The sequence below is a fragment of the Bufo bufo genome, chromosome 8 (genome assembly GCF_905171765.1).
Source record: "Bufo bufo chromosome 8, aBufBuf1.1, whole genome shotgun sequence".
NCBI lineage: Eukaryota > Metazoa > Chordata > Amphibia > Anura > Bufonidae > Bufo > Bufo bufo.
In genome coordinates, this window is record NC_053396.1 from 9378022 (window position 1) to 9494059 (window position 116038).

Genomic DNA, 116038 nt, shown 5'->3' on the forward strand with positions numbered 1-116038 from the left:
TTAAAAAGGAAAAAACTAAAATCTAAAAGGTCGGTCTCTCCACATTTTGGGTGGACAGGAGAGTTCTTCTTGGGGTAACTATGGCCCCCGCCGCACTAAACACCCTCTCTGATGCCACACTACAAGCCGGGCAGGGCAGCTTTTCCAAGGCAAACTCTGCTAGTTGTGGCCACAAACCCAGTTTGGCTGCCCAGTAGTCCAGCGGGTCTTCAATGTGGGGTGGCAGGGTGCTGTCCAAGTATGCAACCACCCGCTGGTTCAGGTCCTGCTCTAGGTCTACCTGCTGCTACTAGTGAGTAGTTTCTTCACTAGGTGGGCGAAGAAAGCTGCTCATCAGCGACTCTACACTCAAGTTACTGCTGATGGAGCTGGAACTGCTCCTACCCCCCAACCCTCCACAGCAGCCATGGCAGAGGAACGTGAGCGCAGAGGGCCCCCCCGGTCTGACCTGCGAGAGGATGGACGATGGCGCAGATAGGCAGTGGCCAACTCACTACATAGGATGTCTCTATAGTAGTTCAGTTTGTCCTCTCTCTCAGCGGGTGTAAAAAGGCCCCCATTTTGGACCAGTAGCAAGGGTCCAACAAGGTGGAGAGCCAGAAGTCATCCCTCAGCTGTCACTACACAAGCAAGTGAGCATGCATCGGGCCATTTGTGCAAGTGACTCGGAGGGACTCCCTGCCTCCATATCCACTGCATACTTCCACAGTGTATCTGGGTCCTCTGCCTAGTCTTCCTCATCGCCCTGTAGCTCCTCCGGCTGCTCCTCCTCTCCTGTCACCTGTGCTTAAAAACCACCCATTTGGCTACACATTGCTTGTGATCCAATGTCCTCCTCCAGTTCAGCCCCCACAGGGCTCATGTGGCTATTAGATCTAGGCGCCATGTCTTCAGTCCACTGACCAGCCAGATTTACCAGCATCTGTTCCAGGACATGAAGCAGTGGAATGACATCATTCATCCCGTAGTCCTGGCGACTGACAAATAACGTGGCCTCTTCAAAGGGCCTGAGCAAACGGCAGGTGTCACGCATGAGCTGCCACTGGCTAACATCGAAGTTACACAGGGGAGTACCTCTGTCCGCCTGTATCATCAAGAAATCGTTTATGGCCTTTCTCTGTTCGTATAGTCGGTCCAACATATAGAGGGTGGAATTCCAACGGGTGGAAACGTTGCATATCAGCCTATGTTGGGGGATGCCGTTCTGCCGCTACAGCTCAAGGAGGGTGTGCTTTGCGGTGTATGGGTGGCTGAAGTGCATGCAAAGTTTCCTGGCCATTTTTAGGATGTCTTGCAGATGGGTGGAAGACTTCAGGAACCGCTTGACAACCAGATTGAACACGTGTGCCACGCAGGGCGCATGGCTCAGCCCTCCTTGATGCAGCGCCAACACGATGTTCTTCCCGTTGCCGGTCACCATGGTTCTGATTTTGAGTTGTCGTGGAGAAAAACAGGATTAGATTTCTTGCTTAATGACACGGAGCAGTTCCTTCCCTATTTGACTCTGTTTGCTCAGGCAAACGAGGTGCAGAACAGAGTGACACCACCGTGCCCTGCACATGTGGTATGCTGGAGGGGCACTGTCAATTGTCCCTGCAGCGGAGGCTGAGGAAATGGTGGAAGATGAGGAGGCTGAGGCGGACATTGTCGCAGGACTAACGACGTGACGTGGAGGCTGAAGCGGCGTCACCTGGCCAAGTTGCTGGTGTGGCTGTGCAGGAACCACATTCACCCAGTGGGCCGTAAAGGACATGTATTGTCCCTGACCGTAGTTACAGCTCCACACGTCGGCGCTGCCGTGCACTTTGGCAGACACCGACAGGCTCAAGGACTGGCCCACCTTCTGTTCTACATGTGTGTGAAGGGCTGGTACTGCCTTTTTGGGTATTAGCCTGGAGATTGGACCCTTTAAAATATAGCTTTTATTTAGTTTTATTTAAAAAAAGCAAAAACATATAGACACCCTCTGGTAACCGGGTATCCAAAATAATATATAACAGGACGAGATGTTGTCCAGCTACCACCGTGAAATTGGTGAAAAAAATAATAAATAAGATAGATGTAAATTCCAAGGGCGTTGGTGACATTAGTCGGAGGTTGGGGAAATGGATAGAGGATAGGGCACCTTACTGTGGTACTGGGGATGGTTCTCTCCCTGTACCCGCCCTAAAATAATCCTCTGCCCAGGGATGAACCCTAATGGTGGGATCACCCTGTCCCCGTGCCTACCCTGTCTTGCCCTGTACAGCCCTGTACATTTGGAATTTATTACACAGTTCTTGATGTCAATTTTTACCCCGACGCGTTTCCCCACTATGGTTCCTCAGGGGGTCGGTTACTAGATGATAATTGTTAAGAGTAACAACATGGATCAAAAAAACAGGATAATAAAATAGATAATGTTTGGTATAGTTACTATGTCCTGGTAGATCACATGGGGCAGGCCATTTAGGGGAGGAGAGAGGAAGACTCACACAGATTCTCCTGATGAGAAGAGATGCAACAGGTGAGGTGCCCCCCTGGTATCTGGACTGCCGCCTGCCAAGCTCGGTGGTAGCTGGACAACATGTTATATATTTATTTTGGATACCCGGTTACCAGAGGGTGTCTATATGTTTTTGCTTTTTTTAAATAAAACTACATAAAAGCTTTATTTTAAAGGGTCCAATCTCCAGGCTAATACTCACTTATACGGACACCTATACTATTATTTATATTTAATTCCATGAGAATTCTGTTTACTGCCTTTTTGGCAAAGAAATTACGGCTTGGGACTCTCCACCTCGGCTCGGCACAAGCCATCAGTTCACTGAAAGGTGCAGAGTCCACCACTTGGAAAGGGAGGGACTGCAGCACCAGCAACTTGGACAGGAGCACGTTCAGCTTCTGCGCTGTTGGATGAGTGCACGCATACTGTTGTCTCTTGGCAATCGCTTCGCTGATCAATTGCTGACGGAATGACTGAGGAGGAGGACGAGGAGCAGGAGCTTCAGGACCAGCAGATGATGGGAAGGACAGACAGATCCCTTCGGCTGAGGTGGTGGAGTCTTGACTGTCTGAAGCCGGGTACGTGCCACTGGATGAAGCAGCGGTTGCTGCGGCAGGCTGGACCACCACATCAGAGCCACGGTTCTCCCAGGCTACTTTATGGTGACGCTGCATATGTTGACGCAGGGCCGTGGTGCCAACATTGACACCCTGGCCACGCTTTACCTTCTGCCTGTCACAAACCAGCGGGTGTAAACCCACTGTGCCACGTATCCTACCTCCTCTAAGGAGGCAGCTGGCCAGGCGGACCAGGAGGTACCAGGGAACGGTACCGGAAGTACAGGCATAGTCAGGCAGGTGGAGTCGCAGTCAGACAGGCGAAAGGTAAGGGCAGGCGGCACAGGTACAGGTCAGGCAATCCGGGTCGCAACAGGAGAGTCAAGGCTAGCAGGCAGGGATCAGACGGGAAGCAGAATCCAATAACACAAATACGAGTCAGGAACACAAGTGGTTATCAGTAGCCTTAGCAAAGCACAAGGACCTTGACGCTGAGGCATCTGTGAAGGGGGCTGAGCCACTTATATATGCACAGGAGGTCTAGGATAGGTCAGCGAGTTCACATGACTTACGCCACAAAGCCCAGGAAGTGATGCGCGCTGGCAGAAACAAACAGCAAGCATGCTGTGGCCAGGGCTGAGAGCAAACTGTGGAGCGGATCCAGAACAACAGCACCCACACAGACAGAGCCCAGGACTGCAGCGATGAAATGGGAAGCAGCGGCCGCTGAACACGGCGCCTGGAACCGCGGCGGTAAGCAGGGAACAGCGTCGCATAGCCCTTACACCCCTCTTCTTGAGCCCACAACAAGACAAAAACTTTTTAATCAGGCTCGGAGCATGAATGTTCTCCTCTGGTTCCCAAGACCTCTCCTCAGGACCAAAGCCCTTCCAGTCTACAAGATAGTAGGTCTTCTTGCCATGCTTCTTGATGTCCAGGATGTCTTTTACCTCAAATGTCTTGTCAGAATCTTCAGATACCGGAGTTGGAGTAGAAGGAGGCGTCGAGAAGCGATTAAGGACTACCGGTTTTAGCAAGGACACATGGAAGGCATTAGGAATACGCAGAGAGAGAGGCAGATGTAACTTGTATGTCACTTCGTTGATCCTCCTGAATACTTCAAAGGGTCCAAGGAATCTAGGAGCAAACCTGCAACTGGGAACCCTTAAGCGGATGTTTTTGGAGGAGAGCTATACCTTATCTCCAGACGAGAACTGAGGCTGTTTTATTCTTCTCTTGTCTGCATTAGTTTTCATGAGAGTCACCGCTTTGTTGATGCGGTTCTTGGTGTCACGCCAAATCTTCAAAAAATCCCTGAAAGAGGAATCCGCAGCTGGTACCCCAGAAGATGTAGGAACAGGGAGAGGAGTACGAGGGTGTCGTCCATAAACGACAAAGAACGGAGAGGACCCAGTAGACTGTCTAGTGTGGTTGTTATAGGAGAATTTAGCCCAAGGTAGCAATTGTACCCAGTTGTCGTGTTTGGCTGAAACAAATAGCCGGAGATAGTTTTCTAATAATTGATTGACCGGCTCTACTTGCCCGTTGGTCTGGTGATGATAAGACAAGAGAAGTCCAGCTCAATTTCGAGCAGCAGGCAAAGAACTCTCCAGAGCTTAGAGGTAAACTGGACTCCGCGATCTGAAACAATATGCCAAGGTAAACCATGCAAGCGGAATATGTGTCTCACGAACAGTTTAGCAAGTTCAGCAGCCGAGGGCAAAGGAACGAAGTGCGTCATCTTGGAGAAGCGGTCCACGACCACCCAGATCGCTGTACATCTGGCAGAAGAGGGCAGCTCTGTAACAAAGTCCATGGCAATGTATTGCCATGGGGCATCAGGAACTGGAAGGGGCAACAACAGCCCGGGTGGTTTGGTCCTGGAGACTTTATTCTGAGCCCAGACGGTGCAGGCAGACACATAATCACGCACGTCCTTAGACAGTGTGGGCCACCAGTAATGGTGAGACAAAAGTTCTGTGGTCTTGCGGATCCCTGGGTGACCAGCCAGTTTGGAGTTGTGCCCCCAAGCTAGAATACGTTTTCTCTTGGCAGATGGCACAAATATCCTCCCAGGAGGCATATCTTTTTCCAGGACAGGAGCCACTGTGATCAAGCGAGCGGGATCTACAATGTACTGGGGCTCCTCCTGCTGGTCGGAGAAGTCAGATGATCGAGACAGAGCATCCGCCTTGATGTTCTTCTCGGCTGACCGAAAGTGAAGCTCAAAATCAAAACGGGAGAAGAAGAGTGCCGATCTGGCTTGGCGAGGGTTCAGACGTTGGGCCGTCTGCAGATATGTAAGGTTCTTGTGGTCGGTGAAGATTATCACTGGATGCTGGGCCCCCTCCAATAGATAACGCCACTCCTCCAAGGCAAGTTTTATGGCCAGAAGCTCCCTGTCTCCTATACAGTAATTCCTCTCAGCAGGGGAGAAGAGCTCGGAGGAGAATCCACATGTAAACATCTTGCCCTTGGAACCTTTCTGTAGTAAAACAGCATCGGCTCCTATGGAAGAGGCGTCCACTTCTAAAAAGAATTGGCAGGAGACATCGGGGTGACGCAGAACAGGTGCAGAAGCAAAGGCCTCCGCCTCAGGAGTCCAGTCTCTGGCATTCACCCCTTTATTAGTAAAAGCGGAGATCGGAGATGTAAGAGTCTTCAGCCCCTTTCCTCGGGACATACCGTATTTTTCGCTTTATAAGATGCACTTTTCCCACCCAAAAGTGGGGGGTGGCTGTGCGTCTTATAAAGCGAATACTAGTGAGCGCTTCCATTATGGAAGCGCTCACTAGTATGCTTTAGGTGCTGGCAGTAGGGAGTGAAGCACTGCAAGCGCTTGTAATACTCACCCTCACGGTCTTCATTTCTGGGGCCGGCGCTGCACTGTACTGACCTCGTACAGCGTAGTATTACCTCATGCTGCACTCAGTCAGGTGACAATGCAGTGCACTATGACCTCACGCTGCACTCAGTCAGGTGACAATGCAGTGCACTATGACCTCACGCTGCACTCAGTCAGGTGACAATGCAGTGCACTCTGACCTCACGCTGCACTCAGTCAGGTGATAATGCAGTGCACTATGACCTCACGCTGCACTCAGTCAGGTGATAATGCAGTGCACTATGACCTCACGCTGCACTCAGTCAGGTGACAATGCAGTGCACTATGACCTCACGCTGCACTCAGTCAGGTGACAATGCAGTGCACTATGACCTCACGCTGCACTCAGTCAGGTGATAATCCATAACCACCAGGGCGGGACCCATCCAGCACCCGCAAGCGCCAAATCTGGACACACAGGACCGCAGGGTGAGGGACGGGGGACACGTAGGGAAGACATCTTCTTCAAGCACCCGGCGGCCATCACCTGGCCCTGCCGCCCAGCTGAAACTCACCTCCGGTACACATCCACGGGCCCTGCACCCCGACTGGAGGACAGGTGCTTCTATACCAACTGCAGCGTGGAGGTCCATGGGGGTGGGAAGGTGATTATTGCAGAGAACTAGCGTGCATTCAATTACAAAGGGACTTCGGTGCTACCCCTCAACCCCCAACCTCCTCACCCATCGCCCTACCGATCAGGAAAGGAATCCCTACAAGTGGCAAGTGACAGCCACAACATCTGTGACCCGGAGGGGTGACAATACCACTCACCTTTTTTGTAATCTGTCTGGTGGAACCTCTGAGATTTCGGACATTGCTGAAGGCTTTCATAGGACACCATCTTGCTCTGGCTACAGTCGCACACTGCCATCTAGTGACCATCTATATTATTCTACTACTCCAACTTCTACAAGCTGCCAGAATATCCTTTTCTTTTAGCAATCTAGGGCTTCAATGCTCTGATATGTCTGGACTCATTATGGTGTGAATACCCATGGGACCCTAATCTTGTGCCCAAAACCATCTAGCTATCACTTACCAACACTAATTGACAAAAGGATCAAGTACGGAAAAGATGTGATCAAAGAGGGCTGTCAACCCCAAAGATCCACCCCTGCTAAAGGAGATATCGTGAAGTTCATGAAAAAACCTCCTAGTTTGGCGCCAACATCCAATCTCAAAATGCCAAGCTCCCAGGAAACGCAACCTTCTCACGAAGACTCTGAGGTGGTGTCAGTATGGAGTCTGTGTCCCCACCGCAGGGTGGCAGATCGCTGTCTGCACATCGCAGCACCATGGGTCCCAGTACTGGCTTACCTTGTAGGAGGCGCAGGCGCCCGGCAGCATACCGCCGCATCCGTCCTCACTGCCAGGTGTCATCTGATGCGCTATAGCACGCGCGCACCTCTCCCTTTCTTATAGGAGTAGGCAGCTGGTTCTAAACTCTCCCTTTCTTATAGGCCATGGATCCCGCTGGCTCTAAACCAGGAATGTCTGAACTACTACAGGAACTTGAATAACAGCGTACCACCCAGAAACAAGTGATAAATTACTTGCAGCATGTAGCATGTATGGGAGAGATCTGGCCCTATCACCAGTAATGTGGCACTATTTTTGGACTCTTTTAAGAGGGTGTTTGAGGAGCCAGGTCGAGCTTCTTCTGCGGCCTCCTCGCTGCTGCACGTCCGTCAAGGAAGCTGGTCAGTGGGCCAATATGCGATTCAGTTCTGCACCTTAGCGTCTGAAGTTTCGTGGAATGAGGAGGCTTTGGTGGCAGCCTTTTGGGAAGGTTTGTCTGGACGTATTAAGGACGAACTTCCAGGTCGTGATGTGCCTACCTCCCTTGAGGCTCTGATCTCTCTGGCTATTAAAATCGGCATACGGTTTTCGGAGCGAGCTCGGGAGGTCCGTCGGGGAAAAAAGACTTCCACAACACCTGTTTAAGTCTAATATGTCTCAGCCTCCATTACGCACCTCCTTTTCGGATCCTGAACCCATGCAGGTGAATTCCACTCAGTTCTCGGATGAGGAACGTCATCTTCGCATGTCTTCTGGAATCTGCCTCTACTGTGGTGGTCCGGGTCACTGTGTCCGCAACTGTCCCCAGAAGTCGGGAAACTCCAATGCTTAGGGTCTTTGGGAGAGGCGACCCTAGGCGAAAAACTGTTCCACTCTCCAAATTCCTGGGACTCTGGTTCTTGGAGGCATCAAAGTCTCCATATCCGCTTCCTTGGATTCCGGGTCTGCGGGGAACTTCATACACCAAGCTATGGTGAGTCAATACCACATTCCTGTACGCCTGCTTAAAAATCCCCTGCTGGTGACTGCCGTCAGTGGACAAGTACTGACGGATCCAGTGCGGTTCGTCACTGAGCCATTGGAACTGCGGGTGGGGTGGTTACATGTAGAAAAGATTTTTCTCTATGTGCTCCCTGAACTGTCCCATTCTCTTTTGCTGGGGTTGCCGTGGCTTGGGATGCACAATCCAGTAATCGAGTGGAGCTCTGGAGAGGTTCTTCAATGGGGACAGCTGTGCCAAGGCAAGTGCTTATGTTCTATTCAACGAAGGGTTTCTAAATCCCTCCCTAAAAACCTGGAGGCCTTACCGGTGGTCTATCATTCCTTTGCGGATGTGTTCGATAAAAAAGAGGCTGAGGTACTACCACCCCATCGCCCCTATGACTGCCCAATTGATTTACTACCTGGGACATCTCCTCCTCGGGGTTGTGTTTATCCTCTGTCTCCTGCTGAATCGCAGGCTACAGCAGATTACATTAAGGAGAAACTTGAGAGGGGTTTCATCAGGAAGTCTTCTTCACCCGCAGGGGCAGGATTCTTTTTTGTGAAAAAGAAAGATGGGTCTCTTCGCCCCTGTATAGACTACCGTGGTCTGAATAAGATCACCATCAAGAATAAATACCCTTTAACGTTAATTTCTGAATTATTTGATAGACTCCGTGGGGCTCAGATTTGCGGGGGGGGGGGGGGGGGGGGGGGGGGCTTGGGGGATATTATTTAATACGGATTTGTGAGGGTGGCGAATGGTGAATACCTCGTGATGCCCTTCGGACTCAGTAATGCCCCTGCGGTGTCTATTTGGATGATATTCTTATTTTTTCCAGAGACATCAGAACATCGCAGGCATGTGCAGATGGTCTTACAACGCTTACGAGAGATCCTGGAAAGGTGGCAGCAGTGCTCGACTGGCCCCGTCCCTCCAGCCTGTAGGCAATACAAAGGTTCTTGCCAATTACTATCGTCAATTCATCCGTAATTTTTCTACCCTGACAGCTCCTATTTCCGGTCTGACCAAGTAGGGTGCCAATCCCAAACAATGGTCCCCTGAAGCAGAGATGGCATTTTCCTCCCTCAAGCAAGCCTTTTCTTCAGCTCAAGTCCTTAGACGCCCAGAACCCAACAAACAGTTCTTCTTGGAGGTGGACACATCCTCCGTGGGAGCCAGGGCGGTCCTGTCACAGAAGAATTCCTCAGGTCGTATGTCTCCTTGTGGTTTTTTTCTAAGTTATTTTTCACTGCCGAAAAAAACTATTCTATTGGGGACAGGGAACTTCTAGCAATTAAGATGGCTCTAGAGGAATGGAGATATCTTCTGGAAGGTTCTACCCTACCGGTCATAATTTACACCGATCATAAGAACCTGACCTATTTGCAGACAGCTCAACGACTCAATCCTCGTCAGGCTCGTTGGTCTCTCTTCTTTGCCCGATTTAATTTTCAACTGCATTTTCGGTCTGCTGACAAAAATATCAAAGCGGACGCTCTCTCCAGGTCCTTTGAAACCACAGATTCAGAAGACGAACCCCAGTTCATCATTGAACCAACTAAAGTAGTCCCAGTGGCTCCAGTCAACCTGTCCAAGGCCCCCCCAGGTAAGATCTTTGTTCCAGAATCTAAACGAAGGAAGGTTTTATAGTGGGGGCATGCATCCAAGATTGCTGGCCATCCAGGTCAACGGGGGACCTTGTATCTCATCTCCAGACATTACTGGTGGCCATCCATAACTGCGGATATTGGAGACTTTGTGCCTTCCTGTACCTTGTGTGCCCAGAATAAGTCTCACAGATTAAAACCTGCAGGTTTATTATTGCCACTACCGGTTCCTAAGGTCCCTTGGCAGCATATTAGTATGGACTTTATAACCGATTTACCTGTCTCCGAGGGCTGTACAGTCATTTGGGTTGTCGTTGACCGTTTTTCTAAGATGTCACACTTTATTCCACTTCCAGGTCTGCCATCTGCTCCTCGTCTGGCTGAGCTATTCATTTTACATATCTTCCGCCTTCATCTTCCTCTCCATATCGTCTCGGATAGAGGAGTACAATTCACCTCCCGGTTCTGGAGATCTTTATGTAAGTCTCTGAATGTCTCTTTGGACTTTTCTTCTGCTTATCATCCACAGTCTAATGGCCAGGTGGAACGCATGAACCAAATATTGGTCAGCTTCCTGTGACATTTCACCAATGCCCATCAGGATGATTGGGTGAAGCATGTTCCCTGGGCGGAATTTGCTCATAACAATCGAGTCAACCAAGCCACAGGTAAATCTCCAATTTTTGTGGTCTATGGACGACATCCAAGTGTTCCTCTTCCGTGCGGCCTTCTTCGGGAGTTCCTGTGGCAGATTCCTGTGTGGAGCAGCTGTCTCGGGTCTGGTCTGACACTAAGGTATCGCTTCGGAGAACAGCGGACCAGATTAAAAGGTCTGCGGATAAGAGGCGCAGACCTCCTCCTTAGTTTGCCAGTATATCTGTCTCAGACTTCCCTCTTACAAACTGGCTCCGCGATTCTTGGGACCTTTTTCTGTGATCAAGAAAATGAATCCTGTTGCCTACAAGCTCAAACTACCAGCTACCTTGCGGATTCCCAACTCATTTCATGGCAGCTGTCTTTAACAGGTTTTGCAAAGGCACTTCACAGAACCCTCCTCCTGTCACTATGGATGATGAGTTTAAAGTCAAGGACATTCTAGACAGGAGGATTATCAGAGGTAAGACCTCTTATTTGGTGGACTGGAAGGGCTACGGGCCTGAAGAAAGGTCATGGGAATCAGCGGAGAATATTCATGCCCCTCTGTTGCTGAAGAAGATTCTCTCCAGGTCAGCCGTGTGCAGGAGTGGGCGTAAGAGGGGGGGTACTGTCAGTATGGGGTCTGTGTCCCCACCGCAGGGTGGCAGATCACTGTCTGCACATCGCAGCACCATGGGTCCCAGTACTGGTTTACCTTGTAGGAGACGCAGGCGCCCACCAGCATACCGCCGCATCCGTCCTCACTGCCAGGTGTCATCTGATGCGCTATAGCACGCGTGCGCGCACCTCTCCCTTTCTTATAGGAGTAGGCAGCTGGTTCCTGTTTACTGTCCCCACCCGGAGGCGGGACTATTTGTATTTAAGGCAGCTTCACTCATCATGAAGTGCCCAAGCGTGGTTGTTGTGCCTCTTGACTCCCGCTGAAGCGTCCCACTGTGTCTGTTTATTGGATTTCCTGGATTCTGACCTCTGCTTCGTTTGACTACGCATCTGCCTGCCGTCTGTTTATTGGATCACCTGGATTATAGACCTCTGCACTGTCTGACTACGCGTCTGCCCATCGCCTCCTGTAAGTCTGCCCAGATCCTGACCCTGCACTGCCTGACAACGAGACCGCTTATATCTGCACTGCCTGACAACGAGACCGCTTATATCTGCACGCTGTATTACTCTGAACTTTGTGTTGCCTGTATCTATCAAGTGACTTTTGAATACTGTCTGCCAGTAAAGACCATCTGTTCCTTTACTCCGCCTTTGTTGGACTCTGCAGGTTTCTGCATTCTGGGTAACTGGTGCAGACTCCAGGGTCAGCAGTCAGCAATATTGGGCTAATTCCCAGTCCTCTATCAGCTGACACAGAGGATCCACATCCTCTGGTCGTAACAGGTGGAACATAGCGACACGGATGAAGCTTTCACAACTTCCACGGATGAAGCTTTCTCGTACTTTTTTGCAAAAAGCCCTAGCCAAAGCCTTGTAACCTCTAGCCGAAGACCTTAGTGACATTAAACAAGAAATGAGGTAAATTGGGGCGAGAGTGGACACTTTGGAAAACCCTCGAAAGGCTATTTGTGAGCACACAGTGGAAGTCGCTAACCACTTAAAATCTTGGCAGAAATACCTTAATGTTGCATTTGATCACTTAGAAGATCAAGAGAACAAAGGCCGCAGAAACAACTTGAGAGTTCGAGGTCTACCCGAAACAATTCCACCGGAATCAATAAAGGATACTGTGAAACGCTTCTTCATGTCTCTACTAGGAGATGACTACCCGGAACAAATCATTATAGAAAGGGCCCACAGGTCTTTTCGCGCGAGACCTAAACCTACTGAACCACCGCGTGATATTCTATGTAGGTTACTGGACTTTAGGGTCAAATAAGCTATTCTCCAATGTGCAAGGGACAGTAGAGCTATCTTTTTTGAAGGCTGCGATATTTCCCTTTTCGAATATCTCGCTCCCAGTACTCTCAACAAAAGATGGACTCTCAAACCTCTGACGGATGTGCTACGTGAAAGAAGAATTCCATATCGGTAGTTATTCCCGTTCGGGATTACTATGTCCATAGATGGTAAAAGATTCACTATCCGAGACCACGCAGAACTACCACCGCTTCTTGGCGTCTTAGAAGCATCTCACCTCTGCATACCGGACTGGGCCATGTGTCAAGACCTCCTCACAGCTGCTTCGGTTGATTCACCTACCCCATGGGAAGTAGTTGATCATTCTACGAAGAAAACTGAGAAATATACTTCAAGACACTTGCCACTGGACAACACTTGAACTCTGCTGAAGAAACATCTTCTTGATTCTGATATCCTTTTTCTTGTTCTTCTTGAAAAGGGACTTTATTAGCCGTAATATATCTTTAATCCACCCACTATGGTTATATATGAGTTTATTCTTCAAGAGTTATCATTATGTTTTATAGAATGTTGGTAACAGATCTCTCTAACATTTCTAGGTTTACTATTTCAAACTGCTAGTAGTGTCCAGATCACACGGCTTTTCGTGATGTGTAAAGCTCCAAGAGAACTCCTTTAAATTACTAACACTTTGGTACAAAACTCTGGTTTTCCTTCATGCAATTAATCCAGAGATCCCCGATGCCTGTTGGAGGTGCGGGTCTGATAGAGGCACTTTATCTCACCTTTGGTGGTACTGCCCCCTTATAAAAGATTATTGGAAAGAAATAGAAAACAGCATAAATGATGTGTGTTCACATTAACTCCACCACTGGTCCTCCTGTGGTGCCCAGCCTCTTCCTTTACGCCTCGTAAACACAATCTACCCACATTATTACTATCTGCAGCTAAATTGTTAATCCCCACTTTCTGGCGAAACCCCAGGCCTCCATCCCTACAAGACTGGGCCAACAAGGCCAATCAAATACTCCGACTAGAGGAACCACCACATTGGGAAGATATGACCAGATCATCCTTCCTCAAAATTTGGGACCCCTGGAGGCAATCCAAATACATGGACGCATTCAGGTCAACTTCTGCACAACCTTGAATTTTTCTGTTTTGTTTTTTAATTATTTCGTTCTTTTACAAATCACTGAATGCACCTTAGGAAGAACCAGTGCAACACATACCCTTACTTCTCCCCCTCCCCTTACCCTATTTTCCCTTCCCAAAATTTTCCCTCTTTCTCTATCACGACATTCTTTATTGTTGACATTTTTCTCAATTTATTGTTGCATATCTCACCAGCACTACAGAGGTAGACATACAATGTAGTCAATTGAAGATTAGCCTCTTCACTTTAGAGCAATTTGTCAAGGATAATAATCTAACCTGCAAGTGATAGAGCTGATAGTTGTGAGTAAATGATTCCCTTTGAAGTATGTATTGTTTATTCCGCAATATATCTTTAAATAATAAAAAGAGATTTGACACATAACTATTCAACCCCTTTCCTCGGGACATAAGTCTTCAGCCCCTTTACTCAGGACTTAAAGGGCATCTGTCAGCAGTTTTGTTCCTATGACACTGGCTGACCTCTTACATCTGCACTTGGCAGCTGAAGGTGTCTGTGTTGGTCCCATGTTCAAAAAGATGTCTTAAAATATGTAAATGAGCCTCTAGGAGCAACGAGGGTGTTACCATTACACCTAGAGTCTCTGGCTCTCCCTGCAACTGCCATACCCTCTATACTTTTGATTGACAGGACCAGGCGTGATGACATTTTCACTGCCTGGCCCTGTCAAAGTGCAGAGGGAGCGGCAGTTGCAGAGAGGGAAGAGCCTCTAGGTGTAATGACAACGCCCCCGTTGCTCCTAGAGGCTCATTTGCATATAGTAAAACAATCCTTTTTCTCTGCAATGCGGGCACATATGAACATGGGACCAACACAGATGTCTTCAGCTGCCAACAGGTCAGCCAGTGCCATAGGGACAAATCTGCTGACAGACGCCCTTTAAGGGTGTATTACACGGGCAGATTCCCCCCCCTCCCTATGATTGCTTGATCTTGCAGTGTAATACTGCTGCTGATTGCCCGATTGGTCTTTTAGCATGCTTGAAAATCATTGTGCTATCTAATCTGCCGCCGGCAAACCACTAGACAGCATGGGGACGAGCGATGGCATAGTGATAGCTCCTCCTCATGCTACGGAGGAGATCACTGCATGTAATAGCAGCTTTCTCCTCTGCTAGCGAGCAGGCGATTGCCGGAAGGGAAGTCTTCCATCCTGACAATCGTTTGCCTGATTGGGGTGTCTAATACACCCTTACACTGAAGCCCCTTTGGCAGATGGCTTTGGCTTTCTTGGAGATGATGCCATAAGGTTTCCACACCTGGATTTGCAGATTTTCTGGCGTTCTCCTCTGCAGATCCTCTCACGCTCTGTCAGGTTGGATGGCGCCGTTGGTGGACAGCCATCTTCAGGTCTCTCCAGAGATGTTCTATTATGTTCATTGCTTTGGCTGGGCCACTCAAGGACATTCAGAGTTGTCCCTAAGTCTCTCCTATGTTGTCCAGGCTTAGGGTCATTGTCTTGTTGGAAGGTGAACCTTTGGCCGGGTCTGAGGCCCAGAGCTCTGGATCAGGTTCTCATTAAGAATATCTCTGTACTTTGCTCCATTCAGCTTTCCCTCCACCCTGACCAGTCTCCCTGTCCCCCAGCATGACGCTGCCACCACCATGCTTCACTGTGGGGATGGTATGGGGCAGGTGATGAGCAGCGCCTGGTTTCCTCCAGGCATGACCTTTAAAATTGAGGTCAACAAGTTCAATCTTAGTTTTATCAGACCAGAGAATCTTGTTTTTCATCTGAGGGTCCGGTCCTTTAGATGCTTTTTTACAAGCACCAGGCGGCTTTCCTGTACCTTTTACTGAGGAGAGGCTTCTTTCTGGCCGCTGTGCCCAAAAACTCAGATTGGTGGAGGCTGCAGTGATGGTCGACCTTCTGGAAGTTTCTCCCATCTGCACACAGTATCTTTGGCGCTCAGCCAGAGTGACCGTTGGGTTCTTGGTCACCGTTCTTACCACGGCCCTTCTTCCAAATTGTGGCGGGCGCAGCACTATGAAGTGCCTTTTGCGCTGTGGCATTAGAAGAATTTTGATATCTCTGCCTTTTTGGTCTAACCAGACTGTCTATTACTCTGTAATTCCTCTAGCGCCGTTCTATGGAAGCAGTAGGTTTAAAGAGCACACCAAATGCTTGAAATAACTTCTTTATCTATCTGCAGCAGATAGTTCATGTACAAAACACGTGTTGAAAAGATATCACAAAATGGCGGTATGCATAAGATGGTGGTTTAACTGTTCAATCTTGTCATTCAACATAAAATGGTGGATATATTTCTCTCTTGAGTATCTGTACTCTCACTTTAAGTTATTTAAGCACTTTATGATCTCTCTGAGAGGCACATCTGAGGTCCAACCAACAGTTCTACTTGCTTAACTTGGTTTGCAGTTTGCAGTATGCAATTGCTTATGATCTGGTATGAGCAGTTCGTAGTTTGTATGCAATTTGGATTGCAATTGGAATTTGAATTGTGAACTTTGTAGTTTGCAATTAGTGGAACTGTAAGTAAACACACACATAACTAGTTCAGTATACAGTTCTAATCACTATATTAACAGTAGAAACATTATATAACTGTTTTAAATACCTATTTTGGCCTCTCTGCTTCCATAAAACACAGCTCTTAGTGGAGTGAATGTCTGTTCAGCTTCTTTCTCTGGTGAATAATGATTCCAGCAGCTCCTGCTAGGGGAATTCCCCACACAGGCTGTGTGTGAGGCTGGCTGTGATTGGTCAAAACTCCTGGGCTGTGTGAGGCTAGCTGGGATTGGTCAAGACTCCTGCTTAGCAACAACAGTTTAACTCTATGCTTTCTGTTGTTTCTGCTGTGTCATTGAGCTTACCTCCCATCCATATAATGAATCTTAAAGGCACATTATCTTTTCTGCTTCTGTGGACACAATATATATAACAGTTATATGACATCCAAACATGAAGTCACTGCAAATAACTCTGCTTTTGTCTTTAACATACAAACATAGGAACTGTATTAAGGTTATTGGCAGGTCTAGCTGTATAAACATATTAGCTATACTAGCAACCTAGGACAGGTTTAGCTGGCCAGCTACACCAATTACTTAGTTTGGTGGGTCGGCTGGCTCTAGGAAGAGTCCTGGTTGTTCTTTCATGTAAGAATTATGGAGGTCTCTGTGTTCTTCAGAGCTTTCAGTGCAGCAGAAATTTTTTGTCTCATTCTCCAGATCTGTGCCTCCACACAGTCCTGTCTCTGAGCTCTACAGGCAGTTCTCTCCTCCTCATGGCTTGTGTTTTGCTCTGATCTGCATTGTCAGATGTGTCTTTCCAAATCATGTCCAATCCACTGAATTTACCACAGGTGACTCCAATACAAGTTGGAGAAACATCTCAAAGATATAGGAGGCCCCATAGTGAAATGTCAAGTGTCAGAGCAAAGGGGCTGAATACTTATGTGCGTGCAAAATTATAGCTATTCTATTTTAATCAATTTTCAAAAATTTCTAAAATTCTGTTTTCACTTTCTCATTATATGGGATTGATGGGAAAACATGTTTTTTTTTTGTTTTGTTTTTTCATTTTAGCACAAGGAGCAGCAAAATAAAATGTGAAACAAGTAAAAGGGTGTGAAGACTTTCTGAATGCATTGTAGGTGTTGTAATGAAGGGCCCGTGACAGGAGAGAGAGGAATGCCGTGAAGCTCGGACAGATCACTGAGACCCCTTTAAAGGAAATGTGTCACCAAAAATTGTATCTGCCAATTAAAACCAGATAGTGACACGTCTCCTTTTTTCTAATCTGTTTTTATATTCTGATTGTAGATTTTTTTTAATTCTATCTCCTGAACATGATTATGGGGGCGGCCATTTTGCCTGAGCTCTTCTTAACAGCATTTAAATTGCTTTACAGCAGCCCCATGGTCCATAGACACAATGTTCCAGGAGGAGACCTCACATTGACTTCTATGGGAGAGTTTTCCAAAAGAAACAATAGACAAGCTCTGACAATCACCTATAGCCAATGGTGATCCTGTCTTATCTCTACACAGAGGTGATATCATTACAGGCAGAATTAGAATGATATACACTGCTCAAAAAAATAAAGGGAACACTTAAACAACACAATGTAACTCCAAGTCAATCACACTTCTGTGAAATCAAACTGTCCACTTAGGAAGCAACACTGAGTGACAATCAATTTCACATGCTGTTGTGCAAATGGGATAGACAACAGGTGGAAATTATAGGCAATTAGCAAGACACCCCCAATAAAGGAGTGGTTCTGCAGGTGGTGACCACAGACCACTTCGCAGTTCCTATGCTTCCTGGCTGATGTTTTGGTCACTTTTGAATGCTGGCGGTGCTTTCACTCTAGTGGTAGCATGAGATGGAGTCTACAACCCACACAAGTGGCTCAGGTAGTGCAGCTTATCCAGGATGGCACATCAATGCAAGCTGTGGCAAGAAGGTTTGCTGTGTCTGTCAGCGTAGTGTCCAGAGCATGGAGGCGCTACCAGGAGACAGGCCAGTACATCAGGAGACGTGGAGGAGGCCGTAGGAGGGCAACAACCCAGCAGCAGGACCGCTACCTCCGCCTTTGTGCAAGGAGGAACAGGAGGAGCACTGCCAGAGCCCTGCAAAATGACCTCCAGCAGGTCACAAATGTGCATGTGTCTGCTCAAACGGTCAGAAACAGACTCCATGAGGGTGATATGAGGGCCCGACATCCACAGGTGGGGGTTGGGCTTACAGCCCAACACTGTGCAGGACGTTTGGCATTTGCCAGAGAACACCAAGATTGGCAAATTCGCCACTGGCGCCCTGTGCTCTTCACAGATGAAAGCAGGTTCACACTGAGCACATGTGACAGATGTACAGAGTCTGGAGACGCCGTGGAGAACGTTCTGCTGCCCGCAACATCCTCCAGCATGACCGGTTTGGCATTAGGTCAGTAATGGTGTGGGGTGGCATTTCTTTGGAGCACCGCACAGCCCTCCATGTGCTCGCCATAGGTAGCCTGACTGCCATTAGGTACCGAGATGAGATCCTCAGACCCCTTGTGAGACCATATGCTGGTGCGGTTGGCCCTGGGTTCCTCCTAATGCAAGACAATGCTAGACCTCATGTGGCTGGAGTGTGTCAGCAGTTCCTGCAAGACGAAGGCATTGATGCTATGGACTGGCCCTCCCGTTCCCCAGACCTGAATCCAATTGAGCACATCTGGGACATCATGTCTCGCTCTATCCACCAACAGACTGTCCAGGAGTTGGCAGATGCTTTAGTCCAGGTCTGGGAGGAGATCCCTCAGGAGACCGTCCGCCACCTCATCAGGAGCATGCACAGGCGTTGTAGGGAGGTCATACAGGCACGTGGAGGCCACACACACTACTGAGCCTCATTTTGACTTGTTTTAAGGACATTACATCAAAGTTGGATCAGCCTGTAGTGTGTTTTTCCACTTTAATTTTGAGTGTGACTCCAAATCCAGACCTCCATGGGTTGAAAAATGTGATTTCCATTTTTTTATCTTTGTGTGATTTTGTTCTCAGCACATTCAACTATGTAAAGAACAAAGTATTTCAGAAGAATATTTAATTAACTCAGATCTAGGATGTGTTATTTTTGTGTTCCCTTTATTTTTTTGAGCAGTGTATAAGCAGATAACTGCAGTAAAGTGATCTGTACAAGGCCAAGAAGTGGTGCCTATTATAAGGCTTAGTGACCAGCGCAAAACCTGCAGGATTTTATGTGTTTTTTTTTTTTTTTTTTTCTATAAATATTAAAATTAAAAATAACATCATAAATTTTTTTCTGATGACACATTCCCTTTAAAGTGTAGCACTCCCAAAACCTACATTTCCTGAGGGTTACAGTCTGAGGTCATCAGATGTGAAGACGATCAATACATATCTAATATAATAAACATTAACATAATATGGAGTAATAAAAGGAGCACATTAATCGGGCGTGTACAAGGTGACGACGCAGTCCCCTGTGACACAGGTCTCCTGGCTCGCTGATGACCACTGGGCTCCTGCTCTAATGGTCGGCAGAAGCGCAGTGTTCGACCGAGGTGTCTTGGGCAGTGATGGTCAGTTCGCAGTGTTCGCCAGTAAACACATGCGGGCTGCCATCTTGACTCACCCGTCCGGCGATGCACAGGTAAGCCCTTACCTCTGCCTGTGCCGGGAGCCGGTCTGAAATCAAATGCGGTCACCGGGAGCAGGCAGTTCCGAGAACAGCCCGATGAAGGCCCCCGGCGGCTGTTCTCGGAACTGCCTGCTCCCGGTGACTGCATTTGATTTCAGACCGGCTCCCGGCACAGGCACAGGTAAGGGCTTACCTGTGCATCGCTGGACGGGTGAGTCAAGATGACAGCCCGCATGTGTTCGCTGACGAACACTGCGAACTGACCATCACTGGTCTTGGGTCCACCAGTTAAATTTGTTCTGTGGCTCACCGTAAAGCTACATGCAAATATTATCTGATCACCCCGCGGCAGACGGCAGCAAGACGCTAATGGAGACTTCGAGAAGGCAGGTCTCTGATGAAAGACGTCTCTGTACCTAGAAGTCATCTCAGCCGCCTGACGCGTCTCGGTCTAGAATAATAAACAAGCAGGTGGTCATGATGTACGCTGCTTAACTATGTAGTGCACCGTTCTGTGCCACTCGTGCACTAGGGGCCCACCTTGTTCAGGAGCCCACTGAATGCAGGTCGTTTAACTACTTAGATGCCGAGGTCAGTTCAAACAGCGGCAACTAAGTGGTTTCGCCGGATGTTTTGTTCCGAGCAACGGGGAGATGCAGCGGTGGCCGTGCAGGGATCCGGAGTGAGGTGGGTGCCGGGGAGCCAGCTAAGTATAATGTATACCAGGGGCCAGGGCATTGAGGGGATCATTATAAAGGTTGGATAATCCGTTTAAATAAAAATAACCTTTTTCCATTTAAAAAAAAAATTCTTTTTGTTGGAAAATAACAATTATTGTACTGGCCCAGAGGGCAAACTTATCAAACTTAACAAAAATTTTCCATAAAAACTTGGTGGTGGTATTGCTTGTTATCCCCTCACCCCAGTAAGTTATGTGCACCCCTTAAATGCCGGCCAGACAGAAACTGTTGCATTTGTTCCGGATCAGCCTGCCGCAGATGTGAACGCAGCCTTGGTGCTCATGCACATGAACGCGAGTGACCTGTGCCCATATTGTGGCCCGCAAACAACGGGACCGTAATATACGGCTCCGGCTGTGTGCGCTCAGTATTACAGAGGCATGCGGATCCGGTCATTTGAATGGGTCCACAATACGCAAGATATGGAGCGGAAGCACTACGGATAGCTTCTGTGGGATTTCGGTCCGTGCCTCCACACTGCAAAAAATTAGTACATGATCTATTTTTTTGCGGTGCGGACTGAATCTTGTGGATCGCGGACCCATTAAAGTGAATGGATCTGCATCTGAAAACGGCGGGCACGCGGCCAGTGCCAGTACATTGCGGTCCTCAGCACGGGCACAAGACGGACACGTTCGTGTGAATGAGTCCTTACTGACTTTTTATGCTCTGGTTATTCCTACTTGCAGCCACAAGAGGGCGACCACATCCCGCCTCGTCCTTACACGCTGGTACTCACAGGCACGGGACTTTCCTTCACCACTCGCTGCTTCTGTTTCCTGGCTCCTGGATAAAATGGAGATGTCGGAGGGCTCCTGGAAGATGGAGAGGGCTTAGAAATAGACCAGCCACCCTCCTGACTCATAGGCCGCTTCTCTGGTGACATCCCGCTCGGTGACTGGCTGAGTGATGGTGCTCATAGGGGCCCTAGACTGAGCCCGAGAAATGGATGACTCCCAGGGGTCCATCCAGGCCTTGCAGTGGATGGAGGAGCGGGAGCCAGGAGACCGAACTGTCCAGCCTACATTAGAATACCTCCCAACCATCCCGGATCCGGCGGGACAGTCCTGGAATGGCTGAGGTATGTCCCGCTCTCAGCTGTCTCTGTGTCCATAGGCTGCAGAGACAGCTGATTGCAATGGTGAAACAGGAGCCGTCTTCACCATGCAGCTCAGCCGCCGACACTCCACAGCAGCGGCACGATGCCCTCGCACCGCTGGTCTGTGTAGGAGGAACGGTGGAATCAGCCTCCGTGCCCCTCCTCCACAGACCAGCGGTGCGATGTGTGACACCGTGCTGCTGCTGCTGGGGAGTGTCGGCATCCGAGCTGGGAGCATCGGAGGAACTAGGCGAGTATTTACTCTTGGTTTTACTTCCTTTGAAGGGGGCACATATCTGAAATAACCACTGTGAGGGGGCACATATCTGGGCATAATTACTGTAAAGGAGCACATACATGGGCAACATTATTGTGAGGGGGCACATATCTGGCGTAACCACTGTGAGGGGGCACATATCTGGAGATAACTACTGTGAGGGGGCACATATCTGGCGTAACCACTGTGAGGGGGCACATATCTGGAGATAACTACTGTGAGGGGGCACATATCTGGGCATAATTACTGTGAGGGCTTGTTCACACAACCGTATGGCTTTTTCAGTGTTTTGCGGTCCGTTTTTTGTTTCTGTTGTGTTTCCGGATCCATTCCGTTTTTCCGTATGGCATATACAGTATACAGTAATTACATAGAAAAAATTGGGCTGGGCCTAACATTTTCAATAGATGGTTCCGCAAAAATGGAACAGATACGGAGTACATTCTGTATGTGTTCCGTTTTTCTTTTTTTGTGGATGCATTAACTTGAATGGAGCCACAGAACGTGATTTGCGGGCAATAATAGGACATGTTCTATCTTTGAACGGAACGGAAAAACTGTGTACATTCCGTTTTTTTTTTGCGGAACCATTTAAATGAATGGATCCGTATACGGAACTCAAAAAACGGCCCGTATACGGAACGCAAAAAACTTTCGTGTGAACGAGCCCTAAGGGGGGCACATATTTGGGCATAACTACTGTGAGGGGGCACATATCTGGCCATAACTACCATGAAGGGGGCATTTCTGGGCATAGCCACTGTGAAGAGGGAAGTGTGGGCATTACTACTGTGACGGGCACAATGTGAGCATTACTACTATGAAGGTGGCACATCTGGACATAACTACTTTGAGGGGCACAGTGTGGACATTACTAGTGTGAAGGCGGCACATTGTAGGCATTACTACTGTGTGCTGGCACAAAGGGGGAATAATTACTATGTGAGGACATTAAAGGGACGGGGTGTGTGTAGTTATGTTTTGGGCGGAGTTCGAGGCGTGATCTGGTATGAAAAGAATTCCTGCGGCGTGCGATTGTCCTTCTTTCTGTGTTTCAAAAGTTGGGACATATGCATTAGAGGCAGGATTAGCGTGACAAATATCACCTATATATAGATAACACAGGATCCATCATTCACAATAGGTGATACCACCGCTTATCTACTCCCTCCTGACCTCTGCACATGCCTGGAAAACTCCCCCATGGTGGGTGCTGTAAAGCATATTTCTAAATGCTGTTAAGAACAGTTCAGGCAAGATGGCCGCCCCCCTAAATCATATTCAGGAAACAGAATAAAAAAAATCTACAGTCAGAAAATAAAGACAGATTGGAAAAAAAACGGATACGTGTCGCTATCTGGTATTAAACTGGCAGAAAATATTTTCAGAGACCCCCTCCCTTTAAAATACCCGCAGCCGATCACAACAGGGACTGGAATATCGATGCAGAAGGGCGGCTCTGAAACCCGGGCCACGGGCTGAAATGATAAAACATGGGCTTGACCGTATGAAGGGCGGTACACATCTGACCCTTGTCCTTGGCTTTCTTGGCACAGACAATCCAGCTGTGGTTCGGACATGGCGACTTTTAGCTGGGCGCTGGGTGGTCCACAGTAAGGGCCTGCTTCATGGGGGTCTGAAGGTCGCCCCCATATGTGAGAAGATCTGCTTGCACACATACGTCAACCCCAAGACTGACAGCATTGTCGGTGCCAGCTTCGAAAAATGAATAAGGGGCGTTACCCAGTGTCGGACTGGGGTACTTAGGGCCCACCAGTGTGACTGGTTCTGGGGCCCACCTTAGGGCTCCTGCACACAAACTTATTTTTTTTTCCCATGTCTGTACCGTTCACTTCACTTCAGTCAGAAACAAGACACAGCAGCGCTCACCAGTCACTCACTGGACACATGTGGCACACAAGACACTGATACGTGGCTCACATGCCACTGATACATATGTCACATGCTGCACATACACCACTGATACATAGATCATACATAGCACACACCAATCACACATAGGAAACACGCAATGCACACACCAAGACATGTATGCCTAACCGTATTAAGTGTAGCAGACTAAGGGTCCATTCACACGTCCGTAAGTGTTTTTCGGATCCGCAAATTGCGGATCCGCAAAACACGGACACCTGCAATGTGCGATCCGCAATTTGCTGATCCGCACATCACAGACACTATAATAGAAAATGCCTTTTCTGGTCCGCAATTGCGGACAAGAATAGGACATGTTCTATTTTTTCCAGGAACGAAATTGCGGATCCCGAAAAAACGGATGCGGATCCAGGAAATGTGGATTTGCATCTGTTCCAGCCACATTGAAAGTGAATGGGTCCGCAAATTGCGGAACAAATGCGGACCCAAATTACGGATGTGTGAATGGACCCTAATAGAAAATGCCTTTTCTGGTCCGCAATTGCGGACAAGAATAGGACATGTTCTATTTTTTTCAGGAACGAAATTGCGGATCCCGAAAAAACGGATCCCGAAAAAACGGATGCGGATCCCGAAAATGCAGATGCGGATCCAGGAAATGTGGATTTGCATCCGTTCCAGCCCCATTGAAAGTGAATGGGTCCGCAAATTGCGGAACGAATGCGCACCCAAATTACGGACGTGTGAATGGACCGTTAAAGGGGTTAAAGGGGTTCTCTCACTTCGGCAATTGGCATTTACCATGTAGAGAAAGTTAATACAAGGCCCTTACTAATGTATTGTGATTCTCCATATTGCCTCCTTTCCATCACATTATACACAGCACGTATCCGTGGTTGCGACCACCGTGTAATCCAGCAGCGGTGGCCGTGCGTACACACTATAGGTAAAGGTGTTGTCCAATTAGCACTATAGTGTGTAAGCACGGCCACCGCTGCTGGATTACACAGTGGTCGCAACCACGGATACGTGCTGTGTATAATGTGATGGAAAGGAGGCAATATGGAGAATCACAATACATTAGTAAGGGTCTTGTATTAACTGCATGATAAATGCCATTTACTGAAGTGAGACAAACCCTTTAACCCTTTAAGCATAAATGTCTGGCATCAAATGTACCAAATCGTAATTAAAAGGGTTGTCCGACCATAATGACCTCTCGTCTATACAGGATCGGTGATAAATATCTGACTGCTGGACCACCCACTGATCATGAACAAAGGGGTCCTGAGACATTCCATTACATTACCGCCAATCTATGTACACAAGGGTCTTAAGACCACGTTCCCTTGATCATGGGGGTCCCAGCGGTCAGACCCCCATCAATCAGGCACTTATCACCTGTCGTGTCATCGCTGTTGGACCTTTTCACATTTTCTATCCTTAAAGGTTTTCTTTGGGTGTAAAAAAATAAATAAAATAAAAATTAAAAATCTGGCCCAAAATATGTGTCAAACTAAAATAGAAATGCTCGCCTGTTAAAGGGCCAGTGTCCACTTCTCTAGTTCTCCTCTATCCACAGGATCGGGGGATAACTAAGTGATCTGTGGGGGTCTGAACGCCGGAGCCCCCACTGATCCCCCTTCTTGACTGAGTGACAGGTGGAGCATAGGCCCGGCCTCTCCATCCATTCTCTATGGGGTCGCCGGAGATGGCGGAGTACAGCGCTGGCTATTTCCAGTGGTCCCAAAGAGAATGAATGGAGCAGCAGGGCGTATGTGTGGCCTGCCACACCATCAAAAAGGGGGAACAGGACCCGTTCCTGGGATCAGTGGGGGTCACAGAATCGGACCCTACTAATCATATAGTTATGCCCTATGGTGTGGAGAGGATAACTTGAAAACCTGCACAACCCCTTTAAATCCTCCACCAGTATCTCTTTACATGGCAGCAGTGATGCCTGTAAATACGGAATATCATCGCTGCCGCCATGTAAACCGTACGTGTCAATACCGGAGAATGGGACGCACTGTAAAGAACTTTTTGCACATAAGTCCAACCCTCTTTGCAGGTCACAACCTTTAGCAAAGCCCAAGCAAAGGCGCTAGAGGAGCAACGTGAGCAAAGGGCACAAACCGAGGGTCGTAACTGAAACAGAGGCATTAGGGTCACCTGAGGCAGGGGAATAGTGGGGATCCTAGAGCAGAGGTAACTGGAGAAGAGTTAATATTAGTGGTGCATTTAGAGTGGGGGCATCTGGAGCTGGGGCACTAATGGGGGTGCACCTAAAGCAGGGGCATTGGGAGGACCTAGGGCAGAGTCCCCCCAATACCACTCTGAACTCTGAACATTCATAGATCTGAGTCTGCTATAAACAAATCCCCTGTTTCCCCCTTACAGCCTCCTACAGCTCACTACAGTCACACACCTGAGAAATCAGCCCAGCACCGCAGAGGAGTCCTTCTCTCCAGCAGCCACAGTTTCCTGACAGCAGGGAGGGCAGGAGGATGGCCAGACATGTTCTCTCCTCCTTCACAGCCAGCAGCCCCAGAAGTTTATAAGATACTGCGGGGCCTCCTGCACAATGTTAACCAGTAGGAGGCTGCATCACTGTGCGATACTGCCACCTAGTGGTTACAATAATTATCTCTCCTGAGAAACAAGAGAAATAATTACTCCTCTTCGTGTGCAGGAGACTGGGGGCCCACCGAGGAATCCCCCGCATCCCCGGTGGGCCAGCCGTTACCTCTGGGTGTTTGAAGGTGATGTGTGTGGCTCATAGGACTTCACTGTCCACAGAGATGAGCTCAGGAAAGCAATCTATTACCTTCCAGCAAATTTATGAATAAGAAAGCAAGTCACTGCTCCTCTGAATCTGCCTAAGGGACCAGTATATGGGGACCACCCCCAACCATGCACTTACTGCCAGCGGTAGGGGAGGGCAACCCTCCCCCATCCTTAGTGCCCCACACAGTAGTCAGCAGATTTGTCCCTATGACCCCGGCTGACCTGTTACATGTGCACTTGGCAGCTGAAGACGTCTGTGTTGGTCCCGTGTTCATGTGTGCCCGCAGTGCTGAGAAAAAGGGTGCTATAATATATGCAAATGAGCCTCTAGGAGCAACGGGGGCGTTACCATTACACCTAGAGGCTCTGCTCTCTCTGCACTTTGACAGGGCCAGGCAGTGAAAATATCATCACGCCTTGCCCTGTCAATCAAAGTGCAGATAGTGCGGCAGCTGTAGAGAGAGCAGAGCTTCTAGGTGCAATGGTAACGCCCCCGTTGCTCCTAGAGGCTCATTTGCATATATTAAAACATAATTTTTCTCAGCAATGTGGGCGCATCTGAACATGGGACCAACACAGATGCCTCCAGCTGCCAAGTGCACATGTAACAGGTCTGACAGCTGACAGATGCCCTTTAATGCCCCCGCACAGTAGTTATACCCCCTTAGTGCCTCCATACAGTAGTTACAGTGTTAAAAAAAACCCCTCACCTTGCCCCATTCCTTCGCAGCAGACACAATGCGGTGATGTCATCTCGCCTGCTGAGCTGAAGAGCACACAAGCCGATTCCCTCGGCCCCTGTGCTTTCCAGCTGAGCTCTGCAGGTGCACTGACTTCAGGGCATTGCACCTGCTGTGGGGGACAGCGCCATCAGGTGGTGAATGGTGAAGTGGGGAGCTGACGACTCCATGCTTCACATTCAACTGTATCAGAAAAAACCCATTCAAACAGTTTAGATCAGGACAGATCATAAATTTGGCAGTAATAGAAAAGGGGGCGGAGCTGTGACAACCCCTCAGATAAGATTCCAATAATCCAGTCTAATCCCAGTGGATACCAGTAATACCTGTGCCACCCTCTCGGAGGTTTCCCTTCCTCTTGTCTCTCCTTGAAGGTGACTTTTTGGAGGTTCACTGTCGCTCAGTGCGTCTTGGAAGAGTCATTGTCTCCTCGTCCGTTCCCGCGGGGAGTCGGTGACGTCTCTGAGCAACGCAGACTCCCGGGAATCCCACTGTTCACAGCCAGGATCTCATGTTTGTTCTATCTTTTAGTTCCTCGCCATTTCCAAACCTCTGCTTGCTGTCAATGACAGGGAACATACTTGTTTACATCTAGAGGTTGAATTTACTGTTCTCGCAGCTGATGGTTTGCTACAATGTAGCCAGTGTGGACAATCATGTGGAACTCCAGATGGATACATTGTAATGATCTAGGAGGATGTCATGGAGACCAGAGAGGAGAACTGTTGCAATTAAGAACCACCATCATCAGCTCATCCCTGGAGATGGGGGTTGTAGTGCTCCTGTGCAGGGGTATCTGTCACTAGGACATACTCCAGCATACAGCATGGAAGTGTTTACCCATAAACCTACCGAGGAGCCACTGCTTGGGGGATGGTGGGGGTTATACTATTTGACCCAAGCTCAGGTTCTCATGACACTGGGGCAGTGATAGCGGTACTATGGTACCGAGGTAATGATGGGAGCACTATGGTACTGAGGTAATGATGGGGGCACTATGGTACTGAGGTAATGATGGGGGCACTATGGTACCGAGGTAATGATGGGGGCACTATGGTACCGAGGTAATGAGAAGGACTATGGTACTGAGGTAATGATGGGGGCACTATGGTACTGAGGTAATGATGGGGGCACTATGGTACTGAGGTAATGATGGGGGCACTATGGTACTGAGGTAATGATGGGGGCACTATGGTACTGAGGTAATGATGGGGGCACTATGGTACCGAGGTAATGATGGGGGCACTATGGTACCGAGGTAATGAGAAGGACTATGGTACTGAGGTAATGATGGGGGCACTATGGTACTGAGGTAATGATGGGGGCACTATGGTACTGAGGTAATGATGAGGGCACTATGGTACTGAGGTAATGATGGGGGCACTATGGTACCGAGGTAATGAGAAGGACTATGGTACTGAGGTAATGATGGGGGCACTATGGTACTGAGGTAATGATGGGGGCACTATGGTACTGAGGTAATGATGGGGGCACTATGGTACCGAGGTAATGATGGGGGCACTATGGTACCGAGGTAATGAGAAGGACTATGGTACTGAGGTAATGATGGGGGCACTATGGTACTGAGGTAATGATGGGGGCACTATGGTACTGAGGTAATGATGGGAGCACTATGGTACTGAGGTAATGATGGGGGCACTATGGTACTGAGGTAATGATGGGGGCACTATGGTACTGAGGTAATGATGGAGGCACTATGGTACTGAGGTAATGATGGGGGCACTAGGGTACTGAGGTAATGATGGGGGCACTATGGTACCGAGGTAATGAGAAGGACTATGGTACTGAGTTAATGATGAGGGTACTATGGTACTGAGGTAATGATGGGAGCACTATGGTACTGAGGTAATGATGGGAGCACTATGGTACTGAGGTAATGATGTGGGCACTATGGTACTGAGGTAATGATGAGGGCACTATGGTACTGAGGTAATGATGGGAGCACTATGGTACTGAGGTAATGATGGGGGCACTATGGTACTGAGGTAATGATGGGGGCACTATGGTACTGAGGTAATGATGGGAGCACTATGGTACTGAGGTAATGATGGGGGCACTATGGTACTGAGGTAATGATGGGGGCACTATGGTACTGAGGTAATGATGGGGGCACTATGGTACTGAGGTAATGATGGGAGCACTATGGTACTGAGGTAATGATGGGGGCACTATGGTACTGAGGTAATGATGGGGCACTATGGTACTGAGGTAATTATGGGAGCACTATGGTACTGAGGTAATGATGGGGGCACTATGGTACTGAGGTAATGATGGGGCACTATGGTACTGAGGTAATGATGGGGCACTATGGTACTGAGGTAATGATGGGAGCACTATGGTACTGAGGTAATGATGGGGGCACTATGGTACTGAGGTAATGATGGGAGCACTATGGTACTGAGGTAATGATGGGAGCACTATGGTACTGAGGTAATGATGGGGGCACTATGGTACTGAGGTAATGATGGGGGCACTATGGTACTGAGGTAATGATGGGGGCACTATGGTACTGAGGTAATGATGGAGGCACTATGGCACTGAGGTAATGATGGAGGCACTATTGTACTGAGGTAATGATGAGGGCACTATGGTACTGAGGTAATGATGGGGGCACTATGGTACGGACGTAATGATGGAGGCACTATGGTACTGAGGTAATGATGAGGGCACTATGGTACTGAAGTAATGATGGGGGCACTATGGTACTGAGGTAATGATGGGGGCACTATGGTACTGAGGTAATGATGGGGGCACTATGGTACTGAGGTAATGATGAAGGCACTATGGTACTGAGTTAATGATGGGGGCACTATGGTACTGAAGTAATGATGAAGACACTATGGTACTGAGGTAATGATGGGGGCACTATGGTACTGAGGTAATGATGGGGGCACTATGGTAGTGAGGTAATGATGGGGGCACTATGGTACTGAGGTAATGATGGGAACACTATGGTACTGAGGTAATGAGAAGGACTATGGTACTGAGGTAATGATGGGGGCACTATGGTACTGAGGTAATGATGGGGGTACTATGGTACTGAGGTAATGATGGGGGCACTATGGTACCGAGGTAATGATGGGGGCACTATGGTACCGAGGTAATGAGAAGGACTATGATACTGAGGTAATGATGGGGGCACTATGGTACTGAGGTAATGATGGGGGCACTATGGTACCGAGGTAATGATGGGGGCACTATGGTACCGAGGTAATGAGAAGGACTATGGTACTGAGGTAATGATGGGGGCACTATGGTACTGAGGTAATGATGGGGGCACTATGGTACTGAGGTAATGATGGGAGCACTATGGTACTGAGGTAATGATGAGGGCACTATGGTACTGAGGTAATGATGGGGGCACTATGGTACTGAGATAATGATGGAGGCACTATGGTACTGAGGTAATGATGGGGGCACTATGGTACTGAGGTAATGATGGGGGCACTATGGTACCGAGGTAATGAGAAGGACTATGGTACTGAGGTAATGATGAGGGTACTATGGTACTGAGGTAATGATGGGAGCACTATGGTACTGAGGTAATGATGGGAGCACTATGGTACTGAGGTAATGATGTGGGCACTATGGTACTGAGGTAATGATGAGGGCACTATGGTACTGAGGTAATGATGGGAGCACTATGGTACTGAGGTAATGATGGGGACACTATGGTACTGAGGTAATGATGGGGGCACTATGGTACTGAGGTAATGATGGGAGCACTATGGTACTGAGGTAATGATGGGGGCACTATGGTACTGAGGTAATGATGGGGGCACTATGGTACTGAGGTAATGATGGGGGCACTATGGTACTGAGGTAATGATGGGGGCACTATGGTACTGAGGTAATGATGGGGCACTATGGTACTGAGGTAATGATGGGAGCACTATGGTACTGAGGTAATGATGGGGGCACTATGGTACTGAGGTAATGATGGGGGCACTATGGTACTGAGGTAATGATGGGGCACTATGGTACTGAGGTAATGATGGGAGCACTATGGTACTGAGGTAATGATGGGGGCACTATGGTACTGAGGTAATGATGGGAGCACTATGGTACTGAGGTAATGATGGGAGCACTATGGTACTGAGGTAATGATGGGGGCACTATGGTACTGAGATAATGATGGGGGCACTATGGTACTGAGGTAATGATGGGGGCACTATGGTACTGAGGTAATGATGGAGGCACTATGGTACTGAGGTAATGATGGAGGCACTATGGTACTGAGGTAATGATGGGGGCACTATGGTACTGAGGTAATGATGGGGGCACTATGGTACGGACGTAATGATGGAGGCACTATGGTACTGAGGTAATGATGAGGGCACTATGGTACTGAGGTAATGATGAGGGCACTATTGTACTGAGGTAATGATGAGGGCACTATGGTACTGAGGTAATGATGGGGGCACTATGGTACGGACGTAATGATGGAGGCACTATGGTACTGAGGTAATGATGAGGGCACTATGGTACTGAGGTAATGATGGGGGCACTATGGTACTGAGGTAATGATGGGGGCACTATGGTACTGAGGTAATGATGGGGGCACTATGGTACTGAGTTAATGATGGGGGCACTATGGTACTGAAGTAATGATGAAGACACTATGGTACTGAGGTAATGATGGGGGCACTATGGTACTGAGGTAATGATGGGGGCACTATGGTAGTGAGGTAATGATGGGGGCACTATGGTACTGAGGTAATGATGGAGGCACTATTGTACTGAGGTAATGATGAGGGCACTATGGTACTGAGGGTAATGATGGGGGCACTATGGTACTGAGGTAATGATGGAGGCACTATGGTACTGAGGTAATGATGGAGGCACTATGGTACTGAGGTAATGATGGGGGCACTATGGTACTGAGGTAATGATGGGGGCACTATGGTACGGACGTAATGATGGAGGCACTATGGTACTGAGGTAATGATGGGGGCACTATGGTACTGAGGTAATGATGGGGCACTATGGTACTGAGGTAATGATGGGAGCAGTATGGTACTGAGGTAATGATGGGGGCACTATGGTACTGAGGTAATGATGGGAGCACTATGGTACTGAGGTAATGATGGGAGCACTATGGTACTGAGGTAATGATAGGGGCACTATGGTACTGAGATAATGATGGGGGCACTATGGTACTGAGGTAATGATGGGGGCACTATGGTACTGAGGTAATGATGGAGGCACTATGGTACTGAGGTAATGATGGAGGCACTATGGTACTGAGGTAATGATGGGGGCACTATGGTACTGAGGTAATGATGGGGGCACTATGGTACGGACGTAATGATGGAGGCACTATGGTACTGAGGTAATGATGAGGGCACTATGGTACTGAGGTAATGATGAGGGCACTATTGTACTGAGGTAATGATGAGGGCACTATGGTACTGAGGTAATGATGGGGGCACTATGGTACGGACGTAATGATGGAGGCACTATGGTACTGAGGTAATGATGAGGGCACTGTGGTACTGAGGTAATGATGGGGGCACTATGGTACTGAGGTAATGATGGGGGCACTATGGTACTGAGGTAATGATGGGGGCACTATGGTACTGAGTTAATGATGGGGGCACTATGGTACTGAAGTAATGATGAAGACACTATGGTACTGAGGTAATGATGGGGGCACTATGGTACTGAGGTAATGATGGGGGCACTATGGTAGTGAGGTAATGATGGGGGCACTATGGTACTGAGGTAATGATGGGAACACTATGGTACTGAGGTAATGATGGGGGCACTATGGTACTGAGGTAATGATGGGGGCACTATGGTACTGAGGTAATGATGGGGGCACTATGGTACTGAGGTAATGATGGGAGCACTATGGTACTGAGGTAATGATGGGGGCACTATGGTACTGAGGTAATGATGGGGGCACTATGGTACTGAGGTAATGATGGGGGCACTATGGTACTGAGGTAATGATGGGGGCACTATGGTAGTGAGGTAATGATGGGGGCACTATGGTACTGAGGTAATGATGGGAACACTATGGTACTGAGGTAATGATGGGGGCACTATGGTACTGAGTTAATGATGGGGGCACTATGGTACTGAAGTAATGATGAAGACACTATGGTACTGAGGTAATGATGGGGGCACTATGGTACTGAGGTAATGATGGGGGCACTATGGTAGTGAGGTAATGATGGGGGCACTATGGTACTGAGGTAATGATGGAAGCACTATGGTACTGAGGTAATGATGGGAGCACTATGGTACTGAGGTAATGATGGGGGCACTATGGTACTGAGGTAATGATGGGGTATCTGTGGTACTGAGGTAATGCTAGGGGAACGTGGTACTGAGGTAATGATGAAGAACTTTTGGTACTGATGTATTGATGAGGGCACTATGGGGTATCTCCGGTACTAAGGTAATGATAAGGGCACTATGGTACTGAGGTAATGATGGGGTACCTCTGGAAGTAAGATAATGATGGTGTATCTGTGGTACTGAAGTAATGATGGATTACCTATGGTACTGAGGGTAATGGGGTATCTGTCATACTGAGGTAATAATACGGGCACTATTGTACTGATGTAGCGATAGAGGCAGTGTGGTATTGAAGTAATGATGGGGGCACTGTGAATTTTGAGGTAATTAAAGGGGCACTGTGGTGCTGACATGGGGTGGGTGCCCCGTGGTATTAAAGGACTGATTGGGACACTGGCTCTCATTATGGGCACATGACAAGACTAGTGGAGGAGGACCACCCGATACATGTATACACCCAGAGGCAGAGCAGCTCTAGGAAACCATTCTTATCACCTATATGAGGGAAATAGTCAAAAGTGGCCTCCAGGTGGCGCCTTACTCTGCACATCTTCTACCACTAGGGGTCACTGCTTGTAAAGAAGCTGAAGTCTCTGCTACAGGATCAGTGGTGGGAAGGAAAAGGTGAGGGGTTCCTGAGGGACTCACTGGGGATCTATGGCAAAGAAGATCTCATGGTCCTGCTGGACCACCCCGGATTCATGTGGTGTCCTGGGGCAATGACTCCCTAGACTCATCTACTGTACACATGGGACGGGAGTCACCTGACTATCTCATTTCCAGGCTCCTCAACATGAAGAGGGGAGATCTAATTACTATGTATAAATATATCAGGGGTCAGTACAGAGATAACTCCCATCATCTATCTATCCCCAGGACTGTGACTGTGACGAGGGGACATCCTCTGCGTCTGGAGGAAAGAAGGTTTGTACACAAACATAGAAGAGGATTCTTTACGGTAAGAGCAGTGAGACTATGGAGCTCTCTGCCTGAGGAGGTGGTGATGGTGAGGACAATAAAGGAATTCAGGAGGGGCCTGGATGTATTTCTGGAGTGTAATAATATTACAGGATATGGCTACTAGAGAGGGGTCGTGGATCCAGGGAGTTATTCTGATTGCCTGATTGGAGTCAGGAAGGAATTTTTTATTCCCCTAAAGTGGGGAAAATTGGCTTCTACCTCACAGGGTTTTTTTGCCTTCCTCTGGATCAACTTGCAGGATGACAGGCCGAACTGGAAGGACGGAGGGATTTTTTCGGCCTTATGTACTATGTTACTAGAAAGAAATGTTGGGAGTTGCTGTCCGTAGGTCCAGTACTACTACCGCAGTACAGTGTGTAAGATGATGGGAACAACCGTCTGCTGAGCTGTGTATCTAATCCTATACTGTGTGATACTGTCTGCCGAGCTGTGTATCTAATCCTATCCTGTGTGATACTGTCTGCTGAGCTGTGTATCTAATCCCATCATGTGTGATACTGTCTGCTGAGCTGTGTATCTAATCCTATCCTGTGTGATACTGTCTGCTGAGCTGTGTATCTAATCCTATCATGTGTGTGATACTGTCTGCTGAGCTGTGTATCTAATCCTATCCTGTGTGATACTGTCTGCTGAGCTGTGTATCTAATCCTCCCCTGTGTGATACTGTCTGCTGAGCTGTGTATCCAATCCTATCCTGTGTGATACTGTCTGCTGAGCCGTGTATCTAATCCTATCCTGTGTGATACTGTCTGCTGAGCTGTGTATCTAATCCTCCCCTGTGTGATACTGTCTGCTGAGCTGTGTATCCAATCCTATCCTGTGTGATACTGTCTGCTGAGCCGTGTATCTAATCCTATCCTGTGTGATACTGTCTGCTGAGCTGTGTATCTAATCCCATCATGTGTGATACTGTCTGCTGAGCTGTGTATCTAATCCTATCCTGTGTGATACTGTCTGCTGAGCTGTGTATCTAATCCTATCCTGTGTGATACTGTTTGCTGAGCTGTGTATCTAATCCTATCCTGTGTGATACTGTCTGCTGAGCTGTGTATCTAATCCCATCATGTGTGATACTGTCTGCTGAGCTGTGTATCTAATCCTATCCTGTGTGATACTGTCTGCTGAGCTGTGTATCTAATCCTATCCTGTGTGATACTGTCTGCTGAGCTGTGTATCTAATCCTATCCTGTGTGATACTGTCTGCTGAGCTGTGTATCTAATCCTATCAGGTGTGATACTGCCTGCTGAGCTGTGTATCTAATCATATCCTGTGTGATACTGTCTGCTGAGCTGTGTATCTAATCCCATCATGTGTGATACTGTCTGCTGAGCTGTGTATCTAATCCTATCCTGTGTGATACTGTCTGCTGAGCTGTGTATCTAATCCTATCCTGTGTGATACTGTCTGCTGAGCTGTGTATCTAATCCTATCCTGTGTGATACTGTCTGCTGAGCTGTGTATCTAATCCTATCCTGTGTGATACTGCCTGCTGAGCTGTGTATCTAATCCTCTCCTGTGTGATACAGTCTGCTGAGCTGTGTATCTAATCCAATCCTGTGTGATACTGTCTGCTGAGCTGTGTATCTAATCCTGTATTGTGTGATACTGTCTGCTGAGCTGTGTATCTAATCCTATCATGTGTGATACTGTCTGCTGAGCTGTGTATCTAATCCTATCCTGTGTAATACTGTCTGCTGAGCTGTGTATCTAATCCCATCATGTGTTATACTGTATTCTGAGCTGTGTATCTAATCCCATCATGTGTGATACTGTCTGCTGAGCTGTGTATCTAATCCTATCCTGTGTGATACTGTCTGCTGAGCTGTGTATCTAATCCTATCCTGTGTGATACTGTCTGCTGAGCTGTGTATCTAATCCTCTCCTGTGTGATACTGCCTGCTGAGCTGTGTATCTAATCCTACCCTGTGTGATACTGTCTGCTGAGCTGTGTATCTTATCCTATCCTGTGTGATACTGTCTGCTGAGCTGTGTATCTAATCCTATCCTGTGTGATACTGTCTGCTGAGCTGTGTATCTAATCCTCTCCTGTGTGATACTGCCTGCTGAGCTGTGTATCTAATCCCATCATGTGTTATACTGTATTCTGAGCCGTGTATCTAATCCTATCCTGTGTGATACTGCCTGCTGAGCTGTGTATCTAATCGTATCCTGTGTGATACTGTCTGCTGAGCCGTGTATCTAATCCTATCCTGTGTGATACTGTCTGCTGAGCTGTGTATCTAATCCTATCCTGTGTGATACAGCCTGCTGAGCTGTGTATCTAATCCTATCCTGTGTGATACTGTCTGCTGAGCTGTGTATCTTATCCTATCCTGTGTGATACTGTCTGCTGAGCTGTGTATCTAATCCTATCCTGTGTGATACTGTCTGCTGAGCTGTGTATCTAATCCTCTCCTGTGTGATACTGCCTGCTGAGCTGTGTATCTAATCCCATCATGTGTTATACTGTATTCTGAGCCGTGTATCTAATCCTATCCTGTGTGATACTGTCTGCTGAGCTGTGTATCCAATCCTATCCTGTGTGATACTGTCTGCTGAGCCGTGTATCTAATCCTATCCTGTGTGATAGTCTGCTGAGCTGTGTATCTAATCCTATCCTGTGTGATACTGTATCATACAGTATCACACAGGATAGGATTAGATACACGGCTCAGCAGACAGTATCACACAGGATAGGATTAGATACACGGCTCAGCAGACAGTATCACACAGGATAGGATTGGATACACAGCTCAGCAGACTATCACACAGGATAGGATTAGATACACGGCTCAGCAGACAGTATCACACAGGATAGGATTGGATACACAGCTCAGCATACAGTCTGTATTCTGAGCTGTGTATCTAATCCTCTCCTGTGTGATACTAATACCGTGTAACCCTGATGATCGGATCTCCAAATTGTGCCAATGAAAGGTTCCCAATCGGCCCCTTTTCTCCCCGTTTGGCGGAGGGTGGAGCTGAGCGCAGTCTCCCTCCTGTTCAGTCGCGGCCTCATTACCTGCGCGGGCTCCACCGCTCTGACTCAGCTAGCAGACATGAAATATTAATAAAACATGGCTGCCCGTCCACTAAGGGCTCATGCACACGACTGTAAGTATTTTGCAGTCTGCAAAAAACGGATCCGCAAAAAATACGGATGACGTCCGTGTGCATTTCGTATTTTGCAGAATGGAACAGCCGGCCCCTAATAGAACCGTCCTCTGCGGACAATAACAGGACATGTTCTATTCTTTTGCAGAATGGACATACGGAAACGGAATGCATACGGAGTAACTTCCGTTTTTTTGCAGACCCATTGAAATAAATGGTTCCGCATAAGGTCCGCAAAAAAATCCGGAACGAAAAGAAAATACCTTCGTGTGCATGAGCCCTAATGGATGTTCGGGCCCCGACATGGTTTATTAATGTATATTCCATCAGGCCGATCGTTCTGATACCACATACGGTTTTCTACAAGGCCTGTTACTAATTGTGGGGCGCTCATTAGTGCAGACTCCCCCCCCCCACTTGTGTTAAGAAAAAAAAAAACACTCACCTCCTCCATCACGCTGGAGCGCAAGTCCTGTCCTGAGGGGGGGGGGGGGGCACTAACGGGGGCATTACTATTACTGGAGGGCACTAATGGGGCATTATTCTTACTGGGGGGCACTACTGGGAGCACTAACGGGAGCATTATTATTACTGGAAGGCACTAATGGGGCATTATTCTTACTGGGGGGCACTACTGGGAGCACTAACGGGGGCATTACTATTACTGGAGGGCACTAATGGGGCATTATTCTTACTGGGGGGCACTACTGGGAGCACTAACGGGGGCATTACTATTACTGAAGGGCACTAATGGGGCATTATTCTTACTGGAGGCACTACTGGGAGCACTAACGGGGGCATTACTATTACTGGAGGGCCCTAATGGGGCATTATTCTTACTGGGGGGCACTACTGGGAGCACTAACGGGGGCATTATTATTACTGGAGGGCACTCATGGGGCATTATTCTTACTGGAGGCATTACTGGGAGCACTAACGGGGGCATTACTATTACTGGAGGGCACTAATGGGGCATTATTCTTACTAGGGGCACTACTGGGGGAGTTAATATACGTTTGGGTGCATGAGCCCTTACTGGGAGAACTAATGGGGGCATTAATATTACTGAGAGCCACATGTGTGATACTGTCTGCTGAGTTCTGTATCTAAGTCCGTCATGTGGGATACAGCCCATGGTGCTGTGTATCTAATCCTATCATGAGTTATGTATCTAAGCCTGCTATGAATCTAAGTAGGTGTGATACTCTCTGGGGATGTGACTAGTATGATGTATTATATGGGATGATCCTTTAAGGGGCGTGCCCCCGTGAGCATGAACCTTGTGTACCTGTTCGTCGTAAGGGGCGTGTCCCAGGTATACACATGCAAATTGTCCCGATCCAGAGGGGAAGTCCTAACAAGGTGACAGGGGGCGTATCTTTTCACGACGGCCGCGTAGGGGCGGGACTTTAGCGGAGGAGTTCTATAGCCATCCAATGGGAATATCTTATTTAATGACGTACAAAGAGGAGGCGTGATTCGCTGTGACTTTCCCCGCCCCGGACACCTGCTGGAGTGTTTGGTGTGATGACGTCAGGGAGGAGGGGCGGGGTTGTCGGTGACAGGACCAGCTCCCGGATGCCGATTCTGGTCAGTCAGTCAGGTGCTGCGGGGCTGCGCGGCCGTTCATCAGGAGGTTTCCCCTACCGCACCGGAAATGGCGGTGAGCGGCGGCAGCAGCGCGAAGAGCTGGGCTCGGCTGGAGCCGCACTCCCACAAGATACCGGCATGGAAGCTGGAGGTGCTGGAGAGGAAGCGGGCGAAGATGGCGAGCGCTGCCCTGTCCCGGGGGAAGGACTCGTCTCCTAACCGCAAGACCCGCTCTCTGTCGCGGCAGGGCGGCAGCCCGGAGCGCCTGGTGCTGCAGGACAGCCTGGGGCCGCTCCATGAGAACCCGTTCATCAAGCAGGAGAAGGAGCGGCGGCGGCGGCGGCAGGAGCAGCGCTCCCAGGGCAGAGCCACCTCCCCCATCAGGCACCTGCTGGACATGTACAGCCACGTCCCGGGCATGAGGACCATCCGAGCCGAGAACATCATCATCATCGAGTCCGACCCCGGCTACTTCACCCACTCCAGCAGTCAGGGCGACCCTGTGGAGGAGCTGCTGGCCAAGAGGGGCAGCAAGGTGGCCGAGATCCGGGCATCAGAGGTGGTCATCTACGAGCCGGAGGTCCCCAACAAGGAACCATCCAAGAAAGTCAAGGAAGCCCCTAAAAAGGAGCCGCTGGAGCACTCCGAGGTCCTGGAAGAAGCCGGGAGGGTGAGCCGGTTGCTGGAGAAGTTTGACCATGGCCATAGTAGACCCGTGAGGTCCAGGAGCTTGGAGAACTTATTGGATCGAGACAACAAACCCACCATATTGCCAAAGCCTCCGATCCTTCAGCGTCAAGGTCAAGCCTCCCGGAACAGGTCACCTAAGCGGTCTGGAGAGGTCTCCCCGTCATCCGCCTCCATCTTTGAGGAAGACAGTAAGAGGTTTCCCCTCAACAACCCATCTTGGCTACCTTCCAAGGTGCCCACTTCCCATTCTCTACCCGACCCAGATGTGTTTCATAAAAGACCCTCAAGTCCCATGACCTCTCCTGTGACAGTCACCCCTCTGTCTCCTTCCTCACCCCTGTCCCCTTACAGTGACAAGCCTCTGTCGCCCATCGTGGCCACAGTCAGGGAGAAATTCGAAGACGGGCATACAACCAACAACGTTCCTCCATTACCAAAAGCGGTCAATCTTACCCAAAAGGTTGGCAACAATACCATCCTGGTCAATCCCAAAGCTGTGCCCACTGATAAGGTGAAGTCTCCCACTGCAGAGCCTATGATTGACTGTCCACCGCTTACCAACGGCCATGTTGACCACTTGGAGAAAACCATAAAGACGTCTAGTTCTATCAGTATTCAAGATCTCCTGTCCAAGACCAAACGGCCCAAAGGTACCGCTGCTCAGAGGGCACCCGGAGGAAGTGGTCCAGTGCCATCCAATGATTCCATTAATGAGATTCCCAACGGCGCAAACGCTTGGAGGCCAAAATTTGAGGTGGACCCACCAAAATCTAATAGCACCCCTCCCAAATCCAGTGCCACTTACTTGGAGCACCAATCCATCAACCACCACTGTGACCAGGTCTTCACCAGTGCCACTCCAAGCCAGCAGCTGAAAGTGTCCTCTTCCACCAGCGGTAATGACTCTTTCGAGATTAGACCTGCTCCAAAGCCGGATCTCAGCAGCATCCCAGACGATGACGTTCAGGCAAAGGCGCTGGCGAACATTCGAATGCAGTCCAAAAATTCTTTTGTCTTTATCCCAAAGAAGAGGCAGGTCCCTTCTGTAACCCATCAAGATGGTATGGTCCAGTCCAATGATAAGCCAAAAGTGCAAAACAGCACTTTTGCCCTTAATGGCCCCAAATTAGATGTCATGGACTCTCCTAGAAAACATGGCATCTGGTCAAATGATGTCCACGTTCCGGCAGTCCCCCAAGAAGTTAGGATGAATGGGGATGCCAGTTTAGGTAAGACCATCAGTTCAGAGACCTTTAAAGCCTCCAGTGTACCCCCAGATTTTGACTGGAAAAGTGGACTTTTGCCGCCCCGATCGTCCACCGAAGGTCAGTCGTTTACTGATCTGGGGGCTGAGCTTGAATATTTAAGTAGTGTGCAGGAAGGACATGGGGTGGGTGTATCGGCCGAAGTCCCGGTGACAAAAATACACGAGGACGTGGCGAAACATGACATACCGGTCACCAACATAGATGATGTAGTCACGGTAGAAGACAAGGAGGTCAACAAAGAGACCAAACCGTCCTCTAAAGTAGAGGAGCCTCCCTATAGGCCGCCACATTCTGCCGTGTCCTCCATCCGCAGTAAAGGAGGCAATACCTTCACGGTGGTACCTAAGAGGAAACCGGTCACAGAGCAGGAGGCTTTCCGGACCCCCGTGGTGGAGGAAGATGAGGAGGATGACCCTAGGTCTAAAAGAAAGTCTTCAGATGGATCTGAGGCTCCTTACTCGGTACTAGGAGCTTTGCTGAAAAAACGCTATCCGACTGCGGACGAAATCAAGGTCATTGGTGGATATCAGTCGCTGTCCAAGTCCTGTCTGTCCAAGATTGGCTCCACGAGGAAAAAGGTAAATGATTGATAACTGTCTCGTAAAGCACAACACCAGCGCTGAGCTATCAACCCCTCCGATCAATGATTATTACACAAAGCCAAATATTGTCCAAGCGCAATGTATCCTGACCCCGGCCATTTCCATCAGGTACTTTATAGGCCGAGTACCACTTTGTTTTGCGTTTTTTTTTAAATGTTTATATAATTTGTCGGTAGTGTTGAGCGAACTTGTGTGTTAAGTTCGGCGTCTAAAGTTCGGGTTATCGAAGAATCGTGTTATGGATTCCGCTACCACGGACCATAAGTTATGTTCCGTGGTAGCGGAATCCATAACGAGATTCTTTGAAAAACCTGAACCCCAACTATAGACGCCGAACTTAAAACACAAGTTCGCTCAACACTATTTGTCGGTTTTATTCGGAATGAGTTCTATTTTTGTTCTAATACTTGTGATTTTTATTTTATTATCTATTGTTTTTAATATAGTATATTTTTTCTGTTCCTACTTTTTCCATTTTATGCTTTTCTCATTTTTATTTTTTCAATTTCTGATTATTAGTTATAACACCTTTCTAATTTTTTTTTATATTTTTTTAATTTGATTTTTTGTTTTTTTATTTAATTTTATGTTTATCTTTTTTTTTTCCCAGTGTTTTTCTTTCTTTTTTGTTCTTAAAGGGGTTGTCTCATCATGGACAATGGTGGTATATCACTAGGATATGCCCCCATTGTCTTGTAGGTGCGGGTCCCACCGCTGCGAAACCCGCACCTATATCGAGAACGGGGCCCCGCAAGTGAAGGAGCCGCCCTCCATTCATTTTCTATGGGGTCGACGAAAATAGCCGAGCGCTGTCTCTGCTATTTCCGTCAGCCCCATAGAAATGAATGGGAGCGGGGGCCGCGCAATGCGTGGTACGCTCCCATTCACTTCTATGGGGAGCCGGCTTGGTGGTGGCCGGACCGGAGTCCTCCAGCCACTACCTTGCGGGGCTCCGTTCTTGATATAGGTGTGGGTCCCAGCATTGGGACCCGCACCTATAAGACAATGGGTCCATATCCTAGCGATATGCCCCCATTGTCCATGATGAGACAACCCCTTTAAGCCTCTTTCACACGTGAGTGAATTGTAGACGTGTGGTGTCCACGGACCGTTTACGTATCCACACATCCGTGATCTTTCACGAACCATGAGTCCATGGTGACACCACGGAAGCTTGCTGTATTTTTGTGCGTGATTACGGGTCCCTCTCGCACATAATACTTTATGGGTTCGTGAAAACCACAAATGCAACGCTGGCGCCATCCGTGTTGGGTCCGTGGTTTTAATGGATTGTGGCAGGAGATGCTCTGGAAATTAATTTTCAGCCTAGCGGTGTCCGTGGAATAAGGATAACGCGGGGATCCTTCTGTCCTCATGGACACGGACATGTGAACGAGGCCTTAGAACGTTTCCTTGTTTTTTATTTTCTTCGTTTTCTTGTGTTTTTTACTTGCAGTATTTCAGGGGTTTGTGTGTTGGCTTCCTTATAAGACGTCTTATTAGATAAGTTTTGATTCTTGTCCTTTTAGGCACGTGTTCTGTCAACCTGAGAGTTCAGTTTATCCATTAATGGATTTTTACTGGGAGTAATTGGGTTTCAGCTTCCTCAGCATGAAGGTGAACTTCTGGTTTAACGATTAACTTCCAACATGTTGCAAAGTTCAGAAAAGTAACAAGACGGAACGCGGCGTCTGCGCTGGATTAGGTTACATTTTTATAGTCAGGAGTATCTAAGGCTACTGGCGTTTTGGCTTTCCGTTTGTGAGATCCATTCAGGGCTCTCACAAGCGTCCAAAACAGATCAGTGCATTCTGAATAGAAAAGGATCCGCTCAGAATACATCAGTTTGCCTCCGTCTCCATTCCTCTCTGGAGGCCGCTTACAGCGTTTTGGTCTCTGTCTGACGAAATTGAGCCAAACGGATCCGTTCTGACACACAATGTAAGTCAATGGGGACGGATCCGTTTTCTATGGCACAATCTGGCACAATAGAAAACGGATCCGTCTTGGCAATGTTAAAGATAATACAAACGGATCCGTTCTGAACAGATGCAGATGGTCGCACCAAACACGAGCGTGAAAGTAGCCACGGACTCCTCTACTGATATCCCAGGACATGGTCGTTTTATGATTTGACGCCAGGTCTATGTTGTATTTACTGTCCATGGCTCAGATGCAGCCAGACACTGGCACAGGACGGAGCTCGGGGTTATTTCCACTCAGTTTTAAACCCTGTCATTACTGTGTGTTATGAGAAATGGAAATTTACTGCTGCCTTGTAAATAGTGCTTTTAATAATCCCTGTAAAAACCGTGCAGACAACTGTGCATGTGACACTAGAGAGGACGGGACTCTCACTTTGTAACGCTGTGTACATACATTGCTTATCCTGTACTGATCCTGAGTTACATCCTGTATTATACTCCAGAGCTGCACTCACTATTTTGCTGGTGCAGTCACTGTGTACATACATTACTTATCCTGTACTGATCCTGAGTTACATCCTGTATTACACTCCAGAGCTGCACTCACTATTCTGCTGGTGCAGTCACTGTGTACATACATTACTTATCCTATACTGATCCTGAGTTACATCCTGTATTATACTCCAGAGCTGCACTCACTATTCTGCTGGTGCAGTCACTGTGTACATACATTACATTACTTATCCTGTACTGATCCTGAGTTACATCCTGTATTATACTCCAGAGCTGCACTCACTATTCTGCTGGTGCAGTCACTGTGTACATACATTACATTACTTATCCTGTACTGATCCTGAGTTACATCCTGTATTATACTCCAGAGCTGCACTCACTATTCTGCTGGTGCAGTCACTGTGTACATACATTACTTCTCCTGTACTGATCCTGAGTTACATCCTGTATTATACTCCAGAGCTGTACTCGCTATTCTGCTGGTGGAGTCACTGTGTACATACATTACTTATCCTGTACTGATCCTGAGTTACATCCTGTATTATACTCCAGAGCTGCACTCACTATTCTGCTGGTGCAGTCACTGTGTACATACATTACTTATCCTGTACTGATCCTGAGTTACATCCTGTATTACACTCCAGAGCTGCACTCACTATTCTGCTGGTGCAGTCACTGTGTACATACATTACTTATCCTATACTGATCCTGAGTTACATCCTGTATTATACTCCAGAGCTGCACTCACTATTCTGCTGGTGCAGTCACTGTGTACATACATTACATTACTTATCCTGTACTGATCCTGAGTTACATCCTGTATTATACTCCAGAGCTGCACTCACTATTCTGCTGGTGCAGTCACTGTGTACATACATTACATTACTTATCCTGTACTGATCCTGAGTTACATCCTGTATTATACTCCAGAGCTGCACTCACTATTCTGCTGGTGCAGTCACTGTGTACATACATTACTTCTCCTGTACTGATCCTGAGTTACATCCTGTATTATACTCCAGAGCTGTACTCGCTATTCTGCTGGTGGAGTCACTGTGTACATACATTACTTATCCTGTACTGATCCTGAGTTACATCCTGTATTATACTCCAGAGCTGCACTCACTATTCTGCTGGTGCAGTCACTGTGTACATACATTACTTATCCTGTACTGATCCTGAGTTACATCCTGTATTACACTCCAGAGCTGCACTCACTATTCTGCTGGTGCAGTCACTGTGTACATACATTACTTATCCTATACTGATCCTGAGTTACATCCTGTATTATACTCCAGAGCTGCACTCACTATTCTGCTGGTGCAGTCACTGTGTACATACATTACTTATCCTGTACTGATCCCGAGTTACATCCTGTATTATACTCCAGAGCTGCACTCACTATTCTGCTGGTGCAGTCACTGTGTACATACCGTACATTACTTATCCTATACTGATCCTGAGTTACATCCTGTATTACACTCCAGAGCTGCACTCACTATTCTGCTGGTGCAGTCACTGTGTACATACATTACATTACTTATCCTGTACTGATCCTGAGTTACATCCTGTATTATACTCCAGAGCTGCACTCACTATTCTGCTGGTGCAGTCACTGTGTACATACATTACTTCTCCTGTACTGATCCTGAGTTACATCCTGTATTATACTCCAGAGCTGTACTCACTATTCTGCTGGTGGAGTCACTGTGTACATACATTACTTATCCTGTACTGATCCTGAGTTACATCCTGTATTATACTCCAGAGCTGCACTCACTATTCTGCTGGTGCAGTCACTGTGTACATACATTACTTATCCTGTACTGATCCTGAGTTACATCCTGTATTACACTCCAGAGCTGCACTCACTATTCTGCTGGTGCAGTCACTGTGTACATACATTACATTGCTTATCCTGTACTGATCCTGAGTTACATCCTGTATTATACTCCAGAGCTGCACTCACTATTCTGCTGGTGCAGTCACTGTGTACATACATTACTTATCCTGTACTGATCCTGAGTTACATCCTGTATTACACTCCAGAGCTGCACTCACTATTCTGCTGGTGCAGTCACTGTGTACATACATTACATTGCTTATCCTGTACTGATCCTGAGTTACATCCTGTATTATACTCCAGAGCTGCACTCACTGTTCTGCTGGTGCAGTCACTGTGTACATACATTACATTACTTATCCTGTACTGATCCTGAGTTACATCCTGTATTATACTCCAGAGCTGCACTCACTATTCTGCAGGAGCAGTCACTGTGTACATACATTACTTGGGGCTCTTTCACACCTGCGTTATTGTCTTCCGGCATAGAGTTCCGTCGTCGGGACTCTATGCCGGAAGAATACTGATCAGGATTATCCTAATGCATTCTGAATGGAGTGAAATCCGTTCAGGATGCATCAGGATGTCTTCAGTTCCGGTACGGAACGTTTTTTGGCCGGAGAAAATACCGCAGCATGCTGCGCTTTTTGCTCCGGCCAAAAATCCTGAAGACTTGCCGCAAGGCCGGATCCGGGATCAATGCCCATTGAAAGGCATTGATCCGGATCCGGCCTTAAGCTAAACGTCGTTTCGGCGCATTGCCGGATCCGACGTTTAGCTTTTTCTGAATGGTTACTATGGCTGCCGGGACGCTAAAGTCCTGACAGCCATGGTAAGTGTAGCGGGGAGCAGGGGAGCAGCATACTTACCGTCCGTGCGGCTCCCCGGGCGCTCCAGAGTGACGTCAGGGCGCCCCAAGCCCATGGATCACGTGATCACATGGATCACGTCATCCATGCGCATGGGGCGCTCTGACGTCACTCTGGAGCGCCCCGGGAGCCGCACGGACGGTTAGTATACCGCTCCCCCGCTCCCCGCTCCTACTATGGCAACCAGGACTTTAATAGCGTCCTGGGTGCCATAGTAACACTGAACGCATTTGGAAGACGGTTCCGTCTTCAAATGCTTTCAGTACACTTGCGTTGTTACGGATCCGGCAGGCACCTCCGGCAACGGAAGTGCATGCCGGATCCCAACAACGCAAGTGTGAAAGAGGCCTAATCCTGTACTGATCCTGAGTTACATCATGTATTATACTCCAGAGCTGCACTCACTATTCTGCTGGTGCAGTCACTGTGTACATACATTGCTTATCCTGTACTGATCCTGAGTTACATCCTGTATTATGCTCCAGAGCTGCGCTCACTATTCTGCTGGTGCAGTCACTGTGTACATACACTCTTGGGTCTTTAAACGTCCATAGAAGCGTGTGACCCACTCTGGATGTCCGAAACATAGCACTGGCAGTGCCCTCCCAAAATGAAAAAATTTCGTAATTCCATGGGGAAAAAAAACAAAACCCTAGACTGCCTGCCCGTCTCCTTGCCCGTAGCGCCGGCAGGTCCTGGCAGGCAGCAGGCTGGCTCCAACTTGGCTTTTAGCGTTCACAGCCCTGGGGATGATGAATTATGGAGTTGTACAGCAGGTCCCGCCGTTCTAGCACTGCATGTTCTGTCGCCGATCACAACCTGTTCTGTAATTATTGCTACCAGCATTGTCTCATCATGGGGAAGGGGGGGGGAAATGCCCTGGCATGAAAGGGTTAAACTCAGCCGAAGAAATTATTGGACAGCGATTGCTAGGCCGTGCAGGTGATCTGCATAGACCACGTGACGTCACACGAGTGAGACTTGCGTAATATCGGTCTTACTTAAAAGGGAAATAATGAATCTTTCCGGTCGGACAGGTTGGCCGCCTCCGTTTTACTGCTTCGTGACAGATTAAGCGATATAGAAGGCCCTGCCCCCCCCTTCAGCTTCCTGACCATCTCCTGCAGACACTCCGCATCTCCGTCTCCACCCTTCACAAGGGAGTGATAGTTTTAAAAATGTTGGTTAATCCAGATGAAGCATTTCTTGTGAAAAAGGCCATTCTTAGGATACAGGCTGCCAGAAATAGCAAGGGAATCGCTCATAGTGCAATTCCCTTGAACAATAAGTGTTTACCAAAAGCCAGGCTCCTATTAATTAGCTATGCTGAAAATAGGGGAGGGGCTGTGAGGTGTTTATTTTTTTATTTTTTGTACACTAATAATGGAAATATGTGGCCTTAAAGGGACTGTCCATATTCCCTGTAGAATTCAGAGGGGTTTCACCACTTGGGATCCCTGTCTACCGGGGTCTTGTGTCTCCAATATGGCCGACACATGTGCAGTGCAAGGTATGGAGATCATTGGGTTTCCAGCAGCACTAGTCTCCTATCAATAAAGCTTTATTAAAAAAAAAAACTGACAGCGGGGCATGTTGGGAGTCGTAGTTTCTGTAGATCGCAGACCACTGGTATGGCCTTCATTGCTGTGGGGCAACGACAGCACCCAGAGGTGCAACCTGTCACAAATATTTGAACAGCTAGGAAAATATGGTGCACGCCCAGGAGTACAACCACTGTCGGATATTAATAGACGTTCTCATCAGATACAGCGCCAGTGATTGTGTGGGAGCGGTGCTGCGAGCCTCAGAGTCTTCATCTTACAGTAACCACCATGGAAACCACAAGACAGGGCCCTTATAATGAACGGCATGTTACAAAGCTCTTCTTAAAGGGACGTGCACACTAAAACCAGGCCTTATTACGTCCCATAGCGTTATAAGGGGCTGATATCAGAAAGGGATGTCTCTGGAGGTTTCCATCGCTGGAGAGAAGTAAATTTGTGGACATAACCCATTGAGGAGACTGGGAAAGCTGGGTGGTCAGAATCTGTAATAAACACTGGGCACCAGTTTGTTATTAAAGCAATGGTTTAGGCCCAGGAGGTTAATGCTGACAAGATGGGGATGATTGACTGACAGAATGTACTGCTTCCGTCGTTTTACGTAGGCTTTCAGAGAACAAGTAGGCCTCGTCGCCCATAGCAACCAATCAGCTGCCTCCTCTTATCTGTCCAGTGCAGGTTAGGAAATGAAAGCTTATTTTTTATTGGTTGCAATGGGTGATGAGGCCTAGTGGTAAGGCTCTTGCCCTGGTTCACAAGGCCTTGAAAATGAAAGAAGATTTTTGATTGGTTGCCATGGGTGACGAGGCCTAGTTAGGGTTAGGGTGAGAGGCTCCTGGGTCAAAAGTGATGGGGAGGCGGCCATTTTGTGATGGAAATTGTATCGGGCACATTTGTGAATGCAGTGTGAACCCCAGTGTTAGCGCGCTGCCGACAGCAATGTAAACGAACAGCCGCAAGTGGCGGACGACTGCTCATGCCACCGTTCGTTTGACGGCCGCCATTAACCTTCCATTTAACCCGTCATGGTTTCTGGAACGGTTACTTCTTGTTGCGCAACGCCGCCGCGGATTCCCTTTATCCACAATGGGGCACGGATTTTGGCGCAGACTACATGCCAAGATCCAAGTAAAAAAATACTGCTGCATGAACAATATGGCTTCCTATACTGATATGTCTTCCATAAACAGCGCCACTCTTGTCTGAAGACTGTTTTTGGTATTGCAACTTGGAGCTGCAATACCAGAGACAGCCATTGACCAAGGTTGATGCTGATTCAGGAGAAAGGCAGCCATGTTTTTCCAATCTCCTACAGCCTTCCTGGTCAGAGAGAACAAGATGGCGTCCAGGACGCAGCAGGCGGAGTTCTTTAACGTAACTCATCTCTAGTCTTCCTGCTCTGCAGGCTGCTCAGTAGACCTAGTGAAAGGGAAACTCTAGGAAAACGTCGCTCGCCATCTGTCACCGGCACACAAGCGCCATTGGATTTGCAGAGCACGCTGAGAGTTGTAGTCTGACAGCTGGTTCCCCATCCTCCTTTCACTGGTGACTTCTCACAGCCTCACCCCCTCAGCAGGGATCAGAGAAACCGGATCTGGTGTTGTCAGCGCCTGCAGCACAATATTTTCACTCCAGATAAGAATCTGACCGTGAAAGCAGATCCTGAGGCAACAAGTGTGCTGCTGCTGCAGAGCGGGGTGCCTGCGGTAGAGGGGGTCACATACTTACACGTCTGTTACCCACAATGGACAGACCGATCCGTACTGTGCAGTGTCGGTCATTTCTGTCTTCTGTTTATGAATAGCATGCCAGAATAGCAGTAAAGACTGACATATGTATAGGCAGAAGACTAGTAGGCCAGGGCTAACTCGACATTACATCTGAGTGATAACACCCATGAGCCATTTTTGCTGACCAGACCTTTGATAATGACCCCCCCCCCCCCATGTTTATCTTGTCTGTTGCCCTTTAACCTTTCGTTCCCTGTCTCACTGACCAGGCGATATTCTTGGGTATAGCCACTTAGACAAGACAAAGCCTTTAATCGGCTCGTACCAAGCAGGGAAGGAGTCCAGTGCCAGCCTAGTTCCGGAATTACAAGTTTTTAAATTTTTTTACAAACCCGTTATAAACCACGCGGTTTACAACATCTATATATAGAAACTATAAAGTAGTCACCGATACTGACCCCGAAGGCACCAAGTGTAGAGGGTAGTGGGTAAAAGACCAATCCCAGCAGCACCCGTCTCCCCCCATGCCGCCATCTTTACGTCCTCTTTGGACTGACGGTGACCACGGGAATAAGGCGCTCCAAGGTGGTCACCAACTTCCAGCTCTGTCTGTTGCTAGGTGACACTGAACAATGCTTTTTTTCTTCTTTGTAATATACTTTGGGGGACATTTACTAAGACTGCCGGAGGAAGCGCCAAAGTTGTGTAGAGGCCTGCCCATGCTGTGCCCTGGGTGCTCGCCATTTCGGGAAAAGTTGCCGATTTTGCAGCAAAAATGGCGTGTGACAAAATCTGCGACTCTTAATATGCCTCTACTGTGGCATATAATATATAATATACCGCTTTTGTTTTTTTTGTTTTTTTCATGCTACCATCTCTGTTTGCTGTCACGGAATTTAAGGCTCCGATAGTAAGGGCTCATGCACGCGACCGTATGTATTTTGAGGTCCGCAAAAAACGGATCCGCAAAAATGAAGGCTGAAATCCGTGTGCATTCCGTATTTTGTGGAACGGAACAGCTGTGTAAGGCCTAGTTCACACAATCGTTTTTTTTGCGAGTGTACGAGCCGTTTTTTTGTGTTCCGTATACGGTCCCATTCATTTCAATGGTTCCGCAAAAAAAACTGAATGTGTTCCGTATGCATTCCGTTTTTCCGTTCCGTTGAAAGATAGAACATGTCCTATATTTGGCCCCAAATCACATTCCGTGGCTCCATTAAAGGTGGTTCCGCAAAAAAACGGAACACATACCGAAATGCATCCGTATGTCTTCCGTATCTGTTCCGTTTTTTGAAAATGTTATGCCCAGCCCAATTTTTTCTATGTAATTACTGTATACTGTATATGCCATACGGAAAAACGGAAAGGAAACGGAAACACAACGGAACTCAAAAAACGGAACAACGGTTCCATGAAAAACGGACCGCAAAAAACTATAAAAGCCATACGTCCGTGTGAACTAGGCCTAAGAGTGTAAACATAAAACACTAGATTTATTAGTTCTCTGAGAGGCGCAGGTATTTGTTCCTGGAGGTTGCCGGTGCCTCAGGCGAGGCCGCAGTGACAGGAGGGAGAGGCATTTGCTGCAGAGGCGGGGGTGACACACGCCAAATTACTTAATCCCTTTACAATGGCTGCAATCCCATGTCACTAAGGATACAATTAGGCGGAGGCGCCTGCAGCCACTGTCAATCCCGGGGCCCGTGCGGCAGAGACATCAGGGGCCCGGCTGTAATGATGAATTCTAGTAAAATTTTCTTTATCTGGCACCAAAATTCCAGATTATCGGAAGCGACAGAATTCGTTGGATGCGGCATACTTTGCAGCGGATTCTAGATTTTTTAATTTTTTTAAAATAACATATCTGTACCTTTTAAGAACCTGCATGCCGGCAAATAAAAAATTCTCTCTGATCGGAGCCGGTGGCAAACCCTCTCGACTTCAGGTAATTACTGTGAGGCTTGAGGCAAAGAGTGAGTGTTTATCCTGAGCAGCCTGTTTCATGAACAGAATGACAACATCAGTAATGACTGACACATAGCAAGAATGTGAAATAGGTTTCCATATAGATCGATCACCCCCTCCCAACCAGTAATCCCATAAATCCGACGCCTTCCTGCCCCCTAAACATGTGACCTCCTTCCAGGATAAGCCCCTTGAGAACCGTCCTCGGGACGTAATCCGCTGGATTTTCCTGTTGAGGGATTTAGACTGGTAAGTGGGACATGCCGACCGGGCACGTGGGGTCTGCCGGGGCAACAGGGGCGCCGCTCCGTAATTAACCTGAATTCTTTTCCTGTCCAGGAAGATTTAGGTTTAAAGAGTAACCTCGACCTCAGGAAAGATCACGGAACCTCAAGCACGTCTGTCCATATCTGTTCCAGGGAAAGCTGGGTGACTGTCAATATGGCTGCCGTTACTAGGCCTGCAGAGGGTGCCACGTGTCTCCCTAAATTGCTGAAGAGTCTCAGCTGGCACATACAGGTGCTCTGAGGGCGGCCATATTGGTGGTCACTTTCCCGGGCACAGGTATACCTAGACCTGGAATGGTCTGAGCACTGGGCTGTGATGGTTTATACTGGATATGATGTTGACAGCCCCCCCCCCAGCCAGCTGTGACCCATGGGGGATGGGATGTTGCCCCCTTTGTGTGGTCACTGCCCCTCCCCCTCAGTTTCTTTGAGCTTGCCGTGGTTGCCTGGCATCCAGGTCATGGGAACATGGCGCAGCTGGCACATTCCTCTCATTCCACTGATTTTCCATTAAATGGGTCAGGAAACTCGGCGTGAGGCCGGTGCATAATTAATATGAATGGGGCCCTGAAGCCGGAGCTGTTTCCTAGTTCTCTGCTCCTGGTAAAGCTGGGTGACAACTCCAGTACAACCACCGTTACAGCGGTTGTCACCCAGCTTTTCCAAATGCTTGGATCGTCATACTGACTAGTTATGTGCTGGTAAGTTCCCCACCTTCCTGCAGTCCTGAATAGCACATCCCTGCCCACCTTTCCTGCAGTCCTGAAGGGCACGTCCCTGCCCACCTTTCCTGCAGTCCTGAAGGGCACGTCCCTGCCCACCTTTCCTGCAGTCCTGAAGGGCACGTCCCTGCCCACCTTTCCTGCAGTCCTGAAGGGCACGTCCCTGCCCACCTTTCCTGCAGTCCTGAAGGGCACGTCCCTGCCCACCTTTCCTGCAGTCCTGAAGGGCACGTCCCTGCCCACCTTTCCTGCAGTCCTGAAGGGCACGTCCCTGCCCACCTTTCCTGCAGTCCTGAAGGGCACGTCCCTGCCCACCTCTCCTGCAGTCCTGAAGGGCACGTCCCTGCCCACCTCTCCTGCAGTCCTGAAGGGCACGTCCCTGCCCACCTCTCCTGCAGTCCTGAAGGGCACGTCCCTGCCCACCTCTCCTGCAGTCCTGAAGGGCACGTCCCTGCCCACCTCTCCTGCAGTCCTGAAGGGCACGTCCCTGCCCACCTCTCCTGCAGTCCTGAAGGGCACGTCCCTGCCCACCTCTCCTGCAGTCCTGAAGGGCACGTCCCTGTCCACCTCTCCTGCAGTCCTGAAGGGCACGTCCCTGCCCACCTCTCCTGCAGTCCTGAAGGGCACGTCCCTGCCCACCTCTCCTGCAGTCCTGAAGGGCACGTCCCTGCCCACCTCTCCTGCAGTCCTGAAGGGCACGTCCCTGCCCACCTCTCCTGCAGTCCTGAAGGGCACGTCCCTGCCCACCTCTCCTGCAGTCCTGAAGGGCACGTCCCTGCCCACCTCTCCTGCAGTCCTGAAGGGCACGTCCCTGCCCACCTCTCCTGCAGTCCTGAAGGGCACGTCCCTGCCCACCTCTCCTGCAGTCCTGAAGGGCACGTCCCTGCCCACCTCTCCTGCAGTCCTGAAGGGCACGTCCCTGCCCACCTCTCCTGCAGTCCTGAAGGGCACGTCCCTGCCCACCTCTCCTGCAGTCCTGAAGGGCACGTCCCTGCCCACCTCTCCTGCAGTCCTGAAGGGCACGTCCCTGCCCACCTCTCCTGCAGTCCTGAAGGGCACGTCCCTGCCCACCTCTCCTGCAGTCCTGAAGGGCACGTCCCTGCCCACCTCTCCTGCAGTCCTGAAGGGCACGTCCCTGCCCACCTCTCCTGCAGTCCTGAAGGGCACGTCCCTGCCCACCTCTCCTGCAGTCCTGAAGGGCACGTCCCTGCCCACCTCTCCTGCAGTCCTGAAGGGCACGTCCCTGCCCACCTCTCCTGCAGTCCTGAAGGGCACGTCCCTGCCCACCTCTCCTGCAGTCCTGAAGGGCACGTCCCTGCCCACCTCTCCTGCAGTCCTGAAGGGCACGTCCCTGCCCACCTCTCCTGCAGTCCTGAAGGGCACGTCCCTGCCCACCTCTCCTGCAGTCCTGAAGGGCACGTCCCTGCCCACCTCTCCTGCAGTCCTGAAGGGCACGTCCCTGCCCACCTCTCCTGCAGTCCTGAAGGGCACGTCCCTGCCCACCTCTCCTGCAGTCCTGAAGGGCACGTCCCTGCCCACCTCTCCTGCAGTCCTGAAGGGCACGGCGCCCACCTTTCCTGCAGTCCTGAAGGGCACGGCGCCCACCTTTCCTGCAGTCCTGAAGGGCACGGCGCCCACCTTTCCTGCAGTCCTGAAGGGCACGGCGCCCACCTTTCCTGCAGCCCTGTGCAGGAGTCTTTCTGCTGTTGTCAGGTTTGGAAGTCTGGGAGCTCAGGTTCTTGGGAAGTGCAGAAAGTGGTGCGTGAATATTCCCAGTCCTCTGCTTGCTGGCTGTGACAGGCCGTTAGCTGGAAAATAGGGAGACACGCTTGCTTGAACAGAACGAAAGAGCTTATTGTGAGGAAGACGGAAGGACGCTTGTTAGAGAAAGGGAATGCCTTTACAGAATGTGCCAGCAGGGGGGCAGCAGTTTAGAAAGTGCAGCTCTAGAGAATAATACAGGATGTAACTCAGGATGAGTACAGGATAAGTATTAAGGCTAAGTGTTGCCGTATTTGTGTGAGGGGAGGCTTCCTCTCACAGCATATAAGGCTCACCCCCATAGCCCACGTCGCGCGGCTCGTTTGCTTTTCCGGCGAGGTTACTTCCGGGTCGGCACTTCGGCACGCTCGCAGACGTCACGAGGCTATTTCGTGATCGGAGTCTCAGCGACAGCTCCGTTTTCTTCAGGACTTAAGGTGATAAGGTTGTGGGGTGGAGGGGGCGTTAGACGCCGGTACTTGCCAGAGCATGCCGCAGTCTGCATACATGTGCGCGGCGGTCACGGGCCGCATCACTTACCCGGCAGCCGGTCAGTCAGCCGGCGCGGCTACAATAGCATCCGTGCGCATGGTAGGGGGCGTGTCTCTTGTGTCTGGGGCATGCGCCGCCGCCACGGGTGCCTCGCTGGGCGGCTTTTGAGTGCGGTACTCGCTTACGGGCAGCTCATGGTCCCTCAGGGGGGGCCGCAGTTGTGGTGGTCCTTGGCAGGGCAGTCTGGCGGTACACGTCAGTGCCCTCAGTCCAGGTCTTCAGGGCACGTCGCCTGGTCCGGCTCTTGGACTTTGGGCATTGAGGCTACGAGGCGGGTGGTCATTGCAGACAGCAGCCCATACTGCACTGCATTGTGGTTTCTCATTGGCACACGTAGTGGTTTTGGGTGGCCTCGGCCAGTGCCAGTTAAGCACATAGTGGTGGCACATCTAAATACATGGCTCATAACAGTTTTTGCCTATCTGGGTTTGAGGTGGTAACCGCAGCATCTTTTTCAGGTCAGTAGGATCATCGTCCCACAGCGCATACTGCCACTACGTATCCCCTGGTACTTTGTTTCCAGCAGGTAAAAGGAAAAAAATGAAAAAAAAAAAAAAAAATGGCGGGGGGGAAGGGGTAGTAGTAGAGGTCATGCAATGTGTTGAGTTCCTTTCTCCCCTTTTTCCCTTTAACTGGCAGCGGTAGGGCATTTCCGCATTGGTTCAGGTAAGGTGACACGGAATCCGTCTTTGGGTAGGGGGTTTGGTGTCACCGTCTAGTAACACGGGGGTGTGGCACATCTTATGCAGGGTATTCTACTCCTGGAAAAAAAAGAAAAAACAAGGGGGAAGATATATATTTCTTTTCACCCATTGCCTTGACCGGGGGTACTAAAGGTCTTGTCTCGGCAGCCCTTGTGTCGTGTGTTGCGGGTACTGACGTTCGTGGTCTGTCACCAGTGCAGATGCTCGTGGCTTGTCACCAATAGGCAGGTGCGGCCTCTCACTGGTGCAGGCACGAGGTCCGTTATGTCTAACAGACGATCAAGGCCTGTGGCAATTTCAGGCGCCTATAGTCACAGACGCTCAAACCCGTTACGACTGCAGTCGCCCAGAAGTCTGTCACGACTACAGACGCTCAATAGTCTGTCACGACTACAGACGCTCAATAGTCTGTCACGACTACAGACGCTCAATAGTCTGTCACGACTACAGACGCTCAATAGTCTGTCACGACTACAGACGCTCAATAGTCTGTCACGACTACAGACGCTCAATAGTCTGTCACGACTACAGACGCTCAATAGTCTGTCACGACTACAGACGCTCAATAGTCTGTCACGACTACAGACGCTCAATAGTCTGTCACGACTACAGACGCTCAATAGTCTGTCACGACTACAGACGCTCGATAGTCTGTCACGACTACAGACGCTCGATAGTCTGTCACGACTACAGACGCTCGATAGTCTGTCACGACTACAGACGCTCGATAGTCTGTCACGACTACAGACGCTCGATAGTCTGTCACGACTACAGACGCTCGATAGTCTGTCACGACTACAGACGCTCGATAGTCTGTCACGACTACAGACGCTCGATAGTCTGTCACGACTACAGACGCTCGATAGTCTGTCACGACTACAGACGCTCGATAGTCTGTCACGACTACAGACGCTCGATAGTCTGTCACGACTACAGACGCTCGACAGTCTGTCACGACTACAGACGCTCAATAGTCTGTCACGACTACAGACGCTCGATAGTCTGTCACGACTACAGACGCTCAATAGTCTGTTACGGCCACAGGTCACCAGGTAGTTATACACCTGGGGGTGGACCGTGGGCAGCTCAACAGGTTCAGGAGTACGATGCCCGTTCCACTGGGCAGCACTGCATCACGTTAGCAGGTTCAGACATCGCGGGTCCGGTGACACTGGTGGCGGGAGCACGAGAGTCGGTATCCATAGGTAACCACAGTTTCTTTTAGTCAGGATGTCTCAGCAGTCTCACGTGGAAGAGAGTGTCGCATCGCATAGCAATGAAGATACCCAATCCGAAAGAGAGGCGGTTCCAGCTCTCAGATCCTGGACTGTACCGAGGCTCACGGCAGAACTGTTAAGGAAAGGGATTCATTTTCCGGCAACTGCTAGGAAAGCGGAACTTTACAGGCTGCTGTTCTCAGAACCCCCTGCTTCAGGGGAGGACTCGGTGGCCACGGACACGATAAAAAATTCCTTGTCACAATTGCACGCTGTAGTCAGTACAATGGCGTCCTCTCTGTCCCGCTTTCAGACCAGACTGGAGGCAATGGAAAATACGGCCTCTACTTCAAACACGGTTGGCCCGAATACGGCCGTGCAGTTACTCACCCAGTCTTCTGTGGTTGGCTCCCAGGTCAACCCTCTTAACATAGCACCATGTCATTTCATTCCCGCCAATGTGCGTCAAGACATATTAGATGGTAAGGATGTTAACTTAGCCTCCTTGCTCGTAGCCACGCACGAAACGCCGGATAGCAAGACCATAGCGTGTGGGGAGGTTTCAGTGATCCTGAAGTCCAGAGATGTCAGGCTTAACAGGAAGCTCACCGTAGCAGAGTTTGTACTAGCATTTAGCTTGTTTAGGGATGTAGTTTGTTCAGTGAGTCCTAATAGGAGAGAGGAGCTGGATCTGTATTTATACAAGGTTGTGGATTTAGCCAACAAATACGGCGGTACGGCATTTTATGAATACCACAGATCGTTCTCAGCTAAAGCTGCAGCTGCGCACAGGCAGTTTCAGCATACCATTGACTGGTCTATAGTCGATACCGAGCTGTTTTGCCGGCATTTTGCAGGGCTCAAAGCCCCGGCATGTAGTAGCTGCGGCTCTTACGCACATGCCACAGATTGGTGTACTAGTGCCAGGCCAGAACGAGCACAAGCTAGCTACACTCCCCAACCTCTGTTTGCCAGGCTTACGACAGGCACAGATAAGTTAGGGCGGCCAATTAAATATCTTGGGAAAACACAGATATGTAACAACTTTAACACTACCGGTTGTTACTTTAATCATTGTAGGCTGCTGCACTTGTGTACCCTTTGTTTCAGGGCTCATTCTGTCACCGTGTGCCCCCAGAAAGGGCAACATTCAGCGTGACTAAGCGTGGTAGATACGGATTTGCTGGCCATATTTTTGCTAGATCATCCAGATCAGAGTTGGGTCCAGTTTCTGATCGATGGTCTGCGGCATGGCTTCCACACCGGCTTGGTGGCGCTGCCGCAGGTTACATATGAATGCAAAAACTTGTTGTCGGCCGTCCGGGACCCGGTCTCCATTTCACACTTACTATCTGTCGAGTTAGAGAAGGGATATTTGATAGGGCCAATGGCACAGTCCCCATACGATTGTTGGAGGGTCAACCCCATTGGTGTTGTCACAGGGAAATTTTCCAATAAAAAAAGGGTAATTTATGATTTGTCAGCTCCTCATTCACTCTCCATTCCAAGTTTGAACTCACTGATACCCTCTGAGGAAGTTTCTATGAAGTATTCTTCCATAGATGAGGCCATACAGGTCATTCTGTCACTAGGCGAGGGAGCTTGGTTGTCAAAAGCCGACATCACGGATGCTTTTAAGTTGTTACCCCTTAAACCCCAGCTGTGGCAGTGGCATGGCATTAAGTGGCAAGGGCAGTATTATTTTGCGAACAAACTGACTTTTGGCGCTAAATCGAGTCCCTGGTTATTTGATCAGTTTGCCCAAGGCTTGCATTGGGTACTAGTGAATATTTTTCGAGCACATCACGTAATCCACTACCTGGACGATTTCCTGTTAATCGAGCCACCCACACAGGTGCCACGAGATCTCACGGTGTTGAGAGGAGTGTTTGAAGACCTTAAAGTCCCCGTAGCCCCCAATAAAGTGGAGGGTCCAGGTAATGTCATTACTTTTCTAGGCATTCGCTTGGACACAGTTAGCATGCAAGCTAGTCTGCCTCACGACAAGTTAACCAGGATCAGAGAAGTAGTACACAAACTTGCACGTGTTAGAGTCACCACTAAAACAGATCTCCAGAGTCTACTTGGTATGTTGAACTTTGCAATGAGAATAATACCACAAGGTAGATCTTTCATATCCAGGTTGCTGAAGCTTCTACCCTTAGCCCCGGGTCAGGATAGCGCAGTTAGGTTAGATCAGGATGCTTTAGCAGATCTCATGATGTGGGATGAATTTTTGGCACAGTGGAACGGAGTGTCGTTCTTTGTCCCCTCTGTGTCCAGTCATTCCCCGATCGTCCATACAGACGCAGCTTCTTCGACCGGCTTTGCGGCCATTTACAAGAAACATTGGATGGCCAGTCCTTGGCCGCCTGAAGTTTTAGCTATTCCAGGTTTTCTACAGTCATCCACCCTGTTTGAGATATATCCGGTAGTGGCAGCAGCTCACACGTGGGGCAGTCTGTGGGGTAACCAGACCGTGTTGTTTTTGACAGATAATGCAGCACTGGTGGACATTATGATGAAGGGCAGGTCTGGGTCCAGAGAAATCATGGCGTTTCTGAGGAAGTTTGTGTGGTTGTCGTTGCAGCATAGGTTCAATTTTGTTTGCATGCATATTCAAGGGCAGAGGAATCTCGCTGCAGACGCGCTGTCCAGGCTTAATGTTCCTTTCTTTTTACAGGTTTCCCCAGGGGCAGATCCACTACCAACTACGATCCCGCAGCACAACCTACTAGTCATGCAGTAGCTCCACTACTACTCACCGCCAGATCCCTGGTGGAACAGTCCCTCTCCGTAAATACGTTGAAAGTGTACAAGACAGCATGGGCATTGTTTAGCAAATTCAGAGTCTCACATCCACCACTAGACATGGGACACATAACCTACCTAATGGCTTTTATTGGGTTTTGCCACTCAAATTTGAAGTTAGCTTACAACACAATCAAGCTATATCTAGCAGGTATCCAGCATCACTTTTATCTGGCTCACCCGGAGCAGCCTTCTTTGTTTTCTGCCTATCCCATTAAGGCTATGTTACGGGGTATACAGAAAACCACCTTTCAGAAAACCACTGGCCGTCAGCCATTCACAGGTCCCATGTTTAGGGCAGTCTCTGACATGCTACGTAACCGCCCCTTTGGTCTAGAGACTAGTAGTCTAGTGGAAACGGCGTTATACCTGTCATTTTTCGGTTTCCTGAGGCCCGGGGAATTTACGTGCACAGCCACTTCCACAAAGTTTCTCCGGAAGAAAGATCTAATTCCAGATAGTTCAGGTTTCTTGCTTAATTTAGAGCAGTCTAAAGCCGCTCGCCCGGGGGAGATGGTACGTATCAGGTATTTTCCCACCGGTGACCAGTGGTGTCCAGTCGTAGTCCTAAACCAGTGGTTACTCCATATACATACATCGTTACCAGATTCGCCGTTGCTGCCTCACAACGGCGCTTCTCTCAGCATTCAGGTTTTCCTGAAGTACGTTAGGGCACTACTTGTCAATATCAATGTTAACCCAGCTAGCATCACGGGTCACTCGTTTCGTATCGGCGCCGCCTCAGCCGCTTCCAAGAACGGTGTCCCGGTCCATGTCATCAGGAAACTAGGGAGGTGGAAGTCCTCGTCATACCTTGCGTACATCCCAGACCCATGTCATGAAATGTCTGTTGCTTTTCGTAATTTGTTGGCATGATACGTTGTTTCATTAAAGCACTAACTACACTAACGTTTGTACTTTTTGGCCTCTTTAGGCTACTTTTACGACAGCAGTTATGGCATAATTCTACTGCTTATTATGGTTAGGGGGTCGTGGTAGGGCTTGCGTTCTGATAGCCTATCCGAACACAAGTATTAAGGCTAAGTGTTGCCGTATTTGTGTGAGGGGAGGCTCCCTCTCACAGCATATAAGGCTCACCCCCATAGCCCACGTCGCGCGGCTCGTTTGCTTTTCACCCACCCACCCATTCCCCCTTTTTCAATTATCAGACTACTAAGGTGGCCCTCTTTAGGCTACTTTTACGACAGCAGTTATGGCATAATTCTACTGCTTATTATGGTTAGGGGGTCGTGGTAGGGCTTGCGTTCTGATAGCCTATCCGAACACAAGTAATGTATGTACACAGTGACTGCACCAGCAGAATAGTGAGTGCAGCTCTGGAGTATAATACAGGATGTAACTCAGGATCAGTACATGATAAGTAATGTATGTACACAGTGACTGCACCAGCAGAATAGTGAGTGCAGCTCTGGAGTATAATACAGGATGTATCTCAGGATCAGTACAGGATAAGTAATGTAATGTCTGTACACAGTGACTGCACCAGCAGAATAGTGAGTACAGCTCTGGAGTATAATACAGGATGTAACTCAGTATCAGTACAGGATAAGTAATGTATGTACCCAGTGACTGCACCAGCAGAATAGTGAGTGCAGCTCTGGAGTATAATACAGGATGTAACTCAGGATCAGTACAGGATAAGTGATGTATGTACACAGTGACTCCACCAGCAGAAAAGTGAGTGCAGCTCTGGAGTATAATACAGGATATAACTGAGGATCAGTACAGGATAAGTAATGTATTTTACTCCAGAGCTGCACTCACAATTCAGCTGGTGCAGTCACTGTGTACATACATTACTTATCCTGTACTGATCCTGAGTTACATCCTGTATTATACTCCAGAGCTGCACTCACTATTCTGCTGGAGCAGTCACTGTGTACATACATTACTTATCCTGTACTGATCCTGAGTTACATCCTGTATTATACTCCAGAGCTGCACTTACTATTCTTCTGGTGGAGTCACTGTGTACATACATTACTTATCCTGTCCTGATCCTGAGTTACATCCTGTATTATACTCCAGAGCTGCACTCACTATTCTGCTGGAGCAGTCACTGTGTACATACATTACATTACTTTATCCTGTACTGATCCGGAGTTACATCCTGTATGTACACAGTGACTCCACCGCCAAGCTAGTGAGTACAGCTCTGGAGCATAATACAGGATGTAACTCATTTGCATATCTGAATGGTGATGCGGAGCCGCCGGTGTGAATCCTGCGCTGCTCTCACTTTCAGTATCTTGCGGCGGGCGGATAATGTGGCTCACGCGGGTTTCATTTGCAGACCAACCAGCAATAATTGATAAGCTGGGGTGAAAGGTCACCATTGCCAGACACGGCCCCGGTGAGATGTGATTCCTGCTCAATAATTCAGCACGTGGAGCCGGGAAAGGGGGGTGGGGGACCAAAATGGTATATACCCCAGAAATAATATAAAAAAAAGAAAGGGCCCTTGTATTGGTGTGACTACCACTAATGGCTGCCCCGGTAGTGCCCATAAGGGTCCGCACCCAGACCCTGACATATGATTGACCTGTGCCCAAGAGGAACCTGTCAGCCATGAGCCATCACAGGCCGGGGTTCTAGGACATAGATCATAGGAGCAGCTGAGAACTGTATCTGAGCTAAACATGTGTGATACCGTCTGCTGAGCTCTGTATCTAAGCCTTCTGTTTGTCCTACTGCCTGCTGAGCTCGCTGTGGGATATGGTCTCATGAGCTCTGTGTATCTAAGCTTGTCATGGGTGATTATCTCAGCCTAACATTTGTGATACTGTCGGCTGAGCACTGTGTCTAAGCCTGTTTTGTGAGCTGTGTATCTAACCCTATTTTGTGCGATACTGCTTGCTGAGCTGTGTATCTAATCCTATCCTGTGTGATACTGTCTGCTGAGCTGTGTATCTAATCCTATCCTGTGTGATACTGTCTGCTGAGCTGTGTATCTAAGCCTATCCTGTGTGATACTGTCTGCTGAGTTGTGTATCTAATCCTATCCTGTGTGATACTGTCTGCTGAGCTGTGTATCTAATCCTATCCTGTGTGATACTGTCTGCTGAGCTGTGTATCTAATCCTATCCTGTGTGATACTGTCTGCTGAGCTGTGTATCTAAGCCTACCCTGTGTGATACTGTCTGCTGAGCTGTGTATCTAATCCTATCCTGTGTGATACTGTCTGCTGAGCTGTGTATCTAATCCTATCCTGTGTGATACTGTCTGCTGAGCTGTGTATCTAATCCTATCCTGTGTGATACTGTCTGCTGAGCTGTGTATCTAAGCCTACCCTGTGTGATACTGTCTGCTGAGCTGTGTATCTAATCCTATCCTGTGTGATACTGTCTGCTGAGCTGTGTATCTAAGCCTGTCATGTGACGTCACCCTGTGACTGGCTCATGTTGCTGATGTTAAAGGGCCACTGACCCTTCACTTGGGGGTCGGTCAGGAATGTCCTGATCGTGGGGGTATCTTTCCCGTTGAACAGGAAGCCTCTAATGGCTGATTACAGAGAACTGTAGATGGGATGCAGGGTTAGTATCCCTTTAAGAGGCCAGGGATCGCAGCAGCGGTGTCGGTGCATTGTCCTGCTGTGAATCACCTTTGTCTTCATAGCACTAAGCCTCCTGTCAGTCGCACGGGTGTGAACGTCACTGGGCCTACGTGGCGTCTTGGGCGCTGTGTGCCCGTAGGTGATCACATTCATACTGGATGACAGTCACCTGTGGGAAAGCTGGGTGACGCCCTAACGGCTCTCACGGGGGCGTTCACCCAGCTTTCCCACACCTCTCTGCCCAATGATGCATCCACCTGCTTCTGTAATACAGGTAGATTTTCTATTCTGGACTATGGGAAAGCTGGGTGACCGAGGAGCTGAGATGTCAAATGGGTTGTCACCCAGCTTTTCCTGTCGGCGGTTTCTATTCCTCTGTAGTTGTGCAATGAAAACCCTCCTTCTGTAGTGCTTCATAGATGCCGATCAGGACCCTGAGAAAGCTGGGTTCATCCGTTTCATTGTCTGGTTGTAATAGGGGCCATATTGGTAGTCTTCCCCTCGGGGTGCCCCCTTTGCCATTCAGTAGAGCTGTAACAGATCACATGACTCCCAGGAAGTGTCATTGAGTCAGGAGGGCGGAGCTTCACGGTTTCTGGCCCTTTAAGGTGAATTAAGAGAAGTTAGTGTGCCTGCTTTTTCTCCTCTGATAGGGAAATCAGTCCCTAAGGAAGAATAACCAAAAGACAGATTCCCTTAAAGGGGTTGTCCAGCTTGGTCATGAGGAGTGCGGAGTCTTGTTGAAAGGACCCTGTAATCCACTGTCTGTTAGGTTCAGGGCCCCTTTAAAGGGGTGTGGCCCTCTCACCTGGAAGCGGCGCTCCATGTTGTTACCTGCAGCAGAATTTATTGCCGCTCCTCTCTGATCGCAGCGGGTTTGACACTAATCTCTTTGTGTTTTACAATGTGTCATCGCTGGCTTGTGCTGGCGGTCTTGTAGCCTGCGGTTATGGCTGCCGTTACCATGGCTGCATTGTTTGTTGCTAAAGCAGGAGATGAATAATCGCCACTTTTGGGGAAGTTGCGATTGGAAAGTTCTGCCGTGTGTTTACTAAACCCTCAGCGGCGGGAACTGGTTTTGCAATGGCAGCGGACGGGGGCGGAGGTCGTCTGTGATTCGAACAGCACGCTCATGCACCAGGAGGATCAGGATGAACAATGGTTCTAGGGATCAGCCCCAGCTGCAGTAACCTCTGGGTGTATGGAACATGCTGACCTGGCCGCCGCACTTCCCGCCTTATCACCACTGGAAAGTTTGCTAAAGGTGGAGCCGGCAGGCCGAGCCGCGGGGATGGAAATGGTCATTTTCCCGGCTACAGATTGGTCATTTCCTGTAGTAAACCATGCAGGATAAGTACTGACGACGCGTGCAGACTTCTGCAATATGCTTTGTGTAGGTCCAGGGGCTTGTAGACTTTACCAGGTCAGTACACAAATATGAAGAGGGAGGGGCCCAAAAATCTAGGAGCCCCTTAGTATAGCGCCCCTGTTTCTTTGCCATGGGAATGGAAATTGTGTTGTACTACTACTACTACTACTACCCACCTCCAACAGCTACTCCTCCTCCGCCTCATTGCTGCTGTGACTGCTACCCACCATCACCAACCACTGTTCCTCTTCCTTAGGGCTCATGCACATGACCGTTGGATGTTTTGCGGTCTGCAAATTTCAGATCCGCCAAACACTGAAAAATAATACGCTCGTGTGCATGAGCCCTTACTAGTGCTGCAAACTACAACTACTACCCACCAACTACTTCCCCTTCTCACTACTATTACCCACTATTACTAGCACCCACCACCAGCAACTACTACTCCTCACTAGGGTTACCCACTCCTCCTCCTTCTCATTAGTGTTACCCACTCCTCCTCCTTCTCATTAGTGTTACCCACTGCTCCTCCTCTCTAGAGCTACCCACTCCTCTTTCTCCTTCCCACCATTGCTACCCACTCCTCTTTCTCCTTCCCACCATTGCTACCCACTCCTTCTTTCTCCTTCCCACCATTGCTACCCACTCCTTCTTTTTCTCACTAGTGTTACCCACTACTACCTGTAACCAGCACAGCTACCCTTTTCATATCAATAGAGAAGTACCCAGACATGTAGGCGCCCCCCCCCCCCCCCTACTCCCTTACAGCTGCAAAGCACTTCTCTGTCTTTGTTTGCCAGCATTAACTTTTCCTTCACCTTCTAAATGGAACTGATGCACTACTAATACTACTGACCACCCCACCCCCTGCTATTACCCCTTGGGCCATATCAACATGCCCAAGCATTTAGGCTCCCCTAGCCACAGCCCTTTATGAACCCCTTGCATGTTGTCATGTTCACCTTGTGAGCAGAAATTGTACATTTCTACCACAACTACTACCTACTGCCCATCATCCAACACTACTACTCCGGCCATATCTAAAGAGGAGAGCCCAGAATTGTAGCTTGTAGCCGTACCCATTAGATTCCTTGCCAAACTCTCTGATTTCAGTGGGACCAGCCAACCATCTCTGGGGTGTCCCAACAGCAGATATCGAGTGAGAGAAGGAAGAGGCTGTTTTCCAATAATGCACGTATGACTAAGGCTGTGGCCATTGTGCACCGTGACTCAGGCCCCCCCCCCCCCCCCTCCCCAAAGACCGTCTATGCGTGCAGGTGCCCTGGTACCAGCATTGTGTCTCGTGTCCCTGCCCCTTTAAACAATGTGTGGAGTGATGTCAAACATGTGTATGGTCAGTGACAGCCCTTTATACCTGGCGTACAGTGCTCCAAACAGGCGGAACGGCGGACAAAAGCTGCGTTTCTGTCACCTTGCCTTTTATAAAGGTCACACAGGTGTGCAGCTAAACTTAGAAGAATGGCCGCACTGCTCGGCCCAGGTCTATAAACGCGTCCGATTGTCATAAGGTTTTAAAGGAGAAGCATCACTTCTGTAAAACAATCTTTTGTGGACCTTAGAAACGCACCATTGATAGCGCACCATTATCATACACGTTTCTGTTTCTTCCCTGCAGTACCGCTTTCCACCACGGCCTCTCACACAGACTTCAATGCAAAAGCGCCACCCTTTTATCAGGCCCAATGTAGATTTTTAAAATCGGATGACTTTTGAATTAAACTTTACCCCAAATTGGAATGAAGCTGTTCGCAACGTCTACGTTCACAGATCATTTGCTACTACACCTCATACAGGCGTCTGGAGACCTGCGATATTACACCCACTCGCTTATGTAACACCCGGCGCAGTCTCGTAAGGCTTTCACCGCTCTGGGTTGGGCAGCGCCTGGGTGTGATCACTATAATTAAACCCTATTATTATCATCTTATTGTGCAACTTTGGTTTCCAAAGAACCGGGACAGAGAGAGAGAGAGTGCAACATTTGGCTATAGTGTTGCAATCATGCTTTGCAACAATGTATCACTGAGTGAACGACAACATTAGCTTGCCAGAATAGGGCGATTCGGAGGAAACACAATGTTGTGCTGATAACGGAGAGCAATAGCTTAAAGGGGTTCTGCCAAGTAAAGTGGTGTTCCCTTTCTGCTGCACCTCAGGGACGTGTCCTTTCCGCTGCAGCTCTCACCCTGTAACTGTCACAGCTTCTAACAATGGTTGTGGCTAGTGGCATTTAAAGGGGTTGTATCATCTTGGACATTGGGGGAATATCGCTAGGATATGCTCTCAATATCTGATAGCTGCGGGTCCCACCTCTGGCACCTGCACCTATCCCGCAAAGTGCAGGAGGGTACACCGCGCTGCGGGGTCCCTCCATTCATTTCTATGGGACTGCTGAAAAAAGCTGAGCGGAGCACTTGGCTGCTTTTTGGAAGTCCCATTGAAATGAATGGGAAGCGCGGCCTCCGCTCCATTCACTTCTATGAGGCTAAGGCCTCATGCCCGCGACCGTTGTTGTGTTCCGTGTCCGTTGTTCCGTTTTCCGGAATTTTCTGCGGACCCATTGACTTTCAATGGGTCAGTTAAAAACTCGGAAAATGCACCGTTTGTCATCCGCGTCCGTGATCCGTGTCCGTTTTTTTTCCTATCATTTGCAAGGCAAACTGACTTTTTTTTTTTTTTCACTTTTCATGTCTGGTGATCCTCCAAACATCAAGGAAGACACACGGAAACAAAAACGGAAACGGATCACAGAACAACGGAACCCCGTTTTGCGGACCGTGAAAAAATACTGTCGTGTGCATGAGGCCTTACAGAAATAGCTGACCCAGCACCAGTTATTTTTCGTCAAATCCCGTAGAAATGAATGGAGGGGGCCACACATGCACGTATGTCCTCCTGCCCGCAGCTATCCGATATTGAGAGCATATCCTAGCTGTATGCTCCCAATGTCCAAGATGATACAACCTCTATAAAGGATGGGGCTGAGTATATGCGACCACCTTAGTGAGGTGGACAGAGAAGAAGAACAAACAGCTGGTGGCGCTATTCACATACATTCTATTGAATAAGGCCTCATGCACACGAACGTATATTCTTGCCGTGTCCGTTCAGTTTTTTTTTTTGCAGACCGTATGCGGAACCATTCTTTTTAACGGGTCCGCAAAAAAACCTGAAGTTACTCTGTGTGCATTCCGTTTCCGTATTTCCGTTCCGCAAAAAAGTAGTGCATGTCCTATTATCCTTAAATCACGGTCCGAGGCCCCATTCAAGTCAATGGGTCCGCAAAAAATACGGATCAAATACGGAAACCATACGGATATGTATTGTAAGAGGACTTAAATCAGAAGAAAAAAAAAACCTCTGATGCGGAACAACTGATCAGTGAAAAACGGACCGCAAATCAACAACGGTTGTGTGCATGAGCCCTAACTCAGTGGCTGTACTAAATTTTTTATTACACAATTATTTTGTGTAATTAACTATTAACTAATAATTTACAATTATTAAAGTATTCCGATCCAGGGTCTGGTTTGAAAAAATGTAGAATATTATTTGTGGCACTCTCTTTGAATATCGTCCATTTCCAGTCCAGCATGGCGCCCTCCCTGAGCCGAGCGCCGCGTCCTTGAGGTAGTTCCGGGACATCTTCAATTCATCTCCAATCCCTAAGAGCTCACGTTCTCGGTAGAGACGGTGCCCATTCTAATCCCGCTAATCGCTGCTATTTGCAGATGAACCAGTAATTGGGTCTATTAAAAGTTGGAAGTCGGCTGTAATCCGTGGCCAGGTCCTGACGTGACTGCAGAAGGTTACCAGCGATCCTGACCCTGTCCCTAAGGGCTCGTTCACACGAACGTATTTTTGCGTTCTGCGTATGGTCCGTATACGGAACCATTTATTTCAATGGGTCCGCAAAAGATGTGGACAGCACTCTGTGTGCTGTCCGAATCCGTTGCTCTGTTCCGTGGCCCCGCAAAAATTATCCTATTCTTGTCAGTTTTGCGGACAAGAATAGGCATTTCTATAATGGGCCTCCTATTCCGTTCCGTAAATTGCGGAAGGTACACAGGCGGCATCCGTTTTTTTTTTTTTTGCGGATCTGAAATTTGTGGACAGCAAAAAACGGCACTGTCGTGTGAACGAGCCCTAATGCATATCCTCTGCATATCCATAGAGGTCCATGCTAAGATTCTGTCTGCAGCCACCACTAGGGGAAGCTCACTGCATACAGTGATATTATTCAGCTCTATGTATAAGATGGCTGCAGTTAGCTCCCCCTAGTGGTGGCTGCAGGCAGACAAATTATGATGGTTCCCCTCAATGCGTGTGCAGGGGAGCTGGTAAGAAAAGAAAATTCCAGCCTACTATATTAAGAAATCTGAAAACCGCAATCAGTGACGCCAGCTTAGCAGCATTGGGAACCGAAACAGTCTAGCCATAGGCTAAGACTGCCCTTTTCCCTCATGCTTTACATTGCAGCTGAAGAAAAAGCCAGGAGATCTACAAAAATGGAAGATCCTGCAGTTTTTTTTCTTGTATTATGCGTCAAGTTTTCAAAGCTGCTTTTGATCTCCGTTTTCACTGGATTTCATGGCCTTTTTAAAGGGGCGGTTGTTTCTGGGCTACAGTATCGGGGAAGCCCTAAACATTGCTTTTCATTAGACACCAGTTGCTCTTCAGCAATCTGGATGCCGACAACACCAGTCCCACAGAAGCAGTACCCTCCAGAGTTGTCACCCGCTTTCTGCATTGCCTGGCCATTACATGATAGGTAGTCTAATCAATGGGACGTTGTATTCATTGTCGTATTCCATGTTACTCTATATTCTCGTCATTGTGTGGTTTTGGATCGATGTCCCCTGCAGCAGATCACAGGCTCCTAAATCTCTGTCCTTCGTTTTAAGAAGGCTCTGTGGCTGCCCGATAAAACACACTCTGCAAAGAAAAGCCCCGGCCCGTAGATTATCTGCTGTGTACAGTACCAGGAACAGCCCTGCACCTGGGAGATAGAGGCGGCCACCGAAGCCAGCTCTGATTAATCGTATAGAGAGCGTCCGCCGCGGTAAATCATTACTGCAATGTCTATTCTAGTGTTTACCTGGAAAACTACAACTCCCAGCATGCCGTGACGGCTGCTAGAAGGTGTGCATTCACAATTCCCATGTTAAAACAAATGACCTGTGAGCCTCTCAGAATATACGGTACATTTTATTATTTTTACTTGTATAGACCTGACATCATCCACAGCACTTTACAGACATTTACAGAACTCAATGAAATCTTCAAAGTTCTTATATATGACTTTGACTACAATAATACTGCCTCCTATGTACAGGAATATAACTACTATAATACTGCCTCCAATGTACAGGAATATAACTACTATAATACTGCCTCCTATGTACAAGAATATATCTACTATAATACTGCTCCTATGTACAAGAATATAACTACTATAATACTGCCTCCTATGTACAAGAATATAACTACTATAATACTGCTCCTATGTACAAGAATATAACTACTATAATACTGCCTCCTATGTACAAGAATATAACTACTATAATACTGCCTCCTATGTACAAGAATATAACTACTATAATACTGCTCCTATGTACAAGAATATATCTACTATAATACTGCTCCTATGTACAAGAATATAACTACTATAATACTGCCTCCTATGTACAAGAATATAACTACTATAATACTACCTCCTATGTACAAGAATATAACTACTATAATACTGCCTCCTATGTACAGGAATATAACTACTATAATACTGCCTCCAATGTACAGGAATATAACTGCTATAATACTGCCTCCTATGTACAAGAATATAACTACTATAATACTACCTCCTATGTACAAGAATATAACTACTATAATACTGCTCCTATGTACAAGAATATAACTACTATAATACTGCTCCTATGTACAAGAATATAACTACTATAATACTGCCTCCTATGTACAAGAATATAACTCCTATAATACTACCTCCTATGTACAAGAATATAACTACTATAATACTGCTCCTATGTACAAGAATATAACTACTATAATACTGCTCCTATGTACAAGAATATAACTACTATAATACTGCCTCCTATGTACAAGAATATAACTACTATAATACTGCCTCCTATGTACAAGAATATAACTACTATAATACTGCTCCTATGTACAAGAATATAACTACTATAATACTGCCTCCTATGTACAAGAATATAACTACTATAATACTACCTCCTATGTACAAGAATATAACTACTATAATACTGCCTCCTATGTACAGGAATATAACTAGTATAATACTGCTCCTATGTACAAGAATATAACTACTATAATACTGCCTCCTATGTACAAGAATATAACTACTATAATACTGCCTCCTATGTACAAGAATATAACTACTATAATACTGCTCCTATGTACAAGAATATAACTACTATAATACTGCCTCCTATGTACAAGAATATAACTACTATAATACTACCTCCTATGTACAAGAATATAACTACTATAATACTGCCTCCTATGTACAGGAATATAACTAGTATAATACTGCTCCTATGTACAAGAATATAACTACTATAATACTGCCTCCTATGTACAAGAATATAACTACTATAATACTGCCTCCTATGTACAAGAATATAACTACTATAATACTGCTCCTATGTACAAGAATATAACTACTATAATACTGCCTCCTATGTACAAGAATATAACTACTATAATACTGCCTCCTATGTACAGGAATATAACTAGTATAATACTGCTCCTATGTACAAGAATATAACTACTATAATACTGCCTCCTATGTACAAGAATATAACTACTATAATACTGCCTCCTATGTACAAGAATATAACTACTATAATACTGCTCCTATGTACAAGAATATAACTACTATAATACTGCCTCCTATGTACAAGAATATAACTACTATAATACTGCCTCCTATGTACAAGAATATAACTACTATAATACTGCTCATATGTACAAGAATATAACTACTATAATACTGCTCCTATGTACAAGAATATAACTACTATAATACTGCCTCCTATGTACAAGAATATAACTACTATAATACTGCTCCTATGTACAAGAATATAACTACTATAATACTGCCTCCTATGTACAAGAATATAACTACTATAATACTGCTCCTATGTACAAGAATATTACTACTATAATACCGCTCATATGTACAAGAATATAACTACTATAATACTGCTCTTATGTACAAGGATATAACTACTATAATACTGCTCCTATGTACAAGAATATAACTACTATAATACTGCTCCTATGTACAAGAATATAACTACTAAAATACTGCTCCTATGTACAAGAATATAACTACTAAAATACTGCTCCTATGTACAAGAATATAACTACTATAATACTGCTCCTATGTACAAGAATATAACTACTATAATACTGCCTCCTATGTACAAGAATATAACTACTATAATACTGCTCTTATGTACAAGGATATAACTACTATAATACTGCTCTTATGTACAAGGATATAACTACTATAATACTGCTCCTATGTACAAGAATATAACTACTATAATACTGCTCCTATGTACAAGAATATAACTACTATAATACTGCTCCTATGTACAAGAATATAACTACTATAATACTGCCTCCTATGTACAAGAATATAACTACTATAATACTGCCTCCTATGTACAAGAATATAACTACTATAATACTGCCTCCTATGTACAAGAATATAACTGCTATAATACTGCTCCTATATACAAGAATATAACTACTATAATACTGCTCCTATGTACAAGAATATAACTACTATAATACTGCCTCCTATGTACAAGAATATAACTGCTATAATACTGCTCCTATGTACAAGGATATAACTACTATAATACTGCCTCCTATGTACAAGGATATAACTACTATAATACTGCTCCTATGTACAAGGATATAACTACTATAATACTGCTCCTATGTACAAGAGTATAACTACTATAATACTGCTCCTATGTACAAGAATATAACTACTATAATACTGCCTCCTATGTACAAGAATATAACTACTATAATACTGCCTCCTATGTACAAGAATATAACTGCTATAATACTGCCTCCTATGTGTAGCTGTCAGTCATATTGTCTCAGTCGTGTAGTTGACTCTTCTCTTTCTCCTGCAGATGAAGATCTCCTTCAATGAGCAGAACATCCACACCATGTTTGAGTACCCGTCTGAGACCTCGGTGGCTGAGGAGATGGGAGGTGTCGAGGTCAATGACGCGTCCGGCTCAGAATCTGAGGAAGACGATAAACCTTCTGGTCTGTTTCTCCCTCGGGCAAAGTTTGTGAGCACCGGTGCAGCCAGCAACTCTGCAAACTCAGGTAACGCCCTGGATGAGGAGGTTCTGCCTCAGATTTAATATTAGTTGTCATTTGGTTACATCTGTTTCTGGGAAAGCTGGGTTACATATAGTTACATAGTTGATATGGTTGAAAAAAAGACATACAGTAAGTCCATCAAGTTTAACCAAGGGATCGGTGAGGACGTGAATCCCAGAAGGAAGTGAGACTCAGATTTCTACACATTTTCATAAGAATTAATGTCATTTACTTTTAAGAATTCTTGTAAACCCTTTTTGAAACTGTTCCCGCTGTGCCCACGTCCTGAGGAGTCTGTCCCACAGATTCACAGTTCTTACAGTAAAGAAGCTTTGACGCTTCCGTTGACTGAACTTCTTCTCCAGTCGGAGGCAGCGCCCCCTTGTCTTTTGAGGGCATTTCACATGGAACAGCTTTTCGCTGTATTTATATACTTGTACAGGTTAATCGTGTCCCCCCTTGGACGTCTCTTCTCAAGACTAAATAAATTCAAGTCTTTTAATCTTTCCCCATAACTCAGACCCTCCAGGCCCCTTATCAGTTTAGTCGCTCTCCTCTGTACGTTTTCCAGCTCCAGGGCGTCCTTTCTATGGACTGGTGCCCAGAACTAGACTGCGTATTCCAGATGAGGCCGCACCAGCGCTTTGTAAAGTGGTGATATCACATCCCTGCCCCGCGAGTCCATGCCTCGTCTAATGCAGGACAATATCCTGGTGGCCTTAGAAGCAGCTGATTGACATTGTGCTGTAATATACACCCAAATCCTTCTCTAAGTGACTCCCCCAGTGTTACCTCCCTTAGGACATATGAAGCACGGAGATTATTACTACCAAGATGCAGAACTTTACATTTGTCCACATTGAACCTCATTTGCCAAGTTGATGCCCAATCACTCAGTGTCCCGGTCAGCTTGTAGTATGCGGACATCTTCCATAGACCGTACAGTACTACACAGGTTAGTGTCATCTGCAAATATAGAGATGGTGCTATTAATCCCGTCCTCGATATCATTAATAAATAATAGAGGGCCCAGCGCTGAACCTTGGGGTCACCACTTATAACCCGGGACCATTCTGAATAGGAATCACTGACCACAACTCTCTGGACACGGTCCTTCAGCCAGTTCTCAATCCAATTACAGACTGTACAGTGATCCCTCAGGATACAATGGCCTCAGGATACAATATTTCCAGCATACAGTGGTCTTTTCTGACCTATCGTAAGTTGAAACTAGACTCACCATACATTGTCTCAGACTCAGATCCAACCTTTCATGGCCACTTCTTTGGTAAAATAGCTGGATTAGTTGCTAGTAACCAGCTAGTCCTGATTGTTAAAAGTAGTATAGACAAACCGCTCACTCTCCTTACAATTCTGGATTGGGTGCTCTAGTCTCAAATTGATTCACTCAAATCAACAAAGGCGTAATAAAAATCCTGATTGTTATATGTAAGGACTTGTTTTATATGTCTTAGTTATCCTTAAATCTTCATTTTCTCTCATCTTGAATGGCATTTTGGGGCTTTGGAACCGATTACTCAAGTTACAATTGTTTCAACATACAATTGTTGTCCTGGAACCAATTAATATTGTAACTTGAGGGACCACTGTACTTTCCAAGCCTATAGACCTTACCAATTAAACGTCTATAAGGGACAGGATCAAAAGCCTTTGCAAAATCTAGAAACACTACAACCTCAGCCGCCCCTCTGTCCAGGCTACTACTCTCCTCACTACATCCGGAGCTGCCCCTCTGTCCAGGCTTCTACTCACCTCACTACATCCACAGCCGCCCCTCTGTCCAGACTACTACTCACCTCACTACATCTACAGCCGCCCCTCTGTCCAGGCTTCTACTCACATCACTACATCCACAGCGGCCCCTCTGTCCAGGCTACTACTCACCTCACTACATCCACAGCCGCCCCTCTGTCCAGGCTTCTACTCACATCACTACATCCACAGCCGCCCCTCTGTCCAGACTACTACTCACCTCACTACATCCACAGCCGCCCCTCTGTCCAGGCTTCTACTCACCTCACTACATCCACAGCGGCCCCTCTGTCCAGGCTACTACTCACCTCACTACATCCACCGCCGCCCCTCTGTCCAGGCTACTACTCACCTCACTACATCCACAGCCGCCCCTCTGTCCAGGCTACTACTCACCTCACTACAGCCACAGCTGCCCCTCTGTCCAGGCTACTACTGACCTCACTACATCCACAGCTGCCCCTCTGTCCAGGCTACTACTGACCTCACTACATCCACAGCTGCCCCTCTGTCCAGACTACTACTCACCTCACTACATCCACAGCCGCCCCTCTGTCCAGGCTACTACTCGCCTCACTACATCCACAGCCGCCCCTCTGTCCAGGCTTCTACTCACCTCACTACATCCACAGCCGCCCCTCTGTCCAGGCTTCTACTCGCCTCACTACATCCACAGCCGCCCCTCTGTCCAGGCTACTACTCACCTCACTACATCTACAGCCGCCCCTCTGTCCAGGCTACTACTCGCCTCACTACATCCACAGCCGCCCCTCTGTCCAGGCTACTACTCGCGTCCTCATAAAAACAAATCAGGTCAGACAACTTCTGTCCTTGGTAAACCCATGTTGGTTGTCACTTATGATATTATTTACAGTCACATACTCCTGTATATAGTCCCTTTAAAAGTCCTTCAAACATGTTTCCCACAACAGAAGTTAAACTGACTGGTCTATAATTACATGTAGAGAACCAAGATCCCTTTTTGAATATGGGCACCACGTTTGCCTTGTGCCAATCATGTGGCGCTGTACCAGTACCTAGAGAATCTTTAAAAATTATAAACAGGGGCACAGCAATGGCTGAACTGAGCTCTGTAAGAACTCTTGGGTGTTATCCATCTGGACCCGGAGCCTTGTTCACATTTACCTTATTTAACTTCTCTTGGACCATATCTACAGTTAGCCAGTTGAGTATATCACTGGATGTACTAACAGCCCCAGCACCACAGGTATCAGCTTCTTTCTCTTGTTTTATATATACAGAACAAAAAAAATTTGTGACTCTGCCTTTTCCTTATCTTCAGTGACTACCCCACCATTACCATTATTTAAAAATTCAGTGTCTTTGCTCTGCCGGACAGAGTTTGCTTCTTATAGTTTATAACCTGTATGACTTCCTTCGCTGCTTCCACGTGGGTTATCACCCAGCTTTCCTGGTTTTCTGAATGGCAAAGCCTTCCCAAAGAGATGGCCGCAGAAGAGGACTCCTAGTGCGCCGCCTGTGGCTGTCAGGGCATGCTGGAAGTTGTGGTTCTGCAGCCGCTGGTTGGAGACTCTTGCTCCAGAGCGATTTCAGCCATGACCCCTTGCACCGGAGTGTCCTGGAGTGGGCCGCATCACTATGCATGGTGCCTGCGTTCGCTTCCTAGAAGGGCGTGGACTTTACGATCACTGTAGATGTTATTAAATGAAATATTATATAACCGGTTGTGACATGTTTGGTCGCATTTCTACACCGTGGCGCTGCAGACGGCTCACGTGTTGGAAACCCTTAGTCACCTATATTTATTATTGTCCTTGGGGCTGTGAGTCATGGCGGAGGGGCAATGGCGTGAATATCGGACACTCTTATCACCAGCAGTCACTTCTTAAAGGGACAGTACACCTGAAGTTTTCACGTGTTGACATGACTGGGTGTTCCTTAAGACGATGCCTAAGAGGAAGTGTGACCCCCACCGGATCCACTCATATCTTCATTGCTCCGTCCAGAAATATTGTCATAGGAGCAGCTGTGACATGTATGGACGATGAGGGTCACAGTACAGGGCATATGTATTATCATGGAGGAAACCTCGAGGAAAGACGTTTTCTGAACTTCCTGATGACAGGCAGACTCTACCTAGCCTGAAGTGTCTGACAACAGTGAACGGTAGTTTACAATGTACATATATATAGAAATAATGTACATGGATAGCGGAGTCACTGTGTACAGACATTACTTATCCTGTACTGATCCTGAGTTACATCCTGTATTATACTCCAGAGCTGCACTCACTATCCTGCTGGTGCAGTCACTGTGTACATACATTACTTATCCTGTACTGATCCTGAGTTACATCCTGTATTATACTCCAGAGCTGCACTCACTATTCTGCTGGTGCAGTCACTGTGTACATACATTACTTATCCTGTACTGATCCTGAGTTACATCCTGTATTATACTCCAGAGCTGCACTCACTATTCTGCTGGTGCAGTCACTGTGTACATACATTACTTATCCTGAGTTACATCCTGTATTATACTCCAGAGCTGCACTCACTATTCTGCTTGTGTAGTCACTGTGTACATACATTACTTATCCTGTACTGATCCTGAGTTACATCCTGTATTATACCCCAGAGCTGCACTCACTATTCTGCTGGTGCAGTCACTGTATACATACATTACCTATCCTGTACTGATACTGAGTTACATCCTGTATTATACTCCAGAGCTGCACTCACTCTTCTGCTGGTGGAGTCACTGTGTACATACATTACTTATCCTGTACTGATCCTGAGTTACATCCTGTATTATACTCCAGAGCTGCACTCACTATTCTGCTGGTGCAGTCACTGTGTACATACATTACTTATCCTGAGTTACATCCTGTATTATACTCCAGAGCTGCACTCACTATTCTGCTTGTGTAGTCCCTGTGTACATACATTACTTATCCTGTACTGATCCTGAGTTACATCCTGTATTATACTCCAGAGCTGCACTCACTATTCTGCTGGTGCAGTCACTGTGTACATACATTACTTATCCTGTGCGGATCCTGACATATCCTATATTATACTCCACAGCTGCACTCACTATTCTGCTTGTTATTGGAAACAGTCAGTAAGCTAGAGACAACCCTTGCAGCTTAACACATAGGGGCAGATAGTTTTCAGTCTCAGAACTGACTGCAAATCACTAGAGTAAGCACTGTGTAGACCTTAAACAGGGTAAGAGATTTCAGCTCTGAAGCTCAGTTCTGTTAATCCTTTGTGTAATCCAGAGCGTCTTTAACGAACCCTGTGTTTTCCTCCGCGGTCTGTGTGTCGGTACTTTCCCCCCTCTTCCAGATGTCTTGTGGTCCGGCCCCTCCTTATCTCCATAGACTTTGAATGGAATGTTCTTTATTGCTCTGTTCTATGGGTGACATGTGGGGAAAGTCCAGACGAGTGACGTCAGTGAAAAGCGAGGAGGATGAGAGTATTGACTCAAAGGCAGGGTCACGTATGTAAACACATGGAGACTGGCAGCTAATCAGATCTCAGTTGTCGAGCATCACATGACCGTTAAAAATGTAAGCCGGCATTTGATTGGACGCTGTAGGTTCCACCCTATCAGTCTCGGTGTCACCCTTAAAATGCCAAATTTTCGAATATTCCGGATTACTGGACTGGCCAACCGGTGCCAGACTATCGGATGATCTGGACTATTTTATACCATTTTATTTTATTTTTTTCATCTTTTTTCTTTAGGTCTCTCTAATTACACCCCGAAGCACTCGGTGGAGTACAGCACATGGCAGGACGAGACGTCTCAGGGGGACTCCACAACTGAAGACCTCAGCACACCGAGCCAAGACATGGTGAGCCCCAAGACCATTCCAATCTTATTGTGCAATTAATATTTTTTAAGCTCCGCCCAGTGTCTTCGAGGGGATCTCCAGCAAAAAAGCACAAAGTTTCCTTTTTCTTTTTAAGTTCCTCCTTCAGTTTCTTCTAATGTTTTAACTTGTCCTCGGATATTGGATTATTTCTTGGATAAGTTTAGACTGTTACCTAGCAACCAGGGCCAGGAGGAAGCAGGTGACTACAGCAGATCTCCTTCTGATCGGCCTGCAGAGGGACGGAGGCCGCTGTCCATTAAAAATGTCAAAACGGTTTTCCGATATCTGTTTTCTTTTCTAAGATATCAGCCTTTGAAGTTACAGGCCCAAAGCCTGAGGCTGCACTACTGAGAGTTTCTTTTTGATTTTAAGCACTGTTGTCGTGGAGACCTTGTCAGGGTGTAGATATGGTGGTTTCCATGACAGCACTGTAGCTAACAAATCAGCAGAGGTGATGATGTTATTAGACTCCTCAGTAGTGCAGCCTCAGGCTTTGGGTCTTTAACTTCAAGTGATCATATCTCGGCCTAGAAGTAAGATAATAAAAAACTGTTTTCATATTTGGAACGTGCTGTAAAGGGTCTCCTATATACTATGGCATCTTATATGGCACCCAATTAGCCTATTGTTTAATACACAGGGGCCTGTCAGTCCCGATTAGCTACATCTAAGGGATGGAGTTCTCCTTTAATATTTGGAGGTACCATGCTGTCGCAGATGTAGGGGGCCAACTGCTGAAGATCCGTGACAATCTCCTCTCTCCCACAGCTCACGCCAGCCGACAGCAACTCTCACACGGACTTCCGAAGCGAGCCGGCGCTCTACTTCTAACCACGGAGGACGGTCAGATATAACCGGACTGTGGTCACTGCCCTGACGTCTGTCCTCAGCAATGGCGCCCGTGCCGCAAAGCATCCTGGGAACGGACTTCAGTCTCGCTGTGGGGCTACCAAAAAAAATAAAAAATTTAAATAGCGCGCTTACAATATTGGCTGATCTATGAAATACGCCATATACGTAAGTGTAGCAGCTGGTGTGCTGCCTGCGGGGGGCGCTCTGTTAATTATATTAATTAAAGAGCCCTCCAAGTGATTAATCCTGTGTCCCCGCACCTTTTGAGGGGGAGGAATGACCGTGGGGTGCGTCTTGAAGACGTCTTAGTTGTCTGCGTATGTAAGTAACCATGCCTTAGGGCAGTGGCTGGAAAACTACAACTCCCAGCATGCCCTGACAACCGCAAGCTGTCGGGGCCTGCTGGGAGTTGTGGTGTTTCCATCTGCTGGAGAGCCACAGGTAGGGCAGTGTGTGATCGAAAATGATGACTGGTGAACTTTATGAATTTTTGGGGGAAAGTTCGGTGTAGATTCTGGGGTCCAAAGGCTAAAATTGGCGGCTGATGAAAACTTTATCGATCAGGTTTAATCAGTATTTCCACCTTAAAAAAAAAAAAAAATTCCACCTTAATAAATTCAACAGTCCTTTACAGTCCAAAAACAATATATTTTTTTCCCCAACCGTTTATCTTTGTATCTGTTTCTGGGAAAGGTGGGTGATAACTAATATGGCCGCCAATGCAGCTCCCATAGAAGGGGAACAGCCACGTAGCCACGGCCCTGGTCATTTTGGTAGTCACCCAGCTTTCCCATAGATGGATATTACAGCCTCAAGGGCTTATATGCACTGGTTGTTTATTTTGGGTCGGGTGGGGGGGGGGGGGGGGGGGTGGATATCTGCTTTGAGTCACACGCAGCCATCTGATTGGTTAAAGGATTGGATATTTAAAGCCGTGGTTGTCAAGCCCCGCCCCCTTTTATCAGTCATGTTCTTAGTTGTCATATTCCACTCAGGAACCTGCAGGGAGGTGATGATGGCAGGTATGTGATGATGGCAGGTATGTCAACACGTCGCACCTGCCCGTCTGAGAAATGCTGCAATTATGAGTTATGACGCACATTTGCATACCATGATGTCACAGGGGCGGAGTCACGCACTTTGTAAGCGCTCGTCCTGGCAGCTCGCTGATGGATGTACATACCGCTTCCCTTGTTATTTGCACTTTGTTTTGGTCATACCTGTAATTTGGCCTAAGAAATGATGATGATCTCTTAAAGGGATTGTCCACTTTAAAGGGGAGGGGGTTTAATAAGACACATCATTGATGATCCAGTGTGGGACATTCCATTAAAAAATTTTTTTCCATAGGTGGAAAGTCGCATTTTTGTACAAGTGGACATCCCCTTTAAATAGCCTCTCAGAAGGGGTGTTCCCTTATTTGCTTTAGGTCGGTGGCAGTTTTTAGTACTCCCAGTAGACATGCCCTTTAATTTGTGGCCTCTGCCTCTAAACTGAGATAGAAAAACAGTCACTCCATCCCTGCGCGCGGTTTCATCTGAGGTAACGCCCCCTTTATCGATTTTGGTTCTGTCCGCAAATCTACGAACCAGAAGACGTGATACATGCTCCACTGCTATGCAAGATCGGCGACGCTCCAGTGTCGCTGAGGTGAGACTACAAGTCCCAGCATGCTTTGCAAGCCACTGGTAGAGTGTTCTGAGACTTGTAGTTCTTACCGCTTACCCCACTGTGTCCTCCATTATCTGTGGTGCATTCACACACTACGGTATCCAGTCCGCTCCTCCATTGTGTCGTTTTTGTGTGCGTCCGTCCTGTCATGTATATATGAAATGTAAGAAGTCACAAAGAGTCTTTGCACTTGATTTTCGTAAAGTTTATAAGATATAATGAATATATAATAATCTTCAGATGTTCCTGTCACAGCCAGGAGTGCTCACCGTGGCCAAAGTCTCCGTGTCTGTCCAGTCGTCTACTGTAAAGTTGGATTTAATTCCTGACTATGGATAATATTATTATTATTACGTTTTGTAATGATTGTAGATTCATCCCAGGACTTTACCTGATGAAATATCCAAGAACCGAGCTGATTGAATAAATATTTTCACTGGAATAAAGACTCGTCTCATTTATTAAGAACGGCTATAATACTGCCTCCTATGTACAAGAATATAACTACTATAATACTGCTCCTATGTACAAGAATATAACTACTATAATACTGCCCCTATGTACAAGAATATAACTACTATAATACTGCCCCTATGTACAAGAATATAACTACTATAATACTGCCTCCTATGTACAAGAATATAACTACTATAATACTGCTCCTATGTACAAGAATATAACTACTATAATACTGCTCCTATGTACAAGACTATAACTACTATAATACTGCTCCTATGTACAAGAATATAACTACTATAATACTGCCTCCTATGTACAAGAATATAACTACTATAATACTGCTCCTGTGTACAAGAATATAACTACTATAATACTGCTCCTATGTACAAGAATATAACTACTATAATACTGCTCCTATGTACAAGAATATAACTACTATAATACTACTCCTATGTACAAGAATATAACTACTATAATACTGCCTCCTATGTACAAGAATAGAACTACTATAATACTGCTCCTATGTACAAGAATATAACTACTATAATACTGCTCCTTTGTACAAGAATATAACTACTATAATACCGCTCCTATGTACAAGAATATAACTACTATAATACCGCTCCTATGTACAAGAATATATCTACTATAATACTGCCTCCTATGTACAAGAATATAACTACTATAATACCGCTCCTATGTACAAGAATATATCTACTATAATACTGCCTCCTATGTACAAGAATATAACTACTATAATACTGCCTCCTATGTACAAGAATATATCTACTATAATACTGCCTCCTATGTACAAGAATATAACTACTATAATACTGCCTCCTATGTACAAGAATATAACTACTATAATACTGCCTCCTATGTACAGAATATAACTACTATAATACTGCCTCCTATGTACAAGAATATATCTACTATAATACTGCCTCCTATGTACAAGAATATAACTACTATAATACTGCCTCCTATGTACAAGAATATAACTACTATAATACTGCCTCCTATGTACAAGAATATAACTACTATAATACTGCTCCTATGTACAAGAATATAACTACTATAATACTGCTCCTATGTACAAGAATATAACTACTATAATACTGCTCCTATGTTCAAGAATATAACTACTATAATACTGCCTCCTATGTACAAGAATATAACTACTATAATACTGCTCCTATGTACAAGAATATAACTGCTATAATACTGCTCCTATGTACAAGAATATAACTACTATAATACTGCTCCTATGTACAAGAATATAACTACTATAATACTGCTCCTATGTACAAGAATATAACTACTATAATACTGCTCCTATGTGTAAGAATATAACTACTATAATACTGCTCCCATGTACAAGAATATAACTGCTATAATACTGCCTCCTATGTGCAATAATATAACTACTATAATACTGCTACTACGTACAAGAATATAACTACTATAATACTGCCTCCTATGTACAAGAATATAACTACTATAATACTGCTCCTATGTACAAGAATATAACTACTATAATACTGCTACTATGTACAAGAATATAACTACTATAATACTGCTACTATGTACAAGAATATAACTACTATAATACTACTCCTATGTACAAGAATATAACTACTATAATACTGCCCCTATGTATAAGAATAGAACTACTATAATACTGCTCCTATGTATAAGAATAGAACTACTATAATACTGCTCCTATGTACAAGAATATAACTACTATAATACTGCTCCTATGTGTAAGAATATAACTACTATAATACTGCTCCCATGTACAAGAATATAACTGCTATAATACTGCCTCCTATGTGCAATAATATAACTACTATAATACTGCTACTACGTACAAGAATATAACTACTATAATACTGCCTCCTATGTACAAGAATATAACTACTATAATACTGCTCCTATGTACAAGAATATAACTACTATAATACTGCTACTATGTACAAGAATATAACTACTATAATACTGCTACTATGTACAAGAATATAACTACTATAATACTACTCCTATGTACAAGAATATAACTACTATAATACTGCCCCTATGTATAAGAATAGAACTACTATAATACTGCTCCTATGTATAAGAATAGAACTACTATACTACTCCGCTGGATGTATATGGTTATATGGGGCAGGCAGTCATTACTCCTGTACGGGGTTTCACATTTGTATAATGATGGGAGTTGTCGCTCTCTGTTCCTCATTCTGATGGAGCGTGTGGTGCGGACCCCTCCCCTGCATTGTTTCCACTGACCTCATTATAGAGGTAGTTATCTTGTACTTCGGCGGTATTAATATGACCATTAGATGAAGCTTGCCTTGTATTTCCCTCCCCTCTGGTTGTCAGAACCTGGAGCTGTTGTCAGTGTCCGATTAGAACTCCCTGCAGAGGTCACATCCAGAAGAGCGGCTGCTGACATGTTCCTGCATCCATCACCCGCCGAAGGAGACACGTCGTGACACCAAAGAGAATCTCTGGTCGAGCTCCCTCACAGACTGCTAGTGGAAGGAGCAGCAGCACAGAGTATTTCAGGAGATGTGTAGGCTGATCTTGTGGGAGGTACTAAACTGCCCACCCATAGGATGATTGTACTGAGGATAGGGTTGTGTTAGGGACATTTTAAAGGGGTTTTATTGATGAGCTCTCCTCTGATCGGTGGGGGGTCTGACACCCGGGACCCCCGCCGATCAGATGCTTGAGAAGGCACCGGCTCTCACTTAGCTCGCCAAGCATAGCGCCATCCATTACCTGTCTGCTTCTACAGTGAGGTTATGGAGGACAAGGCACATGTAGTATTTAATTATAAGTGGGAAATCACAGACTGATGGTAGAAGGAGCTGGTCCTTGCAGCACAGAGTATTTCAGTGGAAGAGTGTGTTGATCTTGTAGGAGGCAGTGACCTGTCTGCTTCTACAATTACATTATGGATTACAAGACGCATGTAATGGGGGCTGTTTAATAATCTGGGCTGGAGATCGGCCATAAGTCATATATCACAGACTGCTGGTTTAAAGGAGTGGGGTCCCTGCAGCACAGAGTATTTCAGGGGAGTAGTGTGTTGATCTAGTGGGAGGCAGTGACCTGTCTGCTTCTACGATGGCTTTATAAAGGACAAGATATATGTAATGGGATCTGTTTAATAATTAGAGGTGGGAGGGGACGGTGAAAAGCTGTAAATCACAGACTTATGTTCAAGGAGTGGGGTCCCTGCAGCGCAGAGTATTTCAGGAGATGAGTGAGCCCACTGTGTGGGGAGGTCAGCGACCTGTCCACTCATGCCATGATGTCTCTATGTTTACAACATGGCTAATAAAGACTGATGCTGCAGGCGCCCCCCCCCCCCCCCCCTTGCCTCAGCAGCACAGAGCATTTCAGGACACAAGCGGTAAGTTACATACAGGTCTGATACAGTTTGATGTGAAGCCTATCATATCAGCTATCAGTCACAAGGTCACGCCCTGTGATATCTCGCCCTGCCCCCCCCTTCCTGTTATGGGCGCTGTTTACACAACCATAAAAATCTGCTGCATTAAACTTCAGCATTTCCTGGAACGCCATAAAGGTCGTATCGCGGAAATCACGTAAGAATGTGACCTGGCCATAAAACGCGTCGCGAGATGCCGGTATTGTGGCTTATTAAGCAGTGTAAGGTCGAAATGTTCTTGAATTACATCATGTTTTTATACTCCGGTCACCTCCAAAGCTGCACCCTACAGCACACCCTGTCTCTGTTGGTTTTGTCCAAGCTTCTGGGGAAGGTATGAACGGTGCTGCGCAGTATAGATGGCTCACACGTTAGTTATGTGCCCCCTGCAGCATCTCACTCAATAGAATGTCATGTATACAGCCTGGGGCTGGCTGTGTATAATAGGATGTGATGATGTCACACAGCGGCCAATATACAAAACACAGAGAAGCACCTGCCCTGTAAACCATGACACGTGATATCGGACGGCAAGGGACAAGAGTGACATCTGCTGGCCGTACAGTATATGGCACTTCATAGACCATGGCTTAAAGGGGTATTTCCATTACATACAATGGGGGCATACCGCTAGGATATGACCCCATTGTCTGATAGGTGCGGGACCCACCTCTGGGAGAGCTGTGGCTGGAGGACCCTGGATTTCCTGGGGTCCGTCCACCACCAAGCGCTGCTCCCACAGAAGTAAATAGGAGCGCACTGCGCACGCGCGGCCCCTGCTCCATTTATTTCTATGGGGCAGACGGAAATAGCCGAGCCAGCGCTCAGCTATTTTCGGCGGCCCCATAGAAATGAATGAAGGGCGGCTGCGCATGCGCACTGCGCCCTCCATTCATTTCCCAGCTCCGTTCTCATTATAGGTGCGGGTCCCAGAGGGGGCATATTGTCTGGGATGGGAAAACCCCTTTAATGTTGGACCAGAAGATTTTTAGGACCCTCACCTATGACCCAGAGCTGAGAAAGAGCGTCTCTGTCTCTGGAGGACCCGACACACATACATGACATGGTCAGCCCAATAGGAACTGTGTAATGCTTAATTTCCCCTGTGGTGGCGCTACAGCAAAAGTGAGCACTTAATGCAAGGTTTCATTACAGATCACAACTGATTGCAGGCGGGAGGACCTGGCAGCGGATTCTCTTTAAGGGACTCCTCTAACAAGGAGGGACTGTGCTATATGAAAAACCCCTTTAATCCAGCGGATAGGCCGTAAACATCTGTGGTGGGAATCCCTTCCATGGAAATGGTTAATACATTCTTCTGTGACTTGTAAACCTCACCCTTTGTGCTCAGGTGTCACCTCCGGAATTTAATACTTTGAGAAAATAGATATTCCCACAATTTTGTTTCCTGTTATTTCTAATGTTTTCTCCAATGTAATAAACTGTGGATGGAGCTCCCCCTGGTGTACATCCAGCGCTCCTACAGCTTACACGTCACCCAGGATTATAAAGGAACACATGACCCACTGCATTACTTATCCTGTATTATACTCCAGAGCTGCACTCACTATTCTGCTGGTGCAGTCACTGTGTACATACATTACATTACTTATCCTGTACTGATCCTGAGTTACATCCTGTATTATACCCCAGAGCTGCACTCACTATTCTGCTGGTGCAGTCACTGTGTACATACATTACTTATCCTGTACTGATCCTGAGTTACATCCTGTATTATACTCCAGAGCTGCACTCACTATTCTGCTGGTGCAGTCACTGTGTACATTACATTACTTATCCTGTACTGATCCTGAGTTACATCCAGTGTATTGTACTCCAGAGCTGCACTCCCTATTCTGCTGGTGGAGAATTTTGCTCACTGTTTCCAGTCACAACCAGCAGAAATGTCTATGATTTCTATAGATGAAAGTTTTTCCCTCCAGAAGTTGGGGAAGATGTAGAACACAACCTGTGAGATCAGTAATGGCGGCCATATTGGCGATTACCCAGCTTTCCCTGTAAACAGAAGACTTGGTCGACCTCCCATATAAAGCTTTAATAAATAGATATGCTCGCGGGGCGACGCTCGCCATCATGGCCGCCTCCTAGTTCACTCTGCAGGCCCTGATCATCAGCAGCTGCAGCAGGATGAAGATGGGCGACATGATGAGTCCGAACCACAGCCCCTTGGTCTGCTCCTCCAGCTTCTGGCACAGCAGCATCTCAAAGACAAACTTCAGGCTGAGGATGGTGAGGATCCAGAAGAGGCGCAGCACCGCCTGCCGCTTCTCCCCGTCCTGGAAGAGCCGCACCGTCACGATGGCCGTGAAGTAAGTGCTCAGTCCGTCTGCCGCAAAGAACGGGATGAAGGCGCTCCACCAGCCCAGGCCTGTCACCAGGTTGTCCACCTTGATAGCCACGAGGATGGTGAAGATCAGCAGCGCCAAGATGTGGATGAAGATCTCAAACTGGGCAAAGCCCAGCCACTGGACCAGCTCCCGCAAAGAGAACAGCATGGCGGCGTCTCAGGATGCCGGGGTCAGCATCGGGCGAGGTTCACACTGTGGAGACAAGAATACATGGAGATCAGTAACTGCACATACAACGAGGGCGTGCACCGTCCTGCATGTACTGCTGGGTAACGAGCCATTCAGGACCCCAGGAAAGCTGGGTGACTGCCGTATGAGCACTGTATGGCGGTATCACACAGCGGATAATACGGGGCCTCTGTCTGGTGGTCAAATAGCAAAGAATAGGATAATATTCAACATATCGCTGCAGGTAAAACGGAACTTTTAATATCACTTTCATTTTAAAAAAAGCCCAAAAAAAACAAAACGCAAGAAGTCCAGATGTGATAAGAAAGAATACCGCCGATAATGTTGGCATAGCAGTAGGAGGTCAGTCCTAAGGCCACACCGGAAACAGTCCCCATACCGGGCGGTTCTTTTTACTCCCTGTTGGTTCATATTTATGATTATCCGCACGTGGGTTCGTTACTGGTGGACGATATCCATACGTCACCCATTAACCCACATTCCTTTCCCCCAAAAAAATGGGCATCCGTATACACCCCCCATGAATCCTCATTAGTAAGTCACTTTTGTAGGATTTCGTTTTTTTTGTCTTAATTCCATCATCTGATGAGGGTTAAATATATCATTTTTCTTTATTACATCCGTATTTTGTGATCTCATATCAATATATGAGTCGCGTCCCGGAGCACGTATCAGCGGAGAACCTTTTCTCCATGCATTCCACCGCGGGCGCGGTTTGCCATCCTTTTTTTTTTACGGAGGGAGGACTTCTCCGAGCCATCCATCTGGAGCCGCATACGGTCACCTCCTCCCTGACCTGCTCTTCTCGGGTTGTTTTCATTATTATTATTTTATTATTATAGTGATATTAACCGCAGTGACATGCCTGTGTCTGGCGGGGTACAATAGGCACACTGTATGGCAGTACTATACGGTAACACTGGGTGCAGTATGGTCGGTATCATCTAGTCACTACGGGGCCATTATTCGGGCACTGTGTGGCAGTGTCATGTAGGCACAGCTTGCTGTTGTTATTATCACGATACTATCACGCAGGATTACTTCTGCTACATGGCGACAATACAATGGTACGATATGGCCATGGTACAGCAGTATAATATGGGTGATGTATGGTGGCATTATATGAACACAGCAAAACAGTAATATATGAGCACAGTATAGAACTATTATATAGGCACAGTATGGTGGTATATGGGCGTGGTATTATATGGGTGATACATGGCAGTATTATAGGGGCACTGGGTGGTGGTATTATATGGGCACAGTATAGCGGTATTATATGGGTGATAAATGGCAGTATTATACAGGCACTGGGTGGTGGTATTATATGGTTGCAGTATGGTGGTATATTGGTGTGGTATAGCGGTATTATACAGGCACTGGGTGGTGGTATTATATGGTTGCAGTATGGTGGTATATTGGTGCTACATGGCAGTATTATACAGGCACAGTATGGTGGTATATGTGTGCAGTATAGCGGTATTATATGGGTGCTACATGGCAGTATTATACAGGCACAGTATGGTGGTATATGGGTGCGGTATGGTGGTATATTGGTGCTACATGGCAGTATTATACAGGCACTGGACGGTGGTATATGGGTGCGGTATTATACAGGCACTGGATGGTGGTATTATATGGGTGCAGTATTGTGGTATATGGGTGCAGTATAGTGGTATTATATGGGCTCTACATGGCTGTATTATACAGGCACAGTATGGTGGTATATGGGTGCAGTATAGCAGTATTATATGGTTGCCGTATGGTGGTATATGGGTGCAGTATGGTGGTATATGGGTGCAGTATGGTGGTATATGGGTGCAGTATGGTGGTATATGGTTGCCGTATGGTGGTATATGGGCACAGTATGGTGGTATATGGGCACAGTATGGTGGTATATGGGTGCGGTATAGCAGTATTATATGGTTGCCGTATGGTGGTATATGGGAGCAGTATTATATGGGTGCAGTATGGTGGTATATGGGTGCAGTATTATCTGGTTGCCGTATGGTGGTATATGGGAGCAGTATTATATGGGTGCAGTATGGTGGTATATGGGTGCAGTATTGTGGTATATGGGTGCAGTATTATCTGGTTGTCGTATGGTGGTATATGGGTGCGGTACTGCAATATTATATGTTTGCTGTACAGTTGTAGTATACAGTGGTATATAGGGACATATAAGGAGCAAAGAAGGACAGAGGGACACTTGGGGGGTCTGTGGTGTTGTTATATTAGATTTTGCAGGGGACATTTTGGGGTTCATTCACTTTCTTCATAAGGTGGGGGGCAGGAGGGTCTTGTATCTAGTCCACTGACAGCTCCGCACCTGTGTGAGAACAGCCGGCACCGGAGACCTCACCGTTACATTGTCACCATCGTCCCTTCAGTTCTCACCGAGCTCCAGCCGCTTCTCCCTCCGCTCTCACTTCCGCCATCACTGGCCTTTGACGTCATGAGGAGGCGCGGCGCTGCGCGGTGACGTCAGTGGGCAAGGGGCGGGGCGAGGTCACCGTGTTACTACTGTCTCTCAGCTCTGGGAATGGAGGGGGACACGCAGGTGACCGGAGGGGTCATGGGGGTCCGGAGTGTGGCCGGCTGCACCCAGGGGGGGCTACAGGTCGTGACCGTGAACTGGGGGTGTCATGGAGACTGAGGTGTCTAAGTATATGGGGGTGTGGAACCTATGACTTGTGGAACCGGGGGGCCATAGAGAATGAGCGGGCTCAGTGAGTATAACTAGTGTGGTGTCCTGGAGCATAGGGGGCACTGTATGGAATACAGGGGTCTGGCTGCAGGCTATGGGATGAATATTGGGGTACCCTAAGGAATAATGAAGACCAGTATATACTGGGGAGTCATCAGCGGGTATAACAATTATAGGGGGGGTTCCACGGTATTAATCAGCAAAAGTAAACATTGAGGGGTTTTCTTCACTGACGCCCCAATACTTCTACCCGCCGCCACCACTTTATACTGCGGAGCCCCCTGAGATTCATCCCTCCTGCCCCCCATTCAGATGCTGTGATATATATGTTACTATAACACCCCCGTAATGAAGTATACCGCCTTGATTCATATGACACGAATAACATAGCACCCCTTTATATTCTGCACCCACTGACCCCCACTTTATTCCATACCCCCCTATACTGATACTCGCCCCTTTATTTGCTGTGAAGTCCATTGTCATGATAATATCCACAGGCTTATTTTCAATGACCCCCCCTCCCCCCCCCCCGCCATGTATTATGGGGGTGCTATAGTGTGTACGTGAGCATCGGCATGTTAGTGAGGGCTGGTGGGTATTAGTATAAGTGGACATCGGTGGGTGTTACGTATACGCTCCTCAACACTGATATTGCCTCCCCATGAGCCCGGGCACCTCACAGAGGTTGTACTTACCTTGCTTCCCGGCACCCACATCGATTCTGACGCTGCTGCATCTCACCGCTGCAACGGATGAAAACATTTGTCGTTCGGGGGCGGAGTCGACCGCAATGGGAAAGAGCCCCCCTAGCATCGCGAGCGCTGGTCAGTCACCTGTAGCTGGACCTCTGGCTCGTACAGATGCCTTCTGATGATTTGTGTAGATGCTGTTTGCCGCCCTAGGCTTGGGATGTGACAGTTTCGCTTGCAGTACAGAATGGATCCCTACGAGCCATTCTTCTAATCAGACGATCCGTCCGGGCAGAGGTTCTCCTCTCTGCACCTCTTGCTGTCCTTCCAGTTGATCATTGTTCTCCCAACCACTGGGACACGCAGCTTAGAACAGCGCTGACATCTCGGCCTAGGCGTGTAGCAATCTGCTGGAGTGATAGACCAAGGCCTCTCAGCTCAAGGATTCTGTCCCTCTCAGTTCGGGACAGGCACGTCGAACAGGAGGCATTGCACAATCATCCAATTTCTGAGGTTTCATGTGGCTAAAAGACTTTGCTTATAATCTGTTTTTTTTATGCCCCTCCCACATGTCACAGATTGGAGCTAGGTGCTGGAAAATTTCCCCATCTGCAGATCTTAGTGACACTCTCTCAATTTACATAACCTTATGGCTTGTCCTTCCCGGTGCTGCAATTTTAATGTTGAAGAGTGTAATATATAATTGGGGCTCAGTGGTTATAAATATAGGGGTGTTATAGGATAAAGTGGGGGTCAGTGGGTATAAATATAGGGGTGATATAGGATAAAGTGGGGGTCAGCTGGTATAGAATTTGGGGGTGATATAGGATATAGATCACTGCAGAGGATATTTATTCTTCTATTCTTGTTCTTCTCCAGACGGCCTCGAGAAAGATCCTGATTCTGTATGGCAGTCAGACGGGGACGGCGGAGGACATGGCAGAGAGACTGGCGAGAGACGCCCGCCGCAGGCACTTCACCTGCAGGGTGCACTCCTTAGACAGCTACAATATTGTGAGTCTCACAGGGTATCCCTTGAAGGCCATGGTGTCCGAGCTGCAGTATAAAGCATGGGGGATAGCACAGCAGCCTAAGCCTGCAATAGTTGAGTAAACAAAAAAAAAAAGGAGTTGTAAAATATAACCAGAATTCGGGTAGGAAAAAGGGATAGAGGATTACAAAGCACCAGGGGAATACTCTAAGCCAGGCATGCTCAACCTGCGGCCCTCCAGCTGTTGCTAAACCACAACTCCCATCATTCCCGGACAGCCTACAGCTATCGGCCTACAGAAGGGCATGGTGGGAGTTGTAGTTTTACAACAGCTGGAGGGCCGCAGGATGAGCATCCCTGCTCTAAGCGATGGAGCGGTGTGGAGTTGGACACTAAGGCTGCGCCCGACGTATTCAATTCAACCCAAACGAGTGAACTGTGAAAATAGAGCAAGGAATATACACGGAGTGCATAGGAAGTGCGGGGGCGCCAAAGAAAGGCCAATCCTAGGGGTGTTAGTGAAGAATTGCAAAGTAAAAGATAAAAAAAACAACATAAATCTGAGTGAGGTAGATACTGGTTTTGAAACGGTATATTAACCACTTACTTTACCAGGGAGGGGAGTACGAGATAAACTCCGTACACTCGTAGCCTCACCTCCCTCTCCGAGATCGCTTGACGGATGCAATGGATTCCTTACCCCAGAGTGGTAAAACAGCGACCTCACGGGACGGAGCGTCAGAAGGTTCCAGTGAATAAATCCCCTTCCTCAGGAGCAAGATGTACCAGCATACATACACATAAAAACTCACATGTAAATAGGCAATTGCTTAGGAAGAGGTGGGCTTAGACTGTAATAGGAGGTGGATTTCAGACAACCTCAGACCGAGCCCTGAAGACGGCACCAGGAGGTGGTGAATGTTGGGATCGGTATAACGCCTCCTGTTCTTGTTCTACAGGCCGGTCTCGTCCATGAACCCCTGGTGATGTTTGTCTGCGCTACAACCGGACAAGGTGACCCCCCGGATAACATGAAGGTAAATCTGATGGCTACACAGCGCCTCCTGGTGATGAGAATGAGAAATGCGGTTGTCAGGATTGTATGTACTTACCCATAGAATAACTTTCGGTGGGGTCAGATTAATCAGTGTGTATGTGGAGGGACGGGCAGAGCAGTTGTGTTCCCTGTGGGAGCTTACAGCACGTCTAGTACAGTTAAAGGGGTATTCCGACCACGGTTTATGTCGGTGCCATAGACTTTGCATGCTCGATCTCCACTCCGGGTGACTGGTAATGGGTGGTGGTCCCAGTTACGTTACACCTCTTCACTTAGTAATACCCGTTTAACATACCTTTTCAGTGCTGCTGCCATGGATCGCCCTCTTCTCAGACTAGCCTCTGCTTCATCCACACAGTACGCCAGCACTGCGTCGTGCGTCCATCCTCCATCTCCTCCTACTTACCAGTTTCTGGATCTCTGTTTGCTGTCGGTGAACGGGAACATTCTTGTTTACATCCAGCAGCTTAAAGGGGTTTTACCATCACATACAATGGAGGGCATATCACTAGGCTATGCCACCATTGTCTGATAGGTGCAGGTCCCACCTCTGGGATCCGCAGCTACAACAAGAACAGTGCAGAGAAAATGAATGGAGGGCGCTCTGCGCCATAGAATTGAATGGGAGCAGGGGCCGCGCGTGCGCGTTGCACTCCCATTCACTTATATGGGAGCACCGCTTGGTGGTGGATGGACCCCGGGGTCCTCCAACCACAGCTCTCCCCGCTCTGATCTTCTTGTAGGTGCAGGTCCCAGAGGTGGGACCCACACCTATCAGACAATGGGGGCATATCCCAGCGATATGCCCAGATTGTATATGGTGGCATAACCCCTTTAAAATCAATTCAGAACACTGCTCACAGCTGGAGGGTTTGTGAAAATTGTGCCCAGTCTAGATAATTCTTCTCTATGAATTGGACACCTGAGCATCATAACTTTTTCTTCTGTCCTGATGGTTTGTTACAGTGCGTCAGTGCAGATGACATATATCAGCGGGGACTCAGCAGAGGATTGTCTAGACCGGGTACCACTGTAACAAACCCTCAGCGGTGCGAATTATTAGGTCAGGACACGTTTTTAGGGTCTAGTATATATATATTTTTTATTATAGGTTTCAGTATATAATCAAGTGTCTTCCCATTCACTGACAGCAAGCTGGGATCTTGAAAATGGCGAAGGATGGAATCACAAAAACTAATATTTTTTCTTATTTTTTATTTTTTTTCCAGAACTTTTGGAGGTTCATCTTCCGCAGGAATCTGCCCCATAATTCCTTGTGTCTGATGGACTACGCTGTTCTAGGTCTGGGAGACTCTTCTTATCCAAAGTAAGAGAAGCAGCGACGGCGTGGAACCTACAGATGTGGTGGCATGGACAGGGTTAAAGGGGTTGTGTCACGAAAAATATTCTACATTTTTCAAACCAGCCCCTGGATCTGAATACTCTTGCAATTGCATGCAATTAAAAATGTAATATAGCCACTGAGGTATTCACTTATATCCATCTGTATAGCGCCACCTGCTGTTTATTTTTTTTCCTTATTTCTTGTCCACCTCACTGAGGTGGTCGCACATGCTAATATCCTCCACTGCCACCAGCCATATCTTCTGTTAGAAGCTGTGGCAGCTACAGGGCTGCTGCATTAAAAACACAAACCCTGAGCTGTGATAGGGAGAAAGCTGCAGCTGAAAGGACACACCCTGAGCTGTGATAGGGAGAAAGCTGCAGCTGAAAAAACACACACCCTGAGCTGTCATAGGGAGAGAGCTGCAGCTGAAAGGATATGCCAGTGAGCTGTCATAGGGAGAAAGCTGTAGCTGAAAGGACACACCCCTGAGCTGTCATAGGGAGAGAGCTGCAGCTGAAAGGATATGCCAGTGAGCTGTCATAGGGAGAAAGCTGTAGCTGAAAGGACACACCCCTGAGCTGTGATATGGAGAGAGCTGCAGCAGTAATGACACACCGTCGAGCAGTGATAGGGAGAGCTGTATCCGAAAGGCCAACCTCCCCCTGAGCTGCAATAGGGAGAGAGCTCTAGCTCAAAGGACATGCCCCCTGAGCTGTGATATGGAGAGAAAGGTCACACTCCCTGAAAACGGACACCGCTGAGCTGTGATGGGGTTGAGAGCTGTAGCAGAAAGGACATGCTCCCTGACCTGCGATAGGTAGAGCTGCAGCAGAAAAGATATAGTCTCTGAAAAAGGACACCCCCCGAGCTGTGATAGTGAGAGGGCTGCAGCTGAAAGTACTTGTCCCCAAAGCTGTGATATAGAGAAGAAGGACACCCTCCCTGAGAAAGGACACCCCCCTAAGCTGTGATAGGGGGAGTGCAGCAACAGAAAGGACATGCCCCTGGGCTGGGATAGGGAGAGAGCTGCAGCAGAAAGGACACCCCTCTAAGCTGTGATAGGGAGAGATCTGCATCTGAAAGACATGCCCCTTGAGCTGCAATAGTGAGAGAGCTGCAGCAGGAAGGACACACTTCATGAGAAAGGACACACACCCTGAGCTGCCAGCCTGAAATAAATCTAGCAGAGTGATTGGAGCAATGAATATGGAGACCACCGGATCCATGTGAGGTCCAGGGCCGGTTCTAGCTTTGTCGGAAAGAGATTGTCATGTCCTATATGATGTCTGATTTCCATTTTTACATCTGTCATGGGATAACCCTTTAAACAATAAAATCTGAATTTAGTAACTTTGCAAACACTTCTTTTTTTTTTGCCTACTACTGATATTGACTTACGTCCTGTGTTGTACTCTAGCCACATCCAGAGCTGCATTCAGAATTCTGCTTTGCTGCTAGCTCTCAGGCTTCTGCTTTCTTGTTAGCTCTTGGAGTATAGAGCAGTGTGTCGCAATCCACTACCCCCATCCCCCCCAAGTCAAACAAATTGCATCAAGTGCCCCCAGAGCTATCACACACTGAGCTGTCTGCTAGAGACCCCCCCTGGGTACATGTTCCCCAGGTTGAGCTCCGAGGGTGTAGATAATGACCTGCTGCGTTGCATTGTGGGAGATGTAGTGGTGACTAATTAGTCGGACACAGACATTGGGGGTTCTTGGAGTGTGGTGGAACGTCATTTCGAGTTTTCTATGTTGGGGGTCTTCACCTATGACATCATTCTAGGCCGTCATGTGATATCATTACCCAGGATCCCATTTTTCTTCACCAGGTTTAACTTTATCGCTAAAAAACTGCACAAGCGCCTGCTGCTTCTCGGAGCGAATCCTCTCCAGTCACCGGCCCTGGGGGACGACCAGCACGATCTGGGGTAACGACCATTCTTGTGTCTTTGTGGTTTAGTCTGGTCCTGTGGTCTCCTTCTTGCTGGACAACAACTCTCACCATTCACCGGTGATATCAAGGTCACAGATCGGCACTGCAGGGGTTATTGCTGTGAGATTCTTCTTCTTCTTGTAGCCCTGACGCTGTGGTGGATCCATGGCTGAACAACCTGTGGGATAAGGTCCTCTCCTTATATCCGCTCCCTCCTGGTCTCAGCGTCATCAGTGACCTCATCATGTAAGTACATTGCCTTTAATGTGCACCTACTGTCAGCACATACAGCAGTGTTTGCCCTATATGCTTGATAAGGCTCCATTGCTCCGTTTCTTTAGCTCAGAGCGCCATTATTCTTTCCACCACTAGAGGGCGACTTGTACAGCTTTATACAGCTTTATATGGTTCCTATTAATCTGAATAGTCTGTATATAGATTGCCCTCTAGTGGAAGAAAGTGGTACAGTCGCTGTTATTTGCACTGCTGGCTGCCATGCTTGATGGCAGATTCACTTTAAGATGTGAGCTCCTTCCAGTGTTTCTTCCTGCTCCTCCTTTAAATCTGGAATTTGGGAAATCTCTTTTCCATTTATATTTTCAGGTTACCTCCAAAGTTCTCTCTCCAGTTCCTGGATAAACAGGAGACTACGTGTAACCCTGCAGAGAGAGAGGGCAGCGGAGACCCCCCGACAGAGGGGCAGTCGCACCCCGCTCCACTGGTGACCAACATGCGTGTGACCGCACAGGAGCATTTCCAGGATGTACGGCTCATCGAGTTTGATATCTCCGGATCCGGCATTCAGTGAGTTCAGTTCAGCAGCCGATAGACAGGAGGCCATTGTGTATCCAAATACAAGGGGAGGGGGCTGAAACCTGAAATAAATCTATCTATCAAATCAAATCAGCTTTATTGGCAGGACTAAATACATTTCAGCATTGCCAAAGCAAGTGGGAAATAATTGGGTAGGGTTGGGGGATGGGGACATATACAGGGTGGGCATAAAGGAGTCCATGGTATATCAGGCTCCTTTCAGTCCATGGCAGGCAGTAATATATTGTGCTGCTGTGGCCGCTGTGTTCTCCTCTTCCCCCAGCAGTATGGAGAGTCTCTCCTCCTCCTCCTCCATGGAGGTGAAGTCTGGGCAGAGATCAGACAGTCTCCTGAAGTGAGTCTCCCTCACTGCTGAGTATTTGAAGTATGTATCCACTGGACTCTGGGGTCGAGTGGAGGGTGGACCATAGGCGCAAAACACAACCAGAGTTTGTTTCAAACCAATAGTTTTTATTATTATTTTTGTTATCGTGACAACGCGTTTCGGGCCGGCACCCAGCACAACATTGTAGAGTTTTACTAATGCGGCCTGGATCTATTATCTATCGTTCTATCTATCTATCTATCTATCGTTCTATCTATCTATCGTTCTATCTAATATCTATCTATCTATCTATCTATTTCATAACTATCTTTCTTTCTGTATATCTATCTATCTTTATCTGTGTATCTATTTATCTATATTAATCTGATCTATCTCTCCGCACAGATACTCCCCCGGCGATGTAGTGATGATCCAGCCTCAGAATTCCCCCGAGGACATTCAGAAGTTCTGTTCCCTTCTCCGTCTGGACCCAGGCAGTGTCTTTGTCTTGGAGCCCCATGATCCAGGTGAATAGATATTTCTATGGCTATTTGCAGTGCATTTTCTTTCTTCTGGTATCTATTTATCCAGAAAGTCTTCCAGCTAACTTGCCTTTCTCACTACCCTAAGGCTTGTCCCCCAGCTTTCCTAGAGTCTTTATAAGGTGTATGATACAGTTGACGTTCAGGGGTCTTGGAAAGCTGGGTGACATTAGATAATGTCGTTGGCCCGGCCCGGGTCTGATGCGTTCTTTGCATTTATTCCAGACACCCTGGTTCCCTCACATCTTCCTCGGCCTTGCTCGGTGCAGCATCTGGTAGAGAGATATCTAGATATCCGCTGTGTCCCTCGCCGCTCCCTGTTCCAGCTCCTCGCCTACTTCTCTCCAGATGAACAGGAGAGAGAGAAGCTGCAGGAGTTCAGCTCAGCCGCTGGTCAGGAGGAGCTGTACACGTACTGCAACCGGCCCCGGCGGACTACCCTGGAGGTGATGTCTCACCTGCCACCACTAGGGGGAGCTTACTGCAGGCGCCAGGAGCTCCTAAGCTCCCCCTAGTGGCGGCTGCAGGAAGATTGTCTCATGACTGAATGGAGATATCTAAAGGTTATCATGTTATTAAACGGGAGGCATCATGTGCCTCTTGCCTCTGTGAGGTATCAGTGATGAACAAGGTGTTTTTTGGTTCTTCCAGGTTCTCATTGATTTTCCTCATACAACCTCAAGCATCCCCGCAGATTATCTCCTGGAACTTATTCCTCGCATCCGTCCCCGAGCGTTCTCCATTGCCTCATCCATGCAGGTAAGTGCCCTAGAGCTGACTGTAATTTGTTGTAAATGAGGACTCCGCTTAGAGGTTGTCTTAAAGTCTCACCCCCCCCCCACCTTATTTTCAAGGCACACCCCAACAGACTGCAGATCCTCATGGCCGTGGTACAGTACAAAACAAGGCTGCAGGAGGTCCGCCGAGGTCTGTGCTCATCATGGCTGGCATCCATCAGTCCGGAGGATGGTAACTATTCTGCCGCCATCTTTAGGGCGTCACCTCCCTGCAGCCATTTTGACTTCTAAGCAGAATTGCACTTTATTCCATTGCATTGTTCCCTTCTACAGGTACGCGGGTTCCACTGTGGGTGAAAAAGGGGAGTCTGAAGTTCCCCAGTGACCCCGATACCCCTCTGGTTATGGTGGGACCAGGCACTGGAGTGGCCCCGTTCCATTCCTCCATACAAGAGAGAGCGGCACTTGGTAAACCCGGTACGTAATACTGAGCTTTAGCTACCACAATGACCCCTGCTGGAGAAAATGCATATGACACCCTGTCTCCTTTTATCCTTAGGAAGCAATTTGTTTTTTGGTTGCAGAGGAAAAAACAAAGATTTCTATTACGAGGAAGAGTGGGGGGATCTTGAGAAGAGGGGGCTCCTCAGGTTATTCACGGCTTTCAGCCAAGATCAGGTCTGTGTTGGGACTATTGCATATTTATTGGATGTGATTTGGGTTTAAGATATATATGATTCACCAGGTGCATGCAGGTTCAGCAAGGAAATATCCATGTAAAGGGGTCTATAAACCGTATGTTCCTGCAAGAGATAAGCTGCCACTAGAGATGTCTGGCAGTGACTTGTTCCCCTTTAGTCCTTGAAAACACATGCATGCTTGCCTGCCAAGCATGCATGTACATGAGGGAGTCAGGAGCAACAGTTGTTGACTGAATGAGCAATAATTCAGAGATCCACTACTGGGCATTGGCCGGAGCTGACCGAAAGAGGCTTGTTCATGTTAAGTAATTCTCCTCAGGATCAGGTTCTTTAGGCTGTAAGGAAAACATGTTAAAGTGCATCCATAATGTGAGCGTCCAGTCCTTGTGCTCCATGCTCAGCGTCTCCCCCATGAGTTCCAGCCACAATGCCAACTATGGATGCCAGCAGTATTACACCTATCTCTTCCGAACACAATGGCTCCCCACGGTGCCCCCCACGAGTTCCAGTCACGGTGCCCCCCACGAGTTCCAGTCACGGTGCCCCCCACGGAAGCCAGCGGTATTACTCCGCATGTCTTTCAAACACAATGGCTCCCCACGGTGCCCCCCACAAGTTCCAGTCACGGTGCCCCCCACGAGTTCCAGTCACGGTGCCCCCCACGAGTTCCAGTCACGGTGCCCCCCACGAGTTCCAGTCACGGTGCCCCCCACGAGTTCCAGTCACGGTGCCCCCCACGAGTTCCAGTCACGGTGCCCCCCACGAGTTCCAGTCACGGTGCCCCCCATGAGTTCCAGTCACGGTGCCCCCCACGAGTTCCAGTCACGGTGCCCCCCACGAGTTCCAGTCACGGTGCCCCCCACGAGTTCCAGTCACGGTGCCCCCCACGAGTTCCAGTCACGGTGCCCCCCACGAGTTCCAGTCACGGTGCCCCCCATGAGTTCCAGTCACGGTGCCCCCCACGAGTTCCAGTCACGGTGCCCCCCACGAGTTCCAGTCACGGTGCCCCCCACGAGTTCCAGTCACGGTGCCCCCCACGAGTTCCAGTCACGGTGCCCCCCACGAGTTCCAGTCACGGTGCCCCCCACGAGTTCCAGTCACGGTGCCCCCCACGAGTTCCAGTCACGGTGCCCCCCACGAGTTCCAGTCACGGTGCCCCCCACGAGTTCCAGTCACGGTGCCCCCCACGAGTTCCAGTCACGGTGCCCCCCACGAGTTCCAGTCACGGTGCCCCCCACGAGTTCCAGTCACGGTGCCCCCCACGAGTTCCAGTCACGGTGCCCCCCACGAGTTCCAGTCACGGTGCCCCCCACGAGTTCCAGTCACGGTGCCCCCCACGAGTTCCAGTCACGGTGCCCCCCACGAGTTCCAGTCACGGTGCCCCCCACGAGTTCCAGTCACGGTGCCCCCCACGAGTTCCAGTCACGGTGCCCCCCACGAGTTCCAGTCACGGTGCCCCCCACGAGTTCCAGTCACGGTGCCCCCCACGAGTTCCAGTCACGGTGCCCCCCACGAGTTCCAGTCACGGTGCCCCCCACGAGTTCCAGTCACGGTGCCCCTCACGAGTTCGTCACGGTTCCCTCCACGAGTTCCAGTCACAGTGCCCCCACAAGTTCCAGTCACAGTGCCCCCCTATGAGTTCCCGTCACAATTCCCCCCCCCCATGAGTTCCAGACACAGTGCCCCCCCCATGAGTTCCAGTCATAGTACCCCCTATGAGTACCAAACACAGTGCTCCTCCAAAAGATCAAGGCACAGTACCACCCATGAGTTTCAGCCACTGTGCCCCCCAAGTAACAGCCACAGTGCTCCCCATAAGTTCTAGTCATACAGCCCCCTGTGAGTTTGTCATAGCCCCCCTCAAAAGTTCCAACCTCTGCCCCCCATTGAATACCAGCTGTTTTACTGCTAGGGCATCATGTGTAATTTTCTACTGCTACCCTGTCCACAGTGATCAGCGCAGGGCATAGAGAACATGGCCGCTGTCAGCGGACTCATTCAGGTCTCGTTTTCTTATTCCACAGGAGGATAAAATGTACGTTCAGCATCGGATAAAGGAGAATGGCGCCTGTCTGTGGGAACTGATCAGCAATAAGCAAGCCTACGTCTACATAGCCGGGTAATGCACTTAAAGTGACCCTGCTCTGCAAGGTCAAGGCATTGGGGCCCCCACTTGTAGTACATCGGCGCTCAGTGGACCCTTCATTCACCGGTATTTGTCCATTCTGATCTTTACCTTCTGGTCCGTAGAAATGCAAAATCGATGCCAACCCAAGTGACCGATGCCTTGAAATCCGCCTTCCAATCTGAGGGTCAGATGTCCGCCCTGGAGGCCGAGCAGTACCTGGTCATGCTGGAGAAATGTGGCCGGTTCCAGAGTGAGACCTGGTCTTAATCTACTAACACCCCAGAGGTGGACCCCCGGAGCTGAGGACTCTGAGACCTATGACTCTTACCTCATTCTGACCATTGCAGTAGTGACCCACACTGCTTACATCCTGCTGAAGAGAAGGTGCTGGGGTTGTACCTCTCTATGCTACATTTGGGTGGGTAATATTGTGGTATGCTGGCGCCACCAAGTCGAGCCAGGACAGAGGTGAGGGATCTTGAGGCTCCAAACCTGATAAAGATTGTAGTTACACGCAGTCACCACTAGGGGGAGCACAGCAACTTTCCCAGGACAGTTCTCTTTGAAGTCACATATGCAGTAAGCTCCCCCTAGTGGTGGCTGTGAGAACCCTGAATTTTACAATTTACTTCTGTCCATGGAGGGGATTTGGAGCTCTGTATCAGGAAAACGACATTCCGACTGCTAAAAAGATATATTAATAAATTAATGATTTGGATGTGTTGAAGATTTTCTTTAGAAAAACGTGGCCCCTTTCTTTGAAAAACAGCGCCACACCTGTCCATGGGTTTTGTCAGGTATTGCAGCTTGGCTCCATTGAAGTGAATGGGGCTGAACTGCGATACTGCACACAACCTGCAAACAGGTATGGTGCTATATTTACCCATTTCATTTAACGCTTTTAAAGGGGTTGCACCAAGATATAATCTTATATTACCCTCTATCCTAAAGCTAAGTGTCTGATCATTTTAGGGGTGGAACCACTGGGATCCCTACCGATCGTGAGAGTCGGGGCCCTAATGTAATGCAGTGGCAGCTGCCGCTTTATTCACTCTCTGTGGAAATGCCAAAGATGGCTGCGCGCAGTGCTCGACAGTCCCATGGAGATATACGGAGCATCAGTGCACGCGCTGGACCACCGCTCCATTCAAATACAGGACCCCCATTCTAATGATTGGTGCGGGCCGCAGCAGTCACAACCCACTTATGCCCTATTCTCTGAATATACTAGGACTGGACCCCCGACCTGTGGAGCCAATATTATATTACTAAAAGGAGAACCCTAACCCTAGTGACCACTGTACTGTGTGAGGACTCTACAAACAGCTCCCCATATCCCAACTTCTAATTTTTCTGAGATTTTGATAACGATGACCTATCCTTTGGATAGGTCATCACTATCTGATCGGTGAGGGTCCGACACCCGGGACCCCCGCCGATCAGCTGTTTGAGAAGGCACCGGTGCTCCTGTGAGCGCCGCGGCCTTCTCGCAGCTTGCCAAGCACAGCGCCATCCATTGTATAGTGGCCGTGCTTGGTATCGCGCTCAGTCTCATTGAAGGTGCCTTCTCAAACAACTGATCGGCGGGGGTCCTGGATGTCGGACCCCCAGCGATCAGTACTGATGACCTATCCTGAGGATAGCTCATCACTATCAAATTCTCTGAAAACCCCTTTAAGGGTCCTAGACGTTGAGATATGGGGAGCTGTTTGTAGGAGGTCACTAGGGTTAGGGTTCTCCTTTTAGTAATATAATATTGGCTCCACAGGTCGGAGGTCCAGTCCTGGTATCTGGAAGAAAGCGCTCATTATCGCCACCTGCAGGTTCTCCCTGAGATTACTCGTAGCCACCTTTTACTTATAATGCCACCTCACGTGTAGAGCAGAGCGCTTACCTTTCTGTTTGGTCGGAGGAATCCGCCCTCAAGTCACAGGCGAGAACCAGCTCTGGCCTCACCCGCCTGGTTCAGTCTCGCTGCAGCCGGTAAACCTGTTCTCGCCTGCGCCTTCTCTGTAGAAAGTGCAGGTAAGTACCGTCTATTGTCCTCAGTTATCAGCCACTTGAGGCTAGGCAGAGGCCGACTGTGGGGTTCTAGAAAGTTTCTGCCCCCCTTCCCCCTTTATGTCACATATCTCCAGTCCTGGGAAACTGACTGTAGCTGCAAATCTTCTAATATCGTAAATGACTTCTTAAAGGGACAGTGCACCCATTGGAGTATACGCTGAAGGTGGGTTATAGATACCAGAATGAAGGGTGCGTCAGTTTCCCATTTCTGTACCTTTAATTTACATGTCTCCAGAGACAATAGGCAGGTAGTGAACACGGTACAATACTGGCCCTGCAATGTGAGATGCATATAGGTATCTATAGGGGGGGGCAGGGGTATCTATATGGAGATGAGGGCGTCCGTCTCATTGTCCGGTGTATGTCGATGCTGCATCCTGAGGGTGTGTATTGGGGAGTAGTTGCTGTTGCTGCAACATTTCCTCTGTACATCCCTATGGGGCAGGAAAAGCAAGACCCCCTCCCAGTGCATCCCCTTCCCTGGGTCTAGTGCAGGGATGGCCAACCTGCGGCTCTCCAGCTGCTGTAAAACTACAACTCCCACCATGCCCTGCTGTAGGCTAATAGCTGTAGGCAGTGTGGGCATGCTGGGGGTTGTAGTTTTGCAACAGCTGGAGAGCCTCAGGATGGCCGTCCCTGCGTCTAGACGCACAGGAGATGCCTGGCTGGCAGGTAGTCAGATTTCGGGGCAAATAATATGCCCTAAATTTCAGCATGGGGTCTTCAACCATTGGGAGGGTCTTTTGTCTCCAAGAATTTAAGGGGTACCCCCCTTCATTTTAATACATTCTATTAGGGAATGATATCGGGGGGTGGTCCTCTCTTCAGGAGGGTTACAAAGAGCGTCTCTGGAGGACCTGCCCTGCATTACACAGACAACCCGTGATAGGGACGGACACGGTGTAATGCTTTGTTTCTCCTGTGGTGGCGCTGCAGGGAAGCCGAACATTTACTGCAGATCACCGCCGATCGATGGAAGTCCCAGCAAGAGGACGCTTTGTGATCAGCAGATTCAGTGAAAAAACCCCTTTAAAGAGTAAATATGATTGCCTTAATGATAAAAATTGGGGAGATCCCTGACAATGGGATACTGAGAACCCCACAAACAGCAGATAACTATCGGCAGTCAGTAGTCGGGGGTCACCTGCTGTAGACCGCCTTCTTCCAGGGTAATTGACATTCCGGGCCGCCCCCTACACCCGTCGGACATGTCCCCGGCTGTACCTTATCTCAGGATTTGTTCTCCGCTGCTATTGGCTGGACACCCAGGGGATAAATCTGGACAGACCAGTTCCTCCAGTCTGCTGCAAGTACTGGGAATGAGGAGAGCAGAGCTGGGACTGGGACTACTTCATGAAGAGGAGCCCGGAGGTGCCGCATGGATGTGAAGTCACAGACCCAGGGGGGGACGGGAGTGTTCTGGAAAAGTTGCAAAAAGGTAAGGATTCGGAGGGGCAGGTGATTTTTGATAACCCTTTTGCAAATGTCTGCATACGGTGCATATACTTATGGCTTGTTAGGGGTGGAGGGGCTCGGGGATCAGTTTAGTCGATCAAGATAAGGAATGAACGGGGTTAAACCGAAGAAGCTACAGAACCGATTCATAGCTATATCTGCTTCTGGAAAAGCTGGGTGGAAACCGGCATAATCGCCATTTAGCACCTAATACCGTTTTCTAGCAGTTTATTCTGCAGACATCCAACATGGCTGCCCTTACAGCTCCCATAGGGGCTGTCACCCAGCTTCTCCAGACCCCTGAATGGCAAATGAGACTACAGCATGCATGTGTTCTGAATAAGGCAAGGGGAATGCGTCTCCTCTGAGAACACAGCATTGGGCATGACAAAATCCAACATCTCCCAAGCAATTTCCCCCGGATTTCGGCCGGCTGATAGGTTTCTCTGGCAGGTTTGGCCCACCTTAAAGTCAAGCTTTAGATATAACTGAACAGATTTATGTACAATTTATCTAATTGAGGTTTTGTATGCAGGTTCCTAATGATGAAGAACCAGGCAAGGTTCCTCAAAAAAGCTTCACCCTTCTAAGGAATGGATGAGCCAAGAGCTGGTGTAGACCCCATAGTAGAGGAACCTGGATCTTCTCCTCTAGCGTTTGCTAAAATGACTCGCCCGGTAGTGACCTGTGACGTCCATGGTGCCAAGCGAAGCAAGCGACAAGAAGATCAAAGCTCCGAACTCATAGAAAACCTCCACGAAGAGGGCCATCTGCATGATGAAACTTCTTCTCAAGATGGACCCGTGAAGGTGAAGGGGCAAGAAGTTCTTAATGACCCTTATGAGATAGACATAGAGACTCTAAAGGCCGACCTTTGCATCTCCAACCATAGTATGGACACGTGTGTGACCATCGCTGCAGAGAATGCAGCTGCTGGTGGCCATGTTGAACCTGGACCATCTCATCCTATAGATAGGGTTGACTCGCTTCATGGTTTGCCAAGGTCTTCGTCTGGTTCTGGCCAATCTCAGGTTGAGGACGATGATGATGATCCTGAGAAAAATCTTGAAGGAAATGAGACAAAGGAGCCGGTAGAGTCCTCCAAACTTTTACTAGACCATGAGCAGGAGGAATGTCCCATATGCACCGAGCTATATGATACCACCAAGCACAAGCAGTCCTTGCTCCACTGCAACCATGTCTTTTGTGACGACTGTATCAGAACCATGGTCAACACCGCTAATCGCACCAACCTCTGCCGGGTGACATGCCCGATCTGTCGGCAGACGACTCCCATGTTGGAATGGGAGGTCCATAAGATGCAGGAGCAGATGATGATGGAAAGTGGAGGTGTCTGCATTGAGCCGGACTACGTGCCTGCGCAGGCGCTGGTCAGAAGACCTGGACTGTGCGGAGCTCTGGAGTACAGGTTTCACAAACGCTTCCGAAGTGGGCGTCTTTTCCTCCTCCGGCCCTGTCTCCGCAATCCCCAGGGGTTAATGACCCGGCTGAACAGGTTGGAGCATCGCTGCCGCTGCTTGTACCTTTTTGCTTTGATGTTTTTGCTCTTTGCTGAGTTTTTCTGCTTTTTTTTCCTCTTTCTGCCGATTCTGGTGTTTATTTTGATGATTCTTTTTGGCAAGTGAGACAATAAAGCCACATTGGATATCGCTTTCTATTCACCGCTTACCCTGGTTCAGACGGAACCAGACCTTCAGGCTGATGTCTGCCAAACCCGCCCATTTAGGGGCAATCGGTTGACCAACGAACTAACTGCCGTCTGACCCTTTTGTTCTCATGCATGCTCAGCCGAGCCTAGGGAGTATGTGTATGGAGGGAGCTGGGAGTGAAAGTGTGTGGCCAGCCTTGTTCCTATGTCCACTGGACTTAAAGGGTATCTGTCAGCAGTTTTGTACCTATGAAACTGGCTGACCTGTTGGCAGCTGAAGACATCTGTGTTGGTCCCATGTTCATATGTGCCCGCATTGCTGAGAAAAATTATGTTTTAATATATGCAAATGAGCCTCTAGGAGCAACGGGGGCGTGGACGTTACACCTAGAGGCTCTGCTCTCTCTGCACTTTGACTGACAGGACCAGGCAGTGAAAAAGTCATAACACCGAGCCCTGTGCAGAGGGCGCAGCAGTTGCAGAGAGAACTGAACCTCTAGGTGTAACGGTAACGCCCTCGTTGCTCCTAAAGGCTCATTTGCATATATTAAAACATAATTTTTCTCAGCAGTGCGGGCACATGTGAACATGGGACCAACACAGACGCCTTCAGCTGCCAACAGGTCAGCCAGTTTTATAGGTACAAAACTGCTGACAGATGCCCTTTAATCATAACAGAAAACTGTAGTCTGCAAGATAACAAGGGGGTGTTCCACCCTCATTCAACTTTATCCCTGTGCACCATCGTACAACATTTTCACCAATTTCAGGATATAGTCATCTGAGCGTGTAGAGTTCTACTAGTTGATCATGGTGCGGTTTAAAGGGTTATCCCCGTCAGGTAGGGTATGACATCGCTTTATGATCCACGAGGGTCCGACAATCTGGGACCCCAACCGATTCTGAAACTATAGGAGCTGCAGTGCAGGTTCCCTACATGGCCAATACCTGGAATTGGGATTTAAAGGGGAGTCCCAGAAGTCAGACCCCAACGAATCAAAAAATGCATACCCTAAATATATTTTTAAAGAAACAGTTCTAGGGGGAGGGAGGAATGTTTTTTGATAATCAGAAAATTTTTAGGTCCGAATTTCTGAGCTGGTTAATTTTATAATATTTTTCTGATAGAGCTCTGAATCCTTTGCAGCTCTGCCATAGAGCCGTATGATAAAATACTGGCCGCCTGCCGTCACCACTAGGTGGAGCTTCATTGTGACCACTCCGTGGGATGAAATGGTGGTCACACCCAGACAGGAAGTCCTGTGGTCGCCTGGCTATCTGATCTGCCGTAGGCTCCACCACCGTACACCAAGAGGGGCTGCAGGAGGAGAAATAGACGTAGGTTTTATAGATGTGTATGAGACTGATTATGCTCCACCGAGGTGGAGTTACCCTTTAAGTCACACCTGGGCTTCTTGCACACGCTAATTCCGCCTTGGAATATTACAAGCTTATCGAGTAGAAAGCATTTAGTCGATAAGCTATCAGCATTGTGTCACCACGTCACCCAAGGTCACCCCTGCCATGCTGTTCCCTTGTAGTCTTTGAATAACATCTACGTGGTCCCATACGTGTCCTCGTGTATTCACGTTTTCGTGGTTGTCACCCAGCGCCTCCACTGTCGAGAAAGAATAATAAAGATATTTAAAGTGGATTTATCTTTTAATTATTCATAGATGATGACAAATCAAGTCCATTTTCTACTCCAGTGATATTGGTAAAAGGGAGGCGGGGCTGTGACAACCTCTCATGCATCTGAATGAGAAAGGACAGCCACATCATTTTAGTGTGAGGCTGGAGGTTGTCACCTTACGCAACTGAAACTAAATGTGAGGGGTGTCGAATGTTGGGTGGAGTTCCCCTTTAAGGACCAACATTTAGAGGATTTTTTTGAGAAAATAAATAAAGGCGTGGCTATTAGTTAGGGGCGGGGCTTAGGGTGGCAGTATTTTGCAGGGATCACTTTTTATTTTATTTTTATCACCCAGATACATGGACATATGAGCCAGAAGGTAAATTCTTGCCATTTTTTGTTTTCCGCCGCATTTCCATCTTCATCCCGTGGAGTGCCTCTCAGCGGGAGGAGAAACGTTTCCTGAACGATAAAATATCTGTCAGTTGTCGAGAAAAGTATAACCCCCTAATATTTACTGTATTTTGGGACTAATAAAGTCTACCGTCATTTGAAAATTTTGGTAAAATTTTTCTCCGTCTAGAAGCCCTCTAGACATGGGAAAAATTTTATCAAAATTTTCAAATTTAAAGGAATTGTCCAGCATTAGAACACATGTCTGCTTTCTTCTAGCAGGTCACCTGTCCACAGTTTGAAGCTGAGCTGCAATACCAGACACGACTAATGGACAGAGACGGCACCGGTTTTGGAATAAAGCGGCCATGTTTTTGTAATCCTGGACAATCCCTTTAAAAAAAAAAAAAGTTTGTAATCAATTGTTATGTTGCCGTTATGAAGACAAGGGGTGGAGAGGGGCTGTCTCAATCTACCATGCTTTAGGTTGACTGGTCCATGGCTGAAACGCGTTGGTTTATGAAGCCCATGACATAGCCTCTTGCCCCATTGCTACAGCTAGGAACCGGGCCGGGGTTCTAGGTCAGTGTATAAGGACAGTCCATTCCTATGTTGGGTTCACCATCTATGATGATGATAAATTGGTCAGGGCTACCTAACCTATCGCCTCGCCATGACCCACCTCAAGTAGCTGATGAGTCTTCCCACCAGTGTCTTCCTCTTCTGTGGCCACACTCTACAATCCTGGGGTGCAGACCCCTTGGTGTCACCCCTTGGCACTGTTCTCTCGATGTGGACCTCCATGCTGCCCGTCGCCGGTAGGGTAGTCTTCTCCAACTCCATGACCTCCACGCTCACCCACTGACAAGTATGGCATTGGGTAATATCAGCATCCAAACCGAAAGGGGCGAAGAGGGTTATACCGCCGCACATTGGGCAGGACGCGATGGATGGGTCAATGAAGGCCAAGATGTCCGATTCTTCTGTCTCCTCTTCTTCTATGGTCTCGAAGTAGGGCACCCTGCTGTTGATGGGCAGCGCCTGGATGCCATCTTTTCCGAAGACGTCATTGAACACCCGGCAGATGGGGCAGGAGATGCTGTAAGCGTTGTCCACCCCGAGTCTTTCCAAGCAGCCTTCACAAAATGTGTGGAGACACACGGGCAAGATCCGAGGCTTGAGGGGCCCATAGGGTCTGTAGTCCTCCAGGCAGACCGTGCAGCGCAGGACATCTGGAGACGTCTCCCCATCCACCAACATGGTGCCGAAGAAGACAGCGGAGACCGATGGTTATAGCTGAAGGACTCCCACCATGGGGACAACCTGTGGAGAAGATCTCATCCACCGGACACAGGGACTATCTGGAGAAGCCAGGCGTGGACACCCTGACAGACCGCTCCGGGGTGCGCGGCGCCGGCTCTGTGGCAGGTGCGCTGTCATCCTCCAGATCTTCTATCGTTACTGATCATTAACAATGTAACAGGAGATCACATGTCATTGTCATTGTATACAGATTAACCCCGCGCTGGAAGCCGCTGTCGTCCGATCCCTTAGGTCTGACTAGATGAATATTATATGTGGTATGAGCACCTGTCACCATCCTGACTGCGACTACAACCCCCATCGTGTAACAACGACATCATAAAAATGTGCTGCTGAGCTGTGTATCTAATCCTCTCCTGTGTGATACTGTCTGCTGAGCTGTGTATCTAATCCTATCACGTGTGATACTGTCTGCTGAGCTGTGTATCTAATCCTCTCCTGTGTGATACTGTCTGCTGAGCTGTGTATCTAATCCTCTCCTGTGTGATACTGTCTGCTGAGCTGTGTATCTAATCCTATCACGTGTGATACTGTCTGCTGAGCTGTGTATCTAATCCTATCCTGTGTGATACTGTCTGCTGAGCTGTGTATCTAATCCTCTCCTGTGTGATACTGTCTGCTGAGCTGTGTATCTAATCCTCTCCTGTGTGATACTGTCTGCTGAGCTATGTATCTAATCCTATCCTGTGTGATACTGTCTGCTGAGCTGTGTATCTAATCCTATCACGTGTGATACTGTCTGCTGAGCTGTGTATCTAATCCTCTCCTGTGTGATACTGTCTGCTGAGCTGTGTATCTAATCCTATCCTGTGTGATACTGTCTGCTGAGCTGTGTATCTAATCCTATCCTGTGTGATACTGTCTGCTGAGCTGTGTATCTAATCCTGTCCTGTGTGATACTGTCTGCTGAACTGTGTATCTAATCCTGTCCTGTGTGATACTGTCTGCTGAGCTGTGTATCTAATCCTCTCCTGTGTGATACTGTCTGCTGAGCTGTGTATCTAATCCTCTCCTGTGTGATACTGTCTGCTGAGCTGTGTATCTAATCCTATCCTGTGTGATACTGACTGCTGAGCTGTGTATCTAATCCTATCCTGTGTGTGATACTGCCTGCTGAGCTGTGTATCTAATCCTATCCTGTGTGATACTGCCTGCTGAGCTGTGTATCTAATCCTATGTGATACTGTCTGCTGAGCTGTGTATCTAATCCTATCCTGTGTGATACTGTCTGCTGAGCTGCTGTATCTAATCCTATCCTGTGTGATACTGTCTGCTGAGCTGTGTATCTAATCCTATCCTGTGTGATACAGTCTGCTGAGCTGTGTATCTAATCCTATCCTGTGTGATACTGTCTGCTGAGCTGTGTATCTAATCCTATCCCGTGTGATACTGTCTGCTGAGCTGTGTATCTAATCCTATCCTGTGTGATACTGTCTGCTGATCTGTGTATCTAATCCTCTCCTGTGTGATACTGTCTGCTGAGCTGTGTATCTAATCCTATCCTGTGTGATACTGTCTGCTGAGTCGCTGTATCTAAGGCCTCATGCACACGACTGTTGTGTGTTTTGCGGTCCGCAATTTTGCAGAACGGCACGGACAGCCTTTAATATAACTGCCTATTCTTGTCTGCAAAGCGCATACGAGAATTGGACATTTTTTTAATTTATTTTTTCCGGACCACGGAACGGAGCAACGGATGCGGACACCACACGGAGTGCCGTCCGCATCTTTTCCGGCCCCATTGCAGTGAATGGGTCCGCATCGAGCCGCCAAAACTGCGGCTCTGATGCGGACCAAAACAACGGTCACGGGCATGAGGCCTAAGGGCCCTTTCACACTTGCGGCAGGACGGATCCGACATGCTGTTCACCATGTCGGATCCGTCCTTCCGCTATTTCGCCGTGCACCGCCGTGCTGCGCCAGAGTTCCGCCCCCGTCCCCATTATAGTCAATGGGGACAAAGCGGCGGTCCGGCGGCACGGCAAAATAGCGGAAGGACGGATCCGACATGGTGAACAGCATGTCGGATCCGTCCTGCCGCAAGTGTGAAAGGGCCCTAAATCTGTCAGGTGTGATGCTGTATCTAATCAATTGTGTGATACAGTCTGCACAGCGTCTGCATCTAAGCCCATATACTGTGATACTGATGTATCTAAGCCTATTGTGCTCGGCTTATGTATCTAATTCTATAATGTGTGATGCTGTCTGCTGAGCTGTGTATCTAATCCAGGCATGTGATATTATTTGCTGAGCTCATGTATCTAAGCCTGTCATGTGTGATACTTTAGCACTATACTCCTCACCACCATTCCCTGGAACACAAGCTGATGGTGAGAACCTATATAACCTGGAGATATAATACACTGGTTCTGCTGGGCGCAGTAGTGCAGCAGACGTCGTGTTGAATGATTGACAGGGGATTAGACCAATAAACAGAGAAGGAGGGGCTTAGCTAGATCAGGGGGCGGGATGAATAATTTACACAGCTGCCATTGGTTCTGTCATATCTCACATCATCCAATCAGAGTGGAGTTTTTATTCTCTGCCCTGCACGGAGAGATTGAGACAAGGATTCTGATTGGTTGCTAAGGTGATTTTCGGCCCAGCAGCGGAGACTGTAGTGAGGGGAAAGAAGCTGAGACCTGAGGCGAAGAGGTGAGAGGAGGGTGGCCCCTGCCCAGTGCTGGACGTAGGGAGCGTGTCCTCACACATGGAGGCCTTCAGGCGGGTTGTAAGGATTCTGCCGCCATTCCTGGGACAGCTGGGTGATAATGTGAGTGACGGACACGGCTGCCTCAGACTATGAGCCGGGAGACGCAGGGGCCGCCATTACTGCAAGTAAAAACAACCCAGCTTTTCCTGTTCCCTCACACAAAACCTCTCAGAGTGGAGGGGAATGTGGTCAGAAGAGCGCCCCCATACACCATACTGCAGGCAGAGTGCCCCCATACACCATACTGCGAGTAGAGCGCCCCCATACACCATACTGCAGGCAGAGCGCCCCCATAGACCATACTGCGGGCAGAGTGCCCCCATAGACCATACTGCGGGCAGAGTGCCCCCATAGACCATACTGCGGGCAGAGTGCCCCCATAGACCATACTGCGGGCAGAGTGCCCCCATAGACCATACCGCGGGCGGAGCGCCCCCATAGACCATACCGCGGGCGGAGCGCCCCCATAGACCATACCGCGGGCGGAGCGCCCCCATAGACCATACCGCGGGCGGAGCGCCCCCATAGACCATACCGCGGGCGGAGCGCCCCCATAGACCATACCGCGGGCGGAGCGCCCCCATAGACCATACCGCGGGCGGAGCGCCCCCATAGACCATACCGCGGGCGGAGCGCCCCCATAGACCATACCGCGGGCGGAGCGCCCCCATAGACCATACCGCGGGCGGAGCGCCCCCATAGACCATACCGCGGGCGGAGCGCCCCCATAGACCATACCGCGGGCGGAGCGCCCCCATAGACCATACCGCGGGCGGAGCGCCCCCATAGACCATACCGCGGGCGGAGCGCCCCCATAGACCATACCGCGGGCGGAGCGCCCCCATAGACCATACCGCGGGCGGAGCGCCCCCATAGACCATACCGCGGGCGGAGCGCCCCCATACACCATACCGCGGGGGGGGCGCCCCCCCCCCCCCCCCCCCCATAAACTGTAGGGGGAGTTCATTACATACACTGCTGATCAAAATTAGAGAACAATTTATGAACTCTTGATTTTTCCAGAAATAACGTCATCTACATTGATCATCATTTGAAGGTTTTTTGTAAGGGGTGCAGTGATGTATACATGTGTGATGGATGTGGTGCAGTGTGTGATGGATGTGGTGCAGTGTGTGATGGATGTGGTGCAGTGCGCCCCGCGCCATTAGAACAGTGTTTTCCTAAATAACCAAAGTACATCAACAAAAACCCTGATGATGATGATGATGAGAGAAGAGCACTGACTGTAGCGCAGAGACAGATTCTGACGACCTTGTCTGCAGGTCGCACAGTCAGCCATCAGTAGGAGTGCACAGGCTGAGAATGCACAGGACGTCACTCGCCTCTCACGCGGCTCCGGTGGGACTTTGCTCCACTCTTCTTCCAGTCTCTTGACCATAACTTTGTCACCAAGGATTTTCCAGAGGTTTTCTATTGGGTTTAGATCAGGACTCTGGGCGGCCATTTCATTGTTTCAATGTCTTCAGTTTCAAGGAACTGCTTTACCCGTTGTGCTGTGTGACGGGGGCATCGTCCTGCATGAAGATTGCCGGCTGATTGAGTGATGAACGCAAGGAAGGAACCATGTGCTGGTGAAGAAGGTTCTGATACAGACTAGCATTCTCTCTGCCATGTAGGAGAGGTCCAACTCCGGCTGCAGAAAACATTCCCCAAACCAGACACTTCCTCCTCCACCTTTCACTGACTTCTTTACACACTTTTGCCCCTTTCACACTGGCAAGTTTTCCGCACGGGTGGAAATGCATGAGGTGAACGCATTGCACCCGCACTGAATCCAGACCCATTCATTTCTATGGGGCTGTGTAGATGAGCGGTAATTTTCACGCATCACTTGTGCGTTGCGTGAAAATCGCAGCAGGTTCTAAGATATTGTGCATTTTTCACGCAACGCAGGCCCCATAGAAGTGAATGGGGCTGCGTGAAAATCGCAAGCAAGTGCGGATGCGGTGCGATTGTCACACATGGTTGCTAGGTAAGTAAATTAGGGATGGAGGGGTTAAAAAAAAATAATTTAAAATTAAACTCACATCATCCACTTGTTCGCGCAGCCGGCATCTCTTCTTTCTTCTTCTTATTTGAGGACCTGGGAGAAAAGGACCTTTGACGTCACTGCGCTTATCACATGGTCCATCACCATGGATGGTGATGGACCATGTGATGAGCGCAGTGAAGTCACCAAAGGTCCTTTTCCTCCCAGGTCCTCAAAGAAGAAGAAAGAAGAGAAGCCGGCTGATAGGGTCACCCCTTTGGCCTTCATCTGGACAACCTGCTGCCGGAGGGTTTCAGTCACGTTGGTACGGCACACCATTTTGGCAAAGTCAGTGAAAACTGGAAAGTCAGGCTGCCAGTTAAGGCTACATTAACCCTTACAGCAGAGTGATCCGGCAAAACGTATGCCAACTGATGGCATTTGTAAGACTGATCAGGATCCTGATTACAGTTGTTGCGATACCAAATTTTTTAAAATCGGTTTCGATACCATGAAAAAGTATTGCGATATTCGATACCACGCGAAAAAAATAAACCAAAAAAGCCACGTGCATTCCGCATTTTAAAAAATGGCGAATCGCGCAGTTTTTATTTATTTTTTCT

General features: G+C 47.9%; 4 protein-coding genes across 7 annotated transcripts; 3 read left to right on the forward strand and 1 right to left on the reverse strand.

Moving 5' to 3' along the window:
• Window positions 1–39161: 39161 nt before the first annotated feature.
• On the forward strand, window positions 39162–80690 carry TPRN (taperin). Its single transcript, XM_040406079.1, has 4 exons — window positions 39162–41721; window positions 73366–73567; window positions 79072–79181; window positions 79971–80690. The coding sequence occupies exons 1-4, from the start codon at window positions 39253–39255 to the stop codon at window positions 80031–80033; spliced, it is 2844 nt and encodes a 947-aa protein (XP_040262013.1). The 5' UTR covers window positions 39162–39252; the 3' UTR covers window positions 80034–80690.
• A 6995-nt stretch (window positions 80691–87685) lies between these two features.
• TMEM203 (transmembrane protein 203) lies at window positions 87686–90674 on the reverse strand. 3 transcript variants are annotated; one of them, XM_040406080.1, is made up of 2 exons: window positions 90565–90674; window positions 87686–88205 (listed from the first exon to the last, which is right to left on the reverse strand). In XM_040406080.1, exon 2 carries the CDS (start codon window positions 88158–88160, stop codon window positions 87750–87752), a length of 411 nt encoding a protein of 136 aa, XP_040262014.1. In that variant the 5' UTR covers window positions 88161–88205; window positions 90565–90674; the 3' UTR covers window positions 87686–87749. The 3 variants fall into 3 exon arrangements, with proteins under 3 accessions (XP_040262014.1, XP_040262016.1, XP_040262015.1); XM_040406082.1 differs by having other exon boundaries at window positions 90600–90672; XM_040406081.1 differs by having other exon boundaries at window positions 90532–90661.
• Window positions 90675–90699: 25 nt separating this feature from the next.
• NDOR1 (NADPH dependent diflavin oxidoreductase 1) lies at window positions 90700–102893 on the forward strand. 2 transcript variants are annotated; one of them, XM_040406083.1, is made up of 15 exons: window positions 90700–90762; window positions 92481–92615; window positions 93552–93629; window positions 94879–94976; window positions 96826–96924; window positions 97074–97175; window positions 97533–97733; window positions 98473–98594; window positions 98835–99055; window positions 99261–99368; window positions 99464–99578; window positions 99680–99823; window positions 99906–100024; window positions 102072–102166; window positions 102298–102893. In XM_040406083.1, exons 1-15 carry the CDS (start codon window positions 90745–90747, stop codon window positions 102440–102442), a joined length of 1800 nt encoding a protein of 599 aa, XP_040262017.1. In that variant the 5' UTR covers window positions 90700–90744; the 3' UTR covers window positions 102443–102893. The 2 variants fall into 2 exon arrangements, with proteins under 2 accessions (XP_040262017.1, XP_040262018.1); XM_040406084.1 differs by lacking the exon at window positions 90700–90762 and adding an exon at window positions 90855–90931.
• Window positions 102894–105561: 2668 nt separating this feature from the next.
• Window positions 105562–107536, forward strand: LOC120977466. Its single transcript, XM_040405429.1, has 2 exons — window positions 105562–105677; window positions 106230–107536. The coding sequence occupies exon 2, from the start codon at window positions 106288–106290 to the stop codon at window positions 107338–107340; it is 1053 nt and encodes a 350-aa protein (XP_040261363.1). The 5' UTR covers window positions 105562–105677; window positions 106230–106287; the 3' UTR covers window positions 107341–107536.
• The last annotated feature ends 8502 nt before the right edge of the window (window positions 107537–116038 follow it).

Excerpts from the sequence above, each read along its gene's own strand:
- TPRN (XM_040406079.1), top strand. The coding sequence starts at position 39,253 with ATGGCGGTGAGCGGCGGCAGCAGCGCGAAGAGCTGGGCTCGGCTGGAG. Across the intron at positions 41,722-73,365 it reads TTGGCTCCACGAGGAAAAAG|ATGAAGATCTCCTTCAATGA; the intron begins GTAAATGATTGA and ends TTTCTCCTGCAG. Across the intron at positions 73,568-79,071 it reads CAGCAACTCTGCAAACTCAG|GTCTCTCTAATTACACCCCG; the intron begins GTAACGCCCTGG and ends TTTTTTCTTTAG.
- TMEM203 (XM_040406080.1), bottom strand. The coding sequence starts at position 88,160 with ATGCTGTTCTCTTTGCGGGAGCTGGTCCAGTGGCTGGGCTTTGCCCAG.
- NDOR1 (XM_040406083.1), top strand. Across the intron at positions 100,025-102,071 it reads CGGCTTTCAGCCAAGATCAG|GAGGATAAAATGTACGTTCA; the intron begins GTCTGTGTTGGG and ends CTTATTCCACAG. Across the intron at positions 102,167-102,297 it reads GCCTACGTCTACATAGCCGG|AAATGCAAAATCGATGCCAA; the intron begins GTAATGCACTTA and ends TCTGGTCCGTAG.
- LOC120977466 (XM_040405429.1), top strand. The coding sequence starts at position 106,288 with ATGGATGAGCCAAGAGCTGGTGTAGACCCCATAGTAGAGGAACCTGGA.